The sequence below is a fragment of the Meles meles genome, chromosome 4, assembly GCF_922984935.1.
Source record: "Meles meles chromosome 4, mMelMel3.1 paternal haplotype, whole genome shotgun sequence".
Lineage (NCBI taxonomy): Eukaryota > Metazoa > Chordata > Mammalia > Carnivora > Mustelidae > Meles > Meles meles.
In genome coordinates this window covers 35,672,057-35,806,863 of record NC_060069.1, presented here as the reverse complement: position 1 = coordinate 35,806,863, position 134,807 = coordinate 35,672,057, and the positions used below count along the sequence as shown (strand labels likewise).

The window sequence follows — 134,807 nt, the reverse complement described above, 5'->3', positions numbered from 1 at the left end:
AACTTGGAAAGAGTTCTTGGACTCTAGACCTGGACTTTTTTTTTTTTTTTATGATACAAAGGGCTAAATCAAATGTTATTTCCATAATCAATTTCTGGTGGAACTACAAATTATTTTGCAAATAATTCATCTCAGTGAATACATAATTACCAAGAAATATTTCAAAGATGTGAAAGCATATATTTCTACCCATTTTGCCAAAGCAGTTACATCCAAAGGGATTGACATCAAGCCCCTGTCCCAACTTAACTTTTCATTCACAATCTGTTCAAATCAAGCTTCTAAGGCAAAACTATTTGCTAACTTAAAGAGTGCCAGTAATCATTTGACCCCAATCTGGTGAATTTTGTGTGACCCTGAAATGGATCCAAACAGTGTTGAACACTCACTTCAAGTGGAAAAATTTAAGGAAGTGCCAAAAAATTCAGTAATCAAGATGAACAATATTTTAAGGCAATATTTTTAAAAATCAGGAATTAATATATTCGTGATGAGTAGTATATCAATATTTTAAGTAAAGATGGGTTTAAAGTAAGTAAACACTGATTCTTCCTTTTTTCTCAGGTTTCAGTATGTCTCAGCACAGCGCTGTTACTGATCCCGTTATATTAAAATTTTCAATTTTTTTGTTCTTTCTGGATTTTTTGGTATTCATTTTTATTTCAAAATATTACATTAATGTATTATTTATCTTAATTGCTTTCTAAATTTTTTTTTAAAGATTTTCTTTATTTATTTGACAGAGAGAGATCACAGGTAGGCAGAGAGGCAGCCAGAGAGAGAGGAAGGGAAACAGGCTCCCCGCTGAGCAGAGAGCCAGATGTGGGGCTCGATCCCAGAACCCTGGGATCATGACCTGAGCCGAAAGCAGAGGCTTTAACCCACTGAGCCACCCAGGTGCCCCAATTGCTTTCTAAGTTTTTTGACACGCCATTAAATTTAGCACCCAAGGTCAGTGCTTCACTTGCTTTACCCTATGTGTGGCCCTGTATCCAAAGGCTATGTCACCAGAATGTTTGGAGCATAGTGGCATTATCCAATTTTGTGAAATAGTCTTTCCTACTGTCTTACAGATAGATGTACAAGTTAGGATAAATTCTGGTTTTGTATAGTTGGGTGTATAAGGTAGTTTTGCTTTTAAAGTGTTTCATTTAGAGTTATACTTGGTATATGGTATACAGTGTGTGAGATGCAATTTTAAGCACAGGATACCCAGTTAAATTTGAATTTCGGATAAATATTATTGTTGTAAATATATTCTAAATATTGCATTGTTTATCTGAAATTCAGATTCAACTGGCATCCCATGTCTCCCCTCCCATTGCCTAAATCGGGCAACTCAAGGTATCCAGGAGTTAAGAATCATTTTATTTTATCTTATTTTATTATTATTATTTTTTAAAGATTTCATTTATTTAAGAGTGAGAGAGAGCTAGAGGGAGAAAGCATGAGAGAGGGGAGAGTCAGAGGGAGAAGCAGACTCCCCACTGAGCAGGGAGCAGGATATAGGACTGGATTCTGGGACTCCAGGATCATGACCTGAGCTGAAGGCAGACCCCCAACCGACTGAGCCACCCAGGTGTGCAAGAACCATTTTGAAAAGAAATATGAGAAACAAGAAAATGTAACGATAACTACTTAAGTTTACAACTAATGGAGTGGATCCTCTCTGCCCTCAGATCTCATTTTTGCCCTTGCTCTGTTCTGCTTTGTATCACCAGGCTGACTCCTAGAGGCTATTTCCCATGCTCCCAAGTTAGCTATTTCTGGCCAGGTCCAGCCAATGAGAGGCACCACTGGGAACTCGGAAGGCAAGAGGAAGGGAGAAAGAGAAACCAGGGGTATTTCTCCTCTCTTTCTCTGCCTCAGGTTGTCTTTCTGGCAAATTCTTCTTCCCTCAACAGGGATTTGCTCAATGACCCCAGCCCTTGGACTTGATGATTTTCTGCAGCTTCTCTTCTCCGGCCTTGCTCCAGCAGCGAGCAATAGTGGTGTCCAGCTCTTTTAAGGGCTAAGTTGCCTCCTTGCCGAGCCGGGTTTCTGGGATCCTCCCTCCAATTCCCTGTATGAGGTTCCCTCTGGGACTTTCCCCCTTTTTTTCAAAGCTTAGAGTGGTTTCTGTTTTCCTAGTTAGACTCTGACCAATAGAAATCCTTTGGCAGGGACGCCTGGGGCTCAGTGGGCTAAAGCTCCCGCTCAGAACCGAGCCCCACATCAGGCTCTCTGCTTGGCGAGGAGCCTGCCTCCCCTCTCTCTCTCTGCCTGACTCTCTGCCTACTTGTGATCTCTGTTTGTCAAATAAATAAATAAGATCTTTAAAAAAAAAATCCTTGGCAAAAGACTTAGAAACAACATACTGAGTTGGGGAGTCTCTTCTCATCCTAAGCCCTCCTGAAGGAGGTTCGATATTCCTTCTGGAGGCGTCCTACAAATGGCGTTTAGATTTGTGTCTTTATCATTATTTCTGAACCACTAATATGCAAATACAAGATATTGCTGCTAGAAGTCTTAATAATATATGTGGGATTTCACAATTATATCTAGTACCTTTAAGAGAATTAGTCTGGGGGTGCCTGGGTGGTTCAGGTGCTTGAGCGTTTACCTTCTGCTCAGGTTATGATTCCAGGATCCTGGGATCAAATCCCGCATGGGGTTCCCTGCTCCCTGGGGAGCCTACCACTCCCCCTGCTTATGCTCTCTCTGGGCCTGTCAAATAAATAAATAAAATTTAAAAAAAAAAAGGGTGAGAGAGAGAGAGAGAGAGAGAATTAGTCTATCATCTAGCCTAGTGTTTTTCATGACTCTTTGGCGCCACCTCCAGTGGACATTTCTAACTTACAAGTGAAGAAAAAAATGTATGTGTGTTAAACACACTTTAATTCTCTAAAATATGACTTTGGGATTATTTCAATTATAAACACGAGAAAATTAAGTAACCAGGGTTTTTTTAATCCTCATCATCATAATTATGAGCTATTCCACAAACAATAAATGAAGAATAAGACAAGTTTATTTACCACTCAGATTTAACAAAGTTAGTATTTGCCACGTTTGCTTTTAATATTCTTTTGAAAAATATGCAAATCATTATTGGAACAGATGAGTCCAGTTTATGTTCCCTTCCTGATTGCATTTCCTTTACTACCTTCCCAGTGATATCCACTATGCTATAGATAGTATGTATCTTTCTAGTCCATGTTTAAAACATATAAATAACACATTATTAATCATTCAACTTTATATATGTATTGCAGTTATTATTCTGAAACTTTATTTTTTTAACCCAACACCATAGTTTTGATACCAAAATATATATTTATAAAATACATAGTATTCATATAAAATATATTTATATAAATATATGTTACAATATACAAAATATAATTTATATTAAACTATATGGTGTGTTTTAAGCTGTTCAGTATTCTACTAAATGATTATCACTTCAGTATACTTTTGCAGCATGATTCCTAAGTGAAAGTCTTATAAGTAATACAGGCATTAATTATCTCATTGATGGAAGTCTGCAAATAAGATGTTCCATTGCTAGATTAGCGACTCAGCAATGTCAGGATGCAATTTGGCCTTCCTGGGATCCTTTTTGTCTTTCCCTGGTGGTCCTAAAATAACTGCCACAGCCGTGCTCTTGCTCTCCAGTCCAAAGCAGGAAGGGGAGCAAGGAAGAATTCCCATTTTCTAGCCTTATTCTCTATAAAATAGCAACCACATTCTATCAATGATAAGGCACACATTTTTTAACTACTAAAAACCCCACAATTCCAACACTTAAAACTGAAAATGCTTCCTTATCCCTTAAAATTTTTGTTTTATAATCTTAAAAATAGTCCTTTAAACTTAGACACAAAATTTCTAGAATTATATATTTACTCTTCAGTACACTAAATAGGAATATAGACGTGAAATAAATTAGTTAAGGGTATTTTCAGGATGTCTTCTCACCAGAGTTCCACTCTCAATCACTTTTCAAATCAGCACCTTCCATGTCCATGTTTTCCCCCATAATGTTACCTTCTGTGCCCTAAAAAACACTGGCTGTATCTCATCTCCTCACAGAGTGTTGAAGACCCATTCTGCAAGTTGTAATTCTAGTACTTTCTGCATCTTACAAGATGTCATAAAGGGTAGGCTTTCAGATCATGTTTGTACACATGCAGGGTTGACGAACCCACTATACCAGCTATCCCACAACAGTGCTCGTGAGACGCTATCAACTGTGAGAAGCCTCCCAGCTTTAGAAAGGAAAGAAAGATTCTGTGCCTTGGCATCAATGAAGTATGGTGGAACTTCCCTGGACTCTCACTCTTTCCCTTCATTCTCATTGGCAGAGTTGTTACCTGCCTGCCACTGCATCAATTACTGATAAGAAGAAATGAGGTTCCAACTCGTGCTTTGGATCCATCACACCGCAGTCACAAAATATTTCTGTGAGGGATAAATAAAATTAGGATTTTGTTAACTAGGAGGAATGGGGTACAGCTGCTGACGCTGTGCCCTGTTTATCCCTTCTTTTATTCACATTGAACTCATCTCCAGTTTGCATTTTACAAAGCACAAGCCCTCTTGAACATGTGCATAGCCATAAGAGTTTCTCTAGGGTATATACTATCTACAGTGGGATTTAGCTGAATAATGGTGTACCCATATTTTCAGGATTTTTACTGTGAAACTTTCCAAATGTGCCCCAAACTAGAAAGTATAACAAACCTCATGTGCCCATCCCCTAACTTCATTTAACCATAGACTTGTTTCACCCATCCCTTTCCTCCGTTGTATTTTTTGCTGGAGTATTTTAAAGCAAATCCCAAATATTGTACCATTCACCTCTAAACACTTCAGTATGCAGCTCAAAAAGAAACCTTTAAATATTTTCTTGTGTGACCACAATGCCATTATCACATCTAACAAAATGCAAATAATTATTTAATATGATTCAATTACCCAGTTATACTCAAATTTCCTTGATTGTAATAAAAATTCTTTTTGTAATTTCTGTTTAGAATAAAGATCAAACAGGATCCATTTTATTTGGTTGTTACGTCTCTTGTGTTTCTCATAAGTCTTTCAAGTCTTATGTTTCTCTTAATCTAGAACAGTCCCCTCCCCTTTTATTTTTCCTTTCATTGACTTACTGATGAAATTAGAGTCTAATATAAAGTCCCTTCTTTGACATCTTGTATATTGCTTCCTTGTGGACTGCATCCTTTATGCTCAATATTTGCTGTGGACTAGGGGTCAGTTTTAAAGGTTTGATTGTGTTATTATAATTACTTTTTAAGGATTTTATTTTTAAGTAATCTTTACCCCCAGCATGGGGCTCAAACTCACAACCCCAAAATCAAGACTCGCGTGTTCCACTGACTGAACCACAGGTGCCCCGGTTTGATTTCATTATGACTTAAATTTTTTTTCCTGAGAATCCTCACTAAGCGGGGCTGTGTACTTTCTGTACCCACATCAGGAGGCATGGGATGCTGGTTTCCTCCCTTTTTGTGACTTTAAGATTGATTGTTGAGTTTGGTTGGTGACAACCTGTTTTTATACATTTCCTATCAGTTTTTCTTGTAGTTGTTTCAGCAACATTAATGACTAGTGCCTGAATCAGTTATTTCACTAATGGCTGAAACAATTTTCTAACTTGGGTATGCCTGCATTTGTTAACTAGAATCAGGGCTAAGCAAGTACCTCCTTAAATTTTCTACCCTAGGCCCTTGATTCACCTTACCATAGTCCCAGCCCTGTCTAGAATTCTTCTGTACTGAAACAGGTTCCCTTATCCACGGGGTATTAGGTTATACTGAAGTTTTATTTGTATTAGAAAAGCAAAAATGTTTAGTTCTTTTCCTATAATTAACAATTTTCAGAGGAATAAGTTGATGGCCTGGCTATCTCCAGGACTATTTCCTTTCTAAAAAAATTATTCTGGGGGCGCCTGGGTGGCTCAGTGGTTTAGGCCACTGCCTTCGGCTCAGGTCATGATCTCAGGGTCCTGGGATCGAGTCCCGCATCGGGCTCTCTGCTCGGCAGGGAGCCTGCTTCCCTCTCACTCTCTCTGCTTGCCTCTCTGCCTACTTGTGATCTCTCTCTGTCAAATAAATAAATAAAATCTTTAAAAAAAATTATTCTGAACTCATGACTTTTTATATATTCAATATGTTTTAATCAACTGCAGTCCTTACCCTTTTTGAAATTAAAATTATTCCATGTGTGCTTGTGGAAGCACACAACCCCAATGATTTGTTTTCTTTTTAATTCTACCACTGTTTTAATCCCTTATGTAGCTGTTGCTATGTTTGTGTTTTAGATATACCCTCATGTTCTCCAGTATCTTTGCTCGTCCTTGCTTCCTTTTTAAGAAATAGCTATATTGAGATATAATTCATATACCACACAATTCATCCACTTAGAGTGTACAGTTTGGTGGTTTTAGTATCTCACAAAGTTGTGCAACCATCACCACTATCTAATTCCAGAACATTTCATCACTCTCTAAAGAAATGCTGCACGCATCACTGGTTGTCTCCTGCTCTCCCATGTCCCGGCTCCTGGCAATCACTAATCTGCTTTCTGTCTCAAATTGACTATTTGAGGATTGCCTCTTCTGGACACCTCACACAAAGAGAATCATACAATGTACGCCATTTGTGAATGGCTTTTTTCACTTCACATGTTTTCAAAATTTGTCCATTATTGTAGCATATATCAGCACTCCATTCCTTTTCATGGCTGACTAATATTCCCTTGTTTGTGAATACTGCATTTTGCTTATTAATTCATCAAGTGATGGCCATTTGGGTTATTTCCACTTTGAGGATGTTAAGAATAAGGATACTTTACCCATTTTAATTTATTTTATTTAATATTTAATTTTTTTCAAATAATTTCCATGCCCAACATGGTGCCCTAATTCATGATCCTGACATCAAGAGTCACATGTTTTACCAACTAAACCAGTTAGGTGCCCTCTTTGTCCATTTTAATGTTCTTAATTTTAAGAATTTAACTTTTAGGGGCGCCTGGGTGGCTCAGTGGGTTAAAGCCTCTGCCTTCGGCTCAGGTCATGATCCCAGGGTCCTGGGATCGAGCCCTGCATCAGGCTCTCTGTTCAGTGGGGAGTCTGTTTCCCCTCCTTCTCTCTCTGTCTGCCTGCTTGTGATCTCTGTCTGTCAAATAAATAAATAAATAAAAATCTTTTTAAAAAATTTAAAAAAAAAGAATTTAATTTTTAGGGCGCCTGGGTGGCTCAGTGGGTTAAGCCTCTGCCTTCAGCTCAGGTCATGATCTCAGGGTCCTGCGATCAAGTCCCGCATCGGGCTTTCTGCTCAGCAGGGAGACTGCTTCCCCCTCTCTCTCTGCTTGTCTCTCTGCCTACTTGTGATCTCTCTCTGTGTGTCAAATAAATAAATAAAATCTTAAAAAAAATAAAATAAAATTTAATATTTTATTTTATTTATTTACTATATATTATTTTAAAGATTTATTTATTATTTTAGAAAGAGAGAAAGAGGGAGAGAGAGAGCGTGGGGGGAGGATAGAGAGAACCCTAGCCAATTTCTCTCTGAACACAAAACTCAATGACATGGGGCTAGATCCCATGACCCTGAGATCATGACCTGAGCCTAAACCAAGAGTCAGTCACTTAACCAACTAAGCCACCCAGGTACCCCATTTATATTTTAGTTTTAAATATTTTTGCTTTCCTTTCATCTGGAACAGCCATCATCCAGTAATTCGCCAAAATGACCAACACAAAGGGAAAAAGGAGAGGTGCCCACTATGTGTTCTCTAGGCCTTTTGGAAAACATGGAGTTGTTCCTTTGGCCACATACATGCGAATCTACAAGAAAGATGATATTGGGGACATGAAGAAAATGGGCATTATTCACAAAAAAGAATGCCCCACAAATGTCACCATGACAAACTGGAAGAGTCTACAATGTTACTCAGCATGCTGTTGCATTGTTGTAAACAAACAAGTTAAGGGCAAAATTCTTGCCAAGAGAATTAATGTATGCATTGAGCATATTAAACACTCAAAGAGCTGAGATAGCTTCCTGAAACGTGTGAAGGAATATGACCAGAAAAAGGAGGAAGCCAAAGAGAAAGGTACTTGAGTTCAACTGAAGTGCCAGCCTGCCCCACCCAGAGAAACACATTTTGTGAGAACCAGTGGAAAGGAGCCCAAATTGCTAGAACCCATTCCCTACGAATTCATGGCATGTTAAATGTAAAGAAAATAAAAAACCTCAAGACAGTGTAAAAAAAAAAATTAAAGATTTATTTAAGAGGTGCCTTGGTGGTTCAGTCATTAAGTGTCTGCCTTCAGTTCAGGTCATGATCTCAGGGTCCTGGGATTAAGCCCTGCATCGGGCTCTCTGCTGGGCAGGAGGCTTGCCTCTCCCTCTCCCACTCCCCCGCTTGTGTTCCCTCTCTCGCTATGTCTCTCTATGTCAAATAAATAAATAAAATCTTTAAAAAAGAAAAAGAAATAAGGAAAGCGTGAGAAAGGGAGAGGAGCAGCAGGAGAGGGAGGGACAGAATCTGAAGCCGACTCCCTGCTCAGTTCAGAGCCCAATGCAGGGCTTGATCTCACAACTCCAAGATCATGACCTGAGCCAAAACTAAGAGTCAGTTGCTTAACCAGCTGAGATACCCAGGGGCCTCTTAAAATTTTTAATGTAATCTCAACCCCCAATGTGGGACTCAAACTCATGACCTTGCAATTAAGAATCTGATGTTCGGGGCGCCTGGGTGGCTCAGTGGGTTAAGCCACTGCCTTCGGCTCAGGTCATGATCTCAGGGTCCTGGGATCGAGCCCTGCATCGGGCTCTCTGCTCCGCAGGGAGCCTGCTTCCTCCTCTCTCTCTGCCTGCCTCTCTGCCTACTTGTCATCTCTCTCTCTGTCAAATAAATAAAATAATAAAATCAAAAAAAAAAAAAAAAAAAAAAGAATCTGATGTTCTTCTCCAAAGTAGATACCCAAATGGCCCATAGACATATGAAAAAGTGTTCAACATCAGTTGGCATCAGGGAAATAAAAATCAAAACCACAATGAGATACCACCTCACAGGAGTCAGAATGGCTAAAATTAACTAGTCAGAAAATGAGAGAAGTTGGTGAGGATGTGGAGAAAGGGGTACCCTCCTACACTGTTGATGGGAATGCAAACTGGTGCAGTCACTCTGGAAAACTTTCAGAAAGTTGAAAATAGGGGCACCTGGGTGGCTCAGTTGGTAAAGCAACTGCCTTCCGCTCAGGTTGTGATCCTGGAGTCCCAGAATAGAGTCCCACATCAGGATCCCTGCTCAGCAGGGAGTCTGCTTCTCCCTCTGACCCTCCCCCTTCTCATGCTCTCTCTCTCGCTCTCTCTCAAATAAATAAATAAAATGTTTTTTTAAAAAGTTGAAAATAGAGCTACCCTATGACCCCCACAATTTCACTCCTGGGTATTTACCCCAAAAATACAAATGTAGTGATCCAAAGGGCCACATGCACCCAAATGTTTATAGGAACAGTGTCCACAACAGCCGAATTATGGAAAGAGCCTAGATGTCCATCGACAGTTGAATGGATAAAGATGTGGTTCATATATACAATGGAATATTATGCAGAGAGAGAGTGCAAATAGGCAGAGCAGCAGGCAGAGGGAAAGGGAGAAGCAGGCTCTTTGCTGAGCAGGGAGTCTGATGCAGGGCTCGATCTCAGGATCCTGGGATCATGACCTGAGCTGAAGGCAGACGTTTAACTGACTAAGCCACCCAGGCAACCGAGTTGTATTCTTTTTTTTTTTTTTTTAAAGATTTTATTTATTTATTTGACAGAGAGAAATCACAAGTAGACAGAGAGGCAGGCAGAGAGAGAGAGAGAGAGGGAAGCAGGCTCGCTGCTGAGCAGAGAGCCCGATGCGGGACTCGATTCCAGGACCCTGAGATCATGACCTGAGCCGAAGGCAGCAGCTTAACCCACTGAGCCACCCAGGCGCCCCCGAGTTGTATTCTTTTTGATGCTATTTCAAATGAAATTATTTTATTAATTTCATTTTCAGATTGTTCATTGAAATTATATAGAAAAAAATTGATCTTGTTTTCTGTAGTCTTGATGAAAATAGAACTGTTTCTTATTTCTAATAGTTTTTCAGGTAATTCCTTAGGATTTTCTCTTTTTAAGCCCACATCATCTGTGGGTAGAGATAATTTTACTTCTTTCCTTCCAGTCTGGATGCCTTCTTTTATCCTTGACCAACTTCCTTGACTACAACCTTCTATTACAACTTTGAACAGAAATAGCGAGGTGGACATCCTAGACTTATTCCTGATTTGAGGGGGGATATCTTTCTTTCTTTCCTTTTTTTAAAAAGATTTTATTTATTTATTTGTCAGAGAGAGAGCACAAGTAGGGGGAGCAGCAGGCAGAGGGAGAAGCAGGCTCCCCACCAAGCAGGATGCCTGATGTGGAATTCTATCCCAGGACTCAGGGATCATGACCTGAGCTGAAGGTAGACACTTAACCAACTGAGCCACCCAGGTGTCCCCAAATCCAGTCTTCCGCCATTAAATATGTTAGTTGTTAAATATGTTAGTTGTGAGTTTTTATAGACACTCTTTTTAAAAAAGATTTATTTATTTGAGAGAGAGAGAATGAGGGAGAGAGAGCATGAGAAGGGGGAGGGTCAGAAGGAGAAGAGCCCAATGTGGGACTCGATCCCGGGACTCCAGGATCATGACCCGAGCCAAAGACAGTCACTCAACCAACTGAGCCACCCAGATGCCCTATAGATACTCTTTTGTCAGGTTCCCTTCTGTCTCTGTTTGTTGAAGTTTGTTGAGTGTTTTGTTTTGTTTTGTTTTCCTGACAAGGTGTTGAATATTATCAAATGCTTTTTTGTGTCTATTGAGGTGATCATGTGATTCTTTTTTCATTTTAGTGATATGATGATTTAAAATAATAAATAAATAAAATAATTATATTAAACCAAATTCACATTCCTTTAATAAATCTCTCTTGGTCATGGTGCACCATTTTTATATATTGCCACTTGGTTTGCTAGTATTTGAGGGGCTATGTTTTTCTCTTCATGCACTTTAATTACTACTGTTAGGTTTTAAATTCACCAATAAAGAATGAATCTGTAAAACCCTAGGCAACCTACCCTGACTGCAGTCACGGCAAAATCCCAGGGCCATGTTCTCTGTCTGTACCCCTGATCTCACTGTATAGCCCCGGAGGAGCCATGTACCAACCCTCCAGAACTCGTCAGTAATAAACCTTATTTTTTTTCCCCAGCATTTCCTCACGGCTGTTGCTGACTTGCATCTTGCAGTTGTAAGAACCACAGGAGCTGTTCTGGCCTCCACACTGGGGAAATGGCATTGCCCCCAGGGCATTTCTAGCCAGGACCTTCTCTCTCTATAGGTTGGCATCAACATGAAACATGGCTACTGGGACAGTTTGGTCTGTTAACTCTGACATCTGGTTGCTCTCACGTGCAGTATGTGTTGCCTGTTTTTTTGTTTCAGTGTTAAGTCATGCTTTCTTGTTTCTTTGCATGTACCGTAATTTTTTTCTTTTGGTCAGAAACTGGACATTTCCGATAATATCATAGTAACCCTTCCAATAGGGCTTGCTATCGTTATTTGCTTGTTTATTTGTTTAGTGACTGGCTGGATCATTTTAGCATAGTCTCCTCTCTCTCCACCCTCCCCTTCACCTGTGGTAAACCTCTAATGTTGCCCTCATCGTCCGTAGTCACTCTGGGATGTGGACATTTTGGCGGGACTTTTAAAAATATCTCTTCCTTGGACCGCACCCCTGTTAGACTCCACTAAACTGCCCACTGGTTACTCTATTATTTTTGGCAAAGGCCTGGTGCAAAAATTGCTCTCCAGATGAAACCAGTGCAATTCAGCCTTCTTTGACAGAATAGAATTTTTTAAAATGACTTTGTTTATTGTAGGACACCTGGGTGGCTCAGTTGGTTAAGCATCTGCCTTCAGCTTGGGTCATGATCCCAGAGTTCTGGGATCAAGCCCATATGGGGCTCCCTGCTTGGATGGGAGCCCACTTCCCCCTCTGCCTCTGCCCTTCTCCCTTGTGCTTTCTCTCTCTGTCTCTGTCTCACAGAAAAATAAGTAATTCAAATCCCTTTTTCCTCCAAGATTTTATTTATTTATTTATTTTTAAAGAGAGAGAAAGAAAGAAGGAGAATGTGCTGAGGGAGGAGCAGAAGGAAAGAGGATCTCAAGCGGATTCCACACCAAGCGCAGAGCCCTGAGCCAACAGAAGGCTTGATCTCAAGACCCTAAGAGCATGACCTGAGCTGAAGTCAAGAGCCAGACACTCAACCTACTGAGCCACCCAGGTGCCCAGACAGAATGGTTTTTTGAGAGCAGTATTTGAGTTTATTCTGATCCCAGGTAGGCTCTTCCCTGCTCCCTTTCCCAGGTTTTCTAGCTGGCCTATACCTTGCCTGTATATCTAATAAATATGTTATTCTCCTCTTAGTTGCCTGTCACCACAATCTCCACTGTTTTTGAGAGAACCCTCAGGCTTGAACTTCTCCGCATGGATAGCAGATGAAGTCAGTGTCTTTGGGAAGAGAGTAAGAGCTGTCTTTTTCATCCTGCTTCTTTCCTTAGGCAAAATCTCTGAGCCATTACTCCAAAGTGGGGATAGGAGACAGGGGCACACTTCTCTCCCTGTGACATTCTTGCCCTAGAAATTGAGCACTCAGTAGAGAGGGGGTAGTTACATCACATCTTCCTGGCTTGCCTCTTCCGGCTTGGAACCACTGCCTGGTGAGCAGAGGCAAGGACAATCAGAGCTGTGGACTCCCAGAGGCACCACATCCAGGGTAGATCCTCAGTCCTGTGAGTGAGACCTGGGCAGAAGAAAGGAGCCCTCATTTCTCAGTGACACTCACAAGAAGTGAGCCTCCACAAAAGGTTGATGGGGGCCAGACAGAAATGTTGATGTCCTGCTGCGTGTAGGGAATAGCTGTCCAACTGTGAGCAGGGGGGAGGGAGTGCTATGTTCTTTCTTGGTTGCACTGGTCTTGAGTGTTCATCTTGCTGAGTGGGAGTGGGGTGAGGAGCAAGTCTCAGCTTAAATACCATAGACTCTTAGTATTTGTACTGAATTTTAGTAGTTTTTGTTTTGTTTTGTTTTAGTAAATTAATTTCTCTTTTTTTCTTTCTAGTATTTTTTTACAGACTATATGACCTTGGGACCACTTCTAGAGATTTTATTTATATGTTATTTATTTTAAGATTTTTAAAATTTATTTGAGAGAGACAGAGATAGTGACAGACAGCACAAGCAGGGAGGAGAGGGAGAAGCAGCCTCCCCCACTGAGCAGGGAGCCCAACATGGAACTCGATCTCGGGACACTGAGACCATAACCTGAGCCGAAGGCAGACACTTCACCGACTGAGCCACCCAGGTGCCCCATTTCTAGAGATTTTAAATGATTTTGTTCTTTTCTTTTTCAACAAGAACCAAGTTTTTTACTTGTTCATTTTGAGCATGTGAAGTATTCCTTGATGATATCCTTGGTCTGAGACTCTTTGCCATAACTACCATACAACTCCAACGAACCACTTTGTGGGGTTTTCCCTCTTTGTCAACTCTGCGGAGGCCTACCCATCTACCCATCCCCCTAGTTTCTTTTGTCATTGGCCTTGATGAGGTTGATTTTGTGTTTAGCACCAAAGGCCTCCACCAAACATAGCGTTATCCAGCTGGATGCAAGCACACAAATGTGGGCTTGGAGCTTGTCTAAAGCTTTGGCTGCTTAGCAAATTTCACGTGCTAGGATGTTGTGGAGGAGGATGGTCTTCTGCACCTCTTGCAAAGCAGAGTCCCAACGCCCATTCCACGGCCAGCCGCCATGCCTTCTTCAGCCATGGCAGTGGGTTACTGGTGGAGTCCAATCGGGAGCACACCTGAGCCTCCACCTCCCAGACACTTGGTGACAGTGGTGGGGAAAGACAAACACTGATTTTTTGTTTGCTTTTTAACAAAATCTTCACTGGTTTCACTGGTGAATGGGTCTACAGTGTCTTAATGTTGCTTGTGGAAATCTTCCCTTCCACTGTGGTTTCTTGCACTATACCTCTAATTTCTGTTTCCTTTCCTTATTCTAGAAGGCCAGAATATGTTTTTGTTATAATTTTGCTAAATTAATATTTGATGAAGAAATGCAAGATGTCAATGTTGCCATGGTTCAACAAAAGATTAGGAGAGAAATTGCAAGAGAGGATTATTACTCACAAGATCTGGAGGAAGTACACAGCATGGGGCAAGGGGCCACTTGAGCAATTAGGAAAGCCAAGGCAGGTGCAGGCAGAGAGGGAGAGGACCTGGGACAAATGCCTTTATCATTCTCCATGGGTAGGGAGGGCTTTGGGGATTTTGGCCTAAGGCTGGAGTGGATTCAAACCCAAAACAGTGTGCTCTGGGGAAGATCCATGGGGAACCGGCTTCTCCTTCTCCCTCTGCCTCCTGCTCTGCCTACTTGTGATCCCTCTCTCTCTGTCAAATAAATAAATAAAATCTTAAAAAAAAAAAAAAAGAAGGTGCACCTGGGTGGCTCAGTGGGTTAAAGCCTCTGCCTTTGGCTCAGGTCATGGTCCCAGGGTCCTGGGATCGAGCCCCACATCGGGCTCTCTGCTCCGCGGGGAGCCTGCTTCCTCCCCTCTCTCTCTGCCTACTTGTGATCTCTCTGTCAAATAAATAAATAAAATCTTTAAAATAAATAAATTAATAAAATCTTAAAAAAAAAAAAAAAAGAAGGTGCACCTGGGTGGCTCAGTGGGTTAAGCCTCTGCCTTTGGCTCAGGTCATGATCTCAGAGTCCTGGGATTGACCCTGCATTGGGCTCTCTGCTCAGTGGGGAGCCTGCTTCTCCCTCTCTCTGCCTGCTGCACTGCCTACTTGTGATCTCTCTCTCTCTCTGTCAAATAAATAAATAAAATCTTAAAAAAAAGAAATATAACTCCATCCTCATCTGTATTACTCCATTCCCATTCTCCTCTTCTTTCTACTCCTTTCCAACCACCCCTTAAACCAGTTTCTTAAATTTCTATGCATTCTCTCCCATTAAAAGAAATAGTGTAATATGTGAATCTGTCTGAAGTAGAGACTGTTAGCCACCTACCCCAAACTTGTCTTCATCTTCCAAAGTCATACAATCTTTGATTTTAGCTTGTCACATAACTGCCTAGATCAAATGCTCCCGTTTTTCCAGTCTCCCATGCAGCTAGGTGTAGCCACATGGCTAAATTCTTGCCGGTGAGATGCAAGGAATTAAAATCATATGGCAGTTTTTGGAAAACTGCTTTAAAAGGTTGATACATGTCTTTTTCTCTCTCTTGCTTTTCACCTAATATTCTATCCTGCTGTCTAGAATGTAAATGTGATGGCTGGAACTCCAACAGCCATCTTAGACCATGAAGATAAGCATTCTAGTGAGGCGGGGGCAGAAAGCTTGAAGAGCCTGTGTTCCTGATGATATCTTGAAGTCTCCATACTAATTCCAGACTGGATTTGTAAATATATGTATATGTGTGATGATGAAATCTTATTGCATGCAAGACTTACTCATTTTTTTAAGGTTTATTTTTAAAAATAATTTCTACACAGTGTGGGGCTCAAACTCACAACACCGAGATCCAGACTCACATGTTCTTCTGACTGAGCTAGCCAGGCACCTCAGGACTTATTCATTGTTAACTTTGATTGATTTTCTTTCTTTCTTTTTTAAAGATTTTATTTATTTGACAGAGAGAGAGAGCACAAGCAGGGAGAGTGGCAGGCAGAGGGAGAAGGAGAAGCAGACTCACTGCTAACCCGGGAGCCTGATGTGGGGATCAATCCCAGGACCCTGGGGTCATGACCTGAGCCAAGGGCAGGTGCTTTACTGACTGAGCTACCCAGGTGCCCCTAATTTGGATTTTCTCTTACATGCAGCTGATATTAATCCTAACTGATACAGTATCTAATTCAAACTCAGCACATAGATCTAGATCTGATTTGATTTTTGCATGTATTTTAAATTTATTATTTAATTATTTACAGTCCCATGTAAATCCTGTAATAGGTCAGAATGAAAGCAATAAATTTATGTTAGAACCCTTAGGATCGGGGGGGGGGGGTGCCTGGGTGGCTCAGTCGGAAGAGCATGCAACTCTTGATCTTGGTGTCATTAGTTCAAGCCCCACACTGGGTGTAGAGATTACTAAAAAAATAAATAAACTTAAAAAGAAAGAACCCTTGGTATTGTAATACAGTCAGGATTAATATATAGTTGGTGTTGACATGTGTAGTTATGCTGGTTATTTAATGGCTATCTCCAGTGGTGAATGAGAAGGGTCCGTGCCATATTAGTTGTTAAGTGAATGCAATTCTTATTTGTGGTTGAAAATCACCACAAATAAGAATTGCATTCACTGATATACATATTAAACAAATAGTTATGGAATGTATTGTGTTAGGTGTTGATGAAACAGAGAATGAAATTGAACACAGACCCTGTCTACTTACACACCAATGGAGGCTACTGACATTAAAACAGTAGCGTGTATATACGTATGAATATATGTCATGACAAATGAGAGGTAGAAGGATGAGAAAAATGCTCTGAGAGTACATATTTGTAAGAGTGGAAAGCTTAAAGATTAGGGATTCCTTGTCAAGAAGGTCAGGGACAGGGGCACCTGGGTGGCTCAGTGGGTTAAAGCCTCTGCCTTCGGCTCGGGTCATGATCCCAGGGTCCTGGGATCGAGCCCCACATCGGGCTCTCTGCTCCGCGGGGAGCCTGCTTCCTCCTCTCTCTCTGCCTGCCTCTCTGCCTAGTTGTGATTTCTCTCTGTCAAATAAATAAAATATTAAAAAAAAAAAAAAAAAAAAAAGAAGGTCAGGGACAGCCTGAGGAGACTAAGATCTGAAAGTTGGGAAGAGTTAAAAAGGTAAAGGGAAGAGCAGATGCAAAAGCCCTGCGGTGAGAGGGATACTGGTGTGAGGGATGAACACAGGTTCAGTGTGGCCTGAGCAGAGAGAACAAAGCACAAGATGAGGTCTGTGAGGCAGGGAGAAGCTAGATGCCTGGCCATGCGAGCCATATTAAAGAGTTCCATAGAGATCATAATTCCTGAGACATTTTCCAAGTTTTTGCTGTTTCAGTGTTACAATCAACATCTTGATATACATAACTTCCTTCCATGGCATGACAGCTGTGCAGACATATGTCAGGAGAAGGTACCGATGGAGGAAAAACCAAATGCAGACACTCTCTGGGTGAATTAAATAGGGTTTCTGTCTTGTGGGCATTCTCCTTTCCAGAACCTGCTGTCTCTCAGTATAGTCGTGTCTCCTCCTTCTGGAACTCCCAGTCCATTAGGCAGGTACAGACCTCTACATCTCAAGATCGTGAATGGTTTCAAGTCTTTTTGTGTTTAGGAATGCTGAACCAAAAAAGGTGAGGTTATGGGGCACCTGGGTGGCTCAGTGGTTTAAGCCGCTGCCTTCGGCTCAGGTCATGGTCTCAGGGTCCTGGGATCGAGTCCCGCGTCGGGCTCTCTGCTCGGCAGGGAGCCTGCTTCCCTCTCACTCTCTCTGCCTGCCTCTCTGCCTACTTGTGATCTCTCTCTGTCAAATAAATAAATAAAAAATCTTTTAAAAAAAAAAAAGGTGAGGTTATGAGGGATGCCTGCCTGGCTCAGCTGGTCGTGCAAGCAACCTTTTTTTTTTTTTTTTTTAAATGTATTTATTTGATACAGAGAGAGTGCGTACAAGCAGGGGGAGCGGCAGAGGCAGAGGGAGAAGCAGGCTCTCCACTGAGCAGAGAGACCAATGCAGCGCTCGACCCCCCGACTCTGGGATCATGACCTGAGGCAAAGGCAGCTGCTTAACTAACAGAGCCACCCAGCTGCCCCAGATGAACCTCATTAAACTTAGAGTTAAATAATATATACTAGTACTCTGGGGCTCCACTTAAGTACGCTCAGCACAAATAGTCTTCATTCATTACCCTCTCTGACCTCAGGTCAATACAGTTGGTCCAAATATTCCTGAATAAAAAGCTGGGTACCCAGAATAAGGCTCAGCTCCTGGAGCTTGTAGATCATTCAACAGATTCTTAGATGAGATGAATGGCCTAGTGGGAAGGATCTAGGGTCAAACCTAGAATCATCTCTCATCATCTCTATTCTCAAGAAATGTTTCCCACAAACTTTGCCCATTTCTACAGAAACTGCTAACACATGCTAGCACCCACATGGTCCTCAGTTCTCCACATACTTCCCACATATGTGGCTCACTTTACAGATAAATTGGACAGTACTAGTTCAGACCTTTGACTTGGTTGGCTTACTGACCTCTAACTTGAAAACAAATTTACCATTGACCACCAGGTGGCACCCTGTCCCAAAGCACAGTATACCACATTCAGGGTAGGCATTTGAAGGCAAGCTTTCCTTGAGAATGTCTGATCCCACCTCCCTCAGGAGTGTCAAGTTTACACATTGTGGATTCAGTCCCGATATGAACGAATCAATCAATTAATTAATTAATACGATTTTATGTATTTATTTGAGAGAGAGAGAGCATGAGCAGGGCAGAGGGGCAGAGGGAGGGGAAGAAGCAGACTCCCCGCCCAGGAGGGAACCTGACGCAGTGCTCAATCCCAGGACCCCAGGATCATGACCAGAGTGAAGGCAGATGCCTAACTGACTGAGCCACCCAGGTACCCTCCAATATGAATTTTAAAAAACCTTTAAACAAGTAACCGTATAGTGAAACTGGTTATGGTCTCTCACTCCGTTTCTCCCCTGTTCATTATGTATTTATTGTCTACCATGAATTAGCCACTTCTTTCTGTAGAAACGAGTCTTATGACTTCTTTTTTTTTCTTGTGATTTACTTCTGTTTGGACTACCAGATATCTCTGACCATGCCAACTCATGAGTCTCCTCCTTAGTTCAGCTGGTTTGGTGCCAGAACTTTGCCAATGGGGAGTAACCTTCCACCTTTGTCCTTTATTGTATCAGTATAACAGAAGGAAGAACAATAAGACCTCAAATCCTTTCCCTTAAGCAAGTACAAGGAGGCCAATGCCAAGCTATTTATAGCAAGCAATGCAAGAGGAAATAAATCAAGATACCTTCTCTCTGTAGGTAACTTGATTGTTCTGGTTCCTTGTTGCTTTTTCACTTCCTTAGATGGTTGTAGCCATATTTCATAAGCCCTGCAAGCAGCCGAATCTTGCTCAGTGGCCCTGAATGCTAGGAAATCTGACCCAAGTGTCCGTCCATCTTGTCCCATGGGACTTGCAGTGGACAAGGCTTGCTCTCTGATTTCCTGTCGTGGCTTTTTGCTTTATTTCATGCCCCTATCATTCTTGATTCAAAGCATAGTCAGCCCATGGTATATATCAAGACCCCTTTTTGAACGGTACACAGGCCACTCTGTGAAGGACTTTGCCTCTGGCAGAGTATTAGAGGACGCAGAGGATTTGAAAGCAAGGAAGGTGGAGGAAGAGATTGACAGGTTAGTTTCCGAGAGACAGCAGCCCCAGCTAACCAGCCTGGAAATCTCCTGCTGGTTTGCATTCTCTGTTAACTCTTCTGAGAGAGAAAAACAGAAACTGAGAAACCAGCAAGGTATGAAAAGATACTTTGAGCTAACCTACTTTTTTTTTTTTTTTTTTTTTTAGGTCTGTGGGATTCAAAGCAGTTCTTGTTTTCTGATCACAAACCTCAGGTTTATCGGTGGATAGTAATGCAGAAACAACATAAGGCTCTGACTTTATTCAAAGTTTGGCAAATAAAATGACAGCAGCTGAGGTTACCTATGAGAAGTCACTAGACAAAACAGACTGTCACCTTGACCTAGGGTAAGAATGAGGTTGGCAGAAGGATGATATTAGGAAATGAAAAGCAACAGGTCAATTCAATGAATGGTGGAAATAAAGGAACATAGTGACTATGGGAAGATGGAGAAGTGAAGGTCAGAAGTCCAGGTCCAGCACTGTCCTTGAGGAGCAGGTGCCCTGAACTTCAGATTTGGCTGACTTCTGCATGGCAAATTTATTATAATGGCTGCTATTTTCATCTAGGCCTCCTTTTCTTTATCTGTAAAATGAGGGGATTAAACAAGACAATGTGGGGAGAGATGTGAAAGATGTTGAAACAGAGCAACATGATTACCAGGTGTGTTTGATAGAAAAGCAGGTGGATATTGTCTAAACATGCCCTTCTGAGTGATCCTTTTGTAAGTCTATGAATTGTAGATGGCTGAGAGCAACGCAAATGGCTCTTATCCACAGACATGCAGATAAATTTTGATGTGTGGAAATGCAATTGGATTCCATTTCTCCTGGAGTTTTTCCAATTTTGCATCAATTTATAAATTCATTTCAGTGTTACTGACTGCATATATATGTGTGTGTGTGTGTGTACGTATATATATTTGAATTATTCTTTGAACCAATTGTAATATCTTAGTCCTCTAACTTGTCAATGAGTTAAATAACATCTTTGACCTGTTCTTATTTTATATTTGCATGAGAGTCGTGAAATTATCCTGTTTAAAAAAAACTATCCATTAATGACAATTGCTCAAAAGTCCAATGATCACAAATTGTTTGGTCAAGAAACCATATATATATATTTTTGACCAAAAAATAATTTTTTGTAAAATATTGTGGTGAAAGTGATAAATTGCTCAACATAGTCCATGGTTATATTTATAACCAGGAATATGGACAAAAGAGATCAAGTGCAAAAGAGTAATGAGTTTATCAGATACTGCAGGTGTCTGCTCTGAGTCACGTAGAACTCATGGTTGAAAGTGCTTTCTGAGCAGTAAGTTTGTTGGCCAGGCTTGTATCTGAGATTGCTCAGAGTGAAAAGACTCGTCCATCATAGAAACTCTTGGCCTCAGCCATACTTTGATAATATACCCTTGCCATGTGCCACCTGTGTCCTCTTTGGGCTTTTTGCAGAGAGAAGTGGCTGTGACTTACTGAGTTCCAAGAAATGATGGTGGAATGGGATTTGGGGTGGGCAGCCTTGAGGGAAAGGGTACATATGGGAGAAGGAATTCTGATAGAAATCTTCAGGAATCTGGAATAAATCTTATTCCTTTCCTTTAATGTGTATCTTTGAAAAGCTGATTCTATAATCTGAAAAAAAAATAATTTTTTTTAATTTTTTTATTTAAAGATTTTATTTATTTATTTGACAGAGAGAGATCACAAGTAGATAGAGAGGCAGGCAGAGAGAGAGAGAGAGAGAGGGAGGGAAGCAGGCTCCCTGCTGAGCAGAGAGCCCGATGTGGGACTCGAACCCAGGACCCTGAGATCATGACCTGAGCCAAAGGCAGCGGCTTAACCCACTGAGCCACCCAGGCGCCCCAAAAATAATTTTTTTGAAAAAAAAATTTTATAGACACTGATGCCCCTGAAATCAGATCTTACTGTTAAAACTTATGTGTAAGTTGTTTATTTGGGCATGTGATCCTAGGTGACTTGAGTAAAAACAGGGATGGAGGAAAAGCCAAATATCTATGCTCATGTGTGTATGTTGGGCTTGGGAACCAGGCCGACAGGACCATTCTGTGCAAGGTCCCATCCCCTCCCAGCCCTGGCAATGTAGTTGAGCTTTCTCTAGCTTTCTCTTCAGAAGGAATATGTGCATTTGTACAGATTATGGCTTGGAATTAGGCAGATGCAGGTACTCCCCAATAGCCCCCTCCATGATAGCCTCAAGATAACGGTCCTAAAAAAAAAAAAAAAAAAGATACACAGCCCTGTTTAGGGACCCTGGGGGCCTTGACCCGTGCAACTTGCACGCACACACTATGCCCTCCACCAGTCCGGCAAGGGAACCAGGACCCTAAGACCTGTATACCAGGTATCAGTTGAGTATCACTTGCCTGCCTCTAGGGCAAAGAAAGTCCATCCCACAAAAATCTTTCTAAGGCAGCATCCTTCATCTGGTGACAGTGCCCATTTGGACTGGCTGCCTGATGAAGTCCCATGTTTTCCAGTAATCAAGGCTGCTAGGTGTTTCTCATGGGAGACATCCCTGAAGCCTCTCAGTACCTGTCTTGGTGAGGCAGTCTAAATTCTCCAGCTTTATCATAAGGGGGAATAAGTATGTACACTTGTGTATGTTAGACCTTGGAAAGAAGCTAAGATGCCTTGTACCCCAACAGCTCATCTCGTGATCAGCCTATCTGATGGCAGGTCCCTGGCTACCCTGACTTGCCATCCTCCTGAATGAACATTATGACTTTTGGTACTCTAGAATGGGTGGTGAAGAACCCACAGGCTTGAAGAGATCCTTTGGTCTGGAAACACCTTCATAGTCCTGGGCAGAGGGATCCCACCCTGAGTTTCTTTATCAGGCAGCAGCTTAAAACTGGTGACCTACAGTCCCCAGGTGGACTAGCTGCCAGATGGGGGAATATGCTTCACAAGGAATAGCCTCCTAGGAAGGCTATTCAGTGGGTTGCTATTCAGCCTGAGCTCCCAAAGCCTGGTGGTGCCTAGTACCACCAACCTTGTGAGATGAGGTTGCCCCAGATGAGCTGATGGGTTCTATATTGTGCATATGTGCAAGCCAAGCCAATCAGGATTACCAGGGACCCAAACAGAGTAAGTATCTAAAGAGATCAGGTCATGAGAACAGGCTGTTGAACAGAAAAACCTATGCCTCCTTCCAAGCCCTAAGCAGCACAAATGAACGTATGTCTTCCTTCCACAAGGAAAGCTGGAGGAGTCTGGACTGCCTTGACAAGATGGCACTCCCTAGTAGTGACGGGGCTCTCTCATAAAAGGAACCACAGACACTTGACGGCTGGCGGAGTAAAAAATTCATCAGGAGGCTGGGCCCAAAGGACAGCAACTCACACCTGCTAAGAGAGGCCAAGTCAGAAAAAACTTCAGGGGTGGATTCCCTCTGCCTGGCGACCTAGGCAGGGGGTGTGGGACTGGCCACAGCCCCTCAGGTCTAAAGGGCAGGTCAGAGCTAGGAGGCTGAGGCAGTGCGTATTACCCAAGCGCGGGCTGCCAGGTCAGGGTTGGGGGTGGGGCTGGAACACAACCAGGCTCTGGAGAGGATGGTTCCAGGAGCAGGCTGTTGGGGGTTCATGCATCTGCCTCCTTCTAAGCCCCAACCTACACGAGCCCGCGTCCATTCTCCTTTGGAAGGGGAAGCTGGAGGAGTGTGGACAGCCTTGCCCCGTTGGGGACTGTGGGGCTGCTGGGGCTCCTCCTACAAGGGACACCTGGGAGCGGTGATCGCTGGGAAGCCTGGCACCCCTTCAGGTGGTCAGCGGAAATGGGGACTGAGTGGGGGCACTCTCAAGCTGCCACCTCAGAAAGATGTTTGGTTGGGGGCTCCTCCGCCCTGAAAACCAATGAGCTGCTCAGGCTCCCGGTTACTGGCAGCACCGACCGCGGACGTGCTGCGTGCTGTGCACGTGCCAGTCTTGCCCGGCGCAGTAGTGGGAGTCTGGGAAGAGGCCCACTGGAGCAGGGCAGGTGGTTTTGGCCGTCCAGTGGGGAAGGGCCGCTGGTGATGTTTTCTGGCAGCTGCCTAATTCCAAGCCCTGACCTGCACAAATGCGTGTATTTGTCGTCGCTGGACTGTCTTACCAGGCGCTTGGCAGGCTGCCGGGCCTCCTCCAACAAGAGACACCTGGGAGCCTGGATGGCTGCATCTGCGAGCTCACCAGGCAGCTAGCTAGTCCAGATGGGCTAGGGACTGATTCTGGCCACTTGAAAAACCGCACCTTCGGGGCGCCTGGGTGGCTCAGTGGTTTAAGCTGCTGCCTTCGGCTCAGGTCATGATCTCAGGGTCCTGGGATCGAGTCCCATGTCAGGCTCTCTGCTCAGCAGGGAGCCTGCTTCCCTCTCACTCTCTCTGCCTGCCTCTCTGCCTACTTGTGATCTCTCTCTGTCAAATAAATAAATAAAATCTTAAAAAAACAAAAAACAAAAAACCGCACCTTCTGCAAGAGCTTCAGGACTGAGCTTCCTCCAGCCAGGAGCCTAGCAGAGGGGCAGACTGGCCATAGCCCCTAAAGCCTGGGTGGGGCGGGGGTGGGCCCTGCGAGGCAGGACGGGGGGCCCACTGCGCATGCGAGAGCTGCGCAGCTTAGAGGAGGTGGGCAACTAACCATGCCCCTAAGTGGAGAACTGTCAGCTATGAAGTCCTTCACCAGCCTGGGGCTGAGGCCACTGGCTGGGGTACCCTCCGCTGAGAGACATCTGGGAGCTATTACGGCTGAAGGGGTCTGGGCTCTTATCAGGCAGCTAGCCCAGATGGACACTGACTTTTGTCACCTTAGCCTTTGCCTCAGAAATACCTGGCTTGGGCACACTTCGCTCACTAGCCAAAGCAAGCGGTTCCTTCCAGAGGGGCTCCGGCTTCTAGGCCTGGAGTGGCCCCGGATGCCCCCAAGGAAGGCATGCGCAGTGCATAGTATGACTGCCCAGCTGTGCAGTTCAGAATTCTTGGGGCCCTAGCCTAAGTGTCTTGAAGGCATGGATCCCCTGGACAAACAGTTGGGGCTACCAAGTGTCTGCCTACTTTAAGGCCTTAACCTACACAAATACGCATCCATATTTCTTCTGGAAGGTGAGGCTGGAGGACTATGGGCTGTGTTGCCCAGAAGTGGCCTTTTGGGCTGCGTGGGCATTGTTCAGTAACAGACACTTGGGAGCCTTGAATGGCGGTAAGCACAGGACCCCAACAGGCAGTTGGGCGAAATAGGGACTGAGTGGCTTTAGTTGAATGGCGTCACCTCACAAAGAGCTTTACCTGTTGCTTTGTTTGCCCTGCGGCTTAGGCAGGGTGTGCCCTAAGGCCCCTGCGGCAGGGTGTGCCCTAAGGCCCCTGCGGCTCGGACCCAGACAGCCCCAGCTGCTTGAGGCACGCTGAGGTGGAGTGCCGTGCCTACGTGCTAGCCAAGTGACTGTAGGGAGGCCATTGGTGAGGCTTGGCGGGGTGAGGGGGGGTGGAGGGTGTGCGTCCCTGTCTCTGCCTTCTCCCCTCCTAGCCTAAACAAGCGCACACTTTTTCCTCTGAAGGCCGGGCTTGAGGCGAATGGTCATTTTTGCCAGATTGGGGGTTGGGGAGGCTGGCTCATGGCTGGGATGTCTTCCAGTAAGGGACCCTGTTTGCCTTGATGGCTGGAGAAGCGGGAGATTCTGTCAGGCAGCTTGTCCACTGGGTATGCAGACCAGCAGGCGCTGTTTAACACATCAGCCTCAGAAAAGTTTTTTTGTGGGAGGTCTCCTACCTTCATGAAGGTTATTTGGGTGGTTTGGGGTTGTACCAATGTTCCATGGGCCTGGAGGACTCCCCTGCCCGGTTGCACCCCGCTGGCTAGGAAGCGTGCACACGGTGCACCAAGGAGCTGCACATGTCAGTGGGTCCGTGGATCTGAAGCAGGCAGCTGTAGGAGAGGCTGTGTTGGAAGGGGGGCTACCATGGATACGTGGCATCCTCATAATTCCAAGCCACAAGTCACTCTAAGGAGTATATTCTCCCTGAAGGCAGAGGTGTAGGAATTTGGACCTGCTGGGTACATGCCCTTTGGGATGGTCAGGCTCCACTCCAAAAAGGGAAACCTGGGAAGCTTGATTGAGTCCTGGACTGCTGCACAAAGTACACCTGGGGACTGGCCTCCACCCATTTCAGGGGCTGCCTCCAAGGGAATTTCAGGGGTGGGCCCCTTCCATGCCTGTAGGCACTGCAGGCAATTAGGGATGGACCCCAGCTCCATGGGCAGTTGACAGGTTGTGTCCTGCTCAGATGTGAGCCTCCCAGGTCAAGGTAGCCTGGGACAGGGGGCCATGTTGGGTAAGGGTGGGTCACAGTAGCAGACTCATTTATTTATTTATTTATTTATTTGACAGAGATCACAAGTAGGCAGAGAGGCAGGCAGAGAGAGGGGAAAGAAGCAGGCTCCCTGCTAAGCAGAGAGCCTGATGCGGGGCTGGATCCCAGGACCCTGAGATCATGACCTGAGCCGAAGGCAGCGGCTTAACCACTGAGCCACCCAGGCGCCCCACAGTAGCAGACTCTTGGGGATACCTGGCGTCTGCCTAAACCCAGCCCTAGAGTGTACACATGCACATGATCCCCCTGACATCTGCTTGGTTTGGGGGGCAAATAATGCTCAAACTGATTATGTCTTTGCCAACACTGTCTCTTTAGTGCTGGTTCCCTGTGTAGATTTCTCCAACCAACAGCATACAGGATCATGTTTTAAATTGACAGGATTACAGGGCTGCCTGGGTGGCTCAGATGGTTCAGCATCTGCCTTTGGTTCAGGTTGTGATCCTGGGGTCCTGGGATCGAGGTCCCTGCTCAGCCGGGAGTCTGCTTCTCCCTTTCCCTCTGCCTTTCCTCCTGCGTGTGGGTGCACTCTCTCTCTCTCAAATGAATGAATAAAATCTTAAAAAAAAAAATTGACCATTACAGAAGTAACATAGTTCCATGTTAGATCAATCCCATTCATCACACTATTGTCCAGGTAAGGGGAGAAGAAAGGAATAAAGTTCAAATTAATTTGAGTTGTATTTTTATAAGTAGGTAATTGGAGAGACATCTGAGCCAATTGAGTTCTCATCTCCAGCTGCCAGGGCAGGAATAAAAGTTCAGGAACGCTAGAGCACCTTTCAGGGAAGGAGGGTGCTGGTGTTGATGGGCGAGATGTACTTTGCTAAGGGGCCTTTGCATGGCTTTTACCACTGCCTGGAAAGTGTCTCCTTTGTTGCAGCAGCAGCGAATTTCTCCAAGGTGTTTGGAAAGATACTTTAGATGAGCAAAGTGGAAACTTGCCAGTCAGAGCACTCTCGGAGAGTCCTTATAGCTCCTAGGATTCATGTTCTAAATGTCCCTTTGTCTGTCTAGTGGCATCTTCCTATGTTTCCACTGGTGAACCCCCATGGGGTCCCTCTGCCGCAGAGCTACTACTGAGTTCTCATGGGTGAGAATAGAAGAGACAATGACATCTGACACGACTCACTTCTTTCTTACACCAAAACAACTTTATTATGAAAAACAACTTTTTGGGGACACCTGGGTGGCTCAGTTGGTTAAGCATCTGCCTTTGATGCGGGTCCTGGTCCCAGAGTCCTGGTCCCAGGGTCCTGGGATCGAGCCCGCATCAGGCTCCCTGCTCAGTGGGGAGCCTGCTTCTCCCTCTCTCTCTGCAGCTCCCCCAGCTTGGGCTCTCTCTCACTTTCCCGCTCTCTCTGAAGTAAATAAATAAAATCTTTAACCGACCCCCCCAAAACACAATTTTGTCTTTGCCATAAATGACCCAAGCCGGAATCAGGAGTCCAGCATTTAACTTACTGAGCCACCCAGGTACCCCATGTTGTTTCCTTTTTAGTGATGAACTACTTCTACTTCCAGACTTTGAGGGGATACAAAGAAAGACTTTCAATAATGACAACAAAATAATTTAGCAGTAGCTAGCATTGAGTATGTACTGTGTGCTAAGGAACCTGTCAAGTATTTTATATATATATATTTTTAAATATTTTTATTTATTTGACAGAGAGAAATCACAACAAGGCAGAGAGGCAGGCAGAGAGAGAGGAGGAAGCAGGCTTCCTGCGGAGCAGAGAGCCCGATGCGGGGCTCGATCCCAGGACCCTGGGATCATGACCTGAGCCGAAGGCAGAGGCTTTAACCCACTGAGCCACCCAGGCGCCCTGTATTTAATATATTTTATTTAATTTCTGCAGTAAACCTTTGGGGTAGGTAGTATTACATATCTTTAGATGTGAAGAGTGATACTGGAGATGTTGAATAAATGGCCCAAAGTCACACAGATAATAAATGTTGAAGTTACAATTCAAAATTAGTCAGGTTTTATAATACATGTTTGTGTTCCCCCACAAATTCTTATGTTGGAACCCAAATCCCCAATGTGATGGTTTTGGAGGTGGGGCCTTTGGGAAGTAATTAGATCATGATGGGATTAGTGCCCTTATAAGAAGAGCCAGGAGAGCATTGCTTCTCTCTGCTTTCTACCACGTGAGGATACAGGAAAGGACATCTGCAAACCAGAAAGAGGGCTCTCCCCTCACCAAGTACCAAATCAGCCCACACCTCCACGTTGGACTTTCTAGCCCTCAGAACTCTGAGGAATAAATGTTTGTTGTTTAAGTCACCCAGTCTGTGGTATTTTTTGTCATAGAAGTTGGAGTAGATGAAGACATTGGGATTCTAGACATTCTTATCCACTGGATGATACCGCAAGTAAAGAAAACAGACTTAAAGCAGTATGTGTGGTAAAATCCAACTTTTGTTGTTTGTATTTTTGTTGGCAGGATCTTTTTTATTCAAAACAAAACAAAAGTCAAAACAAAAACCTTTGGCAACCACACACAGGAGGGGGAGGGGGAGGTGTCTGTCCATCCAGCCCAGCCCCAGCCCACATGGTTTTAAAAGGCAGCAGCTAGGCCTGTGGGGTAACGGCCCTCCAGATAAAAAAGGTGTGTGTATGGGAAGGGTGCAAAAGCAGGGGGTGTGGCAGCCCAGGTAAGTGGGAGCCCTGCAGGTGGGAGGCCATTTCATCCCATTTCTTGTTGATCTCACCGCGGTGGACACCTTTGTCCGACAGCAGGGCTAGCGGCTTGGCAGTCATGGTAACAGTGCCATTGACAGTCGGAGCTCCGCTGGTGCTCTTGGTAGGAAGATGTAGGGTAAATTCCCCGTCCTGCAGCAGCGAGTCCCGCTTAGCAGAACAGCTGGGGCTTCCCAGTGTCAGTCCACTCACGGAAGAACCTGACGGGTCTTTGCCAACCAGGATACCAACCTCTGCTGGCGTGATGTTGACCAAGGCCCCCTTCCCGCCCCCCCCCCCCCCCCCGCCATGGCGGTCCAGATCTAGGGCGAATCTTTAGAGCATGTGGTGGCCGGTGGCCATGTCCTGACCGGTCCCTCCCGCCTGGAGGTGGGGGATGTGGGCATTCCCACGTGAGGTGGCAAGGCTGCTGCTGCGGCCTGGCCTGGGCGCTGTCCTGGGCTAGGCGGTTGGGGAGGGAAGGTTAGGGCCTGGGGTGGTGGGTGGGAGAGGCAGGCAGGAGAGGCGCAGAGCTGGTTGGGGGGAGTTGTGTGCCCTCAGGACCTGGCTCTGCTGGCTGCCCAGCGGCCCTCCCACAGCTGTGGAAATCCCATTTCTGTATGTAATAAGCTGCTCAGCGAGGTAGAATTTTGCATTTTTATTACAGAGCCAATACCACTTAAAATCGACAGTTGTTGGGGTGCCGGGTGGCTCAGTTGGTTAAGCATCTGCGTTCTGCTCAGGTCAAGATCCCAGACTCCTGGGATCAAGCCCCGCATCAGGCTCTCTGCTCAGCGGGAGCCTGCTTCTCCCTCTCCCTCTGCTGCTCTCCCTCATGCTCTCATTCTCTCTCTCAAATGAAGAAATAAAGTCTTAAAAAAAAAAAAATTGTCAGCTGTGGGGGACCCGGCTGGCTCAATGGGAAGAGCATGCAACTCCCGATCTCTGGGTCATAAGTTCAATGCCCTCTACACTAGCTACAGAGATAACTAAATTAAAAATTAAAAAAAATTGACAGCTCCGTCTTTGTTAGTTGAGGTCCCCCACTTATCCTTTGTTCTGGAAGGGGGATTCCTTTTAATTAGGTAGGAGTAAGGCAAGCAAGGGAAGGGTGTAGCAGGGCACTTTGTGAATTGTGAATGCTGCTCCTCTTGTCAGATTCTTTGGGAGCAAGTCAGCCACTTTCCCAAAGACGAAGGAGACTTCTGGGAGGTCTCCCAGGAAGAAGGAAGGAAGTTCTGAGAAGGAAGTTTTTGAGACCTGGGCCGCGTTCTTCAGGAGGGTTAGTGTTACTACAGCACTTTCAACACTCGCAAGTGGCCCTGACCTGAGACGGCAGCAAGACACAAGGGCCACCCAGGACCAATTCACCACAAAGGAGAGGGGGCTTGGACCTAACCTTGCTGGCCCGGAGGACAGGCTTCCAGCTCAGTCTTTATAAATTTCGCTCTTGTGTGTCCTAAGAGAAAGACCCCTTGGTGTTTGTAACGTTGGAACTGCAGACTCTGAGTACTTGTTTCAGTAATAGCTCCGTCTGGTGAGCGTTGGGGACATAGCCGATCTTCCGTGTTTCAGCAGTGACACCTTGTGGGGCAGAGGTAGAAGACACTGGGGTTTGTGAAAATGAGCGGTTTCCCATCTTTCTCTCATTTCGTTTTCACCTTGTTTTTTCCCCCTTCAACTTTATGGAGGTATAACTGACAAATGAGATTGCAATATATTTAAGTTGTGCAATGTGATATTTTGATAAACATTGTGAAAGAATTCCCACCTTCCATCACTTTTGTGTGTGTGTGAGAACACTTAAGTTCTCTCTTAGCAAATTTCAATGACTGTAGTCCCCATGCTGTCATTAGATCCTCATACATTGTTCATCTTTTTTTTTAAAAGATTTTATTTATTTATTTGACAGAGAGAGATCACAAGTAGACAGAGAGGCAGGCAGAGAGAGAGAGAGGGAAGCAGGCTCGCTGCTGAGCAGAGAGCCCGATGTGGGACTCGATCCCAGGACCCTGAGATCATGACCTGAGCCGAAGGCAGTGGCTTAACCCACTGAGCCACCCAGGTGCCCTACATTGTTCATCTTATAACTGAAAGTTTGTACCCTTTACCAACCTGCCCTTATCCCCCCTCCCCAGCGTCTGACTACCATTATCCTACTATGTTTCTATAAGTTTGACTTTTTTTTTTTCCCTCTGAGATACATATAAATGATAGAATGCAGTATTTGTCCTCCTCTGTCTGGCTTATTTCACTTAGCATAATGCCTTTCCATGCTCACTCATGTTGATGCAAATGACAGGATTAACTTTTTTTTAAAATTTTATTTATTTGACAGACAGAGATCACAAGTAGGCAGAGAGGCAGGCAGAGAGAGAGAGAGAGGAAGGGAAGCAGGGCTCCATCCCAGGACCCTGGGATCATGACCTGAGCTGAAGGCAGAGGCTTTAACCCACTGAGCCACCCAGGCACCCCAGGATTAACTTCTTTTTATGGCTGAACTTACATATACATAAAATCATATTTACTGTCAGCATATACTTAGGTTGAGGCTATTGCAAATAGTGTTACAGTGAATAGTGAGGTATAGATATCTCTTTGAGATAATTATTTTGTTACTTTGGATGTATACCCAAAAGTAGGATTTCTGGATCATATGGTATTTCTATTTTTAATTTCTTGACAAAACTTCATTCTGTTTTCCAGAGTGGTTTTACATTCTCACAAATGTCCAAGGGTTCCCCTTTCTCCACGTCTTTGCTCACATTTAATATTTATCTTTTTGATCATAGCTGTTCTAACAGGTGTGAGCTTATAGCTCACTGTAGTTTTGATTTACATTTCCCTGATGATTAGTGAGCATCTTTTCATGTACCTGCTGGCCATTTGTTTATCATCTATTCAGGTCCTTTGCCTGTTTGTTTTTTTTTTTTTTTTAAACTGGGTTATCTGTTTTGTTTGGTTGTTTTGCTGTTGAGTTGTTGAATTCCTTGCAGATTTTTGATATTAACCTCTTACTGGACATATGGTCTGTAAGTATTTTCTCTCACTCCATGATTTCTTTTTGTTGTGTTGATGGGTTGTTTTTTTTCCCTGTTACTTTTTTGTCGTGCTCTTTAGTTTGATTTAGTCCCATTTTTATATTTTTGCTTTTGTTGCTTTTGCTCTAGATGTCAAGTCCAAAAAATCATTGCCAAAACTAATGTCAAGGAGCTTATCCCCTGCATTTTCTTCTAAGAGTTCTTCTTAAATTCAGGTCTTTAAACCATGTAGAGTTGGTGTTTGGGTGTAGTGTAAGATAGGGGTCCAGTTTCATCCTTTGCAGATGGATATACAACACCATTGTTCCAACACCATTTACTGAAGGGACTATCCTTTCCTCATTGTATATTCTTGGCTCCTTTATCAAAAATTAATTGATTAAATATGTATGAATTTATTTCTGGGCTCTGTTCTGTTCCATTGATCTATATATCTGTTTTTATGCCAATACCACACTGGTTTGATTATTACAGCTTTGTAATGTAACTTGAAAGCAGAAAGAGTGATGCCTCCAGCTTTGTTCTTTCTCCAGGTTTGGTTTTTTTTTTTTCTTTTGGCTATTCGGGGTCTTTTGTAATTTCATATGAATTTTACAGTTGCTTTTCTATTCCGGTAAAAAATGCCATTGGAATTTTTTTTTTAAGATATAATTTATTTATTTGACAGAGATCACAAGTAGGCAGAGAGGCAGGCAGAGAGAGAGAGGGGGAAGCAGGCTTCCTGCTGAGCAGAGAGCCTGATGCAGGGCCCAATCCCAGGACCCCGAGATCACGACCCCAGCCGAAGGCAGAGGCCCAACCCACTGAGCCATCCAGGCACGCCGCCATTGGAATTTTGATAGGAATTGCATTCCATCTACAGATGGCTCTGCATGGTATGGACATTTTATTTTATTTATTTTTTAAAAGATTTTATTTGTTTGAGAGAGAGAGAGAGAGAGCATGAGAGGGGAGAAGGTCAGGGGGAGAAGTAGACTCCCCATGGAGCTGGGGACCCGATGCGGGACTCGATCCCCAGATTCCAGGATCATGACCTGAGCACAAGGCAGTCACCCAATGAACTGAGCCACCCAGGCTCCCGGTATTGACATTTTCACAATGCAACTCTTCCAATCCTTCGACACAGGCTAGCTTTCCATTCTTGTGCATCTTCTTCAGTTTCTTTCATCAATGTTTCCTAGTTTTGAGTGTATAGCTCTTTCATCTTCTTGGTTAAATTTATTCCTGAGTATTTTATTTTTTAAATGATTTTATTTATTTGACAGAGAGAGAGAGAGCACACAAGCAGGGGGAGAAGTGGAGGGAGAAGCAGTCTCCCCGCTGAGCCGGATCAGGACCTCAGCTAAATGCAGGCGCCTAACCTACTGAGCCACCCAGGTGCCTCCAACCTGGTGCTTTTAAACTCCATGTATCAATTTTAAAAGCAAAAAACAAACTGGAAAATACGGCTATTATCCTTATAAGTGAAGGTATTTGGGAGGTCGGAGGACCTTGACATTTACCAGACAGAGCAACTTATCTTAACCCCCTTAGTTGTACTCTGTACCCTGCTCTCACATGTGTATTCCTCTCTGGCACTCTCATTTCTGTGTGAACACTTGTCATGTTGCTGCTGGTCACCACCTGGAACTTCTGGACATAGTCACCAGGATAGGAGGTAGCTGCTTCATCCTGGGGTCAGCAGAGGGTTCCTTCATTCTTATTTAGTGAGAATTGGGACAAAAACTACAAGTGACAATGCCTTTCTCTTTAGTTTAATGGAAAAGTCCTTATGAAATTCAACCCTCACTGTTATACCCACTTCCTAATTTTTCTCGCCTATTTTTTTTAAGATATTTATTTATTTATTTATTTGACAGAGAGAGAGATCACAAGTAGGCAGAGGGGTAGAGAGGAAGAGAGGGAAGCAGGCTCCCCGCCGAGCAGAGAGCCCAATGAGGGACTTGATCCCAGGACCCTGAGATCATGACCTGAGCCAAAAGCAGCGGCCCAACCCACTGAGCCACCCAGGTGCCCTTTCTTGTTCATTCTTTGGAACAACCCACCCCTTCCAATGGATTGGACTATACCCCCAGCAGCATATTCCTCAACATTTGGAGCCTGTTCTGAAGAGGGCATTTCTCCAGAGTCAGTCTCACCCTTGGTACTATTGACATATTGGGCTAGATGAGTTTTTGTTGTGGGGCATTGTGTTGTGCATTGTAGGTAGCATTACTAGCTTCTACCAACCAGATGCTAGGAACATCCCTCCCCCATCGTCCTCCACCCCCTCAAACCGTGAAAACCAAAAATGTCTCCAGACATTGCTAAATGTCCTCTGGGGGACAGAATTACTTCTCACTGAGAACCACTAGACCAGTACCCTGGGGGAGAGTGTGGTGGGTAAGAGCAGTAAAGTCCCCTCATAGTCCAAGTTTGGGTGGGGAACTTTGACTATCCAGACCACTAAAAGTAGGTAGATGAGTCACTTTGTTCTCTTAAAGGTACTGGTTACTACTGAATCATCAACTCCTAAAGACAAATAGTAATTTTCATAGAGTGCAGCCTAATAACAAAGTAGAATATACCTCCTCATCTGCCCTATAATTTGCAAGGCCACATCTCTCATAATGAGGTTAGTATTATACATTATTACTTTTAATTTCCTTGCTTCCAAATGTATCTTCTTTGGATCATCCCTGAGCAATATTCCTTTTAATTCCTTTATCTACTCATAGACTTGGCCCAAAGATTTGAAATTATTATTATTATTTAAAAAATATTTTATTTGTTTATTTGACAGACAGAGATCACAAGTAGGCAGAGAGGCAGGCAGAGAGAGAAGAGGAAGCAGGCTCCCTGCTGAGCAGGGAGCCCAATGTGGGGCTTGATCCCAGGACTCTGAGATCATGACCTGAGCTGAAGGCAGAGGCTTTAACCCATTGAGCCACCCAGGTGCCCCAAGATTTGAAATTATTACTTGGAAATTTAATCTTGTAGCTTTTTTGTGATGGCAGTTGTGTTATTTGGTACATAGTACAAACATATTTGGTACATGGATTTTAGGTTGTCTGATACACAGTTATTAAAAAGTTTTACTTGTAATCTTTATTACATTTTGTCCCCTGGAAATTTTATCTTTTAGGATTATGAAGTGTTCTTAACTGTATTTAAGTCTTTTTGCCTTGAATTGTCTGATGTCGACGTAACAACCTTTGCATTTTTTTTCCTAAAGATTTTATTTATTTGACAGAGTGAGAGAATGAGCACAAATGGGGGTACTGCAGAGGGAGATGGAGAAGCAGACTCCTGGCTGAGCAGGGAGCCTGCCTCAGGGCTCCATCCCAGGACCTCAGGATCATAACCTGAGCTGAAGCAGATGCTTAACCGACTGAGCCACTCAGGCACCCCAACCTTTGCATTCTTGTTTTTGCCATTTGTCCAGTGTATGGTTGTCTATTCCTTCCTATTTATCCTTTCTGAACCACTTACTTTAGGTGTATCGCCTGTATATATCACAGTGGTGGTATGTCAGTTAATGTTTGCTGCATAATAAGCCATATCAAAACTTAGTGGTTTAGAACATGAGTCATTTATTTAGCTCATGATTCTGTTGGTTGGGTGGTATGTGTTGTCGGGGCTGGTTCGGCCAATCTCCGATGGGCTTGCTCATGTGTCTGGTGTCAGCTGGGGTCTGGCTGGAGGCTGGATTATCTAAGATAGCGTCACTCACATGTCTGATGATTAGCAGATTGTCGGCAGGGGCTGGGGGAATGACTGGGCCATGTGTCTTTCATAATTTGACAGGCTAGACTGCACACACAGCGGTCATAGGGTCGCAAGAGCTGCTAGAGGGGACCAGCCCTAATGAGTGAAGCGTTCACTTGCATGACAATCTCTAATGCCCCATGGGCCAAAGCAATTGAAATCAACAACCCAGACTTAAGGGGTGGAGAAAAAGATTCCTCCCCTTGATGGAAAGATCTATAATATCACACTGCAAAGCCAGAGATGAAGGGAGGGAAGAATTTGTGGCCAATTTTATAATCTATCACATTTGGGTTTTCCTTTCTGAGTCAATATAAAATTTTGTCTTCTCCTTTCATTGGTTCATATAAACCCAATTGCACTTACTATATGATTGCTATATTTGATCTCAATTTTGTCGTACCTTTCTGTGCTTTATTTGTTGAGTGTATCATTGTTTTTAGTTTTTTCCTCCACATGGCCTACTTGCTCTTTTTAGTTTTCTTTTGGTGTTTATGGAAAGTTTATATATATATTTTAATATTTACCTTTATACTAATGCCCTTTTCTTATTTGGTCTCCCTTTTCCTCACTTTCTTCTGCTATTTGATTTGTTGGTTTTAAATGACATTTGATGATATCATTTAAATACCTCTTGATTCTCACCACCTATTCACCAAATTACTTATTCTACTTTTCCTTTCTTTCCTTTCCTTTCTTAGTTCTCTCATGTTCTTATGTACCATGAAATATATCCAAAAAGTAAGATAAATTAATGGATAGATGGATAGAGCGATGACTAGGTAGATGTGTGATAAATATAAATACATATGATAATAAAATATTAATGTTAGAATCTAGGTGGTGGTATATAGATGTTTGCTTCAAAATTCTATACTGTGTTTGAAATTTTTTTTAACTTTTTTGAAAAAGATTTATTTATTTGAGAGAGAAAGTGCACATAGGCGGGGGCTGGGGCAGAGGGAGAGGGAGAGAAGCAAACTCCCCACTGAGCCCCATGGAGGGCTCAATCCCATGGCCCTGAAATCATGACCTGAGCTAAACTGAGAGTCTGATGCTCAACAGACTGAGCCACCTAGGTGCCCCTGAAATTTTAAATTCAAATGTTGGGGTAAAAGAACATAGGAGGGACACCTGGGTGGCTCAGTCAGTTAAGCACCCGCCTTGGGCTCACTCAGGTCATGATCTCCACATTCTGGGATCAAGCCTAGCATTGTTGGGCTCCCTGATCCATGGGGAGTCGTTTGTCCTTTGCCCTCTATTATCCTATGTTCTTGTGCTCTCTCTCTCTCTCAAATAAATAAATAAAATCTTAAAAAAAAGAAAGAGAACATAGGAACAAGCCTGAAGGTGCTTCCATCGGTCCAATCTTAGATAAAACAGAGTTTCAAACTATATCATGATAGGAATAAATTATGATCTACTTGATAAAATAAAAATTCATGAATCTATGATGATATAAATATATAACTGAATGAATCAGTAAATAAATGGGAGAAAAAAGAAAAATCTTCCTTACAAAATACTGCCAACAAATAAATACTGTTTGGAATGATGGGTAAGAACATTTCCATTTTGCAGGCGCCTGGGTGCTTCAGTAGGTTAAGCTTCTGCCTTCAGCTCAGATCATGATCCCAGGGGCCTGGGATCGAGCCTCGCATCGGGCTCTCTGCTCAGCAGGGAGCCTGCTTTCCCCTCTCTCTCTGCCTACTTGTGATCTCTGTCTGTCAAATAAATAAATAAAATCTTTAAAAAAAAAGAACATTTCCATTTTGCAATCATCATCATAATAATAGGTTCAGGCAAGAATCATCAAAGCATGAAAAAAACAGTGGAAAAATGTTTAATGAGAAACAACATATTTATACAGTCTCACAGTATATTGCCACAAATTACCTGTTAATTACAAAGAAAAAATAGTAATTTTTCCAGGGAAAAAACTGGTGGACATCACCGTAAAAAATTACTGTTTAGGGGTACCTGGCTGGCTCAGTTGGTAAAGCATGTGGCTCTTGATTTCAGGATTATAAGTTCGAGCCCCAAGTTGGGTGTAGGGATTACTTAAAAATAAAATCTTAGGGCGCCTGGGTGGCTCAGTGGGTTAAGCCTCTGCCTTCAGATCAGGTCATGATCTCAGGGTCCTGAGATCAAGCCCCACATCGGGCTCTCTGCTCAGCAGGGAGCCTGCTTCCCCCTCTCTATCTGCCTGCCTCTCTGCCTACTTGTGACCTCTCTCAGTCTGTCAAACAAATAAATAAAATCTTTAAAAAAATAAATAAAATCTTAAAAAATTAATGTTTATTATGAGTGTAAATTTTGTTAATAGCATACTAGGCTATGTATTATGATTTATTTCCTTACTTGCTCAGTCTTTTTTCTTAAAATATTACTGTCATTCTTTCCTTCTTCCTGATAATATATATATTTTTGAAGCCTCCATCATATAAGATAGTATATATAATCCCATCAATCTTTTCTTCTCTCTGTCCTGGAGCCCTTCATCCTTCTGCTTTAATCTGGGCTGGCTAATCTTTAGGTCTGTTTTAGGACTTCCCTTAACTGTTCTCCTAGACCTCTTCCTATGAACTATCTCCCAAACTATCCTCTTTGAGGGGGGAATCAAGACCTCTATAAATATATACAATAGATTGATAGGTTGGTTACAGAATTCTCTTGATTTAAATTTTGCTTGGCATATAGTGGGAACTCAGAGACATTTGCTGAATAACTCAGTATGGTCATCCAAATGTTACTGATGCTTTGTACCAATAAAGCTTACAGGGTTTTTTTTTAGCTTGAGGTCATAAATATTAAATAAGCAAAGATAAATGAAATTACACATACTCTGCGTATACGCATAATTTTTCTAAAAAGAAACTCAGGTGTGTTTAATACGAAGAGACACTTAAAACACTTACTGACTGCTCCTTGGATGTGAAACAGAGCTAATATGTGCCTCAGGGAACAGACTAAAGACACATTGTCATATAGCTGTAAGAGCAAATTAATAATAAAAGTCAGGAGGAGAGGGTGAGGGTGCTCCTCTTTCAACCTGAAATACTTAAACAAATACTGGATTTTAGTGAAAATAGGAGTCTTAAAACATGCCCTCAATATTGAGATGCTCACAAGACAATTTTCAGCTCTCTAGAAATATTTATTTCTATCCTATAAAGCATTTAAAAAATAATTCTGATACTTTATTCTTAGAAGTTATCTTACTCAAGTGAAATGACTCATTCAGGAGACACTTTGGTGGCAAGGGCAGTAGTTATTACAATAGCTGTAAATGGTGTTAGAGAACTGGCAACTGATGGAAATAGGAGCAGTAGTATATAGGATGAGAGTGGGCTTACCTAGGCAGTAATTCTAGATAAAAGGCTTAATAGTTTCCCTATTTCTCTTTAAAAATTTTGGTACTTTAACAATGAGACAGAAGACAGGAGTTGATCCCATTTACAATTACACCAAAACCCATAAGATACGTAGGAATAAACCTAACCAAAGGCAAAGGATCTGTACTCAGAAAACTACAGAACACTCATGAAAGAAACTGAGAAAGACACAAAGAAATGGAAAATCACTCCATGCTCATGGACTGGAAGAACAAATACTGTGAAAATGTCATGCTACCTAGAGCAATCTACATATTCAATGCAATCCCCATCAAAATATCATCAACTTTTCAAAAAGCTGAAACAAATAATCCTAAAATTTGTATGGAACCAGAAAAGACCCCAAATAGCCAAGGGAATGTTGAAAAAGAAAACAAAAACTGGTGGCATCACATTTCTGGACTTCAAGCTCTATTATAAAGCTGTAATCATCAAGACAGTATGGTACTGGCACAAAAACAGACACATAGATCAATGGGACAGATTAGAGAGCCCAGAAATGGACCCTCAACTATATGGTCAACTAATCTTCAACAAAGCAGGAAAGAATGTCCAATGGAAAAAAGACAGTCTCTTCAACAAATGGTGTTGGTAAAATTGGATATCCACATGCAGAAGAATGAAACTGGACCATTTTCTTACACTACACACAAAAATAGACTCAAAATGGGTGAAATACCTAAATGTGAGACAGGAATCCATCAAAATCCTTGAGGGAGAACACAGGCAGCAACCTCTTTGACCTCGGCCACAGTAACTTCTTGCTAAACATGTCTCCAAAAGCAAGGGAAACAAAGGCAAAAATGAACTCTTGGGACTTCATCAAGATAAAAATCTCTTGTACAGGAAAGGAAACAGTCGACAAAACCAAAAGACAACTGACAGAATGGGAGAAGATATTTTGCAAATGTCTGACCAGATAAGGGGCTACTATCCAAAATCTATAAAGAACTTATCAAATTCAAAACAAAAAAATAATCTAATCAAGAAATGGGCAGAAGACATAAACAGACATTTCTGCAAAGAAGGCATACAAATGGCCAACAGACACATGAAAAAATACTCAACATCACTCATCATCAGGGAAATACAAATGAAAACCATGAGATACCACCTCAAACCTGTCAGAATGGCTAAAATTAACCACTCAGGAAATGACAGATGTTGGTGAGGATGTGGAGAAAGGGGAACCCTCTTACACTGTTGGTAGAAATGTGAACTGGTATAGCCTCTCAGCAAAACATATGGAGGTTCCTCAAAAAGTTGAAAACAGAGCTACTCTATGACCCAAAAATGGCACTACTAGGTATTTACCCCAAAGATACAAATGTAGTGATCTGAAGGGACATCTGCACCCCAATATTTATAGCAGTAATGTCCACAATAGCCGAACTATGGAAAGAGCCCAGATATCCATCGACAGATGAATGGATAAAGAAGATGTGGTATATATATATATACACACACAATGGAATACTACTTAACCATCAGAAAAATGAGTGTTGGCATTTGCAATGACATGGTTGGAACTAGAGGATATTATGCTAAGTGAAATAAGTCAATCAGAGAAAAACAATTAACATATGGTCTCACTCATATGTGGAATTTAAGAAACAAAACAGAGGGGCATAGGGGATGGGAGGGGAAAAATACAACAAGACAAAATCAGAGAGGGAGATAAGCCATAAGTGACTCTTAATCATAGGAAACAAACTGAGGGTTGCTGGAGGGGACGGGAGGAAGATGGAGTAACTGGGTGCTGGACATTAAGGAGGGCAAGTGGTGTACACCGAGTATGATTTAAGACTGACGATTCACTGAACTCTGTCTCTATAACTAATAATACACTATATGTTAATTGAATTAAAATAAAAATTTTGGTGCCATGTGGGCAAAATTTATACACCCATATGTGAAAAATGACGAATTTTCTCTTTTTTTGCATATTTTTTATTTTTTTGGAAGTTAAATATGCAAGCAGATTAAAAAGACAAATAGTGCTCTATTACATATTGCAAAAAACCTGTGCCCTGCCCCATACCATTCCCCACTTTCCATTCCTTACACAGGATGTGTCTCCCAGGTGACACGGGGTACCATTCTTGCTGTTATTGATTTCATTGTCTCTTTGTTTCTACTCATCTCCTTCCCTTGAGGCCTTCCCCTGTGCTCTATCTACCCAACACTATAGACTGTAGAGTAAGGAAGTGAGGACACCTCATTTACCTTCTGCACTTCACTCTTTCTCAGACCCTTCCTCTCAGCACCCAAAGGCCTTTCTCCTTATTACATTGCAGGAACTTTCCATCAAACCCTTGCCCTATTTACCCTCTCATTCATTTAAAAAACTCTTTATTGTGGCCTTCTGGGCTTGGCTTTTATAAGCCTCTTTCCTCAACAAAGCTTGACTCCAGGGGGCACCTGGGTGGCTCAGTTGGTTGAGTGTCCCACTCTTGATTTCAGCTCAGGTCACGATCCTGGGATGGACCCATCAAGGAGTCTGCTTCTCTCCCTCTCCCTCTGTCCCTCCCCCTGCTCACTCTCTTTGTCTCTCTCAAAAAGATAAATCTTCAAAAAAGGTAACAAACAACACCACCAGCAACAACAACAACAAATCTTGACTCCTCCAAAAATCACAAGTGGTTACTTTCAGGCTATTGTCTCAATATGGACTTCAAGAACTCTGTTTTGAAACTCACCTATTTTCAGTGGGGTTCTACCTGTTCAAAGAAGCAATTACTTCCATTGATTCAATCAGTGGGGGTAATGATGGGCCTACCAGAACTATGGATTATCAGGGAGGAAAATCTATTGATTGAGTATCTCCTCAAACATTACACTGAGACTATACTCTAAGAATGTATTTTATGGAGTTTCATTCCACAGATGGAAAATCATCGTTACTATTAAGTAAGTTTGGAAGCAGTGAAACTCATCCTTAGAATGCATCACTGGTGGTCCTTGATATTCAGCCCACCCCTTCTTCCTGGGCACAAAGATTACCCTTCCCAGTCCAACTGCAGTTTGATGGGGCCAAGTGAGAGGTTCCAGCCAGGGAAATGGGAGTGGAAGTGAGGGCTCAGGCAGTGAAAAGCTGTTGCATAATGCTCTAGATTTCCTATTCCCCTTTGAAAGTGGCATCTCATGTTGAGATAACTAGCTGCCTGTCTTATATAAGACTTTATGTAGATAAGGGACAAATGTTTACTAAATTAAGATACTGAGATTCTGAAATTGTTTATTATCAGAACACAAAGCTAGCCTTTCCTAATATGCAATCCTTCTTTGGCCACTGATCTACTGCCTAATTAATGATTATTGCCTAATTAACTACACTGGCTTATTGCCAAATTAATGAGGGTATCTGTTATTGAGAAATGTGTGTTACTTTGATAATAGAAATCTAATTTTTCCTTTTGCAAGCAGTGAAACTCACTTACTCATTTAAAAATATTTACTGAGTGCCTACCATGTGCCAAGTGCTGGATCTAACGGTATTTAAAAAAAAAAAACAACCACAATTTTGCCCTTATAGAGGTTATATTCTAGTGGGGAAGTCAGACAAAAATTCAATCAACAACAACAAAAATACTTGCTAGTTAGGATAAGTGTTTTGAAAGAAATAAACAATGGCTGAATTAGACATTAACAAGGGGGAATCTACTTTAAATGCTATGATGGGAAGGAGACACTTCAACTTATATATGAAGAAAGTGAGGGGGGAAGTATTCTAAGTCATATGTGGAAAGATCTCAGTGAATTCGAAAAACTGAAATAAGACCAATGTGACTGGGCAGTAATAAATGAGGAACAAATGGTAAAATATGAAATTGAAGAGATAAGCAGAAATAGATCAAGCTACAGTAAGGAGTTTGGATTTTTTTAAATTAACATATAGTGTATTATTTATCCCAGGGGTATAGGTCTGTGAATCATCAGGCTTACACACTTCACAGCACTCACCATAGCACATACCCTCCCCAGTGTCCATCACCCAACCACCCTCTCCACAAACCCCCTTCCCCCAGCAACCCTCAGGGGGGAGTTTGGATTTTAATTTCCATCAGACAGGATCACTTTAATCTTCCTTTGACCAATGCAATATGGTTGGCCACATCTATGTTCATTCTCCATCTGCCTCAACAAATGATTTATCTTACATCTTTCTGATAGTTAATCCCTCGCTTTTACCCTCCCAGTTCTGGTTACCCTTTCCTCTCCACTTTTCACACGCTTTGCTCCTCAGGCTCTTCTGAATGTTCATTAGTTCTCCGGTATGTCAGTTCTGTCAACCAACCTTATAAGATACTCTATCATCTTCTGCCTTAAAAATATTTCTAATCTGGGCATCTGGGTGGCTCAATGGGTTAGAGCCTCTGCCTTTGGCTCAGGTCATGATCCCAGGGTCGTAGGATTGAGCCCCGCATCAGGCTCTCTGCTCGGTAGGGAGCCTGTTTCCCTTCCTCTCTCTCTCTGCCTGCCTCTCTGCCTACTTGTGATCTCTGTCAAATAAATAAAATCTTAAAAAAATTCCTAATCTGATTCTATCTTTCCTAATCTATAGCTTCTTCTTCTTCTTCTTCTTTTTAAAGATTTTATTATTTAACTGAGAGAGAGAGACAGAGATAGCCACAGAGAGTATGAGCGGGGAAGAAAGGGAGAAGCAACTCCTTGCTGAGCAGGGAGCCCTACGCAGGCCTCGATCCCAATCAAGACCTGAGCCAAAGGCAGATGCCTAACCGAGTGAGCCACCTAGGCATCCCTAATTGATAGCTTCTGATCTGTTTGTTTCTTTGTCTTCCGCCATAGTACCAGGGGTTTAAAAATAATTTGTATGCCGATGGCCGATTCCCAAACAAGACCTCTCTCTGAAGCTCTAATCCAATAAACCCAACTATCAATTTATTGACTCCACTTGATGAATGGCTGGATACAAACTCTCCCCACCACCTGCCCCCATCAGTGGATGATACATCAGTTTTTCTATCAGTAAATGATTCTACTGACCACTCAGAAGATCAGGCACCCAAACCAGGAGCCTCCTTGATCTCTCCCTCCCTTCTCTTCACCTTCCTATCCTTATTATCAGTAAATTCTTCAATTTTTAACTCAAAAACACATCAACTTAGCTCACTCCCACTAATGCTGGCTTTCATGATCTCTTGCCTGGATTTCTGACATGATCTCATAGCTTTCACCTTGCTTTTCTTTTTGAATATATATGTGTGTGTATGTATGTACGTGTATATATATATGTGTATATATATGTATATATGTATTTTTAAATTTCACACACGCAGAGAGGCAAGCAGGTGGGGGGAAGCATGCTCCCAGCTGAGCAGAGAGCCGGATGTGGGGCTCGATCCCTGGACCCTGGGATCATGACCTGAATGAAAGGCAGAGGGTTTAACCCACTGAGCCACCCAGGTGCCCATCGCCTTGCCTTTCTTTAATGCATTCTCTACATAGCAGCTAAGTGGCTATTTTATTTTAACCTAGAATCTTTTATTAAAAAATGAAAATTTGGTAAGATAAACTATTATAACAATAGTATATATGGTGTAAGAAAATTACACAGATAAGATAGGCAAAACCCATAAATACAGAGAACTGATGGCTGTCAAGGGAGGGGGGTGGAGGATGGGCAAAATGGGTTAAGGGGAGTGGGAGACAGGCTTCCGGTTACTGAATGAATAAGTCACAGGGATGAAAGGTACAACATAGGGAATACAGTCAATGGTATTGTAACAGCATTGTATGGTCACAGGTGGTAGCTACACTTGTGGTGGGCATAGCATAATTTGCAGACTTGTCAAATCACTATATTGTACACCTGAAAATAAAAATATGTACTCCACTTCCAAAGATTACAACTGTTAACACCCTTATGGTATAATCCTAGATTTTTTTTTGTAGTACACAAATACATGTATTTTATATTTGTAACCAAAGTGAGATATTATAACATACGTACTGTGCTGTGACTTGCTCTTTTCAATTAATAATCTCCATTTTTCCATAGCAATACATTTTCATCCTAGTCAGTCTATTTATACTGAAATGTCTTCAGCTGTCCTGAAAATGCATTTTATAAGGTGGTCTGTTCATACCAGGATTCAATCTACTCTCATGTACCTTAGATTTCTTTTCATGCAACAGTGGCTTTTTTCATAACAATACATTGTTGAAGAGATGGGGCCAGTTATTCTGCAGAAGATTCTCCCTCCTTGATGTTTGGTTGCCTCCTATGTATTTTGCTCCTCTATCCCCAGTATTTCTTTTTTCTTTCTTTCTTTTTTTAATATTTTATTTATTTATTTGACAGACAGAGATCACAAGTAGGCAGACAGGCAGGCAGAGAGAGAGGAAGGGAAGCAGGCTCCCCGCTGAGCAGAAAGCCCGATGTGGGGCTTGATCCCAGGACCCTGAGATCATGGCCTGAGCGGAAGGCAGAGGCTTAAGCCACTGAGCCACCCAGGAGGCGCCCCAATCACCAGTATTTCTAATAATTGTGTTGGATGCAAAGGTTTGATAGACTCAAGTTAAACATTTTTGCTTGGAATAGATCATAGATGATATCGTATACTTCATACTAAACCCATCAAGAGATCAGATTGATGCATATGATGACCTTTTTATTTATTTTTATTTTTTTAAAAGATTTTATTTATTTGACAGACAGAGATCACAATTTTATTTGAGAGACAGAGATCACAAGTAGGCAGAGAGGCAGGCAGAGAGAGGAGGAAGCAGGCTCCCCGCTGAGCAGAGAGCCTGATGCGGGCCTCGCTCCCAGGACCCTAGGATCATGACCTGAGCCCAAGGCAGTGGCTTAAACCACTGAGCCACTCAGGCGCCCACGATGACTTTTTAAAAATGCAAATTCTATCATGTCAATATTGCTTAAATCCCATTTATTGCTTCCTTTGCATTTATTCTATAATACAAATTCTCTAACTTGGCCTATAAGTTTGTGAATGATTGATGCCTGCTTACTCCTCCAACTTTATTTCATTCCATTCCCTGTGCGGTTTTTAAGTTTTTGCCACAGTTTGCTTCAACTCTCAGAAGGGAAGTGCTTGCCACCTAGGGCCTTTGCACTTGCACTCCCTTGGTCTGGGAGGCTCTCCCTTGCCTCTTCCGTTCTTCTAACGTCAAGCACTTCTCAAAGTGTGGGTCATTTTAAGTTAATCTTCTCAGAGAAGCCTTCTCTAATTATCTTGTTTAAATCAGGTTCTTCCAAGGCACCCTAATACCCTACAGTCCAAGCACACTGTTGTTCGTCCACCTTAGTATCTGTGTCCTTACCTGACTGTAAGCTGCACAATGGCAGGGACACCTTGCCTACAAGGCTCAGTCCTTGTGTACTGCAGTCCGCTGAATGAACTACCAGAGGTCACAACAACCCTGAAGCAGCGTCTCGGACAGGTAGCGGAAAACCCTCCTAGATGGCAGTTCAACAGTACTTCACCAGTTGCTCGCACGGAGGAATAGTTACTTATACGTGAAAGCGCTCGGTCCACCCGCTACGACAGTGAGCTGGAAAGGGAGAATTCCATTTCCGAAAAGAGCCAGCTCCTTATCGCTCACCCCAAGCGAAGCTGGGCCCCGGCGAATTGCCCCCGGGACCCCCCGACCGCCTCACGTGACTGCAGGCGGCGCGTCGAGTGCGCCTGCGCAGGAGCTCCCGGAAGTGGCCGGATCCAAAGCCGGCGGAGAGTCCGTCCGTCGGCTCCTCGGTCCGCCGCTCCGCCAGCCGGGTAGTCCGCGCGACTCGACTCTCGTCGCCGTCCTGCGGTCTGTTTGGCCCGAACGGCGGCCGAGGTGCTCGCCATGGCGACGTTCATCTCGGTACAGTTGAAAAAGACCTCGGAGGTGGACCTGGCCAAGCCGCTGGTGAAGTTCATCCAGCAGACGTACCCGAGCGGAGGGGAGGAGCAGGCCCAGTACTGCCGCGCGGCGGAGGAGCTCAGCAAGCTGCGCCGCGCCGCCCTCGGTCGCCCGCTGGACAAGCACGAGGGCGCTCTCGAGACGCTCCTGAGGTGGGCCCGGGGGTGAGCGAAGGGGAGGTGGTCTGCGGCCTGCCGCCCCCCCGCCCCCTTCCTCGGCCTGTCCTGCGTCCCGCCCTCGCACCCATGGTCGGAGTCGGGCCGTCCCGCCCTGGCTCGGCCGGGAGCGTAGGTGTGGTCTGCATTCCTTCCTGGTGAGCAGGAGCGGCGGGGTAGGCCACCACTCACCCTGCGCACTCGTCCCGCCGGCCCGCCTCCGCCCAGGTCTGCTGGGACTCCGTCCGTCCCATACCTGGGAGGGAGCGGTCGGCCACGTCCTGCGGTCTCGCCACGTTTTCCAGAACTAATTTTCCTCACTTTTTTTTTGGTGGGGCGGTGTCTCTGAGACTCTATCCTTCCCCATTTTTGCATCACCGCAAAACTTTCTTGGCCAGGTTTAGATTTCATAATAGTACTTGCTTGAGGGAAGTGAGAGAATTGGGGCATTGGGACAGACGTCTAGTACTCATTACATTGTTTTTACTTTAAATGGGCTATCTTAAATTCATCATGATCAAATGATGGAGAATTCCAAAGGTTCGGAGCTGCGACTGTTTGAAATTAAGCTTCAGTGACAGAACGTTCAAGACAGGTTGCTTAAAATCAGTTTGTTCCCAAGAAGGTGTGCACATAAGGAAGTGATTTGTTAACATGCTTATTGAGCTTATGCTATATTTAATGAGGGTTCTATTTGTGGTACTTTTCGGATGGGATGACAACATTTTTATAGTACTTCATAGTCAAAATTTTCTTTTGCCTAGTTGGTACCTATGCGAAACACACACAGGAGAAACCGTTGTATTAGGATGCAAAGAGAAGCCTAGATTAGTTTGTTCCCGTGTCTGAGAAGTTTGGGAGTATCACTTCTTTAGCTTGAAACATCACTGGAGATCGTCTTGGGTTTGTGATGATTCCCTAGGTTTAGGTGAGCTTTGTTCCTGTGCTAGAGGACGTGGTCCCACGTAGCTCTGCTGTAATTACAGTGGCCCCGAATACTCAGGATCTTAAATGAGGAGTGATTTTCTGTTTATATCTGGCGAAAGTCCCCGGGAGGTCTCTGACTGGGTTGGCTTGTGCCCGTTTATGATGATGGAAGATAGGGGAAATAGGCTAATTTAATTGCCTTTGTCTGAGTCAGTCTGCTGGTTTAACTTTTCCATCCCACATAGTTCAAAGCGGTATTAATATGGGATGGGGAAGGGCTGGTTCCCCAAAAGTAGTATACCGAATAGATTGCTCAGAGAGATTATGACCCTTTAGTGTCATTTTTAAAGATATGACTATTGGGTTGTAAAGATCATTAGTTTAATACTTAGTATGAGCATTTTGTTGGGGTAACCTAGGAATTCTTGGTCATTACTTAGAACTAACATACTTTAAAAAAAAACTCAAAAGTGATTTTTATGTAAACAGGAATAGTATTCAGTGAGGATTTTCCATAAGTATTATTAAGAAAGCATGAATGTGGTGTAATGAACCACATTAATTATTAAAGTGAGATACTCCAGGGATGCCTGGCTGGCTCAGCTGGTAAAGCATGCAACGCTGATCTCTGGGTCATGAGTTCGAGCCCCATGTTGAGTGTGGAGCCTATTTAAAAAAAATAATAAAATTAAAAAAAAAAAAAGATACTCTGCTTGCTTGATTGAAAAAACATCTCACAACTGTCTGATTTTTGCATACTCAAGGAAGTTTTATATACATCTCCTTATATACCTTAACATCTCCTTATGGACTTAGCAGTTTTGTTAAGTAGGTTAAATTTGGCCCCCAAACCTTGAGCTTGGAGTGTTCAGAGACAATTGGTGCATGGTATATTATTTTATTTTATTTTTTTTAAAGATTACTTATTTATTTATTTGACAGAGAAGAGAGACTGTGAGAGAGGCAACACAAGCAGGGGGGAGAGAGAGGAAGAAGCAGGCTTCCTGCTGAGCAGGGAGCAGGATGTGGGGCTCAATCCAGGACCCTGGGATCATGATCTGAGCCAAAGGCAGACACTTAACGACTGAGCCACCCAGGCACCCCAATTGGTGCATAGTTTTAAGACTCACAGAAAAGAGGGAATGGTGGATAGTGGTTGTGATAGGGTTTGGCTGTGAACTTTTAAAATGTCACTCATTTGTTTTGTCCTTTATTCTCTTCTCAGGCATAAATGTGAGAACTATTCCTAGGTACTGGGGCTGTTCCAGAGATAGTCTCTTTGAAAGTTACCATGCTTCATTAGTAGCTGTCTATATTATCCTCTTCTAGCCTATTCATTGAACAGCTATGTATATATTTTTTTCACTTCTTGCCTTTCTAGTGTGTTAAGGATAAGCTAACAGATACACTGTAATCTATTAAATTTTAGCATGGAGATGTATGTAAAATTTCCTTGAGTATGTGAAAATCAGACAGTTGTGAGATGTTTTTTCAATCAAGCAAGCAGAATATCTTATTTTTTAAAATTTTATTCTGTTTTTAAAAATAGGCTCCACAAGGGGTGCCTGGGTGGCTCAGTGGGTTAAGCCTCTGCCTTTGGCTCAGGTCATGATCTCAGGGTCCTGGGATCGAACCCTGCATTGGGCTCTCTGCTCCACAGGGAGCCTGCTTCCCCCTCTCACTCTCTGCCTGCCTCTCTGCCTACTTGTGATCTCTGACTGTCAAATAAATAAATAAAATCTTAAGAAAAAAAAAAAAAAGGCTCCACACCCAACGTGGGACTCGAACTCATGACCCGGAGATCAGCGTTGCATGCTTTACCAGCTGAGCCACCCAGGCATTCCTGGGATATCTTACTTTAATAATTATGTTTGGGTAATTGTGTAAACTGAACATTAATTTACGTATTTTTAACTTGGTGAACTTCTATTTTTTATTATTTTTTTAAGATTTTATTTATTCATTTGACAGAGATCACAAGAAGGCAGATAGGCAGGCAGAAAGAGAGGAGGAAGCAGGCTCCCTGCTGAGCAGAGAGCCGGATGCAGGGCTGGATCCCAGGACCCTGAGATCATGACCTGAGCCGAAGGCAGAGGCTTTAACCCACTGAGCCACCCAGGCACCCCAACTTTTATTTTTTTAAAAAAAGGACTTATTTATTAGAATACATGCAAGTGCAAGCTGGGGAAGGGGAGTGGGAGTGGGAGAGAATCTCTAGCAGACTCCCCACTGCGTCAGCTGAGCAGGGGGTATGATGTGTGGCTCATCCCATGACCTTGAGATCACCATCTGAGCCGAAATCAGGAGTTGGAACTTAACTGGCTGAGTCACCCAGGCACTCTTAACTTAATGAACATTTTTTTTTTTTAAAGATTTTACCATTTATTTGAAAGGGAGAGAGAGCACGAGCAGGGGGAGCGGCAGGGAGAGGGAGAAGCAGGTTCTCTGCTGAGCAGAGAGTGGGGCACGGGGCTTGATTTCAGGATTCCAGGATCATGACCTGAGCTGAAGGCAGATGCCTAACTAACTGAGCCACCCAGAAGGCCCACATAATGAACTTCTAAATAAAATTTTTGAATCAGAAGGTTGGAGCTAATTTCTAAAGAACAGAAGCTAGCTTGATGGGTACTGGTAAATAGCACCATGTAGAGGTCCAGTGATGAACTTGCTTTCTTATCATTACTAACTTGTAGAGCTCTATTAAAATTTCCTAAAATATACATTTATGACTGTCATGTTGAGAATGGACATCATCCTTTACAAAGTGGCTTTAACTTAAAACTGATTAGAAGAGCCTTGGTAAACTTCAGAAAACCATGGTAAACCATGGTTTTGGGGAAGGAAACATCAGATAGCAGTGTCTGTGTCTTTTGTGGCAGTTAGAGAGAGAAAGCTTCCGGTCTCCTTCCATGAAAAAGCCTGGTTGTCAGCTTTTTGAAATTTGATCAAGGGGAATGGAGGTTGGGGATTTCAGCAGTCATATGTACATTACATAGTCTAGTGTGACACCTGTATTAGGGTTGGATTTAGCTGCATGTATGAGATCTTACATTATCAGTGAGTTAAATTATGATTGTATTCCTGTGTAAAAAGTTCTGGTTGTCTGGGGCTGGTATAGTGGTTCTGTGAAGTTCATCAGGCTCAGGTGTCTTCTAGCTGTCTGCTCTGTAAAACCTACAGTTGTTCTTAAGGTACAGATAGTAGTCATACCCAAGATTCAGATAGTTGGAAAGAAGAAGGGAGAAAGGAGGTGGAGGGCTCAGTTCCCAGAATATTCCCTGGAAACTGCCCCATAACACCTTGCTCGTATGTTAACATGTCATGTTAGCGTATGTCCATATTTCCTAGAAGGGTAGAATAGAAAAGGGAGTTTTTATTAAGGGTAGCCATATACCCACATGAAATCTGGGGTTCTGTTAGTAAGAAGAGGAGAGAATGATGCAGGCAGTTAGCTCTCCCAGCCATAGCCTGTCAGTCTGCATCCTCCTCCCCACTTAGTTGTGCTTGATTCCCACCTTAGCTGTGCTTGGTATACCTAACATTTTTCTCAGAGTAGAGGAGCTGGGAGCCTGAAGATTTTTTTCAGATTTTCAACCATTCTCTTCCCAGACTTACACTAAATTCCTTTCTTTTCTTTCTTTTCTTTTTTTTTTAAAGATTTTATTTATTTGACAGAGATCTCAAGTAGGCAGAGAGGCAGGCAGAGAGAGAGGGTGAAGCAGGCTCCCCACTGAGCAGAGAGCCCAATGCGGAGCTCCATCCCAGGACCCTGAGATCATGACCTGAGCTGAAGGCAGAGGCTTTAACCCACTGAGACACCCAGGTGCCCCCTAAATTCCTTTTTTGAGTGGTACCTTTCGTTTCTTAATTCATATCCTTTCTGACTTTTCTGAGATGGTTTGACTTTTATTTTGTTAGCTCCTCCCCTTTAGGGAGTCAGATTTTCAGCTTTCTCTCTCTGCTTCAGTCATCCGCTTCTCATCTTTTAGAAAATTTCCTGAAACCTCGTACGCTGTTGTGCCGTTTCCTGTTGTCTTTGTCCTTGTGCATTTACATCTTTTAAATTTTTTATTCCTTTTTTTAGTGGAATTTTGGGAGGAAGCAGAAGGATGTTCATTCAGATCTCTGGTTAACTGGAAGAGAGTTACTTGTATTTTTCACAGTGGTTTTATCAATTTACATTCCCATCAACAGGTATATGTGAGTTTTTATTCCTCCACATCCTTGCTGGTACTTGCTAGTTAATTTAAATTACTGCTTTTTGTGAAATGTTGGATGAGAGATGGTATCTTGTTTTTGGCTGCATTGCCTGGATTTTTCTGACTTAGAGTATCTTATGTTTACTGGTCACTTAGTTTCTTTTTCTGTGAATCGCCTGTTCTTTTTCTTTGCCCATTTTCTGGGTTGCTTGTTTTTTTTTTTCCTTAATGATTTTTAGGAGCTTTTTACATTTTCTGGTTATTTACTCTTTTCCCATTACGTATATTTGTAAATATCCACACTTGTGGATTGTTTCTTTTTTTTTTTTTAAGATTCTGTTTATTTATTTATTTATGTTATTTGCTTGACAGAGAGAGAAATGACAAGTAGGCAGAGAGGCAGGCAGAGAGAGAGGGAAGCAGACTTCCCAGGCACCTTGTGTCTTGTGTCTTTCTTTTTTTTTTTTTTTAAAGATTTTATTTATTTATTTGACAGAGAGAAGATCACAAGTAGGCAGAGAGGCAGGCAGAGAGAGAGGAGGAAGCAGGCTCCCTGCGGAGCAGAGAGCCCGATGCGGGGCTCGATCCCAGGATCCCGAGATCATGACCTGAGCCGAAGGCAGCGGCTTAGTCCACTGAGCCACCCAGGCGCCCCTTGTGTCTTGTTTCTTAATTGCATTTATGATACCGTTTGTCATACAGAAGTCCTCACAAAATTTTTTATTTTCATAATTGGTAGTTGAAAGTTTTTCTTATTCCTAATGTGCACGTGTTAATGTGGTTCTTCCCCTTGATCAGATTTGGTAAGGGTTTGGAACTACCTTTTTTTAAATCAAGTCAAGGTGGCTCAGTTAAGTGTCTGACTTCGGCTCAGGTTATGATCTTAGGGTGCTGGGATGGAGCCCAGAGTGAGGCTCCCTGCTCCAGAGGGAGTCTGCTTATCCCTCTGCCTTCGGCATCCCCAATGCTTGCAAGAGCACGCACTCTGTCTCTCTCTCTCTCTCTCAAATAAAGTTTTTTTTTTTTTTTTTTTTTTTTAAAGAAATACGGCTTGGGCGCCTGGATGGTTCAGTGGGTTAAGCCGCTGCCTTCGGCTCAGGTCATGATCTCAGGGTCCTGGGATCAAGTCCCGCATCGGGCTCTCTGCTCAGTAGGGAGCCTGCTTCCCTCTCTCTCTCTCTCTCTCTCTGCCTGCCTCTGTCTACTTATGATCTCTCTCCGTCAAATAAATAAAATCTTAAAAAAAAAAAGAAATACGGCTTTATTTTATCAAATAAATGTGTGTGTGTGTTTTAAAGATTTTATTTATTTATTTGATAGAGATCGCAGGTAGGCAGAGAGAGGGGGAAGCACACTCCCTGCTGAGCAGAGAGCCTGATGCGGGGCTCGATCCCAGATCCCTGAGATCATGATCTGAGCCGAAGGCAGCGGCTTAACCCACTGAGCCACCCAGGCGCCCCTGTCAACTAAATGTTTTAACGAAGTGTATGTTTTTTGGTTTTTTTTCTGCCTTTGTCATTTACATTTCTTTTTCTTTTTTGTATTGAGTGATTTAACTTTTTCCCTCTTGTTTTTCTAATACATTTATTTTAGAACTGTGTGCTTTTTCTCAGTCTGCTTTTGGCTGCATTCACTGGTTTTGATACTAGTATTTTCATTGACTTTTAAAAAATAGTTTGTAATTTAACTTTGTGTTAAGTCATTTATATAGGTCTTGTAAAAATTCTAAATTTGTCATTCTCTTGTGGGTTAATGTTTGTTGTGTTATGGTAGTATAGTTTTCACTTGTAAAAAGTACAGTTGATGGAACTAGTCTCGTAATTTCTGAATTCTTTTTTTCAAACACTAGTGTTTCATGGATCAGGAAAGAAAATATTGGTGTTCCATTTTACTTCACAACTGTTGCTTACATTCTGATTGTTAGTTTGGAGGTGAAGATATTAAGATAATTTTAGTACTAATGACATTACTACAGATTTGTTATTCAAACTGTGTGGAGGAAATAAAGACACATAATAGTTGGCCCTTGGTCTCAGAAAGTGCTTTTACTTGACAGACCTTGATTTGGCTCAGTAATTTTATTCTGCATAGATGAATAAACATAATTTTTTTTTTTTAAGATTTTATTTTTTTGGGTGCCTGGGTCGCTTAGTTCTGGGATCAAATCCGGCATTGAGCTCCCTGCTCAGCAGGGAGCCTGCTTCTCCCACTTCTCTCCCTGGTTGTGTTCTCTCTCTCTCTCTGTTAAATAAATAAATAAAATCTTTAAAAATATTTTTTTATGTTTTTGAGAGAGAGCATGCACGAAGGAAGGGAGAGAATCTCAGACTTTGCATTGAGCACAGAGCCCCACTTGGGGTTCAGTCTCATGACCCTGAGGTCATAACGCTGAAACCAAGAGTCTGAAGCTTAACCAGCTGAGCCAGCCAGGCTCCCCTGAATAGACCGAATTAAAAAAAAATTTTTTAAAATTAACATATAATGTATTATTTGCCCCAGGGGTACAGGTCTGTGAATCGCCAGGCTTACACACTTCACAGCATAGCACATACCCTCCCCAATTCCATAAACCAGCCACCCTATCCCTACCCCCTCACCCCCCAGCAACCCTAAGTTTGTTTCTTGGGATTAAGAGTCTCTTATGGTTTTTCTTCCTCCTGATCCCATCTTGTTTCATTTTTCCCTCTCTACCCTCCATGACCCCCCACCCTGCCTTTCAGATTCCTCATATCAGAGAGATCGTACGGTAATTCTTTCTCTGATTGACTTATTTCGCTTAGCATGGTACCCTCTAGTTCCATCCATGTCATTGCAAGTGGCAAGATTTCGTTTCTTTTGATTGCTGCATAGTATTCCATTGTGTGTGTGTGTGTGTGTGTGTGTGTGTGTGTGTGTATACACATACACACCACTTCTTCTTTAGCCATTCATCTATTGATGGACATCTAGGTTCTTTGCATAGTTTTGCTATTGTGGACATTGCTGCTATAAACATTCGGGTGCACGTGCCCCTTTGGAGCCCTACATTTGTATTGTTAGGGTAGATACCCAGTATGTGATTGCTGGGGCGTAGGATAGCTTGAATAGGCAATTTTAAGGAAGATTTAAAATCCGATTTGTTTTTCTGTGTTTTGACTTCTTTTTTTTTTAAGAGTTTATTTGTTTATTTGACAGAGATCACAAGTAGGCAGAGAGGCAGGCAGAGAGAGAGAGGGGGAAGTAGGTTCCCTGCTGAGCAGAGCCTGACATCGGGCTCTATCACAGGACCCTGAGATCATGAGCTGAAGGCAGAGGCTTAACCCACTGAGCCACTCAGGCACTCGTGTGTTTTGACTTCTAATGTTTAGTAAATAAAAAAGCTTGTTAGGACTGTCTTCATTCTGTGTAACCTTAAGGGAGAATCCTTTGCCCACAGGACGTTTAAGGCCACACAGTGGACTTTGTTGTAGGATTAGACTAAGATCCTGACCTCTTGACTCCCTGACTATTTACTTTCTACTATATCCTGTTGCAAAATTCTTCATTAATGATTCTTCACGTGATAAATTGGGTGAAGAAGTGTGAAAATAAGGTTGCAGAAGGATCTGTTAACTCTGACCAATAAGTGGTCCAGCTCTTTGGATTCTCTTGTTTCTCTCTGGTGGGTGGTCAGGAGTTGCACAGCCCTAAGTAGTGACTAGAGCTGTATAGGTCGTGTGAATTTGCATTACAGTGTTGCTTTTTCTAGTGTGGATTGGTTGTTCTCAATCTCCACATCTTCCAAACTTTAAAACTAGAATTTCTCTCTTTCTCTTTTTTAAAGACTCATTTATTTATTTTAGGGGGGTGTGGAGAGAGAGAGAGAAAACAGGCAACAGGTGCATGCACATGAGTCAGGAAAGGGGGAGAGGGAGACACTACAAGCAGAATCTCTGCAGGGAGCCTAACATGGGGCTTGATCCCATCACCCATGAGATCATAGCCTGAGCCCAAACCAAGAATTGTATGCTCACTGACTGAGCCGCCTAGTTGCCTTAAAACTAGAACCTCTTGGGGCACCTGGGTGGCTCAGTGGGTTAAGCTTCTGCCTTTGGCTCAGGTCATGATCTCAGGGTCCTGGGATCGAGCCCCGCATCTGGTTCTCTGCTCAGCAGGGAGCCTGCTTTCCCCACCCCCTCTGCCTGTCTCTCTGCCTACTTGTGGTCTCTGTCAAATATATAAATAAAATCTTAAAAAAAAACCCCCAAACTAGAACTTCCTTCTTTTTAATTTTTTTTAAACTTTAGAAGAGGGGTGCCTGGGTGGCTCAGTGGGTTAAGCCTCTGCCTTCAGCTCAGGTCATGATCTTGGGGTCCTGGGATCGAGTCCCACATCGGGCTCTCTGCTTGGCGGGGGGCCTGCTTCCTCCTCTCTCTGTGCCTGCCTCTCTTGACTACTTGTGATCTCTCTCTGCCAAATAAATAAATAAAACCCTTAGAAGAAAGATTTATCTTTTTTTTTTTTAATATTACATTTATTTATTGGTCAGAGTGCGGGGGCACCTAAGCAGGGGGAGTGGCAGTTAGAGGGAGAAGCAGGCTACCTGCTGAGCAGGGAGCCTCATGTGGGGTTCAATCTCAGGACCACAGGATCATGACCTGAGCCGAAGGCAGACGCTTGACTGACTGAGCTATGCAGGTGTACCCAAAACTAGAATTTCTGATGGGAGTTTGGCCTATAACTGTATTTTCGTCTTTTGTATATTCAAAGAAATGAATTCATTTCCTATGGTTCTTTTTTTTTCTCCCCCCGTGAGCTTTTAAAAATCGAGCTATTGAATATTTGCTCTAAGGTGGCTGAGGTTTATAAAATTATTGGAGAATATAAAAGGCCTTTCTGGATAGTTGCAAAATAATCTGTAGCTACCATTTATGTCAAATGTACTATATATCAATACTATTTTAAGTATTTAGTATGTATTGTATCATCTTTTTCCTCATGCTTAAATTAATGAGCTATCACCTCACATTAGGAAGGGTTTGGAGAAGTTATTCATAACTTTCATACAGTCACACAGCTTTGAGTTGGTGCCGTTGAGATTCACACTCAGGGTTGTCTGACTTGCAAGCCTGAGCTGTTGCCCCCTGTGACATTATACCTCTTAAGCATGATTAGTGTTTTATAATTGATTAAAAAATTACTTATTTCTAAAATATTAAAGTACATGCAGATTCTCTATAGTAGTGTTTATCATAATCATAATGCACTTTTTTTTTTTTTTTTTTTTTTTGGGCCAACTCTGGTATAGGACACTGGCTTTCCTTCTTCCTACTTGTGGAAAACTTGCAGTCTTGGTCTACTTTGTTAGAGAGGTGTAGCCTAAGCTAGAATCTGCTGATCTAGTAAATCATATTTATTTATTTATTTAAAAAAGATTTTATTTATTTATTTGACAGAGACGCAGTGAGAGAGGGAACACAAGCAGGGGGAGTGGGAGAGGGAAAAGCAGGCTTCTCGCCAAGCAGGGAGCCCGATGTGGGGCTCAATCTCAGGACCCTGAGATCATGACCCGAGACTAGGGCAGACACTTAAGGACTGAATCACTCTGGTGCCCTTAGTAAATCATATTTAAATGATAGAGAGTGGGTAGATTCTCTTGTTTCTGCTCTTGTTCCCTCTTTGGGAATTTTGAGACCTGAGATTTAAGCTGAATTACAAGGGTTGTATGATGGAAATGTATCAAAGGAGTAATTGGTGCTGTAGGAACAGCATTTTAACTGTAGTTAGCAATGGCTCCTTTCCTTGAAAAGCATTATGTGGTCTCTCTTGGAGTTTACTTCATGTGATTCAGATATTGTTGATTTCCAATGACTGCCGTCCCATAGTACTTACTTTATTTTTTTTTTTTAAGACTTTTATTTATTTATTTGACAGACAGAGATCACAAGTAGGCAGAGAGGCAGGCAGAGAGAGAGGAGGAAGCAGGCTCCCCACAGAGCAGAGAGCCCGATGCGGAGCTCCATCCCCTGGGATCATGACCTGAGCCGAAGGCAGAGGCTTAACCCACTGAGCCACCCAGGTGCCCCCCCATAGTACTTACTTTAAATTACATAACCTCTCCTGAGACAGTTGTTTTTGAGGGATTCCATCATAAAGCTTCTAGTCCTTTAAATATAGGCTACAAATGCACTGTTTCCCCACACAACTTGTTTTGAGAGTTGACCCCAAAAACTTTGAATAGAGTAGGTGTAAAAAATTTAAGACAGGCTGTTTAGCCTTTTTTCTTTCTTTCTTTTTTTTTTTTTTTTGGTCCTGGTCCATTTGCAGAGGAAGTAGCTTTATCTCCTACTACTTCCTTTCCTGCTTTCTTTGGAGCAGAAGTCAACAAACTAAGGCCTGCCCAGCTGCCTATTTTTATATTTTCCATAGCCACCACTCTAGTTGCTTAGGGCTCTGAGCCTTGGAGACCTCGCTGGACTGTTCCCTTTGTCCCATTGTCCCCTTTATTCCCAGCACCTGCCTCCCTGTCCATTGGCTGCACCTTGCTGCTGCCCAGGGTTTGCTCTGGTGCCACCTACACTTGGCATCGAATGTAGAATCTCAGACTGGGGATTGGTGACTCAGCAAATTGCCTTGTCTCCAGCAGCTGAGCCAGCTGCCCAAGTTGAGATGGCTGGGCTCTCTGGGAGAAGAGAAGGGCGTGCTGGAATTTGGGTGTCACTGGGGCAGAGAATGAAGCTGATTGTGTTCAGTACTATCCTACCCATCCCCCCCCCCCTCCAGTGGTGCCCTCTCCACGGAACTGGATACTCCTCCTTTGGAAATGGCTCTAGCTAATGACAGTTGTACCTAGTGTGCCCACCATCTGAGATGGCCTGACTTAGGTAAAAAGGATATAGGTTAGGCAGGATTTTTCTTTCTTGTCATATAAGGACCAACATGTTATCCTTGATTTTTTGCCTTTTGCTTGGCAAAGCCTACAATAGCCATTCTCAGAAAGAGTTTGTAAATCCCCACCCTATAGCCATATGAGCCTTCTTGCTGTGCCACGAACACCCTTAGGCACGCAGTTGCCTTCTGTTGCCTCAGGTCCTTGGTACTTGGTATTCTGTCCTTGTGGCCATGTTCTTCAGTAGGGTCTGTTCATTATCAAAACAAGAGAATCTTGGGTTTATTTTTCAGAGATTTAAAAAAAGTTACTTTTAAAAAACTTTGCATTTTACTGATTTATTTGTTTAGGGTAGTAGTAAAATAGTTAACAAACAGACCCAGTCTCTGCTTTCAGGGAGCTTAGTCTTTTAAGAGAAAAGACGTTAAACATAATTCCACAACTAAATGTATTACAAACTGCGGTAAGTTCTGTGAAGGAAGAGTTCAGAGAACTAGGAGATTATAAAGGAAGAGGGGAACTAATTTTATTTTTTACTTTTCAAAAGATTTATTTATTTATTTGACAGAGAGAGAGAGAGAGAGAGAGAGATCACAAGTAGGCAGAGAGAGAATGAAGCAGGCTCCCTGCTGAGCGGAGAGCCTGATGTGGGGCTGGATCCCAAGACCCTGGGATCATGACCTGAGCCAAAGGCAGACATATAATGACTGAGCCACCCAGGCACCCCAATTTTTTAAGATTTTATTTATTTGAGATTGAGAGTGAGTGAGCAGTGAGGGAAGAGGCAGTGGGAGAGAATCTTTTTAAGCAAGCTCCCCGCTGAGCTGGGAGCCCAGTGCAGGTCTTAATCCCATGACCCATGAGATCATGACCTTAGCTGAAACTAAGAGTTGGAGCCTTAACCGACTGAGCCACCCAGGCACCCCTGCCCTTAACACTTTTGCCACCAAAGTGGAACACCCTGGTCCATGCTACCATTATCTTCTGACTGGATTACAGTAATAGCTTCCTGATTGGTTTCTTTATTGCTCTTGCACAACTGCAAGTCAGTTTTCCACACAGCAGCCATGGATGGTGACTCTGTGAAGATAGGTTAGCTCATGTGATTCTTTTGTTCAAACCCTCTGATGGGTCCCCATCCTATTCTATATAGTAGAGGCCAGAAGTCTTACAGTTGTCTTCAAGGCATCATTACTTCTTTGATTTCATCTCCTACTGTTTTCTCCTGTGCTTGTTCTGTGACCTTATTGGCCTCCTTGCCATGGCAGCGTATTTTCAGGCATACTCTTGTCCCAGCTTTTTGGCACTTGATCTTCCCTTGACTGGTAATGCTTTTCTCTCACTTATCTGCTTGCCTCACCACATCACCTCCTTCTTGCCTTCTCCGTTATTCATGATGTTTTAAATTATTAAAATTTTTACTTCTATATATAGTCAAGTGACCACATGTAGTGGTTTAAGACTACCGTCTTCTCACACCACCCCATATAACATTTTGTCCTTCTTATTTAGTTATTTTAAAGATTATTTATTTATTTATTTATTTTTATTTTGTTTATTTGACAGAGAAATCACAACTAGGCAGAGAGGCAGGCAGAGAGAGGAGGAAGCAGGCTCCCCGCAGAGCAGAGAGCCCGATGTGGGGCTCGATCCCAGGACCCTGGGACCATGACCTGAGCTGAAAGCAGAGGCTTTAAACCGCTGAGCCACCCAGGCGCCCCTAAAGATTTTTTTTTTTTTTAAAGATTTTATTTATTGATTTGACAGAGATCGCAAGCAGGCAGAGAGGCAGGCAGAGAGAGAGGGGGAAGCAGGCTCCCTGCTGAGCAGAGAGCCCGACGCGGGGCTCGATCCCAGGACCCTGAGACCATGACTTGAGCCAAAGGCAGAGGCTTAACCCACTGAGCCACCCAGGCGCCCCAAGATTTTTTTTTTAAGATTTTTTATTTATTTATTGGACAGAGAGAGAGATCACAAGTAGGCAGAGCAGCAGACAGAGAGAGAGGGGAAAGCAGATTCCCCGCTGAGCAGAGAGCCATATGCAGCACTGGATCCCAGGACCCTGAGATCATGACCTGAGCTGAAGGCAGAGGCTTAACCCACTGAGCCACTCAGTCACCTCTATTTTAAAGATTTTATTTACTTATTTGACAGAGAGACAGTGAGAGAGGAAATAACAAGCAGGGGGAGTGGAAGAGGGAAAAGCAGGCTTTCCACTGAGCAGGGAGCCCTATGTGGGGCTTGATCCCAGGACCCTGGCATCATGACCTGAGCTGAAGGCAGACGCTTAACAATTGAGCCACCCAGGTGCCCCACACTTTGTTCTTCTTTTTTTCCATAGCACTGTTATTATCTACTATATTGTTACTTTTTTTTTAATTTATTTATTAGAGAGAGTGAGAGCGCGAGCATGCACAAGTAGGGGGAGGGGCAGAAGGAGAAGGAGAAGCAGACTCCCCCCTGAGCAGGGACTTGGATTGATATAGGTGTTGGTCTCAGGTCCCTGGGATCACGACCTGAGCCACCCAGGCACCCCTTTGCTATATTTTTACTTAGCTATCTTGTCTTTCCCTCTAAAAGTAAGCTTTACAAGGGCTCAAAATTTTAAATGTTTATTTACTACTGAATTTCTGTGTCTTAGAACTGTTTTTGGCATATAGGAAATTCTTAGTATGTATTTGTTGAATGGATGAGTGAATGAGGGAAGACTTTTTGTTCTTTTTCAAAGATTCATCATTTGCCAGAGAAGGTGCGTGAGCTGGGTGGGGGAGGGGCAGAGGGAAAGAATCTCAAATCTCAAGCAGCCTCCCTGCTAGGCAAGGAGCCCCAAGCATAGCTTGATCTCATGACACTGAGATCATGACCTGAGCTGAAATCAAGAGTTGGACTCTTAATTGACTCAGCCACCCAGATGCTCGGAGGGAAGACTTTTTGATGACATATCAGCTTGGACAAGAAAAGTGGGGAATTATAATGGGAAAGTTCCCAGAGAAGAAAAATTTCCAGAGGAAAATATAGGTGAAGTCCCTAAGCCAGGGGAAAGCATAGACTAATGACTAAAGTGTGTAGTGAATATTCTCAGATGAGGCTGGAGAGTTGAATGATGGCTAGATAATGCCAGACCTTAACAAAAATTTTGTATGTAATTTTGAGTATAATAGGAATCCATTAAAGGGTTTAAGTGTTTAATACTTCAAAGTTCAGGGGTGCCTGTAGCTCAGTCAGTTAGTTACACGTCAGCCTTTGGTTCAGGTCAGGATCTCAGGGTTCTGGGATCAAGCCCCACATTGGGCTGTTTACTCAGTAAGGAGTCTGCTTCTCCCTGTCCCTTTGCTCTTTCCTCCACTTGTCTCGTGGCTTTCTCTCTGTGTGTCAAATAAATAAAATTAAAAAAAAAAACTTAATAGTTCATTTTTTTTGTATAAGAATACTCTCCTATATAACCACAGTACAATTTTCAAAATCAGGAAATTAGCATTGATTTAATATTACCATTTAATCCATTAAACACGTTCAAATTTTGCCAGTTCCCCTGATAATGCTGTTGGACAGAGTCATGTACAGATTAGGGATCTAATCCAGGATTCTGTGTTGCATTTGGTTGGCTCTTTTTTGTCCTTCATTTGGAATAGTTTTTCTGTTTCTCCTTGTTTTTCACAACCTTGACATTTTTAAAGGGTATAGGCTAGTTTCTTCATAGACTGTCCCTCAGTTAGGGTTTGTCTTACATTTACTTGTGATTTATGTATTTTTGAGCAGTAGTACCGCCAAAGTACAGCTGTGTTTTTTTGGTTTTTTTTTTTTTTTTTTTTTTGGTGTGTGTGCATGTCAGGAAGAACTTGAAATTGATTTGTTCTGGGCTGTTAATGTTTAACTTTTATCACTTCATCAGGATGAAGTCTGCTAGTTTTATTGACCTGACAGTTAATGAGTATGTTGAACTAATTAATTAGTAAGTACTTTGTAGGGAGATACTTTGAATCTTTGTAATACCCTGTTTCCATCAAACTTTTTTGCGTTAGCACCCATTGATGTATCTTACCCGAAATAGATACTATACTCAGAAAGGTGCCAAATGCTGGTTTTTCTAACTCTTCTTATAGTCTCATGTTATTAGTTGGCATTGTACAGTAGGGTGGTACTTTCTCTGTTCACCTGTTTATTTGTTTTATTTGCTTCATATTGGCGTTCTTACTTTCCTCAATGGGTTATGATTTGTTATTTTGTTTGAAACTTTTTGGATTTGGCTAGCAGAAGCCCCTTAAAGCTAGTTCTTGTGTCTTTGACATGTTCTCATATTTTGAGTACTTTTTTTTTTTTAGATTTTATTTATTTATTTGACAGGTCACAAGTAGGCAGAGAGAGGGGGAAGCAGGCTCCCTGCTGAGCAAAGAGCCTGACCTGCTGAGCAGAGAGCCTGATGCGGGGCTTGATCTCAGAACCCTGAGATCAAGACCTGAGCGGAAGGCAGAGGCTTAACCCACTGAGCCACCCAGGCACCCCATGAGTACTTCTTTGAGTATCTGACATAGCAAGATGTTTTAGGCTTGAATCTTGAATTTTCTTGGTCTCAGCCATGGAGTCTGCCATTTCTGGGAGTGTTGGCTCCTAAAGCAGAGCATTACTCATCGGGGCTCTGGGTATGCTTATTGCTACTGAGGTGTTATTGCTTCTAGGCTCTCTCGGTATATACCCTTAGGAAATCACTCACACACATTTATACCTGTTTTTGTATTTCTCCACTATATTTAAAAATAAGTTAATACTGATACCTCCATTTCCAAGCAGAAGCCACAGAATTTATTCTAGCCATCTTTCTTCCCATATTTGTAACTCCTTTGTCTGATTGTTTAGAAACTTAGCCTACATTATCTTCAGTATATTTACTTAATTGCTTAATACTTCCTATTTGTAATCAAACTCAGGGCTGTGTCAGAGAAAATATTTGGTCTCAGATGTATTGCCTCTCTCCGGGAAAATTTGCCTCAGAAACAGTTACTGGACGCTGATGAAGGAGGGTGGAGGGAGGAGATAATAAGGGAAGGAGGAAAGATACGGGCCAGTTAGAAGGATTGGCCTTGGATACTCCCAACCCTCCTTGCTAGCTCAAAGGTCAGCCTGATGAGGAAGAAGCATGCTTTGTGTTTGACGATTGTTCTGGTTGCTGTGTGGAGAATAGGTTGGAAAGAATGAGGAAGGGGCATCTGGGTGACTCGGTCGTTTAAGTGTCTGCCTTATTAGGCTTAGATCATGATCCTGGGGTCTTGGGATCAAGCTCTGGTTGGGCTCCCTGGTTAGTGGGGAGTCTGCTTCTCTCTTTCCCTCTGCCCCTTGGCTGCCCCCCACCCCAGAGAGAGAGAGGGAGGGAACATGTGTACACGCACATGCACACGCACGTGCTGTCTCTCTCTCTCTCTCAAATAAATAAAATCTTAAAAAAAGAAAGGACTCAAGGAGACAGGGAGGTTGGCTAGGTGACTTTTTCATTAGTCTAAAGGGAGGGTAGAATTTTTTTTTTTTTAAATTTTATTTTATTTACTTATTTATTTGACAGAGGGAGAGAGAGAGAGAGAGAGACATGAGAGAGGGAACACAGATAAGGAGAGTGGGAGAGGGAGAAGCAGGCTTCCCACCGAGCAGGGAACCTGATGTGGAGCTTGATCCCAAGACCTTGGGATCATGACCTGAGCTGAAGGCAGATGCTTAACAGCTTAGCCACCCAGGAGCCCTAGATGTTGTTTTTGTTTTGTTTTGCTTTTTGTTTAAAGATTTTATTTATTTGAGAGAGACTAACAGAGTGAGTGTGAGCAGGGGAAGGGGCAAAAGGAGAGGGAGAAGCAGACTCCCTACTGAGCATAGAGCCCTGTGGGGCTCCATCCCAGGACCCTGAAGTCATGACCTGAGCTGAACGCAGACACCTAACTGACTGAACCATCCAGACATCCCATTAAATTTTAATTCCAGTATAGTTAACATATAGTGTTCTGTTAGTTTCAGGGGTACAGTATAGTGATTCAGCATTTCTGTACATTACTCAGTGCTCATCAAGGTAAGTGTAGTCTTAATGGAGAAAAACCGAGAGTTTTTTTCCCTCTAAGGTCAGGAATATGACAAGGATGGCCACTCTCACCATGTTTATTCAGTGTAGTACAGGGAGTCCAGCCACAGCTGTCTACAACAAAAGGATATAAAAGGCATCCAAATCTGTAAGGAAGAAGTTAAACTTTAACTCTTTGCAGCTGACATGATACCATGTATAGAAAACCTGGAAGACTCCATCAAAAAACTGTTCAGAGGGGCGCCTTGGTGGCTTAGTGGATTAAGCCTCTGCCTTCCGCTCAGGTCATGGTCCCAGGGTCCTGGGATCGAGCCCCACATCGGTATCTCTGCTCAGCAGGGAGTCTGCTTCTCCTTTTCTATCTGCCAGCAGGGAGCCTGCCTCTCTGCCTACTTGTGATCTCTCTCTGTCAAATAAATAAATAAAATCTTAAAAAAAAAAACTGTTTAGAACTGATAAATTCAGTAAAGTCACAGGATACAAAATTAATATTCAGAAATCTGTTGCATTTTTATACATCAGTATTGAAGCAGCAGCAGGAAGAGAAATTAAGAAAACAATCCCAGGGCGCCTGGGTGGCTCAGTCCGTTAAGCGGCTACGTTCGGCTCGGGTCATCGTCCTGGCATCCTGAGATCGAGTCCCACATCAGGCTTCTTGTTCTGCAGGGAGCCTGCTTCTCCCTCTGCCTCTGCCTGCCTGTACTCTCTCTATCTCTCTGACAAATAAATAAAATCTTACAAAAAAAAAGAAAATCCCATTTACGTTTGCACCAAAAATAATAATATACCTAGGAATAAACCTAACCAAAGAGGTGCAAGCCCTGTAGTGAGAAAACTAATAAAAGAAATTGAAGATGACACAAAGAAGTGGGAACAAAATTCCATGTTCACGGATTGGAAGACAAATATTGTTAAAATGTCTATACTACCCAAAGAAATCCACTCATTTATTGTAATACCTACCAAAATGCCAACAGCAGTTTTCACAGAACTAGAACAATCTCTCTCTTTTTTTCCCAAAGATTGTTATTTGAGAGAGCGCGAGAGAGAGCGCGTGCGCACATGTGCACCCACGAGCATGATAGGGGAGAGGTCAGAGGGAGAAGCAGACTCCCCATGGAGCAGGGAACCCAAAGTGGAACTCGATGCCAGGACTCTAGGATCCGAAGCCGAAGGCAGTCGCCCAACTAACTGAGCCACCCAGGCGCCTCCAGAACAAACAATAATTTGTGTGGCACTGCTAAAGTCTGCAAATAGCCAAAGCAATCTGGAAAAAGCAAAGCTGCAAGCATCACAATTCTGGACTTAAATTGTATTATAAGGGTGTAATCAAAACACTATGGTACTGGCACAAAATAGATACATAGATCAATAGAACAGAATAGAAAATCCAGAAATGAACCCACAGCTTTATGGTCAATTCCTCTTCGACAAAGCAGGAAAGAATATCCAGTGGGAAAAAGTCTCTTGAACAAATGGTGTTGGGAAAACTGGACCACATTCTTACACCATACACAAAAATAAAATGGATTAATTGGGGGTGCCTGGGTGTCGCAGTTGGTTGAGCATCTGACTCTTGGTTTCAGTTTGGTGGTGATCTTGGGGTTACGTGGTAGAGCCTTGTGTTGGGCTCTGTGCTCAGCTTGGAGTCTACTTGGGATTCTCTCTTCCCCTGCCCCTCCTCTGCACATGTGGGCACGCTTTCTCTCTAAAATGGGTAAATAAATCTTAAAATAAAAAATAGATTAAGGGGGCGCCTGGGTGACTCAGTGGTTTAGGCCTCTGCCTTCGGCTCGGGTCATGATCTCAGGGTCCTGGGATCGAGCCCCGCATTGGGCTCTCTGCTCAGTGGGGAGCCTGTTTCTCCCTCTCTCTGCCTGCCTCTCTCCCTGCTTGTGACCTCTCTCTCTGTCAAATAAATAAAATATAAAAAAACCCAAAAAAAACAAAAAAAAATAGATTAAGGACCTAAGCGTGGGTGTGAAACCAAAAAATCCTGAAAGAGAGCACAGGCAGTAACTTTTCTGACATTAGCCATAGAAATTTTTTGTAGATGTGTCTCCTGAGGCAAGGGAAGCTAATGCAAAAATAAACGATTGGGACTACATCAGAATAAAACCATTCTGCACAGTGAAGGAAACAGTCAATAAAACTAAACAATAATCGATGGAATGGGAGAAGATACTTGCAGATGGCATATCCAGTGAAGGGTTAGTATGCAAAATGTATAAAGAATTTTAAAAATCTTAACACCCCAAAAACAATCCAGTTAAAAAATGGCAGAAGATGTGGTGGCCAACAGGCACATGAAGAGAATACTCAGCATCACACATCATCAAGGAAATACAAATCAAAACTATGAGTGCTGGGGCACCTGTGTGGCTCAGTGGGTTAAAGCCTCTGCCTTCGGCTCAGGTCATGATCCCGGGTCCTGGGATCGAGCCCCACATCGGGCTTTCTGCTCAGCAGGGAGCCTGCTTCCTCCTCTTTCTCTCTGCCTGCCTCTCTGCCTACTTGTGATCTCTGTCAAATAAATAAATAAAATTAAAAAAAACAAAAACAAAAACAAAAAAACAAACCATGAGTGCTGCCTGGGTGTCTCTGTCGGTTAAACATCTCACTCTTGATTTTGGCTCAGGTCATGATCTTGGGATCCTGGGATCGAGCCCTGTGACTGGCTCCCTGCTCAGTGGGAAGTTTGCTTTTCTCCTTCTCCCTCTGCCTCTCCCCCCTGCTTGTGCTTATGCATGTGCTCTCTCTTTCTCTCAAATAATTAATCTTGTTTTTCTTAAAGATTTTTTTATTTATTTGACAGAGAGAGAGAGATAATGAGAAAGGGGGTAGTGGGAGATGGAGAAGCAGGCCCCTTGCTGAGCAGGGAGTCTGATGCAGGGCTTGATCACAGGACCCTGGCATCACGATCTGAGCCAAAGGTGGACACTTAATGACTGAGCCACCCAGGTACCCCTCAAACAATAAATCTTTAAAAAGAAAAACCATCATGAGATACCACCTCACACCTGTTAGAATGGCTAAAATAAGAAACACAGGAAACAGGTGTTGGTGAGGATGTGGAGGAAAGGGAATCCTTGTATACTATTGGTGCAAACTGGTACAGCCACTGTGGAAGACAGGGTGGAGGTTCCTCAAAAAATTAAAAATAGGGGTGCCTGGGTGACTCAGTCAGTTAAGCTTTCCACTCTTGGTTTCGGCTTCAGTCATGATCTCAGGGTCATGAGATCAAGACTCTTGTTGGGCTCTGTACTGGGCATGGAGCCTACTTAAGATTCTCTCACTCCCCCTCTGCTTTTTCCCCCTCACTAAAAAAAAAAAAAAATAGAAGAAAAAAAAATAAGAATAGATCTGTCATATGATGCGGTAATTCCACTATTGAGTATTTACCCAAAGAATATGAAAACATTAATTTGAGTAGATACATGCACTCCTGTGTTTATTTAAACATTATGTAAAATAGCCAGATTATGGAAGCAGCCCAACTGTTCGTTGATAGATGATGGATAAAGAAGATAATGGTGTGTATACACACACACAGGAATATTGCTCAGCCATAAAAAAGAATGAGATCTTGCCTTTTGCAACAATATGGATATAGAGAGTATAATAGTAAGCAAAATAAGTCAGACAAACACAAATACCGTGTGATTTCACTTGTATGTGGAATTTGAGAAACATTAAATGAACAAAGAAAAAAAACAAAAAAGCGGACTCTTAACTATAGACAGCAGTTCCATACATCAGCCTGTGTTCATCACAAGTGTACTCCTTAATCCCCATCACCTTTGTGACCTGTCCCCCACTATTCTCCACTAAGAAAGTGATCCAGTTTCATGCTTTTTGCATAGTTTGCACAACTGTTCATTTTCCCGACATCATTTGTTGAAGAAATTGTCTCTTTTCTTTTCTTCTTTTTTTTTTTATAAGGTTTTATTTATTTGAGATAGAAAGCAATAAAGAGTGAGTACGAGTAGGGGGAGGGGCAGACGGAGAGGGAGGAACAGGGAGCCTAATGCAGGGCTTGATCCCAGCACCCCAGGATCATGACCTGAGCCAAAGGCAGACACTTGACTGACTGAGCCACCCAGGTATTCCAGAAATTCTTTTTTCCATTGGATATTCTTACCTCCATTTTTGAAGATTAACTGACCAATATAATCATGGGATTATTTCTGGGGAGGGTAGAAGCTTTGATGAACTGTTGTGACAGTGTGGAGAGGGACAGAAGTGGATATAACCAAAGCATATCTGCAAGTTAGTAAACCTGTTTTTAAGTAGCAGTTTACTAACAGTTAGCCACGTGGGTGGCTCAGTTGAGCATCTAACTTAATTTGGCTTGGATCATAATGTCAGGGTCACAGAATCAGGCCCATCTTTGGGTTCTGGGCTCAGTGAGGAGTCTGCTTCCCCCGCCCCACCCCCCTGCTCACATGCACTCTCTGGAATAAATAAATAAATGTTAAAAAAATTATATCATTTTGCCAGATATATTAATTTACCCAATGTATATAAATAGTTACCTTAATAAGAAATAGTATTTTAAGAAATACAGTGGTCTTGGGGAGATGCTAGTTTGCTTTTAGTCATTAATATTTAAGTATTTTTCTTTGGTGGTGAGTATGTGTCTTTTGTACAGTTTTTTTTATTGCATGCATTTTAGATTCTGTTTTATGCATTGAAAGGTTGTTTATTAATTTTAAAATGACTGATTGAATTTGATTTGTGGGCCACTCAAAACATGAATAAGTTTTGTGTACTCTTAAACCTGTTGTATATACATAAATGTATATAATATTTAGCTCTGGTAATTATAAGTTTTCTTGTTTTTTAGGTATTATGATCAGATATGTTCCATTGAACCCAAATTCCCATTCTCTGAAAATCAAGTAAGTCATTAATTTTAATTTGTTTTAAAGTTGTATAATGTAAACTTTCCTCCCACACATGGTATCACTTTACTATTTTTTATGTTTTTATGAGACCTTTCGGTACAAATTAGAAGCTTATAAGCCCATCTCATAAAAATTGGATGTCTTTTTGAAGAATGTCTTGGAATTCTGTTGCTGTCCGTGCTTAATTACTTCTGGGTTTATGTGGAACATTGGGCTGCATTTTTTTTCCCCTACATTTTCTATCAGTATGATCTGTTGACTGATTAACATAATCTGTGAGGTCCTTCTCTTTGGCTTTTACAGAATTAAGAAGGAAACTATAATTGAGGAAGCATTAGTCTCAGTTTATGTGTTTTAAAATTTGACACAAATTAAAAAATTGAGGAAGCATTAGTCTCAGTTTATGTGTTTTAAAAGTTGCATATGAAGTTGCAAGTGCTGGTATGATTAGGCGTTACACTATAAGAATGTCTGCTTTCTCTTAAAGGCTAGATATTGGAAATGCTGAGAGTCTTGTTAAATGAGACTTTAGTTTGTGTGACATTTCTAAGTTTTAAAATAATGTAGTTTATGAAAAATACTTTAAACAGTCTTGTATTGACATCTTACAGGTGACATAATATGTTGAAATTTGCTTTAAAATGCTCAAGGAAAGAAGTGTATGTTTAGGGGTTGGAGGTGGGGCAGGGAAAGTGGGGGTAGGTGAACCAAGAAGGACAAATGGCTGAAACTGGTGATGGCTATGTGGGGTTCATTATGTTATTCTCTCTGGTTTTGTATATATAGAAAATTTCTCTTAATTCTGAGTTGCAGAATTTTTGTATGGGATTCCAATACATGATTTAAAAGATGGTAAGTTCTTTTTAAACTTTATGTATGGAATATTTTAGAAGCAGGGTGAGATGTAGTTTTCTTATTAAGTGAACTTTTTATTTATGTATCGCATACATACATGTCATGTGTATAGCTTGAATTTTTTTTTTTAAGATTTTATTTATTTGACTGAGAGACACACAGTGAAAGAGGGAACACAAGCAGGGGGAGTGGGAGAGGGAGAAGCAGGCTTCCCTTCCACTGAGCAGTGAGCCTGATGTGGGGCTCCATCCCAGGACCCTGGGATCATGACCTGAGCCAAAGGCAGCCACGTAACGACTGAGCCACCCAGGCGTCCCTATAACTTGAATCTTTACAAACGAATACACATGTATGAACACAACCCAAATCAAAAAATAACACATTATCTCATCTCATTACCCCAATAGTAACCCCTCTCCTCCTTTGTCATCATGGAATCGTTTTTAATTTTATTTTCTGGGAAACCTATATAGTACTTAACTTTGTTGCCTTTGCTTCTCTTGGCTTATTTGACAGTTATTTAAGTGCCTGTTCTATTCAAGCCGTTGTATGTTTTAAAGATGAGTAAGATAGTGTTTTCTGGAGAGGATAATATATGTATAATTACTGAGTCAGAATGACCATTGGAAATATCTTAGTGCGAGTATTTTACTTTAAAAAAAGAAAATTGTATGGTCCAGGAAAAGGGAAAGGAGTTAGTTGACTAGAGAGGATAATGTTTTGACAAGCTGTGGTCCTTTTCCTCATTGTGGATTTTCCTTCAAAAGAGACCTAATATTTTATAAGAGCCAAGAAAGTAGGATCATTTTCTGTTTTCTCTCTTTCTATCAAGATCTGCTTGACATTTACCTGGAAGGATGCTTTTGATAAAGGTTCGCTTTTTGGAGGATCTGTAAAATTGGGTATGTAATTATTTTAATAAAAATGGTAAGAAACTAGGTCTAAACACTTTGTATTATTTTAGGTTTTTAAAATTGCTCTCCTAACAACTCTTTGTAAATAATAAGAACTTTTACATTTTATTTTCCAAATATTTCCAAATGTAATTTGGAAATGTAATTTCCAAATATTTATAGGTGCCAGGCACTGTCCTAGTTATAAAAATGTATTCAGTATGACTAGGATGACAGCTGATCATTCTAAAATACGGTGGGTAGTATATGAGTATATGAACTAAGTTGTGGGAGCATAGATGAAGAAGACATGAATTCTTGTTGAAAGAAAGCAGTGTTCAAATTAGGCTCTGAAGGGTGAATTTGGTTTTCTCACCTAAAAAATAACGTTACAGGTTGAACATTAGAACAAAAGGTCATTTTTTTGATAAGTGGGGAATAAATAGTACTGTGAAATACTATTTATCTCATTGCGTTCTTGCATGGATTAAATGAGTGAATATATGTGAAGTCGTTAGAAGAGTATGCAATAAATATTAGCTGCAGTGAACAATAGTAATATGTTTTGTTATAAATGATTAATGTAATATATTATTTATAGTATGTATGCATTATAGAGTATATGTTATATATAATAACATAGAGTAGAAATTATATATAATACATATTAATATAATTATTGTTAAGGTTTGAAACCATAGGTTGAATTGAGGATTATGGAGGGTGAAGACATTGGAATGTAGATTATGAACAGTTGAAAATATACTCTGAATTTGTATTCTTCTCTCTTACATATTAATAACTAACATTTATTGAGTATTTGTTATACCTAGGCCCTGTGGAGGGGCTTCACGAAACATATTATCTTACTGAATTCCCCAAAAGCCCAATGAAGATAGGCACTGTTTTTTTTTTTTTTCTTTCCAAAAAAACTTTTTTTATTAACATAATGTATTTGTTTCAGAGGTACAGGTATGTGATTCATTAGTTTTACAGAGTTCACAGCTCTCACCGTAGCACATACCCTCCCCAGTGTCCATCACCCAGCCACCCTGTCCCTCCCATCCTCTCCACCCCAGCAGCCTTCAGTTTGTTTCCTGAGAGTCTCTTATGGTTTGTCTTCCTCTCTGGTTTCATCTTGTTTCATTTAAGAAATGCACTATTATTACTAGTTGGACACACTGGTTTAGAAAGATTAAGTGACTTTCTGAGGTCATTAGGCAAGGATTTAATGAAGTGGGATGTGATTCCTGAAAGTCTAACTCTAGAGACTAAAGGAGATATGATAGATCAGTGAAGAGACTGGGGAGGGTTGGTGAGATTAGACAGGGTGGTATATGTGGGTCAGAAGAGGAGGAGTGGGTGTGAGTGACATTTCAGAGTTGAAACTAACTGGATATGTGGACTATTTCTCAGAAAAGAGTAGTAGTTGAGGTTGACTCTCAGATTTATAACTTGGTTTGACTTGTTGGATATTTATTCCTTAAGATAGACAAGTTGAGTCTGACTTTTCTATGTTATGTCTGGGTAGACATTTTTCTTTGGCATTTGGGAACTGGATTTCAAACTCAGAAGTGGTAGAGACAGTTGATTTGAAAACAGTTATCATTAGATGATAAATCTGTCTCCTCTGGTAGTCTAGATTGGGAAAAGTGTGAAAGAGGTAGGGATTATAACACTTAAGGGGAACAGGGGAAGAGGTTCCTGGGAATGAGGATGAAACAAAGCCTTCAAATCTCAGAGGAACTGGGGAAAATAGAGACATGGAATTGAGTGCCAGGAGAATTTCAGAGGTCATGTCCAGAGGTTTCTGAGCCTGGCTGTACAATAGAATTACCTGGGGAAAATGTGAAAGGTACAGATGTAAAGATACAGAATGCCAGATGTGATAGGGTAGGAGGAATTTTCAGGGTGGGCCACTGGAATTAGTGTCTTTGAAGATACTTCCAGGTAACTCTAATATTCATTCAGGTTGGAATGTCACCAACAGAGTCGTTGTGGCAGAGGTCAAGTCATGTAAAGTTGGAGAAGTTGCTGGATTTGGCAGTGAAAGAAGTTTCACTAAGGGGATGCTGAAGAAGCCAAATTGCATCCGGTTGAAGTGTGGACCAGAAGTGAGGAAATGAAAATAGCAAATATGAATTGCTTATTTCAGAAAATTTGCAGTAATGATTTAAGGACAAGGGAGCATTATGCTGAGAGGGAGACCAGGTCAAGAAAAAGGATTTTTGATGCCAAATTGATAGGCTGAAAAGGAGCTGATGGTGAGATAGATTAAGTGACGAACGAAGTTCCTGGAAGAAGTGGGAAGCAAAAAACTTAGCGTAGGGGCGCCTGGGTGGCTCAGTGGTTTAGGCCACTGCCTTCGACTCAGGTCATGATCTCAGGGTCCTGGGATCGAGTCCCGCATCGGGCTCTCTGCTCGGCAGGGAGCCTGCTTCCCTCTCACTCTCTCTGCTTGCCTCTCTGCCTACTTGTGATCTCTCTCTGTCAAATAAATAAATAAAATCTTTAAAAAAAACCAAAAAAAAAAAAACCCCAAAAAAAAACTTAGCGTAAATAAAGCAGGGGGTAGTTTATCAAGGCACGTCCAGTAGCAAATACTGGGAATTAGGTGGCTATCAATAATGTCTTGCTTAAATAAAGCAACACTCATTAGAATATTGTGTAATTTTAGGATGCTAAGAATAAGAGTGCAAATATATTTTTGTTCACATGTAAAGCTTTGTTCTATTTCTCAGTGCATATCAAAGTTACGTTTATACTATGGTATAGTCTGTTAAGTATGCAATAGGATTATATCTGAAAAACAGTGTATATAATTTAATTTAAAACTTCGTTGCTAAAAAATATTAATCATCACCTGAGCTTTCAGTGACTTTTAATCACTGATCACAGATCACCCTAATAAATATAATTATAATCATGGTGAAGAAAATTTGAAATATTGTGAGAATTATCAAAATGTGACACAGAGCTACAAAAAGAGCAAATGCTGTTGGAAAAATGGCACGATAGACTTGCTTGATGCCACTAACTCACTCTCAGTTTGTAGAAAGAAATGCAGTTATCTGCAAAGCCCAATAAAGTGAAGCACGATAAAATGAGGTATGCTTGTAAGTTTGTCTTTTTTGTGATCTGCATATTTCACTTAACTTAATGTTCTCAAGGTTCATCCACTATGTAGCATGTGATGGCATTTCCTTCATTTTTAAGGCTGAATGATATTCCATTGTATGTACATACCACATTTATTTTATCTGTTCGTCTATCAGTGGACACGTCAGGTTTCTTCTACCTTTTGATTATGATCATGGGTGTATAAATAACTTTTTGTGACTGCTCTCAGTTCTTTGGGTTTATACCCAAAAGTGGAATTTTTGGATCATATGGGAATTTTATTTCTAATGTTTTGAGGAACTGCCATATTGTTTTCCGTAGCAGCTGCAGTGTTTTACATTCCTACCAATAGTGCACAGCAGTTCCAATTTTTCCATATGTCTGCCAACGATTGTTATTTTTTATTATATGTGCTGCCGAAGCGAGCACGATTGTTATTTTTTATTGTGGCTGTTCTTGATAGTAGCTATCCCAGTGGATGTGAAGTGTGTAGTTTCTTGAGCAGAGTTGTATTTTAACCACATTATCTGCTAGCCTTCTGAGAGATGTATTGGCATAAGGGAGTGAGACTTGGAGGTGCTTGAATTGGATTAGGTTTGTGGTAGTGAAGAACTGGCTAAAATGTGGTGAGAAGATACAATTTTGAGAGCGGTGATGAGAAAATGGGAATAATTTATTTGGATTTAAGTGACAAATGACTTAATTTGGAACCTCACAACATTTTGGACATAAAGAGAAGGAAAGAATCATTCATTGATCTTTTGAATTTTAGATGATAGGAATATTGCTGTGGAAATAAATGCCTGGCAGGACAGCATTAGAAATATGGGCACTATTTTGGGTGAGAAAAAAGGTTTGGAGACTTGTTTTTGTGAGAGTCAATCTCTGAAACATTAATTTTTTTTAGAAAAATAAATGAAAAATTTTTCCTTCTTAATTTTTTACAGCTCTTGCAAGCTTAGGATATGAAAAGAGCTGTGTGTTGTTCAACTGTGCAGCCCTAGCTAGCCAGATTGCAGCAGAACAGAACCTGGATAATGATGAAGGATTGAAAATTGCTGCTAAGCATTACCAGGTATGCAGAAAAGTAACCATATAATGGTTAACACTCCGTTGTATTAAATTGAAAATCATCTGTATTGAGGTTTATAGATGTTTCTTTATACTTTTCTTGAAAAGTAATGTACTTTTTAATGAGTTACTGAATACTTTTAAATTTTGATAAACGTCATACCTATAGGCCAGCTCTGTTTTTCTTCACCATTGTATACCTAGCACTGAGCACAGTGCCTGGCACATAAGAAAGGCTCAATAAATGTTGGGAGAACAAATGATTGAATGTTTTAGGTGAAGTTCTTGGTAAATCCCTTTCAAATAACTGACCTCATTTAAAAATTTTGTACAGTTGAACCTTGAAAGCATGGGAATTGGGGTATTGACCCCCTGCACAGTCAAAAAATACACTGTAATAACTTTTGACTCCCCTAGACCTTAGCTACTCATAGCCTACTGTTGACCAGAAGCCTTACCCATAAAATTTTGTATGTTACATGTATTTTATATTGTACTCTTAAGGTAAGCTAGAGAAAAGAAAGTGTTATTAAGAACTACACAAGAGAAAATATATTTATAGTACCATAGTACCATATAGTACCATACTGTATTTATTGAAAAAAAAAAAATCCTTGCATACGTGCACCTGTGTATTTCAAACCTTTGTTGTTCAAGGGTCAGATGTACATCATTTTAATATATTTTTTTCTTAGAGTGAGACACATACAAAATTTCATCATTGTCAAAAAAGTTAAGACCTAAGAGAATTTTAACTCTGAGACACAAAGAGGTCATATTTAAATGTGGTCAGATATGTAATGTTCTTAAGTTGGCTAAATTTAGATTTTAGATATTATCATTTACAAACATGGCATCTTTGTGGCAGTGTGTTAACTTTTATTTTTGTTTTTATTTAAAGAACAAATTGCTGCTGAGTGATATCATGTATAATTATATTCTCATATTTTATATTATGTTGTTATTTACAAAGTGTACTCATGTACATTATTTTACTCTCATATAAACCTTGTATTGCATGTTATATAATGTCATTCTCATTTTATATGCAAGGAGACTAAAAGGTCAGAGTGTTAATAACTGGTCCATTGGGGTTTCAGGTGTTCTGATTCCAAATTTTATGGAATTCCAAGTGGTGCTTCTAGTGTCGTCTTTGGCTCTGGAATTTGCTTGTCCTAGAGGTTGAGTCTGATTTTTTCCTGATATTTAAGTTTATGAGTGAGGTGAGGAATGCTTTTTGAAAACTGAGAGGGGTGTGCCTAGGTGGTTCAGTTGTTGGGTGTCTGCCTTTGGCTTGAGTCATGATCCCAGGATCCTGGGATCGAGCCCCACGTCAGGCTTCCTGCTCTGTAGGAGGCCTGCTTCACCCTCTCCCACTCCCCCTGCTTGTATTCCCTCTCTCGCTGTGTCTCTCTCTGCTAAATAAATAAATAAAACCTTAAAAAAATAAAAAGGAGAGTACATTTTTTTTTTAAATTTTTATTTTTATTTGTTTATTTACAGCATAACAGTGTTCATTGTTTTGGCATCACACCCAGTGCTCCATGCAGTACATGCCCTCCCTATTACCCACCACCTGGTGAGGAGAGTACATTTTAAGCAAACAAGGTGCTCCAAATTGTGGCTTGCCCTGCACTTTTGAATGGGTATGGATGACAAACATGATGTGCATCCCTTTTCTTTTTGAGGCTATAGAGGGCCAATATTTTAAAATGTGAAAATGGGGGCTCCTGGGTGGCTCAGTGGGTTAAAGCCTCTGCCTTTGGCTTGGGTCATGATCTCAGGGGCTTGGGATAGAGCCCTGCATTGGGCTCTCTGCTTGGCAAGGGGCCTGCTTCCTCCTCTCTCTGCCTGCCTCTCTGCCTACTTGTTATCTCTCTCTGTCAAATGAATAAATAAAATCTTTAAAAAAAAATAAAAAGGGAAAATGAAGTAAACTTAATTATTTACTTTTCTATTAACTGTAACTCAGTTAATTGGCATGTGATATCTTAGAGGGCATTCTTAATTACTGAGAACATTCCATCCTGTGAGTCACTTCTGTGATTCACAGTAGGTCACCTAGTGTGATGGAAAGGGAGGGGTAATATTGGTAAGAAGACCTAGATCCTCCGCCGATCTAGGCTGTTTGCACCAAGAAGCAGTGTGCACTTGGTTGTGTTCTTTAATAACCTCTGTGGGCCTCCATTTCCAGGACTGGTGAGAGAGACTGGATCCTTTGTTGTTCTAGTCTGTGATTCTCTTAGTTTGTTGAGCAAGGTCAGGTCATCACCTCTTGCATGTGCTCCAGTTTTATACTTCTGACTGCAGAAAACATGACTTTCGCTTTCAGTACAGTTAACTTTGAATTATCTCTGCAGAGCATCTCTCTGTAACCCACAACACCTTTAATTACTTACTTAATTTATTTTTAAAGGTTTTATTTATTTGAGAGAGAGAATGATAGAGCATGAGCAGGGTGGAGGGGCAGAGGGAGAGGGAGAACCAGACTCCCTGCTGAGCAGGGAGCCTGACACTCCTGATGTGGTAGGCTCAATCCCAGGACCCTGAGATCATGACCTGAGCCAAAGGCAGGTGCTTAGCCAACTGAGCCACCCAGGCGCCCCCTACAACACCTTTTAAACCCAGACTGACGTTTTTCTTTTTCCCAGGATCATTTGTTTCATAAAAGCAGTTATTTTTGTGTTAACTTCAGCAAAATATAATCAGGAATAAAAAAATCTGATGGGGAACATTTCACCAGGGACCTTTGAAAGCCAAATAGAAATCATTAACAGTGGATAATAATGCTGTTCTTCAGAGGACTAGGCACCTGTACTATTTGAGGTTTTCCCTAAATATGGCATGTTTAATTACTTGACAGATGGATTTGTTTGGGATCAAAGTAAAATCATTTTAGTACTAAATGCATTTTAATAATGTTTTATTCCTGCCTCTATTCTCATGTTGGTCTTGAGGAAGTATATCTAAAAATAAGTTTAACCAATTTGTCCTCTAAAGTTACTGTATTTTTTGCTGCAGTGTACTTTTAATCTTTGTTAAATCTTTTGTTAACCGTACAGCATTGTTGTCTGTAGGTCAGATGTTTTTAGATTTGTAACAATATAAAAATTTAAAAATAGTAACTGTTCAACTAAATTAACATTTGAAATGATTTGTGTGTAACAGTAGAAAATTAAGTCTTGGCTGGGTTTCTGTAGATTTCAAAGACGTTCTTTTTTTCCTCCCTGTAGTTTGCTAGTGGTGCCTTTTTACATATTAAAGAGACAGTTTTATCTGCCTTAAATCGAGAGCCTACTGTGGACATATCTCCAGATACTGTTGGGACCCTCAGTCTTATTATGTTGGCACAGGCCCAAGAAGTATTTTTTTTAAAAGCCACAAGAGGTAATTTTAATTTTTCCTCCATTTTGTTGCATGTGAAAAGAAGTGATAAGCTTTTTAAATAGGAAGGTGGTTAGAATATAATATGCTCAATGTAGAGCTTTCCTCTTTGAACTTAACACATGGGTTATTGAAAATTTTCAACTTTCTTTTTCTGAAATTAAGGTGGTACAAATGAACATTTATGAATATAGGCTGCGTTTGAAGCATTTTTATGAAATAGATAGCTATTGTCTTAAAATACTAAACTCTAGAATAGTATTTGTGTAGGTTTGTAGTGGGTCAAAAATTCATTCATTCAGTATATATTTATTGGGTACCTACTGCGTGCCAGTCACTGCTCTAGGCTCTAAATAGAGGTTGCAAATAAGCAAGATTCTTATTTTCAGGAAGCTTACATTTTTAGTGTGGGAAAGATGATAAGCAAGAAATTAAGTAGCCAAGATGATTTTAAAGGGAGATAATTGGTATAAAGAAAGTAAAATAGATTATGTGATAATGCCTGGTGGCCTGGCTCTGGGTAAGGATACTGGGGGAGTCATGGTAATTTTAGATTGATTAGTCAAGAAGAGTTGAGATCTACTCTAAACTAGATGTAATTAATAAGAAGGAACATCTAGACAGAGTCCCTGGTCCTGTGAATGAGGAAATAAAAACAGTTCTTACTTAGGAGGCATGTAAGGTAGTATGAGAGATTGGGATATGGTTTGATTATGAAGTGCATAGAAATTGAAAATAAGAGAGCAGTCATCTCATGGAAGCAATATGAACTGGAATAGTTTTTATCTTATAAAATAACAGCTAATAGTAAGATAGTAAGATAGAATTCATATATAATAAAATTTACCCCTTTGAAATTTACAGTTGATTGTTTTTTAGTATATTCAGAGTTTTGAAACCACCAGCACTATCCCTTATTTTTAAACATTATCGTCACCCCAGAAACAAACTCCAAACCTCCTCCCCATTCTCCTTTTTCCCAGCCCGTGGCAACCACTAACCTATTTTCTGACTCTGGATTTGTCTATAAAGTGGTTAAATTTTATGTGGAAGAATTGATTTCATCAGTAAGGACTTTTTTTTAGACAAATATATAAACTTGTGATCTCGGTGTTTATACTGTTACCATGATTATTTTGTATTTATTTTAATTATAATGGTCAATTTAATATTTTATTTCAGATAAAATGAAAGATGCCATCATAGCTAAGTTGGCTAATCAGGCTGCAGATTACTTTGGTGATGCTTTTAAACAGTGTCAGTACAAAGATACTCTCCCCAAGGTCAGTTATTGTTTTTGTAAACACTTGGTTATTTTGCATGTGGAAATAACTTGGATGTTTTTGTGTATAAGAAGGTGCATTGAAAATTATGTTTTATAAAGAAACTTGAAATTTTAGGAGAGGCATTTGGAGAATATATTTGTAGAAATTATTTAGGATGCATGGAAAATTCTTTTATATTTAGGGTATGCCTTTGTCTCTACTCTTAACTAAATTTGTTTTTCCAAGCTAAAACTCTCTCTGGAAATTTTTGAACCTCTCCAGTAATTTTACCACATGAAAATTTGTGTAGTTCTGGTCCATTGGTGATTTGGTATAAGCATGAATACTTGAGCATGTTGATTAGTTACTCTTTTAATTTTTGTCCTGTTTTCTTAAAGATGAGTCTTAAGGCAAAAAACAGACATAAAGACAAAAGCAAAAGAAACAAATTCATCTAATATTTTGATTAGAAGTAAGTTTTGCCAACAGGGATAGAAAATTGAGCTGCTGTTGGACAGCTAAGGAAAACAACCATCTTAAACCACACATCACAGGGAGTATTAATTGTTTTAATGTAAACTTTTCTGAAGTGGCATTTGAAAAGACTAGTCAGTGATGATCATTTGTAAATGACAAAGCAGATGATTAGACTAACAAGTGAACTCAGAATGGTTAAAAAAAGGAATTTAACAGATTGTGTGAAATGTATGTTTCAACTGTTCTTGCAGAAATGTTCAGGTATTTGGTTTTATCTGTATCTGCATATGGTTTTTGTTACATGAGTTTTTGTAGGAGAATTTATTGATTTATGTCATTCAGAAATTTTTAAATTATGAAATTGCAGACAATTTTGTAGTGAAGTAAAAAAGCACATAAATATCTAAACAGCACAAAATAGAGAATTAGGAATTCATGTGAAGGAATTCCTGGAGATTTAAAATACACCAAGAGATCAGTAGAAATTTGCCCAGGACTCTTGGATGTTAATACTGTTACTCCTGAAAAGAGCCTTGGGATCTTCTCTCACCTTTTTTTCATCTGAAAGACCTCATGTTCAGCTGCACAGTGTACCGTTACATCCTGTTGGGCCATTAGTTCAGTCGTGTTACGGAGAGAAGAATGTCACCTTCAAAGACTTGGAAACTACCTCTGCAGCATTCCTGGTATTCCTTGAAAATCTCCTGTTTAAATAGCAAGTTGCTCCAGCCTTACCTTGAGACCTGGCATGAGTATAGCTTGAGATTCAGATGTCCTTTTTGCCTTTTTACTAATAAAGCTCATAAGGTATTTTCATATTCTAGTTATAAAACTGGAATATCTGCAACTAGTGATCCAGGAAGCTAGCAAATTATTCACTGGGAGACAGGAAAGCATACCAGGTAGTACTTGAGTTTTTGACTGTCTTTATTTTTTTGTCTAGACCATGACTGCCTAGTGTATTTCTTGGATTTCGTATGTCATGTACTTCCTAAAGATAGCAAGATTGCAGGCTAGGATTTGACATTTTGGAAGAACATCTACTGAAATAAGTGCTTCTCTGGTTCATGTGTTTGGGTCTTTTAAAACTAATTTTGACTGGAATTTTTTTCAAAACAAATTAGGGCAAAAATAACACTTCATCATGTTAGGTATTAATTTAGTACATTTGTCTGTTTGCTCTGTGTTTTTGAGTATATGATCTGAAATGTTAGCATTTATACTAAATTTTTATATGGCGAGAAATCATCTTTATTAAAGAATTCTCTTAGGATATAAATGTAAGTGGGAACTTAATTTACTGTCTTTTGTCTTTTAAACATGATGAAACAGTCAGCTATAGAGCATTTTCATTAGTGTATGTGAGTAATGGTGGTTTAGTTAACTCTAAGGGCTGGGTAAGGACTCCTAAGAAAGCTTCTAAAGCCCTGTGCTTGGTTTTCCTCTGTGAATGTCTGTTTCCCTTCTCTTTCTAATGCATGCTTTCCTGTCTTCTTTGTAAACAAAATGTTGACTTCATGGCTTGATTGAAGACTTAAAAAACTTAAATTGGCTTCACTTAACCGTTCAAAAGAAAAACCCCTTAATTTTAATTGGAAGAAAAAAGTTGAATTCATTGAATTCAGTTCCTGCAGAATCATGTGGTCTTCTCTGTTTACACCTAATGACTAACCTATCTCTAAACCATTAATGGGGTGATTCTAATTTCTGTCTCCTTTTCCTTTTTCTTCCTGCATCCCATGTTGTCTGTGGTGGTTTGTGTGGTTGGACTCTCCCCTGGTCAGTATTTTTATTTCCAGGAGGTGTTCCCTGTCTTGGCTGCAAAGCACTGTATCATGCAGGCCAACGCTGAGTACCACCAGTCTATCCTGGCAAAGCAACAGAAGAAATTTGGAGAAGAGATCGCAAGGTTACAGGTGAGTCTCTTGGAAATAAATGCTGATAAAAATCTTTCCCACTCATTGCCCCTATCTGCAGGGAAGAGTGATTATTTTTATCTTTAGGCTTTACCTGGGTGCTTTTTAAAGTCTTTTTTTTTTTTTTTAAATATTTATTCATTTGAGAGAGCATGAGCAGGGGTGAGGGGATGAAGGGGTAGGGTTGGGCAGAAGGAGAGGGAGAAGCAGACTCCCTACTGAGCAGGGAGCCTGCCGAGGGCTTGATCCCAGGATCCAGAGATCATAACCTAAGCTAAAGGCAGACACTTAATGGACTGAGCGACCCAGGTGTCCCACCATGTTTTTTTTTTTTGTTGTTGTTGTTTGTTTCTTTTTTAGATTTTATTTATTTATTTTAGACAGGGAGAGAGTGTGAGGGAGAGGGAGGGAGAGAATCTCAAGCAGACTCCTCGCTGATGGTGGAGTGCAGCACGGGACTTGATCCTATGACTCCGAGATTGTGACCTGGGCTGAGACCAAGATTTGGACACTCAACTGACTGAGCCACCCATGGGGCCCCATCCATGTTTTTTTTAATAGAAAATAATCTAAATTGCCATGTTTCAGAAAAGTTGTGGAGTGCTTAACTTTGGCCTAGACTTTGAATTGAGACACACAGTTCCATAGCTTGAGAAAGTGGTGATATAGTTGACCCTTGAAAAACATAGGTTTAAACTGTGTGGGGCCACTTAAACACAGATATGTTACAGTACTGTAAATGTATTGTCTCTTCTCTGTAATTTTTTTTTTTAAGGTTTATTTATTTCCGGGGGTGGGGGTTGGCACAGTTGAGGGACAGAGGTGTAATCTCCAGCAGACTTCCTGTTTAGTGCAGAGCCCAGATGTGGGACTCCATCTCCAACTCTGGGATCATGACCTTAGCCAAAGTCAAGAGTTAGAGGCTTAACTGACAGAGGCACTCAGGGGCCCCTCTGTGATTTTCTTCGTAACATTTTCTTTTCTCTAGCTTACTTTATTGTTAGAGTATAATATAAAATGCATGTAACCTACAAAATATGTGTTATTTATTTATTTTATGGATAAAGCTTCTGGTCAGCCGTAGGCTATTAGTAACTAAGCTGCTGGGGAGTCAAAAGAGTGGATTTTTTACTGTGTTGCTGGGTTTTGGTGCCTCTTTTTCCTGCATTGTACAAGGTCAACTGTATATATAAATAGATTTTGTAAACAGCAGAGTATCTTCTGTGCAGTTGTCCATGCAGTTGTCAGCATTGGGTTTGTCAGAAACTTGTGACATCTGGGTCAATTTCACAGTAGCGGCAAGGGCTGTTTATATGAGTTGTTTGTATTTGAATATAGGTGAGCAGAGGGTAGGAAGAGGACTGTTAGGGAACTTTAAATATGGACTAGATATTAGAAGATATTCATTTGGGAAGTTTAGATTAATTAGTCTTTTCATGGGGGAAGAAACCCAAGTCTTTTTTTTTTTTTTTTTAAGATTTTATTTATTTATTTGAGAGAGAGAGAGAGCAAGTAGGAGTGTGGGCCAGAGGGAGGGGGAGAAGCAGGCTCCCTATGGAGCAGAGCTTGATCCCAGGACCCTGAGATCATGACCTGAGCTGAAGGCAGACGCTTAACTGACTGAGCCACCCAGGCACCCTGAAAGCCAAGTCTTATAAAAAAACAATGTATGCTTATTCTTCACATGGACAAAATCAGAGAAAAGTATACCTCCTAATAAAATACAGATATTCAAACATATCTCAGTTGTCCAGAGTTCACTTTGATTATAGTAGCTTAGATTCTTACATAAAAATGCTTCTTGAAAAAGTGGTTTCTGTGGGAAGGATTTTTTTCAGGCTAGCATATTTAAAGTATTAGAAGTTTAGTTTCTTTACTTTCTGGGAATTTTAGGACTGTTAGTTTCAAGTAAGCTTTTCGTGTCTATAAACCAGTCACACAAGAGTTCTTTATTTAAAACCCTCTCTGGAAAAAGGAAACGGTTTCAAACTTTTTTTTTTTTTTTAAATCTTTTTTTTTGTTTTTTTCTTTTATTTATTTATTTGACACACAGAGAGAGAGATCACAAGTGGAGCAGCAGGCAGAGAGAGAGGGGGAAGCAGGCTCCCCATGGAGCAGAGAGCCGGATGCGGGGCTCGATCCCAGGACCCTGAGACCATGACCTAAGCCGAAGGCAGCGGCTTAACCCACTGAGCCACCCAGGCGCCCCTGTTTCAAACTTTTAACAGTGAGACGGAAAGACTTTTTGCAGCTACAGACACATGAGAGTTTCTGACTTCAGTTTTAGCTTTAGTCAAAGGTCAAAGTTAACATAGAATACGAACACTAATTCATATTTCAAAGGGCTGCTCCTCTTTCCATGGCTGAGATTTTCTTTATTACTTGATTTGAGCTCAGAAGTAGGCAAACAGAGCAGATAGAAAAAGATGACCAATAAATCATATTCTCTGTAGTCTATGGCTCAGAGTACCCCATACACCTGATAGAGATCATTAGGTGATCACACCATTAAACCAGCTTTAATCATTGCTGTCCGCAGTGGGGAAAAGAAACATTGGTATGAACCAACAAGAAACAAAACCAAAATCCTAGAGTCAAGAAAAGGAAAATAGTAGATAAAATTGTAGTGAAGGTAAGACTGTTGCTTGGGATTTACTTTTGGGGCAAGAAAAATTGTACCTGGGCTTTATAAGACTCATGAGCTGTCCTTCCTGGACAGTGCCCTTTATTTGGCTCCAGAAGGCTGTACCTTTGATTATCTTGGTGGAATCTCTAAGGCAGACAAAGTACAGTTTTCAGAAAGACGTAAAAAGAGATAGGGGCACCTGAGTGGCTGAGTGGGTTAAAGCCTTTGGAGCCCTGCCTTCGGCTCGGGTCATGATCCCAGGGTCCTGGGATTGAGCCCCACGTCCGGCTCTCTGCTCGGCGCAGAGCTTGCTTCCCTCACTCTCTCTGCCTTCCTCTGTGCCTACTTGTGATCTCTGTCAAATATTTGTCGAATAAATAAAATCTTAAAAAAAATATAAAAATGTGACTTTCTAGAATGAGTATCTGTCAGATATACTTAATTTATTAATCAGGAATCTAGGAAAACTTTTTATGAAAGTATTGCTTGTTATTAGTTGTGGTAGTAGTTTGTCGGTATTAAGGAGATTGTTCTTACCAGATGTATGCTTACATATTTATGGACAAACTTCAGTTTCAAATGATCCTGCAAAAAAAACCAAACAAAAACATGTGGGGTGCCTGGGTGGCTCAGTGGGTTAAAGCCTCTGCCTTCAGCTCAGGTCATGATCCCAGGGTCCTGGGATCGAGCCCCACATCGGGCTCTCTGCTCAGTGGGGAGCCTGCTTCCCTTCCTCTCTCTCTCTCTCTGCCTGCCTCTTTGCCTACTTATGATCTCTCTCTGTCAAATAAATAAATAAAATCTTTAAAAAAAATACATGTAAGTATATATATGGGAAAGAGTGATAAAGCAAGTATGGCAAATTGCTAACACTTGTTGAACCTAAGTGTGGGTCTGTTGTTATTCCTTGTTCTGTTTTTTCAGTTTTTCTGTGGGCTTGAAATTTTTTGAAATTTAAAATTGGGAAAATTAGGTATATGTAAAGGTATACACTTTACCTTTCTCTGTTTGCCTTCTGTTTCCTCCATCTTTTTCCCCCACTGCCCCAAAGGTGATTTCCATTAGATTCTCATTTAATCCTTTCAGTATTTTTTTTCTTTGAAATATAAGCAAATACATGCACTTGCATACATAATACACACAATGCATGTTCTTAACTCTCCCCATTCTTACATATGAGGTACTATGCTTCATATAGCGTTGTGTGTCTTGCTTTAAGCATGCAACAGCATATCCTAAAGATCTCTCCATTTTAATATAGCAATAGGGTGCTTGCTTTGGCAGCACTTATTATAATAATAATAATAATATAGCAATAGAGACACCTTCCTAATTTTTCTTTAGAGCTGAAGTGTGCTTCATTGTATAAATAGCAGTTTATTGCTGTCCCCTTTTGCTGGATACTTGCATGTTTGCAAGGTTTTGTGCAAGTAATACTGCAGTGAATAATTATGTATGCATGGCATTTTGTATTTCAGCAGGTGTCTTGGCTCTGGCTTCCGTTATCATAGATTGAGAGTTTGAACAACAGGAATTTGTTTTCTCATAGTTGTGGAGGCTGAGACCTGAGCATGGTTAGGTTCTCGTGAGAGTTCTTTTCCTGGTTTGTAGACTGTTGGCCATTTTCTCTCTGTGTCCTTACATGGGTGAGGGGAGGAGAGAGAGCACATTCTCTGGTTCATCCTCTTGAAGGCACTAATCCCATAACGAGGGCTCTGCCCGCATGGCCTCATCCGAACATAATCTTCTAAAAGTCCCATCTCCAAGTACCACCATCACTTGGAGTGTTGGAGCGTCAACATAGGAATTTTGGGGGCGGAGTGAACAGTTTAGTCCACAGCAGCAGGCATACCTTAAATTTCTAGAAATTTGGTTGCTGATAGTAAAAGTATAATGCATCTATAATTTACTGTATATTATACTTGGATCTTTGATCCACTTCAAATTTATCTTGATATGTGAAGAATGGATCCAGTTTTCCTTTTTCCAGATGACTTACCCACTTGTCCCCAAACCATTTATTTATTTATTTTTACTTTTCTTTTATTTATTTATTTATTTATTTGACAGGCAGAGATCACAAATAGGTGGAGAGGCAGGCAGAGAGAGAGGGGGAAGCAGGCAGCCCAATGGGGGGCTCGATCCCAGGACCCTGAGATCATGACCTGAGCCAAAGGCAGAGGCTCCAACCCACTGAGCCACCCAGGCGCCCCTCCTCAAACCATTTATTACAGTGACTTTCTTACTCCACTGACTTGAGATTCTGGCTTTGTCACACACTAAATTTGTCATATATATTTGGGTCTATTTCTAAACTTTTTATTCTGTTTCATTGTTCTAGTTCTATACAGTGTTAGTCATTGACTCTTTAGAGTGTTTTAATACCTGATAGGTATACATCTCTCATTTCTGAATTTTTCTGATTGTTGTTTTTTGTTTATGCTTCTATATGAATTTTTTATTTAAATATTTACTATGGAATATTTGAAAAAAAATCTATGTAATGTATGAATCATCAAATATCTGGTGCCCATGATTATCAGTATTTTGCTATTTGTGTTTCACTATTTCCCCTTCCCCTTATTTTTTTGGAGTATTTCACAGATTTCATCCTTAAGTATTTTACTACATATCTCTAACAGATAAGACTTAAAACCCTAAAACTACAATGTCATCCCACCCAGCAAAATTAATAACTGGTTAATAATTAATATTAGTAATGTAATATTATCCAGACCTAGTTTAGTTTTCCCGGATTTTTTTCTTGCTGTTTTTTACAGTTGGTCTGTACAAATCAGGATCCAAACAGGGTCCTCCCATTGTGTTTGGTTGATGTGTTTTACAAATCTTTAATTTGTAATGGCCTCCTTCTCCTTGACTGCCATATTGAATTTTCCTCACTTTCTTGGATTGTATGTTTCTTAAATGGTGTCTGTGATGTCTGTTATCTCTTTTTTGTTACTTGTATAAATATTTCAATCTTTAAAAGTGATTTTGAGTTTTTCTTCATTTTCTTGCTTGAGTTCTGTCAGTTCCTGTTGCACATTCTCTTGCTATCTGCTGTTCACCCACTGTTGTCTGGGCCGTCTGGTCCTCTGTTCATATTTTGTGTTCGTTTGATACTATGATTATACCCTTAAGTTTTTTAGTTTATTTTAGTTTCTTTAGCATGCTGTTTTCATCTGCTTTGTGAGAACATTTCTTTGGTGAATTTTCATTACCTGTTGGAAACTTACTTATATCCTCATTTTCATCCTTTTCCTCTTGGTTTCTTTGTGTTGAGGCAGATGGGATGCGTACAAGATGGTTACTTGTATTTGAATGAGGATTGATTCTGGTAGATAGCAAGAGGCTCCTAAGTGGGGAAATGGCAGCTGGGAGTGTTCCATGCCTCTTTGTGTAAGGGCGCCCTCCTCAGTTTCCGCTTCTTTGTCTCTATAAACCTAGACTGGTTGAGGAAGGACTCATAACCTCCAAATCTGTGTTTCCCGGAATTCCTCACTAGCCTTTGCTTTTCAGGGTGGTGTGTCTGCTTTGAGAGTTTGTTATTTTGTTGGCCTTTTCTGAGTGCTCACCCCCTTTCTTCTTTCTCCCTGCTCTTCACTCCTTTTGTCTACTTCCTCCGGCCTCTCTGCCTTTGATTAATCAGCCTCTTGCTCTCAGCAGTCCCCACTTGGGATGAAGCTCCTTAGCACTTTGGTTTTTCCTGTGACCCCTGGTGGCTGACATGGGCCATTTGGCTTTGCCTTTATCATCTGTTGGCACTTGTTACTTCATTCCATTTCATCATTTCCAGATTTGCTTAAAGTCATTTCCGCTCATGAGGGGAGGGGAGCTTAGCAGTCCCTTTTTTCTCCAGTGTGTTCAGTATATCTGAATACTGTAGTACTAACTTTGCTATTTGACCACATATTTACAAATCAAATGTGATAAGTGATTTAAATTTGTATATTTTCCATCTCCTAGTTTCCATTGAAGATGAAGCTTTTGTTTTGCTCTGTTGATTTTGCATCTAAGCCACCTCTCTTATTATTTAGAATAGTGTAGTTGATTTTTAGGTTTTCCTGGTATACAATTACATCACCTGTAAATGATCATTTTTTTCCTTTTTTAAATTTTATATGTCTGATTTCATTTTTTTTTTTTTGTCTTGCTGTTTTGACATATTCTTGGTTGTTGATGATACCATTTTATTTTGACTCTAGGAATGTTTCTTAAATTTTTCTGCTAAGTATATTAGCTTTGGGGGTTAAAATTTTATCATGTTAAGGGATTGGATATCTATTTTGATTTTACCAAGATTTTCAAAAATATCAGTGATGAATATTGAATATTATCAAATGCTTTTTCAACACCTATGTAGATAATAATGATTTTTAAAAATTTATTATTTGGAGAATTATATAAGTAGGTTTTCTTTTTTTTTTTTTCTTAGATTTTTTTATTTATTTGACAGACAGAGATCACAAGTATGCAGAGAGGCAGGCAGAGAGAGAGAGAGAGAGGAGGAAGCAGGCTCCCCACTGAGCAGAGAGCCTGATGTGGGGCTCGATCCCAGGACCCTGGGATCATGACCCGAGCCGAAGGCAGAGGCTTTAACCCACTGAGCCAACCAGCCGCCCCTATAAGTAGGTTTTCTTAAACTATTCTTGTATTTCTTTTTTTTTTTTTTAAAGATTTTATTTATTTATTTGACAGACAGAGATCACAAGTAGGCAGGGAGGCAGGCAGAGAGAGAGGAGGAAGCAGGCTCTCTGTGGAGCAGAGAACCTGATGTGGGGCTCGATCCCAGAACCCTGGGATCATGACCTGAGCCGAAGGCAGAGGCTTTAACCCACTGAGCAACCCAGGCGCGCCAACCATTCTTGTAATTCTATATCATTAAGCCGTTCATGTATTTCTATAATTCGGTGTTTCATACTTGCTTTATCTTCAGTGGTTACTCTGTATACATGTTCTCTGTATGTCTGAGGATATTATATATTCTCTAATTGTGGATTCCAAGGTTCTCAATGTCTCGTAAATCAAATTCATTAATTGTGCTGTTCAGATCTTCTGTAATCTTAATTTTTTTGTTTACTTGGTCTGTCATGTTGAGACAGGAATGTTAATATTTTCCCCTCTGATGAGGGGTAGATTTATCCATTTCGCATTGTAATTGTTTATATACATAGAGATTTATTAAATGCAAAGTATAAGAAGTTTTATGTCTTTCTGGCAAATTGACAGATGTTAAGCATTAAGTACTTAATTTATCCCTAACGATGCTTTTGGCTTTATTGCCTATTTTATCTGATGTTACTGTGTCTGAAACCACCTGAGTAATGCAGTTCGAGCCCTACATTTACGTGAGGCATTTGCTCATGTTATGAATTATGAGGATAGACCTTTAAAAAAAAAATACTCCTGTTGATGCTGAGATAACATGCTTCTTCGTTGCCTTCCTGTGTTAGCTGGGTCATTTTTTCATGATTCATCCTTTCACTGTCGGAATAGCTCTTCAAGGTTCCTGCCTCTATGTGAGGTGAGGGCATGTTTCTCAGTAGATGGATATGTCTCTGTATTTCAGGTCCATGAGAGCTTTTAATGTGTGTGTGTGTGTTGCATAGATTTGTTTATCGGAGAGAGAGAGAAATAGTGCACGCACAAGCTGGGAGAGAGGCAGAAGGAGAGGGAGAGAAAGAGGGAGAAAAGCAATATCCCTGCTGTGCATGGAGCCTGATGTGCGGCTCAGTTCCATGACCCTGAAATCACCACCTGAGCTGAAAACAGGATTTGGATGCTTAACTCGCTGAGCCATCCAGGTGTCCCACTTCTAATGCGTTTTAATTGCTAATCTTTTGGGATACAGAAATATTTGACAGCCAGCCTCCCTCACTGTCAGTTTATACTTATTGGCCCATGGATTTCTTTTACTTTCCTGGCAATTTACCCATGTGTTTAGAGGGATTCTGGCTATGTTTATTCTTTATTTTTGATATTTTGGTATTTTGCAGTGGGATAATTTCGACGTTACTCTGTTGACCACATTACTGGAAATACAAGTCCTCAAAGATTGTTTTGAAAAACCAATGCTTGGATCCTTGGTTGAGAAAAAGAAAACTTTTTTCTTCTTTTTTTTTTTTTAACATTTTCTGTTTAGCATGCGGCAGAATTAATCAAGACAGTGGCATCTCGCTATGATGAATATGTTAATGTGAAAGATTTTTCTGACAAAATCAGCCGTGCCCTTTCTGCAGCAAAGAAGGATAATGACTTCATTTATCATGATCGAGTTCCAGACCTTAAAGATCTAGACCCTATTGGCAAAGCCACACTTGTGAAATCTACCCCAGTCAGTGTACCCATCAGCCAGAAATTCACTGGTATGTCAAGTATTCAGATACACTTTAATCTTACTCATCTTTTCCCCAAACATTTTAATCTGTTTTTTTAAAGCTAAAATCATGTAACTGCTATTGTATGCTTTGAATATGATTTGCATTCATGTTTAAAATGAATATGAGAATCGAAATGGTGTATCTATAGTGAAATTTCAAGATGGAGAGTAAATGGTAATAAAGTATCTGTATACAACAGAATCAGAGAATTTGAAACTGAGTAATGATAGACTTTAAGCATTTGTCATTTTGTTAACATTTGTTATTGATTTAAGAGTCTGCCATTAAAAATGAACATTTATAAATATGACTTTAAACGTATAAACTTATGAAGTCATAGTTGTATGAAGTAAATATTTTCCTTGGATGTTGTAGATACATTCAGTATATAGTAATCTAGCTGAAATTCCAAGAATAATATTCTAAGTTATTGGGAAAGTTATTTTCTACTTAGCAAACAAGATGTGTTTACCGTGTGCCAGGGATTCTCTTAAGTACAGATGCTAGCTCAGAATTCATATTCTTGCAATAGTCCCATGAGATATGTACTCTTATTATCCCCAGTTGACTGATGAGGTTATTGATTCACAGAGTGCTTAAGTAATTTTTCCCAGTGTTTCAGAGCTAGGAAGTGGTGGAAGGAGCTGGAAATCAAACCATGGCACTGTAGGCTACTTAATCAGCAAATGAACAGTGTGTTTTCTTACATATAAGTCGTCTTTACCAAAGATCTCATAATGTCAATGACAAACACATCTTAAAAAGTTAAGAACATTAAGATCAAAAGAAAAGCTTCATTGTCATTGTCCCTGAATATAGTGATCTAAAAATCCTCTTCATTATTGTACTTTCAGTAGTGATTTGGCTTTGATTTTTAAGTATTTGTAGATTTTTATGTGAATATTGGAAAGGGAATATGAGCATTCACTTTATAGGTGTTTTGTTTTGAAATTTTGTTGAAATTTTCATCCCTAATTTTAGATTTGTTTGAGACTATGGTACCTGTGTCAGTACAGCAGTCATTGGCCGCCTATAATCAGAGGAAAGCTGACTTGGTTAACAGATCAATTGCTCAAATGAGAGAAGCCACAACTTTGGCAAATGGGTAGGTAGAGCTTAACTTCCATGAATGTATCTCTAAAGTTCTAATGTATCTGTTTGAGTGTTTTATAACTAAATAGTTTATGAACATTTTAGTTTTCTGAGCTTGCAGATGAATGTCAAGAATATGTGAAATAGCAAATATACACCTATGTGCACTTCTTGTGGATACTATATATTTATTAAGCCCTAGTAAATGTATTTGGAATAAATTTGATTACCGAAACAAAGAGAGTAGTTTTGGCTACTAATTTGCATTGTAGGGAATATTTATACTTGTAAGTTACGGTACATGGTATATTCAGTATTCTGAACCAGTTTTTGTTGCTGGTGGATTAAGGCTAAAAAAAATAATTCATTGGTTTTTAAAATATCTTAAGTATAATTTTCAGTAAAATGCAACAATACACCTATTTTAAGTGTATAGTTCAGTTCTTTCTGATAAATGTTCATACCCATGTAACCACCACCACCATGATCAAGATAGAGAATGTTTCCATCACCCTAAAAAGTTCTTTCATGCCTCTTTCACTTTAGTCCTTCTTCCCCTGGCCCTTAGCTACTGCTCTCTGCTCCTTGTCACTCTAGGTTAGTTTTACTTTTTATACAGTTTACTATAAGTGTAATTATTATAGCATGTGTATTATATTATGTGTACATTACAGTATATAGAATATTGTAGTGTTGCTATAGTATTTATAGTACCTATTGCATATACATTATATACTCAGAATGTGTTGGACTTCTTTCACTTGGCATAGTGATTTGAGATTCATCTATGTTATATCAGTTTGGTCCTTTTTATTACTGAGCAGTATTTCATTTATAGTTAAATAACAGTTTGTTAATTCTACATTCACTGTTGGTGGACATTACAGTTGCTGTGAGCACTGATGCATAAATCTTTGTGTGGACATGTTTTATTTCCCTTGGGTGAATACCTAGGATTAGAATTGTTGCGTTGTGTGGTTGGTGTATCCTTAACTTTATGCAGAATAATAGCCAGATTGTTTTCCAGAGTGGTTATTCCAGTTCATATTCCCACCCGCTCAGCAGCACTTAGTATTGTCAGTCTTCTCGTTTGTTTTCATTTTAGTGTGTGTGTAGCAGTATCACACTGTGGTTTAATTTGTATTCCTGTGATTACTAATGGTGTTGAGTAACTCTTCATGTACTTATTAGCATTTACATATCTTTGTGAAGTGTCTGTTGAATTTTTAGCTCATTTTTAAAAATTGAGTTTTTCGTGTTCTTTATGTATTTTAGAGCAAGTCCTTTGTCAGATATCTTTGAGTCTTCCTTCCTTCCTTCCTTTCAAGATTTTATTTATTTGTTCTTATCAGGGAGAGAGAGAAAGAGAGCAAGCAAGAGCTGGGAGAGGGGCAAAAGGAGAAGGGCAGAGGGAGAGAGAGAAGCAGGCTCCCTGCTGAGCAAGGAACCCAATGGGGGACTCAGTCCCAGGACCCTGGGATCATTAAGGCAGATGCTTAACTGCCTGAGCCACCTAGCTGCCTCAGATTTTGTCTTGTAATTACTTAGACCAAAAGAAGTTAAGTTTGAGCTCTGAGCCCAAGGTAGCTAGTATTTTTTTTTTTAAGATTTTATTTATTTATTTATTTGACAGACAGAGATCACAAGTAGGCAGAGAGGCAGGCAGAGAGAGAGAGAGAGAGAGAGAGGAAGAAGCGGGCTCCCTGCTGAGCAAAGAGCTGGATGTGGAGCTCGATCCCAGAACCCTGGGACCATGACCTGAGTCGAAGGCAGAGTCTTTAACCACTGAGCCACCCAGGCGCCCCGGTAGCTAGTATTTTTTAATGTGCATTTCTTACTTTTTGGTTTTTAATTCTGAACTGTGAACTTAATTCTTTAACAGTTTTGTTTTAATTTTATCAACACTGATTTTTTTTTTTTTTTTTTTTTTTTTTGCTTCCCCCCCCCCCCTTTATCTTTATTTTTCCATTGATGAGAGTACTCAGCTTTTTCGGGGTGTTAAAACTTCATTGCTATTGATTAGGATATATAAGAGATTAATGTTTTAAAGATGATTTAGACCTCTAGATGACTTAGTATCTCATTTTTTTTCCAGGGTGTTAGCTTCCCTTAATCTTCCTGCAGCAATTGAAGACGTATCTGGAGATACTGTACCTCAGTCTATATTGACTAAGTCCACGTCTGTGATTGAACAGGGAGGCATCCAGACTGTTGATCAGCTGATCAAAGAGCTACCTGAACTGCTACAAAGAAATAGAGAAATCCTAGATGAGGTATGTTTTAAGAGATTTGTTTTTTCAAGTAAAAACTGTTTGCTACTTGGTGTCCAGCAGGGATTAGGACTGGATGCTTTCTTCTCTTGGGTTTTGTAGGGTAATACTCACCATCCTGATGAACTTAATGTGACCCAGAACTGCCTTTCAGCTTCCAAGAGGAATTCTGATTGAGAATGGGTTCATACATGTCTTAAGGGTTTATAAATACAAATTAATGAAACTCATGGACCATGATGTAATATGGACCATGATGTAATACTGTGAGAAATTACAATCATACAAACTGTTCAGAGCCTTCAAAACTAATGATTTCTTTGAAAGATTAGATTTCTTGGTAAATGTGGAATCAGACTAAGGAAGTTAGGCCTTCAAGTGTTTTATAAGCCCACCATATCCATCTTTCAGTGGAGAGAGCATATTTTATCAATAGGAAGTTTTTTGGCTGAAGTCAACTGTTTGACAGTGTTATTTTTTTACTGTGCCTTCACGTCTTTCCCCACATTTATTCACTTCTTTCTTTAGTGATAAGTATAGTCAAAATGGTTACGTTGGCTTTTGCCAGTTTAGGAGTCACGTTTTTTAGTTAAATTCTGTTGTCGGTGCTTTAATCCATGTTTTAATTTTTCAGTTAATTTTCAAAGGATGTTTATATCATTTACAAGTACTTTGGGACAGGGGTATAGTACTTAAGTATAGTTTATCTTGAACAACATGGGGTGGCAACCCCCATGCAGTCAGAAATATGAGTATAACTTTTGATTCCCCCAAACATAACTACTCATAGCCTGCTGTTGACTTTGGAAGCCTCACTGGTAACAAACAGTTGACTGTCACGTATTTTGTGTGTTATATATATTATATACGGCATTCTTAGATTAAAGGAAGGTAGAAAAAGGAAATGTTATTAAAATCGAAGAAAATCTTAAAAAGTGGACCTATAAAGCTCAAACCTGTGTTATTCAGGGGTCATCTGTACTTGAGACAGTGTGAACCTTGGGGATGAGGATATTTGCCTCACTTGTTTTTTTTTGTTTGTTTTTTTTTAAAGGATTGCCTTTTAAAAGGGTTATTATTATACTGAATGATATGATAGTGGTAGTGGCATATTAGCTATTGGAAACTTAAATGAAAACTTACCTGCAGTATTGGCCTTCAGAATCTGATTCATGAGGGGTTCTACATTAATTATACCATCAGTGTTATCAACCTCATCTATGTAGATGTAGTCAATAAAAAGAAAATTGAAAGCAATTGATGCTACATAGTTCAGTACCAAAGCCTTGCTGTGCTGAGCTTGCTAGACATGCAGAATCTTAGACCCTATCTCAGGCCTTCTGGATCAGGAGCTGCATTTAATAAGATCCCAGGGTGTTTCGTGTGCACATTAATATTTTTTTTTAAAGATTTTATTTATTTATTTGACAGTCAGAGATCACAGGTAGGCAGAGAGGCAGAGAGGAGAAAGCAGGCTCCCTGCCAAGCAGAGAGCCTGATGTGGGGCTCGATCCCAGGACCCTGAGACCATGACCTGAGCTGAAGGCAGAGGCTTTAACCCACCGAGCCACCCCAGCGCTCCTGCACCTATTTGACAGATACCGCTCTTAAGGTCATAGATTTATTCATGAGAATGCCTTGTAGTCCTTTAAAATTTGTTGATTATTAGGTTAAGCAAGCTTGTTATCTGGTGTTGCACTTGAAAGGACATTAGAATAGTAGATAGACAAAGGGAGAAAAAAATGGAGAGTAGTGTTTAAGATCACACGTTTGTGAAAGCAGCAAGAAGTAATTGTCTGATGGGAAAAGACAAACACTGGAAAATGCAGGTATAGCAAGTCAGTAGCAGTCTGGGGCATTTAGTAGGTAAAAGTTATAATAAACTATTATTGAATATTGGAGTTATATTTGAACTTGATCCCCAGTTTTTATTGTTAGCTGTCACCCTGGGCAGATTACTTAACATCTTCATGTCTCAGTTTACTTATGGAAAAAAATGGGATAATAATATTTATCACATAACATAGCTTTGAAGTGGGATCAGGCATGTGCCTGCTACTTAGTAGTTATTTAAATATTGCTATATTTCCTTGATTTTAAGATGTCATTGGTTAGAAGATGTATATTTGATTTTGAAACAAGTTATGGAAAAGAACATTGTCTCTTGAAATGCTATGTCAGTTGTGAGCAGCATCTTCATTAGAAATACTGATGTGTAAAAAGTTTATCTTATAATTAAAAACTGGCTTTATTAACATGTATGGTATATGTCTGTTGTCTGCATATCTTAATACAAGGTACTTTTGTTTATCTTACTTGATGTTTCTAACAGCCTTGTGATGTAGTCACTGTTATTCTGTCAGCTGTACTTGGAGAGTCTCGTTTTAATTAAGTTGTGAGTTGAGAGAAGTAAGGTTGTGAAGCTGGTCTCTTTTTGAGTGTTCATTTCCCTCTGGTAGCTTTTAGAAATTAGGGCTGATTTTCAGAAATATTCAAGTATTCACTAATTTTTTAATTTAAATAATAAATTTATCTTCACTAGGGAACTGTTGGGCCCTATTAACCTTGGATTCCTGTCCCTGGATTCTTTTTCTTTAGTTACTTCTTTTTCTCTGCCCTCTCTTAATGGATTTCTGTCAGATGGGTGGGGGTTCTTTTGGTGATGATCAGTTTTCCTTTCTTTCAACATTTCTTCCTCTTTTTCTCTTTGTGCTCTCATTCTTCCTGTGAGACTGGCTCAGGCCGGCCTTCCAGTTCAGTAATTGGTTATTTAGTGTGCTTTTTGTGCTTTTCAGCCACCTTGAGAGTTGTTTTTCATTTATTGATACCTCTTGTTTTCAACATACCTGATTCTTTTAAAAAATCTCCTGTACTTCACAACTGCATGTCTGTTGTTTTTGAGGTAAAATTTGCATAACAAAATTCATTTTAGCCTCTTTACAGTGTACAGGACTGTGGTTCTTAGTATGTTTGCGGTATTGAGCAAGCACCAACACTGTCTAATGTCAGAGTTTCCATCACCCCAAGGAAACTCTATTCTCTCTAGCACTCACTCCAGACTCACTAGCAGTCACTACTCATTCCCCCTTGCCCCTGCTCTTGGCAGCCACTCCTCTGATTCTGTCTCTGTGGATTTGCTTATTTTGGACATTTCATATAAATGGAATCAGAAGCAGTATGTGCACTTTCACCTTCTGTCACTTAGAATAATGTTTCCAGGTTCATCCATGTTGTAGTACCAGTACTTCATTTCTTCTTATGGTTAACACTTCATTGTGTGGATGTATTGCATTTTATTTATTTGTCAGTAATAAATATTGGTATTTTGCTTTTTTAGTTATTAATAATGCTATTTGTGAACAAGTTTTTTTTTAAGCACCTGTTTTAAATTCTCTTGGGTATATACAGAAGAGGGGAGTTGTTGGGTCATACAGGAATTCAGTGTTCAACTTTTTGAGGAACTACCAAACTGTTTTCCAGAGTCGTGGCACCATTTTACATTCTTACCAGCAGTGTGTAAAGGTTCCAGTTTCTTTACATTACCTTTCCAATCCTTAAATTATTCAGGTTTTTTTTTTTAAATTTTATTTATTTGTCAGAGAAAGAGAGAGCACAAGCAGGGGGAGCAGCAGGCAGAGGGAGAAGCAGACTCCTCAAAGAGCAGGGAGCCTGATACGGGGCTCGATCTCAGGATTCTGGGATCATGGTCTGAGCTGTAGGCAGACCTTAACTGACTGAGCCACCCAAGGGCCCCTGATTGTTCTGTTTTTTAATTATAACCATCCTTGTGGGTATAAAGTGGTATCTCATTGTGGTTTTGATTTCACGTTTATATATAGGAAATCCTAAAGTTAATAGTTTGATAGGGATTGCACTGAATGTTTAGACCAAACTGGAGAGAGTATTGCCAATCTTTACAATATTAAATCTTCCAATCCATGAATATGAACAGAATGTCTTTCCATTTAGTTAGGTTTTCTTTAATTTCTTTCAGCAGTGTTTTGTAGCTTTTAATGTACAAGTCTTGCACCTCCTTGGTTAAATTTATTCCTAAGTATTTAATTCTTTTGGTGCTATTGTAGATGTAATTGTCTTGATTTCCTTCTTGGATTGTTTATTGCCAGAATATAGAGTATAGATTTTGTATGTTGATTTTGTATTCTGTAACTTTACTAAGTTTGTTTATTATCTCTAATGGTTATATTGTGAATTCCTTAGAATTTTCTTCATTAAGGTCATGTAATCTGCAAGTAGAGATTGTTTTACTACTTCTTTTTTGGATGTCTTTTTATTTCTTTTTCTGACTTAATTGCCCTGGCCAGTACAGTGTTGAATGGAAGTGAGAACAGATGTTCTTGTCTTGTCCCTGATCTTAGGGGAAAGCTTCCCGACTTTCACTCTGTGATGTTAGCTGTGGGTTTTTCTTTCTTTTTTTTTTTTTTTTTTAAGATTTTATTTATTTATTTGACAGAGAGACATCACAAGTAGACAGAGAGGCAGGCAGAGAGAGAGAGAGAGGGAAGCAGGCTCCCCGCTGAGTGGAGAGCCCGATGTGGGGCTCGATCCCAGGACCCTGAGATCATGACCTGAGCCGAAGGCAGTGGCTTAACCCACTGAGCCACCCAGGCGCCCCTAGCTGTGGGTTTTTCATAGATGTCCTTTATGAGGTTGAGGAAGTTCTTTCCTATTCCTAGTTTGTTGAGTTGTTGTTGTTTTTTTTTTTAATCATAAAAGGACATTGGATTTTGTCAAATATTTTTTCTACATCTTGACATGTTCTTACATTTTTTCCTTCATTCTTTTAGTACAGAGTATTACATTAATTGGTTTTTCGATTTTAACTGTCCTTGCATTCTTAGAATATTCTACTTCGTCATGGTATATAATCCTTTGTCTTTTGTTTCTGTTTTTGTTTTTAGAGAGAGTGCTTGCATATGCACGTGGGGTGGGGAGGGGCAGGAGGTAAGGGGGAGAGAGAAACTCTTAGGCAGGCTCCATGCTCAGTGCAGAGCCTGATGCCAGGACTCAATCTCATGACTCTGAGATCATGACTTGAGCCAAAATCAAAGAGTCGGATGCGTAACTGACTGAGCCACCAGGTGTCCCAGAATATGATCCTTTTAATTTGCCGCTGGATTTGCTTTGGTAGTATTTTTTTTGAGCATTGTGCATCTGTACTTACATATTTGATCTGTAGTTTTCTTGTAATGTTTTTGACTTCCAACTTGTTTACCCTTGTGGCTGTGTCTTTTCTAAGCAGCATGTAGCAGAAGTTGTCTTAATTTTGTTTGACTGTGTTTCTGTGGAGGGTTTCTGTGGAGGGTTATATGTTTCTGTGGAGGGTTAAGTCCATTTATATTAACTGATTATTCATATTATCCATTTTCTGCTATATTTTGTAATTTCTATGTCTCTTTTTCTTTCTGTATGTTTCCTTCTCTTTTTTTCTTTCCCACCCCCATCTCACTTTTTCCTGGTTTTATTGCGTAGTTCCTCTCTCTCTCTTTCTTTCTAAACTTGCATAGAAATTGTATACTCTTACTTTTCTTCTTTAAAGTTTATTATGTTGTGTCTGGGTATGGATTTTCTTCCATTTAAATTGCTTGGTATTGATACTTTATTGGATCCAGTGAATTTGAGGAATTGAATCTTTCATCCATCTTGGAAAATTCTTAGTTTTCATTTCCTGGAACATTTCTTTTTCCCTATTGTCATTAGTAATTCTTTCTGGGTTGCTAATTATATTTAAGTTGACTCTTACCTTTCTTTCTTTCTTTCTTTTTTTTTTTTTTTGAAGATTTTATTTATTTGAGAGAGAGAGAGAGTTAGTGGGGTGGTGTAGAGGGAGAAACAGACTCCCCTCTGAGCACAGAGCCCGAAATGGGGCTGGATCCCGGGACCCCGATATTATGACCTGAGCCAAAATCAAGAGTTGGATGCTTAACCTACTGAGCCACCCAGGAGCCCATAACTTTATTTTCCATGTCTCTTAAGCTTCTTATTTTCTGTTGCTCTCTGCTTTATTGTGTGTAATTTCTTCCTATTTGTTTTCCCATTCGCTGATCCTTTTCAGTTATATCTTAGCAGCTTTTAAGTAGTGATTAGCTTCCTAATTTTATTATGTTTTTCATCTCTAGAAATTCTAATTTAGTCTTTTTTTCAGTTCTTTCTGTTCTCCTTCTCCTGTGTCACACTTTCAATTTATCTTTTACTCTAAACACATATTAAATATATCTTATATTCTTTATCTTGTAATTCCAGTATCTCTTGTCTTTGTGGTTTGGTTCTGTGATTTGTTCCTTTTGCTGACTCTTGCTCATCATGGTTTGTTTCCTCTTGAGTTTGGTGGGTTTTTTGTATGTTTCTTGTTTTTAAATTTTAAAACTTTAATTTTGAATAATTTTAGACTTAACAAAAAAGTTTTAAATTTGGTACAGAGTTCTTTACCAAACTTCGCTTAGAGTTAAAATCTTAGGTAGCCATGGTTCATTTGTTAAAACTAAGAAGGTAACATTGGTACAATATTATTACTCAGATTTTACCAGTCAGTCCATCAGTGCCCTTCTATTTCAAGATCTAGTCCAAAATACTCCATTGCATTTAATGTTCAATGATTTTTTCTTTTTATTATGAATTCACATTTCCTGGAACTTTATATGTGGGAATTCTTTGACGTCTAGGTTTTAAAGTGAATTCTTCTAGAGAATTTTTATTTTATACTGTTATTATTATTAATTTTGTAGTTAACCTTTTTGTCAGAGGTATGTCTTAATGGCTTTGTTCACACAGGTAGTGTGATTTCCAGTCCTAAGTATAGGCTTTTGATTCGGAATCTTAGGTGATCCTTCTTTTCTTTTCTATTTAGAGCCAACACAAGTAAAGTTCCTTTGTCAGGCAGTCTTCCTTTTTAAAAATTCATCCAGTGAGTGTCACCCATGTGGAAGCATCCCAGGCTATGGGAGGGTAATGCCTTTGATGGGACATCCACTCATAGCAGCCCCACCTGTGTTTCTTGTGTCCTGCTCCTGTTCTGTTACCTTCCCATTCTAAGCCAATAGTGAACTGTATAGTTGGTGAACTATGTACAGTGGACCAGTTCTGGCTTGTGACCTATTTCTATATGATTCAGTAGTTAAAGATGATTTTAATCTGTTTTTAGAGGGCTGTAAAAAAAAAAATGTGACAGAGATGGTCCACAAAGGCCCACAAAACCTAAAATACTCTAGTGTTTGACAGAAAAGTTTGCAGACCTCTGCTCTAAGATGCCAGGGATTAGCAGGTACCAGTGCTTTAGCACTTACTTCTCTTGGTAGATTATTAACACTTTCTTGTGTTCTGGCTCCCGACTATTCTGTCTTCTCAGACACACATTCAGAAGCCATTTTGTATATGTTACTTTTTAGTTTGTTGTACTGGGATAAAAGTCCAAATTTTTGATTTTCATGTGGATAAGTTAACGTCTTTCTCTTTGTTTTGTTTATGGCATCTAAGGTCTTAAGGCTTTCTATTTATTTTAATCTTAAAAAGAGTCTTTGTTCAAAGTAGCCTTTGTGTATGGATACACATGATCTCTTAGTTTACCTTCTTTTTAATTTATTGAGTAAGGTAATGGCTAACCTGGCCTTAAATTTTATAAGAGTTTGTTAAATATGTTACAACTTGGATTAGTGCAACAAAAATTGTACCATTTTATAGTTCAGCCAGTAAAGTAGGGGTATTCCCATCCATTAATTCTCACCAATATTGAGTCTGATCATTTAAAAAATGTTTTAATTTTTTTTATACCAGAAATGATACTTCATTGTTATTTTACTTCCTTTTTAAAAGTCATTAAGATTGTTGGATGAAGAAGAAGCAACTGACAATGATTTAAGAGCAAAATTCAAGGAACGCTGGCAAAGGACACCATCTAATGAACTCTATAAGCCTTTAAGAGCAGGTAAAATGTATATAAGTGGCTTTTACTTGAATAAATTCCCAATTTTTCTTTTTTAAGATTTTATTTTTAAGTAATCTCTATACCCAACGTGGGGCTTGAACTCACAGACCTGAGATCAGGAGTTGCATGCTCCACTGACTGAGTCATCCAGGTGCCCATATAAATTCCCAGTTTGGATCCACATTTTTGCTTGATTAAATTAGGGTCAGTTGTAAACCTGTTTTTACTGAAACTGTTATTTTGAAAACACAGGTTTTTTCCCCCTCAGTTCAGGGTGAGATAAAAAATAAATAACAGAGGTGATTCATGTTCATTATAAGAAATTCAGATTCTTAAAAATTCTGAAAAATTCTTTTTTAAAAAAGATTGAATACATGGTAGGGGTATGTGTACAGAAGGAGAGGGAGAGGGAGAATCTCAGGCAGACTCCTTATGAGCACAGATCCCGACCTGGAGCTTGATCCCATGACCTGATCCGAAATCAAGAATTGGACCCCCATCTGGCTGAGCCACCCAGGTGCCCCCCAAATTTCTCTCTCTCTCTGCCTGCCTCTCTGTCTACTTGTGATCTCTCTCTGTCAAATAAATAAATAAAATATTAAAAAAAAAATACAGAGTAAAAATGAAAATGATTCTGTATCTGTCTTTTCATATTCCAAGCCCTGTGCCTTTTTTTTTTCCCTTAGAGCATCTATATAACCACTAGATATCACTGGTTCCAGGAACTGGTGTTAAGCTCTATGCACATTTTTAAAATAAATGAGATCAGTTCTGTTTTTTTTTTTAAGATTTTATTTATTTGAGAGAGAGTGAGAGAAAGGGAATGTGCTAGCTGGGGGAAGGGGAGAGAGAATCTCAAAAGATTCCCCACTGAATGTGGTGTGTGACACAGGGCTTGATCTCAGTGACCTTGAGATTGTAATCTGAGCTAAAACCAAGAGTTGGATGCTCAACTGACTGAGCCACTCAGGCACTCCTAAATGAGATCATATTATATGCATATGGTTTTGTAATGTCATTTCACTTAGTAGTGGGTGGTAAAAGGTGAGTTAATTTGAAATCAAATTATTATTTTTTTGAAGAATTTAATTATTAAGATTTGTGTTTGTTAAGGTAAGTGTCTTTATGGTAGCTAAAGACTTATTTTATTTATTTATTTACTATTATATAATTAGTACTATTGACATTTTTTCCTAAAAATGTTAACTGCTGTTCTTTTAAGTCAAGTTGAAGCAGTGATCCTTTGAGAGGGGAATACTTTTTAAGTAAGTTGCAACAATTTTTGGAGTGAATGAATTCTCTCTATATTAATGAGTTGTAGGAAAGGATTAGACTAATGCCGGTTAGTTTTTATTTGGTGGATAGTAACCACAAATACATGCTAAGGTATACCCATGCATTTTGCCAGAAACAAAAATGCCAAGGGCGACAGGAGCTCAGTTTCCATTATATAATGAATCGGGGCCCATAGAAAAGGGGAGAAAAGTAAAGTTGGAGAGCAGAACCAAAAGTATAATCAGCCTATAAATGTTACTATTAAAGTCATTGCTGTACTCTGGTAACATTTTTTTTTCCCCCCACAGAGGGAACCAACTTCAGAGCCGTTTTGGATAAAGCTGTGCAAGCAGATGGGCAAGTGAAAGAACGTTACCAGTCTCACCGTGACACCATTGCACTTCTGTGCAAGCCGGAGCCTGAGCTGAATGCTGCCATCCCTTCTGCTAACCCAGCGAAGACTATGCAGGGCAGTGAGGTAAGCAGATGAATTTTGATGTGGGTGGTCATCTGCTTAGGAAAACTATGTTCAAGCCATTATGAATACAATTAATTGCCAATTCCTTACTGTCCTCTTTTCAGAAATGCAGATGTAAATTGAGGTTGTTATATTTGAAGTAGCATGATACATATACTGTGTAATAGGTAATTACATTAGTAATATTACCATCTTTTTTTTTTTTTTAAAGATTTTATTTATTTATTTGACAGACAGAGATCACAAGCAGACAGAGAGAGGAAGGGAAGCAGGCTCCCTGCCGAGCAGAGAGCCCCATGCGGTGCTCCATCCCAGAACCCTGGGATCATGACCTGAGCCGAAGGCAGAGGCTTTAATCCACTGAGCCACCCAGGCACCCCGTAATATTACCATCTTATAATAATAATTAATTTCTATTTGTTGAATGTTTCCTGTAAGCTTGGTACTTATTCTAGATATTTTGTAAAAATTTCAGTATTCAGTTCATTCAGGTTTTATAAAAGGGAGACATTCTCTATTGCCATCCACTGTATTCCACTGGGACTATCTCTAAAGGGAAAATCAATCAGCTGTGCATATAAATAAGTGGGTAACATCATTATAGCATTTCTCTTTGTGACAGGAAGGGGAAAATCAATAGTGGGGCATGTCAGTCAGAAAGTCCAAAGGTGTAAATATGCTTTAGTGGCTTGATCACTGTAGTAGGTGTTAATTGAATAAGATAGATCCTGAATGAAGTGCATAGGAAAATAAGCCAAAGGGCAAGAAGTGTTTGCTGAAAACTTCTTGAAAAAGGTGAATTTCCTGGGATAGTAGGTCTCAAAAGTTATCAGTGCTGTGCCTTGCCTTTCCACAGAAACATTTCATGTATTTATCCAACCAAGGTTTTGGTTACCTGCTCTGTAAGGCATTATGCTAGGTACTTTGAAAAATCAGCAAATGAATCATACATCGCCTTTACCCTCAATTCATGGTCCAGTGTGGGAAGATAAGACCTATACAAGGAGAACTGTAGTACAGGGTAGATATGTGTCGTGACTATAGAAAGTATGCTGTGAGGATTTAGATGACGAAGCACTTAAATTCCAGTATTTTGGAGCTTATGTCTTCAGAGGCCTCTTAAGAGATTGGCACAGGACAAGAACAGAGTAGACAGGCAGACAAAGTGTACACATACAAAATCCAAGGAGGATCGAGAGAGTGGTGTGTCGGAGACGCTACCAGAGGTTCAGTGGAAAAGAGCCCCCACAGTGAAGACTGCATAGTTGAATGTGCACAGAACCCAAAGCTCTAAAGGTAGGGGGAACCTGATGGAACAAAGAATATGAATTAGATGCTTTAAGGAAAAGGAGGGAAGGAAGAAGGAAGGTGGTTAGATTAATTTGTGAGGAGCAGAGACTGCAGACCCCCTGAACAGCAACGAAGTCTGGCCCTTCTTTATTTTAGGAAAAAGAAAATCCTGCTTCCCATCCTCTTCTCTCTCTCATTTTAAATTAATTATTTATTTATTTAAAGATTTTATTTATTTATTTGACACAGAGAGAGAAATCACAAGTAGGCAGAGAGGCAGGCGGGGGGGCGGGGGGGGAAGCGGGCTCTCCGCTGAGCAGAGAGCCCGATGTGGGACTCATCCCAGGATCCTGAGATCATGACCTGAGCCAAAGACAGAGGCTTAACCCACTGAGCCACCCAGGTGCCCTTTCTCATTTTTTTTTTTTTTTCCTGTCTCATTTTTTAGAAGTAGTCTCTATACCCAACCTGGGGCTTGAACTTAGAACCTCTGGATCAAGAGTCTCATGCCCTACTGACTAATAAGCTAGCCAGCCACCCCCGCCTCCTTTTTCTTTTTGGTGTCTTGTACGTGACTCAGAACTTAATGTGGCTTTTGTCCTTTGATTCTCCTGCTTTCAGTAGAAAAGCAAAAATGATTTCTGTTGAGCAAAATCAGAATTAGCATGCACTACTTTGTTATTTTATACAGTTGTAGTCACGGCTGTTTTTGTTAATTAGTAATGGTATTATATAGGGGAAGAAAACTTTTTTTTTCTTTTTTACATTTTATTCACTTATTTGACAGAGAGAGAGATCACAGGTAGGCAGAGAGGCAGGCAGAGAGAGAGGAGGAAGCAGGCTCCCCACTGAACAGAGAGCCTATGCGGGGCTCGATCCCAGGACCCTGAGATCATGACCTGAGCCGAAGACAGAGACTTAGCCCACTGAGCCACCCTGGTGCCCCAGGGGAAGAAAACTTTTATAATCAATATGAAGTTATTTTACTGAAGGTAGATTTTCTAGGTAGAAGCAACCAAAAATATTCAGTGCTCTATATATTCATTAATCATGTGCCTTTATCAAAAAGACTAGTTAATACCATGTTTATTAAAGCTCTTTCAGGTAATTGTCATAGTTGTTGATGACACATTTTAGCCAGAGTTTTTATGATAAAAGCATAGTCATTTGAATTCTGTATTATTAAAGTGAATACGAAGTACATACATGTTTTATTAAGAAGTCCAATCTTAATGGTAGGGCTTTTTTTTTTTTTTTTTTTTTAATTGTGAAGTGGCCTAGTACTCTACTATTTATCTTTGGCATCTGTTTTTACATATTGAGATACTCTGGAAAATGTTGCAAGCTATGGGTAATTTGTATTTAAAGTCCTTTTTTAAAATACTTAAGACCATTGCTTGTGACCGTGCACGTCTGATCAGCAGGGGTATGGAATCTAGTCTACACTTGGCCAACCAAGCCTTGGCCCTGGGTGTAGGGCTGAGTCTACCCAGAGGAAGGGGCATCTTTTTTTTTTTTTTTTTTTTGGTACGAAAGTGATATCCATTTATACTTGTAGTATTGCATCTGTCTTGGGTGATGGAGGGGTCCCTTTGGGGAAAAAAAAAATGTCCATCTCCTCAGAGATAGTGCATAAACTAGCACTGTCCAAAGCTTTGTAGGCCTTGTTTTTTTCTGGTTCACACAAAGTCATCTAGTAGGTGAACTGCAAATGCTACGTTTACTCTCTGTTTTTCATAACAGGAAGTGTCTAGATAGGTGTTGAGGTTTGTTCACCAAAAATTTGTTGAAGGCCTACTGTATGCCAGGAATTATGGCACCATGGTCACTAACAGAGAGGGGTGCAAAACTCTAGGTTTGCTTTAGTGTAGGGCAAGTGTGATCAGGTTCCCACTGTTTTGTTGTTGAGATATTCTCATGTCTGCCTTTTCTGAAAATAAAATGGCAGGGACTGAAATGTAAAGCTGAAAATCTCATTGAGAGTATTTGTTCTGCACCTAAATGTGTTTGGTGCTGTTAGATGCTACAGAGAGCTTTATCATCTAAATGGGGCTGGCACATGATGGTCTGTGGGCTAAATCCAGCCTGCCTCCTGTTTTCATATGGCCTATGAGCCAAGAATGCCTTTTGCATTTTTAAATGGTTGAAAAAAGTCAAAAGAATAATGTTTTATGACATGTGAACGTTACATGAAATTCAGATTTTAGTATCCATGAATAAACTTCTGTTGGAGCAAAGTTACACTCCTTCACATTTCATCTGTGGCTGCTTTCACACTAGAAAGGGAGAGATAGTTGCAACAGAGACTATGGCTCACAAAGCCAAAAATATTTTCTGTCATTTTTTTCTTTCCCCTTCTGTTTGGTTCTTTATAAGAAAAGTTTGTAGCTCTTGGTCTTAAAGGTGAAGTATAGATAGCTGAGGTGATCTCATTCCTGCCTTTCTGTTTGACCTCATCTCTCTCCCTTTTATCTTTTTTTTTTAACTGTGTTAAAGCCATACTAGGCCTTTTTTTTTTTTTTTTTTTTTTTTTTTTTTTGGTCTTTTCCCTTTGAACCTGGGAAGCTTGTTCCTGCCTTAGGACTTTAACATTTGCTTTCCTTCTATTGGGGTCTTTCTTTCCTTTGCATGGCTACCACTAGTTTTTTCATTAAAGCCCCAGATGTCACCCTTTGCCTTCCTTTGTCATTGTCTACTTTATTGCTCTGTTTTTTTTGTGTGTGTTTCCCTCCTCCCTTCCCCTGTCCCCCACATGAACCAATTCTGCTTTTGTTAATAATTGTGTTTTTGAACCTAGAGCAGTACCCAACATGTAAGGATTCAAAAAGTGTTGATGCAGTGATAACTACTGGCAGCCTAACTTGCTAATAAAGGGATTCAATTAATTGCAGTTGAAAGCTAATTGAGACTGTTTTTAAAACATAGAAATAAATTTAAAAATTTTTTTAATTGAAGTATAATTGACATACATTATGTTAGTTTCAGGTATACAACATAATGATTCAGTATTTTTATATATTGTAAAATGATCACAGTAAATCTAGTTAATATCAATTATCACACATAGTTACAGAATTTGTTTTCTTGTAGTGAGAACTTTTAAGAACGCAGCGTATTATTATTATTTTTAAGATGATTTATTTATTTGACAGAGAGAGAGAGACAGTGAGAGAGGGAACACAGCAGGAGGTAGTGGGAGAGGGAAATGCAAGCTTCCCGCTGAGCAGGGAGCCTGATGCGAGGCTTGACCCTAGGGCCCTGGGATCAGGACCTGAGCTGAAGGCAGATGCTTAATTACTGAGCCACCTAGGCTCACCTATTATTATTATTATTATTATTTTCTTTTAGAGGATTTCATTTATTTGAGAGAGTGGAATACAAGGCGGGACTGGGGAGGAGAAAGAGGGAGAGGCAAAAGCAGACTCCCTGCTGGCCAGGGAGCCTGACATGGAGCTCAATCCCAGGACCCTAGGATCCTGACCTGAGCCGGAGGCAGATGCTTAACCGACTGAACCACCCAGGTATCCCACAATATAGTATTATTAAATATAATTGCCATGCTGTACGTTATAGCCTGATAACGTAATGTATTTATTGATTTGTTTATTTTTAAAGATTTTATTTATTTGACAGAAATCACAAGTAGGCAGAGAGGGAGGGGGAAGCAGGCTCCCTGCTGAGCAGAGGCCCCGGTGCGGGGCTTGATCCCAGGACCCTGGGATCATGACCTGAGCCGGAGGCAGATGCTTAACCGATTGAGCCACTCAGGTGCTCCACAGTATAGTATTATTAAGTATAATTGCCATGCTGTACATTATAGCCTCATGACTTAATGTATTTAATTAATGGAAGTTTGTACCTTTGGATTACCTTAATCTCTTTTGCCTACCCCCATGCCCCACCGCAGGCAGTAGTCTGTCTGTATCTGTGAGCTTGGTTTTCTGTAGATTCCACATGTAAATAAGTTCATATGGTATTTGTCTTTCTCTTTCTGACTTATTTCGTTTAGCATAATGCCCTCAAGGTGCATTCATGTCACAAATGGCAAGACTTCGTTCTTTTTTTAAGCTGAATATAGACTCTGTGTGTGTGTATATGCATTTGTGTGCATATCACTACATTATGTTTATTCATTTATCCATTGATGGACATTTAGGTTTCCATATCTTGGCTGTTATAAGTAATGCTGTAGTGAACATGGGGGTGCAGAGGGATTCTAACTATTGATATACTTTAACTTGATGACACATTAAGCTTCAAACTTGAGTGGATAAGAAAATGTAGGTCGTGGTTTACTTTTCTTACTATTCTGGTCATTCATTTGTGGAAGCAGTTTAATTCATTTTCTGCTGTAGTTACTCTCAAAATAAGGCTGGTATTATACAATCTAAAATATGGCTAAACTAGTATATATGACAGTTTAAAAAAAAATAAAACAAGAGGATGCTTATCATATAAGGACTCTTTGGTGGTCTAAAAGTTCATTTATAAATTGGTTGCTTCAGATGCCATTTTTTTTTTTAAGATGTTATTTATTTTATTTATTTATTTTTAAAAATATTTTATTTATTTGACAGAAATCACAACTAGGCAGAGAGGCAGGCAGAGAGAGAGAGGAGGAAGCAGACTCCCTGCTGAGCAGAGAGCCCGATGTGGGGCTCGATCCCAGGACCCTGGGATCATGACCTGAGTCGAAGGCAGAGGCTTTAACCCACCGCGCCACCCAGGTGCCCCTTCAGATGCCATTTTATTCCCCAGAGACTTAGAATCATAGCATTTTGGAATAGAATAGGACTTACTAAATACATACTTCGTCCTTTTTCATCACTGATTTTAAAACTCCTGACTACCATAAAAGTTAGGAAGTTAGCTTTTCTACATAGTGGAAGTGGTATTAGAACTTGTGATTCTACAAATTCTGCCGGAGTTCTCTTCCTACGTTACTCTGCTGCCCTGTGTGTGGTTCCTCAGTGAAGAGGAGGTTTTATTCATGTGAACTATGTCTGTCTTCTCATATTATTTATTAGCTAATTTGGGGTACTGATGAGAGGCTCTTAGTTGCTATACTGTGGAAGAAGCATCCAGTCTCTTTCTCTATAGATAATAGTGTTATACAGTGTCCCTGACTTTCAGCTTTGTTTAGTAGACTAGTCTTTTATTTTTTTTAAACCAGTTCTGCATATTCCTGTTTGTCCCCCAGTTGTCTTTTATTTGACTTTTTAATTTTTTTCTTTTTAGTTTTTTTGGACATAACTGGGAGAAAGTTAAAAGGTGGCATTTTTCTTATAGCTAAACAAATTTCAGGAAGGCAGACGCTTATCAACTGAGTCATCAGGTGTCCCCCCCCCCCTTTTTTAAGATTTAATTTACTTATTAGAGCATAAGCAGGGGGAAGGGCAGAGGGAGAGGGAGAAGCAGACTCCTGCTGAGAGGGCTTGATTCCAGGACACTGGCACCATGGTCTGAGCTGAAGGCCGACGCTTAACTGCTTGAGCCACGTAGGTGCCTCCCTGCTGCCCCCCTTCTCCCATGGAAAGCTTTTAATGATATGAACAGATGTACAAGAACCCTCTCCTCTCTCCCTCTCTCTCTTTCTCTCTCTCTCAGGATATAAAATAAACACATGGTTTATAGCTTTTTATCTGCATCTCCGGCTCTCTTTATCTGAGATGCTCTGTCCATATATATCTGTGTCTCTGTATCTACATGTCAGTCTATATGTCTCTTGGTCTCTCTTTGTCAGCAAATACGGTATCTCCTTACTTGGCAGAAACACACCTTCCTCTACCTTGCAGCCATGACAGGGACTTGGTATATAGTATAGAGTGGTTAAGAGATTGATTTTGGAGTTAGGCAGACTTAGGTCTCAAATTTTACCTCTACTCCTTAGTAGTGGTGTAACCTTAGGCAGCTTACTTAATTTTTCTGAGACTCAGTTTCTGCAGTTGTGGAATAGAAGTAATAAATATGTACCCAATGAGATTTTGGAAGGATTACGTTAAATTATATTTGTGAAGTGTTTAGGACAATTCCTGGCACATAGTAAATGTTCAATAAATCATGCTTGCTGCTGTTACAGTTATTGCTGCCTCCTATTACAAGCTGAGTCCACTAAAGGTACAATGTCTGTCTCTAAGTAAACTTGATGTACAGTTGATGCTTGGCTCTTTGAGAAATCATCCAGCTCTGAGTGAACCTTTGTATATAATTCCCTTCTGGAAATTGGCTTCTGGGTTTTTTGGGCAATTAAACAAAGGGGTTTTATTTTGTTTTGTTTTAATTGTTTAGGTTGTAAATGTCTTAAAGTCCTTATTGACAAATCTTGATGAAGTAAAGAAGGAAAGAGAAGGGCTGGAGAATGACCTGAAATCGGTGAACTTCGACATGACAAGCAAATTTTTGACTGCTTTGGCTCAAGATGGTGTCATAAATGAAGAAGCTCTTTCTGTCACTGAACTGGATCGAATCTATGGAGGTCTTACGGCTAAAGTCCAAGAATCTCTAAAGAAACAGGAAGAACTTCTTAAAAATATTCAGGTAAAGTTTGTATGCTTTAGTAAGATTTATGTAAAGAAAATCACAGAAAGGATAAACCTGGACTAAATCTGTATCTGTTTAGGATTTTTTTTTTTTTTTTGTGAGTGATGCATTTTAATAGAAATCTGCAGTCATTGTTGGTTATGTTTGATACCCACTGAATTTATGGTATTTTTACTTTAAGGAAAGATTTAAAGTACTGTGTTAACACAAAAGAAATAACATATTAGGTAAATTTCTAGTAATTCTGGCATGCAGTCATATACGATTTTCATATGTAGTTGGCAAAGTAACAATAAAAATGTTATGAGCTATATTAATTTGGTAAATAAATCTTTCCTTTAACAAGGTCTCACACCAGGAGTTTTCAAAAATGAAGCAATCTAATAATGAAGCTAACTTACGAGAAGAAGTTTTGAAGAATTTAGCTACTGCATATGACAACTTTGTTGAACTTGTAGCCAATTTGAAGGAGGGCACGAAGGTATGATGTACAAAAATAATAGTTCACCAGCACAGATGTGAAAGTATAGTTTGAGAAGTTAATTGTGTTTCTGGTTGTACCACATTATTCTTGAAACCCTAGCTCTAATGACTTTCGTCTCTGAGAGGATTGTTGTGAGCAAGAGAAAGCTTAAAGGTGGCGATATTTCATGGGAATGTTGAAGAATGAATTGTATATTTCATCAGGCAAAAAGAGGGTATAGGAATTTCAGTCAAAGGAATTGGCACAGAGATGTCAAAAGCTAATGATACGTTCTAGGGAGAAAGAAAAGAAAGAAAATTGACTAAAAAATTTTTTTTGGAAAGATTTTATTTATTTGAGAGAGAGGGAAAAGAGAACTTCAAAGTGAGCAGCGGGGAGAGATAGAAGGGGGGTGGGAGAGGGACAAGCAGACTTGGTGCTAACCATGGAGCCCAACATGGGGGTCATTCTCACAATCTTGAGATCATGACCTGAGCTGAAGTCAGGAGTAGGAGGCTTAACTGACTGAACCACCCAGGTGCCCCGAGAGTTGATTATTTTAAGTGAATTATGAGGGAACAGGAGTGGTTGAAGTGAAGTTGATCTGTGGTAGGGAAGGGAGGAGGGGGTATGTATGGCTTTTATATTCCGTGCTCATGGTGCTGATGGATGATGATAGACTTGTGATCTGCTTGAGTCTTAGGGTGCTTACTAAGTATGTTGAGTATTTTTTTGCTTTGCCTTTAAATATCTTAGGGAAGTGATTTTATTTATTTTTACCATTGACTTTGCTTTTGAGGGAGCAAGTGATTTTTAATTTTTTTAGGTACATGATACCTTGTGGTTTTTTAACTCCATAATGATCACTGAGTAAAGTTATCTTGATACAAATACACTGGATATAATGTAAAACCCTGTGAAGAGGGGGTAGAAATACTACAAAGCCTTGAAAATAGAAGAATAAGACACCAGTTTATTTGGTTTAAAATGCTTTGTTGAAATAGATAAGCTGAGAAAATTCTTCAGAGAGCCTTTGGAAATACTTAAGGGTTTCTGAAGTGATAACTATATTTCTGAAGTGAATATGCAAATCTAATCCTTCCATTTAAATAGGTCTCATATTTTTATCAGAGATTTATTAAGTAATTGACTTTTCTCTAGGAATTGGGAATATAGTCACCATCGTGAAAGTTAAAACTTGTTCCATTTAATTTTTGATGACAAATGTTCTCTAAAAGTGATTTTTAAATTTTTATTTTCTTTAGTTAGGTCATATTCAATATTAAGTTGTTGAACCTCAGGGGTATGACTATCTCATGAAGAGGATTTTAGTTCTTTAACTTAATTGTGATTAATGAACTTTCGATTGTGTTCCTCTATGATTAAAAAAAAAATCATTCTGGTTTATTACTTGTATTTCTTGTTTGCTTCCAGTTTTACAATGAGCTGACTGAAATCTTGGTCAGATTCCAGAACAAATGCAGTGATATAGTGTTTGCGCGGAAGACAGAAAGAGATGAACTCTTAAAGTAAGTTTATTTTGTGTATTAAATTGTATTTTTCTTTTGAAAAGTTGTGTGTGGAGATTTTGCGGTGAACCTGGCAGTATGAGATAGCAATTTCCTCCCTTTCGTCCTGGACATTTACAAAATAACAAGCAAGCTGCATGATCTGAGATTAAAGATGAAAAGGAGCAGAAACTCCGGGTGCTGGAAGCACAGTGATGTCATAGAAATGCTAAAACAATAGTTCAGGGTGGCAGATACCAGAAATGCTAATACTAAACATAAGTAGCATACCTTGAAATGGCAAATAGGTTCCTCATATAAAACTAGAGGTACAGAATATGGGGAAGACAGGGTGAATAGCTTAGAAAACATCAGCTATGGCCCTTCAGAGGGAGGCTGCTGAGAAAGCTGGGCCATAGCATAGGACTCATTCCATGGTGAGTGACCTGTAGAGTTGCCACAGCATTGGTACAATGCTTATTAAAAATGGTGAAAAATGAACAAAATTTAATAAAATCTAATAGATGGAGAATATTCCCCAGAATCATATTGTTATAGAACAGATGAAAATTCTGAATGAACATTTCATCATGAGTTAAGAAAAAAAGAGAAGAGGGTTAAGAGGCAATCACCCTGAGGAATGCCACACACAGAAATGCCAGCACTCAAGGAAGATGGTGAAAAGACAGGACATGGTAAAATGTGAGGTGTCAGGATTCAGGAAACAAGTAGAAGAGAGAAGAACAAAACTGTCACAGAAACCAGATGAAATGGGAAGGAGTGAAAAGGAGAATAGACCATGAAGTAGACTACAGGAGCACAGAGTAGAAAAGAGGAAATCAAAGAAAATGAAACCAAAGTAAAAAAAAGAATTAAAAAGGATTAAAGAGAAGATGGTCAAAGAAGATCCAAATGTGCAAAATTGAATTTTGCTGAAAGAAGAGAAACCAAAACCCCGAATAGAACAAATACTTAACAATATTACTCAAGAATATTTCCTAAAATAAGTGAAAGCTTATCAAAAAGGTTTATCTTAACGGTCAGGAAAAATGAACAAGAACTGTCAAACCAAATATAAATTTTTAGCCTTACAAAATAATGACGGAGTCCTTTAGGCAATTGGGCAAAAAAGTCAAGGCCATTTATAAAAAGATGAAAAAGTTGAGGCTCATAGCACTGTGTGCTAGGAGAGAGTAGAGTGATTGCTACTGGAACTCTAGGAAAGCAAATATGAGCCAAGGATTTTATATTCAGTCAAACTGTCCTTCAGGACAGTAATGAATGTAAAGAACTCAGAGACTTATATTCATGAGTCTTTCTTGAACCCTTCAACCAGCCCCACCCTTATTCACCCCTCTGTTCACATTTAAACTGTTTTTCATAGAAGTTGTTGGAGATACCATCAGAGAGCTACCTCTCCACCTCTTTCTTGGCAATGTTGTTTTTAGAGTTTTTCTGCTAAACCTTTATTTAAAAAAAATTTTTTTTTCCTTTTAATTATCCATGAGAGACACAGAGAGACAGGGGGAAGCAGGCCTGCCACAGAGCAGGAAACCGGATGTGGGACTCCATCCCAGGAGCCTGGGATCATGACCTGAGTTAAAGGCAAATGCTTAACCAACTGAGCCACTTAGGCACCCCTTCTACTAAACATTTGAAAAGCAAATAATTAATGAACTTTTAACATGGCTTTAGAGACTAAAAAACACCCCTCCAAATTATTGATAAGAAAATCTGACAAAGATTAAGACAAACCAGACTTCAGATGAGTTTCATTTATGAATATGGTTGCAAAAGTCCTGAATAAAATACTTAACCATTGATACCAGTATGTTAGAAATCATGAACAAGCAGGGATAGGGTGGTTATTCCAGTAATGTGATGGTTGGTTCAGTATTTTTTACATGTAAGGGAAAGAAGATTGTTTTCATAGGTGAGGAAAAAACAATTGAGAAAGTAAGTCTCATGTGGTTCATATATACAGTGGAATATTACACAGCCGTCCAAAAGGATAAATACCTAACATTTACATTGACATGGATGAAACTGGAGGGCATTATGCTAAGTGAAATAAGTCAGTCAGATAAAGACAATTATCATATGGTTTCACTCATATCTGGAATGTAAGAAATAGTGCAGAGAGTTGGTCATAGTGGAAGGGAGGGAAAACTGAATGGGAAGAAATTAGGGAAACAAACCATGAGAGAATCTTGATTCTGGGAAGCAAACTGAGGATTGCAGATAGGGAGGTGGGTGGGGAGATGGGGTAGCTGGGTGATGGGGATTTAGGAGGGCACAGGATGTGATGAGCACTGGGTGTTGTGTGCAACTAATGAATTTTTGAACATTATATCAAAAACTAATATGTTGGCTAAATAAAAAAAAGTCTTCTGGTATTCAGTAGAATAGGAGTAGGTAGATACTTCCTTAACACTGTGTGTGTGTGTGCCAATCTTTTTATATATGCACAAAACTTAGCATCATGGTTCATGGAGAAACAATGTAAACATTCCTTCTAAAAGTAAGGACAAAATGCCCACTATCAACTCTATTATTTAATACATACTGGCAGTATAAGCCAGCATAATTAGACAAAAGAGTAAAATTCGAAATAGAAAAATTGAAAAAGAGAAGTTAAAGGCTTCACTATACAACTTTATGATAATGCAGCTTAAAAATCCATGAGAACCCCAAAACTCAGCAAATAATAGAATTATTACCAAAGACAATGGATTATAAATATAATTTATAGAAAATAGTAGCTTTCATATAAATAAATATAGGAGATACAATGGAAGAAAAGACCTCCACTTGTAATAGCAACAAAAACCATAAAATACATAGGAATTTGTTGTCTATGAGACCTGTATGTAGAAAACTTTGAAACAGTGTTCAAGGGCACAGAGGAGGACTCGAATTTGAAAGATGTGTCATGTTTTTGGGTAGGATGACTCAACTTCATAAGGATTTCAGTTTTTACACATTTAGCGTAATTTATTGATTTAAAATAAATAGATTTTCATTTAAAACTAGATAAGTTGATCCTAAAACTTAGCTGGAAAAACTGTCAAATTATTAGCCAGGAAAATAGTGTAAAAAGAACAGTAAGGGAAACTCATTCTGCGAGATACTAAAATATATAATATTGTGTCTAATTAAAACACAGTGGTACTGGTACATGATTAGACAGATCAAAGACCAAATAGAAAATACAAATAGATTCTGATACATTGTGAATTTAGTGTAAAAAAGATCCTAAGCTAATCAGAAGATGTTAGAGACAATTGCCTTGCCATTTAGAAAATAAAAGTTATTTTTATACCAGAATAAATTCCAAGTGGACCAGACTTGAAATGTGTAGGATAAAATATAATGTTTATGAGAGAATTCTTTTATAAAGCTGAAATTGGATGAGTCTTTCTTACTCTGACTTAAAATCTAGAAGCCATTTTTTAAGAAGGAAAAATTCATCATAACATAAGCTGAGTCTTTATGTAATAAAATAGGGGAAAGTATTTGAAACCTGCTCACAAAGGTGAAAGGCAAACTTACTGGTTTATGAAGAACTGATTTATGACGAACTCAGATGTTACCGAGGACAAGAAAAACCCAATGGAAAAGTTTGCAAAGGCTGTAAACAGAAATTTGGCAGATGAGGAAATATAAGTGGTTCCTAAGCATTTATGAAAAAATGCCTGTCTGGGGCACCTGGCTCGCTCAGTTGGTAGAGCATGCAACTTTTGATTTTGGGTTGTGAGTTCAAGCCCCCACTTGGCCTAGAACTTACCTAAAAAATAAATAAACTAGAAACCTGCCCTCATTCAATAAATGTAAATACAAATTAAAACTATTCTGAAGTAACATTTCTCAGGTTGGCAAAAATCTGGAAGTTTGAAAACATGCTTTGTTGGCACATGTGGGAGAACAGGTCTGATCTGTGGGTGTGAATGCATGTTGGTGCATCCTTGTGTGGGGCAGTTTTGCTCTAAAGGTCTGGATTACAAATTCGTACATCTTTTAATCCAGCTAGTCTGGTTTTGACAGTTTATTCTGGTATGTGTTAGCATATGCTAGAAATGACATTAACTAATTCATTTCTGAATTGCTTGTAGCAGTAAAAGAAACAAATATTGGGGCACCTGGGTGGCTCAGTGGGTTGAAGCCTCTGCCTTTGGCTCAGGTTATGGTCCCAGGGTCCTGGGATCTAGGCCCGCATTGGGCTCTCTGCTCAGTAGGAAGCCTGCTTCCTCCTCTCTCTGCCTGCCTCTCTGCCTACTTGTGATCTCTGTCTGTCAAATAAATAAATAAAATCTTAAAAAAACAACAACAAATATCTAGGGCTGGTGAAATAAATAAAGGTACATCTGTACAGTTTTTTTCTCTTTTTTTTGGTATGTTTTCTATTTATTGATATGGAGAGATTTTGAAGATAATCATGGTAAAGAAGAAAGATACAGAACAGTGTAAAGTATGCTTTTTGTATAAGAAGGGAGAAAATAAAATACACATTTGAATTGGTTTATGTGTCAGGTAATGCTGGACAGGTTCATAAGAATAGTGTGTATCTGGGGGTGTGAGTGGTGGAGCGGGAACTTGCAGATAGGGATCTTTCACTCACTTTTTAGTTTTTGAAGCAAGTGAACACATTACGTTTTCAGAAAGTTATGTGAAATTAAATAATTAATGGGGCTTCATATGTTTTTATAGCCCCATCCAAGTAGTCTGATTTTTATTTTTCAGACTGTACAGCTGAATTTTCGGGAGTCATTCCCTACTGCCCACCCTTTTTTTTTTTTTTTTTAAAGCTGCAGAACCCTTTGCTCAAACTTAGTGTTACAGAGAAGCCTGGTTTGTAAAACGATGAAGATTAATCTGGCTCAGATGCAAGCGGGGTGAAGGGCTAGGAGCAGGACCTTTTGCCCCTCTTTCCTTTCCTTCACCTAAGCAAGCAGCTGCCATTGAGATGACTGTACAGGACCCTTAAATTCTATATCTCAGGACCAAGTGAGAGCCAAAAAAGGTTTCTTTTTTCTTTCTTTCTTTTTAAAAACTCCTAATTTATGTTGTAAGCAGTTATTACAAACTTTCAAACGTTAAGAATTATTTTTGCCTCCCCCCCTTTTTAAAAAAGATTTTATTTATTTGAGCGAGCGAGTGAGAGAGATCACAGAGGGAGAGGAAGGGGTAGGGGGAGAAACAGATTTGCCACTGAGCGGAGAGCCTGATGCTGGGCTGGATGGATCCCAGGACCTTGGAATCATGACCTGAGCCCCGAAGGCAGATGCTTAACCGACTGGGCCACCCAGCTGCTCTGTATTTTTGGTTTCTTGATGAGTGTGTATTAGCTTTCTTTATATAGAGAGTGACTAATTTATCTTCTAACTGGGACCCTTTTTTGGTAGTGAAAGTGTGGTCCGGGGGGGACTTTGGGAGTTGCAGTTAATTGTTACGTCAGGACATCAGGTGCTGTTGCAAACACGTTGGGGCTTGCCATATTTATTTTTTTTGTGTATATGACTCAGTTCAGATAGAAGTTGGTCAATACCACGTGTTTCATAGAGTGCATTTTACCTTAGGGTTTTGGTTAGTGAGATTTTGGGATGGATTTCAGTTTACTCTTGGAGGGGACTTTAAATTATTTTCCTAAAATTTAATACTCTATTTTAATAGTCATTTTAATGGTCTGTCATGCATTTACCTTAGTTACAGATGTCAGGGGTATCTTTTAACATAAAATATCTCAGTGCTGCGTTTCTTTGAAAATCTTCAGAAAATTTTCTCGAAGAAATTTGCATAATGATTTGAATAGGTTAGATTTCTCACCTGTTGTTTTGTTTCCTAAAACACTGGTATGAAACATCTGGCTGACTGTGTGCAATTGTGGTGTTTGATAACTTTTAGATAGGCCAGTATATTAGGAGTTTCCATCTAGGGGTGACTTCTTAATAGTGAGTGGGCCGTCTTTTAGGACTGCCTGCCCAGTTTGACATGTTCCTTATTCTAGCTATAACTGTGATCTCTGATCTTTTCCTAGTCTTCAGAAATAGAAAAAGAACTAACTTTATTTTTTTAAATAGTAGGACAAAAGATTTGAGTTCATTCTAGTCAAGAACAGAAATGTAGTATATTTTAAAATACCATCATTGTTTTGAGTCTATTTTCTGTTTACTGTATGAAGAGAAAAAAAATTTTAAAAAGATCTGGTATTCATCTCACACCAGTCATGTCTAAAATTAACAATCAGGAAATAACATGTTGGTGAGGATGCATGTGGGAATGCAGACTGGTACAGCCACTCAGGAAAACAATAAGGAGGTTCCTCAAAAAGTTGAAAATAGAGTACCTTATGACCCTTACCCCAAAGGTACAAATGTAGTGATCTGAAGGGGCACCTGCACCCCATAGCAGCAATGTCCACCATAGCCAAACTATGGAAAGAGCCCAGGTGTCCATCAACAGATGAATGGATAAAGATGTGGTATCTGTCTACAATGGAATACTACTCAGCCATCGAAAATTGAAATGTTGGTGTTTGCAATGGCGTGGATGGAACTAAGAGGGTATTACACAAAGTGAAATAAATCAATCAGAAAGACAATTGTCATGTATCATATGACCTCACTCATACGTGGACTTTAAGAAACAAAACAGAGGAGCATAGGGGAAGGGAGGGAAAAATAAAACAAGATGAAATCAGAGAGGAAAAGAAACCACAAGGGACTCTTTTTTGTTGTTATTTATTTATTTTTTTAATTAACATGTAATCTGTTATTTGCCCCAGGGGTACAGGTCTGTGAATCATCAGGCTTATACATGCTTATACATTTCACAGCACTCACCATAGCACATACCCTCCCCAAAGAGGAGACTCTTTTTTTTTTTTTTTTTTTTAATATTTTATTTATTTGACAGAGAGAAATCACAAGTAGGCAGAGAGGCAGGCAGGGAGAGAGGAGGAAGCAGGCTCCCTGCGGAGCAGAGAGCCTGATGCGGGGCTCGATCCCAGGACCCTGGGATCATGACCTGAGCCGAAGGCAGAGGCTTAATCCACTGAGCCACCCAGGCGCCCCCAAAGAGGAGACTCTTAATCATAGGAAACAAACTGAGGGTTGCTGGTGGGGAGAGGGGGTTGGGAGGATGGGGTAATGGGTGATGGGCATTAAGGAGGGCTCATGATGTAATGAGCACTGGGTGTTATATAAGGTTGATGAATCACTGAACTCTTCCCCTGATGATAGTAATACACTATATGTTAATTAATTGAGTTTAAATTTAAAAAAACTATGAAAAAAAAAAGATGTGGTATTTTATATATGTTGTTTTTTTAAAATTGTGTTAATTCCTAACACTTCTCTCTTTAATAAGGGACTTGCAACAAAGCATTGCCAGGGAACCTAGTGCTCCGTCAATCCCTACACCTGCATATCAGTCTTCCCCAGCTGGGGGACATGCGCCAGCTCCTCCAACGCCAGCACCAAGAACCATGCCGGTCAGTAAGCAACCACAGTTTGTAAATGGAAGTTTTACATTAGTGCTTGCTTGCCATGAAGGATGAAACAGGCTTTACATTGTAAAGATCTGGTGGTTACCAGTTTTCATCAGATTGACCAGCCTTTAGATGTTTTGCAGTATAAGGGATTCAGCATCACTCATGAATTCTTGCCAGAAAAGGTTCAACTTGAATCTAATCAGGTCTTTAGAACCACCTCTCAGTTTATAGCAAATACAGTGTTACAAAATAAATTAAATTGTGCCATTAGGAAATAAGTGGACAAATCCAGAACTGGGGCATTCTGAGACACTTTGTCTTTTCTAAAAGTGAATGTCATGGAAAGAAAAAAAAAAAAGGTGTGGGGCATTCTGGTTTAAAAGAGGAAAGATTCATAATAATCATGTAGTACATGAACCTCGATTGGATCTTGGTTTATAAAAATTCCTTTAAGAGCTTTTTTTGGTGATAAATAGGAAAACTTGAATGTGGAGTGGATACTCAGTGACATTAGGAAGTAACTGTTCATTTTCTTAGAGTGAAATGGTATTGTATTATGTAGGAGAGTATTAGGACTTTATGCTACGTCTTTAGGGTTGGTGTCATGAAGTTTGCAACTTTCACATGGTTCTGCAAACATTAGATAGATAAATATGTGGATATAGCTGTAGATAAACCAAGCATGATCAAATGGTAATAATTACTGAATTTAATTGGTAAATATGCATTTGTTTATTATACTATTCTTTTAAGTTTTGGAGTGTTTGAAAACGTTTGCATAAAAAATATGGCTAGGAGATGGGCTCTCTGCTCAGCAGGGAGCCTGCTTCCTCCTCTCTCTCTGCCTGCCTCTCTGCCTACCTGTGATCTTTCTCTCTCTGTCAAATAAATAAGATCTTTAAAAAAAAATGTGACTAGGAGGAGATTATAGTAATAAACTGTACCTTACTTGCTCCTTCCTCCCGTATCAAATGTCTAACCATTGATGGGAGCAGTAATGAGCTACAGAAATGATTAGGCATTAGGAACAGAGCAGTAGCTGTGCAGTTTCCAGAAATTGGAGAATTATTCCTCAAATTGTTACATTTCTAGAGCAATAAGTCAACATTTAAAAATGGTAATTAGAAATATATTTGGTTGGATTCTAGAGTTTCTCATATACCCTCACTTATTTTAACTGACAGTAATTGACAGCAACATAAAACATTTTGTAGTCACTGTTGACTTTTTCTTATAGCCTGCTAAGCCCCAACCCCCAGCCCGGCCTCCACCTCCTGTGCTTCCGGCAAATCGAGCTCCTCCTGCTACTGCTCCAGCTCCAGTGGGGACAGGCACTGCCCCGCCAGCTCCGTCACACACTCCTGGTTCAGCAGCTCCCCCTCCACAGGCCCAGGGACCCCCATATCCTACTTATCCAGGATATCCCGGGTAAGGCTGCAACTGAATATCTGAATGAATTGGCTAATGTTTCTAGCTCTGGTTAGCCTTTTAAAAACAGGGTTACCACTTCTCTAATGGAGGTGTCATGAATGAATAATCTGCGTTGTCAGTTTACACAGAAATGAAAATGATTTTACAGGCACTTATTTGAGCAACTGAATGGCTGTTTCCCAGGCTTATTTATGTTTTTAGTTTTTACATGCTGGGTTCATCTTAAATCTTTTCTGTATGGAATGTAGAATGTGTTTCCTTGGTCGTCTTTATTTTGGTGATAAACGGATAGGTGCCTTTTCTGAACTTAGCAAGACTGATAAGGCCTTGCTTATGTACCTGTACTTTGAAATATTTGCATTCGGACAGACGGTTGAACACAACTCTAATTACGGCATGTGCTTTCTTAAAGAACAGCTTTCTTTCTGATAATTTTTTAATCTTAAAAATCCAGACATTTGACTACCTCTTAAGATGTGCTCCAGACTTTGCTTTGTAAGTACATTCTGTCTTCCAAATATTAAAACTTTGTTAACGGTGAATTTATGTGCATTACAGTGAGTATTGAATCTTGTGAACCAGGAATGTACTTAGGTTGGTACATTAAAATTAAGGGTCTCCATTTTTATTCCTTGTTAATAGTTTAATATTTAGTCTTATTTCCATTACAGTATTATTTTCTGGATACTATTAAATACTTGATATTCTTTTATCTCAAGTATTAACCGATAGGAACACTTTTTTTCTAATAAGTACCTTGAAATAGCTGTTTTTTTTCTCCCTAGTGTTCTCTGCTAGACTGAGAAATAGAGAAAAATGACTTTCTTGAAAAAACTTGGTTTTAGAATAATTGTTACATTTCATTTTCCAGTATTTGATTTACCAATCCCTTTTTTTGTTTGTTTGTTTTCTTTTTATCAGGTATTGCCAAATGCCCATGCCCATGGGCTACAATCCTTACGCATACGGCCAGTATAATATGCCATATCCGCCAGTGTACCACCAGAGCCCTGGACAGGCTCCATACCCAGGACCCCAGCAGCCTTCATACCCCTTCCCTCAGCCCCCACAGCAGTCTTACTATCCACAGCAGTAATATGTCAGCTCAGAAGCTCAGCTGGTTCAGTTCAAAGGGAAAGAAGTACCATCCCTGCAATAAGTGTACTAAACTCTATGTTCTGGTTAATATAATGTACTCTGTTAAACTGAACACAGTGTATAATTTCTGTCTGTGGCTGAAAGCTAAAAACTGTGCCCCAGTTCCACATTTGATTGCACACTGAGAGATGCTGCTGTTGCAGTATAAACACTATAATAGGTATAATAGGATTTGAAATAAATTACATTTCAGCTCATAAAAGTTGAAAATGAGAAATTAAACCCACAAGTGAAACGTTTGAAATTATTATACTTATGTCTACATAAGATGTGGTTGGAACATCAGATACTTACAATGATGGTTTAAGTACTGATATTCAAGAAAACTAAGTTTTCTTTTTCTTTTGGTTTATCAGTTTGGTTTAATTTCCATTATACTATTTTGCATAATCAAAGCATTGTAAATCTTATAATTTAAAAATAAATTACTTAAGAACAGTTGTCATTGTTATGTTTTGTCATTGATTCTCATTACTGTCTAATTTCTTTCTGGTATTAGTCTCTCATTTTATATGTACATAAGTTAAACAGATAACTGTGTTTAAGTGCATGATTAGTGCAAGTTAATAGTCGGGTTTATAGGAAAACCAAAAGAATAGTACCATAATTTATCTTTCATATGCTGATTAGTAAATTAAATTTGACGTTTATTTTGAAAAGTCCTATAATGTGGAAGAAACACAATTGCTACCAAAGATTATTCAAATAAATATACAAATAATAAATATGTATATTTAAAGTTTTATTAGCCTCTCCAAGAAATTGATACAAATTCTGATAATAATTTTTCCCTCTTTTTCATAACCTATTTAAAATAAATACATATCATTGACAGTACTGTCTAATATAATGGAATTGTTTAAAGAAAATTTGCTGTACCCTTCTATTCCTTTTTTCCACCTTACTGTCTTAACTTGGTAACATTTAATACACAATGTATCTGAGTCGATCTAAGCCCTTTCATTTTATGCTCCTAAAATATTAAACTATTTTATAATTCAGGGAGCGTACAAAACAATTGTTGGGAGCATATGCCAATTCTGGAATAGGCTGTATATTTAATATTAAGCTCTGCTGTTAGGATAATTAATCACTGTATAAACCTCAGTAAAAATAGTGAGACATGCATCATGGAGTGAGTAAAAGAGAAAGGTATGAGTTGTCTAATGATGGGATTTGTTTTGTGTGAGGTTCATTTCTGAACACATCAGGCATATGAGCAGATTTCCAATGAATCTGTTTGTTTATTTTCTAAGTTTTGATGCTCACCTTTTCTTGCATTATTGTTACATTTAAATGATACTGTCATTTGGTCCACTGTTCTTTTCATTGACATTTTGGGTTTATATTTTAAATGTTGGACTGGAGGTGTGATTGTAAAAGGGAGTGCATTGGTTAAAAAATATATGTACATTTAAAAAATCTTACTTCGTTATTGTACGTAGAAAACATGAAGGCATGTTACAAATGACCTTTCCATGGAATATTGAAATTGGTTAAAGTCCAATAGTTAAAACCTTGGCAAAAGTAGTTTTTTACATATCATAGCTAAATTTTATTAATGTGGAATCATCAAACTATGACATAGGCTTTTTTGACACTTATGTAAAAGGCATTAAAGTTCTACATTCTTATTATTCTTATTCATGGTATCCTATACTAACATGAAATACTCAGAGTTAGGGGTATTCCAAATTGCTAGTTTATTCTTACTAATACAGAAAAAAAACTAAAAACAAATTGGCCTGAATATTCTCTTGGGGAAAGAAGGCACTAAGAAGAGTAAGAGCATCAGAGGGGCAAAAGAGGTTGTTATAAGGCCACTTAGCCCATTCTGTGTGCTAAGCTAGGCCTGCTCCTAGAGAGCCACAGGAAAATTGTTTCGAAACTGTTAGAAAGGAGGCTCCACAGCCCCAAGTGGCAGCCTCTTCCATCATGCCTGACTAGCTCAAAGACTTGTACACAGTAATGCAGACCCACTCTCTGGTCAGTTCACTCATCTTTTAGGTAACTGCGGATGTATTTTTTGGTTGCCTGTGTCTGGGTACAGATGACCAGATTTCTGCAGCCCTTCCTTGCTGGGGCTGTCCTCATAGTGTTTCTAGTTTCATTAGGGTAGCTCATGGTAAGAAGTTTCTCTTAGTCTGTTTTGCATTCTGACAAACAAGGAAGCCCCCACTGGGATTATGTTTGTTACCAGATTTTCTTGTCCTTTGCTAAACTTCTTATATTCCACAGAACACCCTAAAAAGGTGTTATGGACAATGGTATTTATCTAGAGGTAGGAAAGTGTCAACTCTGGTTTAGGTACTTTGGTTACCTTTGTTTATAATTAGACTTTTTGATAATTTTCCTAAACTAAAGAAGCCATTCCCAGACCATTTAAGTTTGGGTTTGGAATACTGTTTTTAAAAGGACTGCAAGTAATGAAGCTCTGCATGGCGGAGCTAGTCAGAAGTGGGGGAAAAGCCTCACTTCTCCTATTTCTTGTTCCTAGTTGCAGACAAATAGCTTGACTTCTCAGTCTGGTGTAAAGTATTGGTCTACTCCCATGTCCTTTGATTTTTATTCTCAGTTAAGAAAAACAGTTATATGTCACTGCAAACCGGTCAGTCTTTGTGAGACATTCCTATACCCATAACCCCGGTTTCTTCGCAGTTTATCATCTCTCCTTCCCCAAATGTAAGTAGTTAACAGAAAAAAAGAACAAGATTTCACAGAACCTTCTCTCCCTGACACTCTATCCCAGTCAGCAGCCTTTCTAGTAAAACAGATTTTAAAAATGTTCCCATTAGAGCTTTACAAAGTTTGCAAAAGTGCTTTATACACATTTTCTAATTTCATAAACATGATAAAATGCAGTTTGTTAAGTAGGTTTCAGTTTGCTGATGGAGTTTTTTTTTTTTTCTTTTAATGATTGGTGTATCTTGAAGAATCTTGCTACAACCTAGTGGCCTCTCTCTCTTTGTAAACACTTCTGCAATTATTAGTTGACTCACAGTACAGAACAGGATACAAAGTAGGGAAAAACTGCTATAGTGTTAAAATTACTAGTATAAAAATAGACTGTAGAACCAAATGGTTGATTATAAGATTTACATGGAAGAGCTAAGAAGGAAAAATTATATTTTTAAAGAAAAAGAGAATATTCAGGCTTTATTTCTGGTATGAAGTTTATATTTTTTAAAAAGATCCTATATTATCACACCAGAGATTTTAGATTCTTTTCTGGTTACAAACACTGCTGGTAGTTGGATTATATTTTTATTGTATTCATTTCTCTTAGGGGGAAAATTGTAAAGCAACAAAAAGGTTCCAGATGAATGTATCCTAGAAATAAAAGTTGAAAGATTCTTACTTCCTTGGAGTATGAATTCTTATTTGAAGTGTTTATCCTTCAGCTTTATAGTTTCTGCAGTTTGACAATGGTGGTTTGGGAAATAATAAAATACCCACTCTGACTAAATGCATGAGACCATGTTTAAATGTTTTCTTACAGCGGTCAGTCCCATACTTGATCCGTGGATGGACTATGTTTTTCATTAGTTGTGATTTGCTCCAGGTTTTTTTTTTTTTTTTAAACAAGCGAAACCCTTCGTAATTTTGTGTGTGTGTGTGTGTGTTTAAATTAACATATAACGTATTTGTTTCAGGGGTGCAAGTCTGTGAGGAATCTTTTCAGGTGTCATTTCTTGGGGGGGTTAATTTTTGGAAATGTATGGCATGTTATACAGTTGGTGAGGAAAGGGGAGGTGGTTAAATGTGTTTTATTCTTAAAATTTTTGAAATATTTTCGTCTTTTAAAACATTTTCTTTCTACTTCTTCCATGTTTTAAGGTCAGATGCAACTGTTTTATTATGTAGCTCACAATGCACAGTTTATCCAAAAATGTGTTGATGCTGTATGTCTTCCAAATTTGTTGAACAAGCTGGCTCCAGGATGAATCAATAGTCTGTCTGGATCCCTGTTATATAAATTTTAAATACATCAACTGGGCATAGTTAAATCTTACTTCTGTTTTCACTTACCTGGCATCTGGGTCGGAGAGTACAGAGTTCACACTAGGGGCTTGGACACGTAGATGTCTGCAGTGAGAGGCCAGTGCCTGGTGCTTGGGTTGCTGCAGTCTAAAGGGAAAGGAGCAGCTTCGTGTGCTGGGGTGGCTTTAGCATTTACTTCAGCACGGCGCACGGGGCTGGCTTAGGAACTGCAGGGAGCAAGGCTTCAGCTTGCCCAGAGCCTGTGCACCAGAGAGCCTCAGGCCACTGCCAACCAGTGTCCCCACTGGCTGACAGGCTCCCCTGTGTAGATAATCAGTCCAGGCACATCCAGAGTGTCTGCCTTAGCATCCCGCCTGCAAGGGACCCTGGCTTCTGGCAGTTCTGTGGCTCCTGATACTCTTCCTTCGCGTTTAAAAGTTGCTTAGTCCCTTTCAACTAATGAACACCCAAGTGAACAGGCTCATGTCTGTTACCGTTTAATTTACTCTTCGGTTTTACTGTATTTTTAACTCTCTTTGTGTATTTTGAAGTCATGTGATTCATATTCATGTTAATTATGTCTGTTGTGAACATGAAATGACTGTTCCTTTTCCACCTTGTAATATCTTTTGTTATTGAAATTGCCACCATTGTGTTCTTTTTGGATGCATTAGCAAAATTTCTAAATTGTGTGTGCTTGCCTTAGTTATAGGTGTTTAGATGTAGTTACTGGACCCAGTCAGATTTTTTTTTTTTGTGGATAATCGAATAGGAAAGTTTCACTTGCAACTTTAACAAAGTTGATCATTTTGTTTGGTATATTTTGTCCTCTTTCCTTTTCTTGTCTTTAATTGGTTGGATTACGTTTTCTCTCTTCTAGTTATTTGGAACATTAATACTTCTCCTACCACACCACCCCCAGCCAAATCTTGTCTTTAAAAATTTTTTTTTTATAAACAGGATTTAGATTGCTATTGTTAATGCACTGTTATTTTTACAGTAGGCATCCTCTCTGGATTATAATAATTGGGCTTTGCTTGCATTTTGTTTGTGTTTCTCTTCAGCTTTATATTACTCAGTTTACAAAATACATTAACATGGCAGAGCTGGGTCTCCTCCCTTTTTCATCTTGGGGTGGCCTTTGAGCATTTAGGATGTTTGATCTTGTCTGTTTTACGTTAAATCCCCTAGTGCTTCCAGTCTTGTGGCTTTTCTGTTAGCAGTAAGCACCTGATCTCAGACAAGGGACCTCTGTGAAGGGCCAATGCCTTCTTTTTCTACCAGAACCTAGAAGAAGGATACAGAAGAACCTTCACCCCTTCAATCTTCACCACCCACCACAATAGATTGGGCTGCATCATATGTTCTTTTAAAATTAGTGTACTTTTTGAGTAAGTATATACACGTGGTATAAATTACAAGAGGTCAGAAAAGGCATGCGATGAAACAATGTTTCATCCAGTTTCCTTCCTTGGAGATAGTGTCTGTTACCACACGCACAGAGTTCAAATTGTCCTTAGGTTTATCAACTCCCAGCAGCAGATGTGATGTGACCTTCTGTGGAAGGGAGGCAGTGAACTGTGACAGATCTAAAACCAAAATCTGCCTTGGCTTCCTTTCTTTCATAAAGACCAAAGACTGCCTTTTCAGCTGGAAACTTCACAGACTTTGTTTGAGGTGCAGGTACACGTGGCATTATTTGCCCTAATGACATGTCTTGAACAATCACTAATCTCTAATCCCATTATGCTTTATGAGTTTTCATAATTACCCAGAGTAGATCTCAAAATTTTTTTTTTTTTTTTAAAGATTTTATTTATTCATTTGACAGAGAGAGAGATCACAAGTAGGCAGAGAGGCAGGCAGAGAGAGAGGAGGAAGCAGGCTCCCTGCGGAGCAGAGAGCCCGATGCGGGGCTCGATCCCAGGACCCTGAGATCATGACCTGAGCTGAAGGCAGCGGCTTAATCCACTGAGCCACCCAGGCGCCCCAGATCTCAAAATTTTTGACAGTATTTGTATTTCAGACTGATACTTAATTTTTCAGCAAGAAAACTTTCTAACATTGGAGCATAGAAAATAAACTGCACCTAAACGAACAGAACATAAGCACATTTAATTTTACTTTGTGGTAGACAGCATAATGACCTCCCAAACACGTCTCTGGCTTATTCCTCGGGACCCATGAGTATATTAGGCTGCAAAGTGGGAGAATTAGGGTTGTAGGTAGAATTAAGGTTGCTACCCTGCTGACCTTAAAATAGGTAATTTATCCTAAATTACCAGTGGGCCCCGTGTAATCACAGGTTGCCTTCAAAGTGAAATGAGGGAGACAGGCAAGGGAGAAATGGATGGCAGCCTGAGAATGACTCGACTCCATCAACCCTGCTGGCTTTGAAGATGGAGCCACAGGAACATGAGCCAAGGAAAGCGGCAGCCTCTAGAAAATAGGAGAAGGGGAGGAAACAGTTTCTCCCCTAGAGCTGACAGAGGGAACACTGTTCCACCAACACCTTGACTGTAGCTCAGTGAATCATATTTTGGACTTCTGATCTCAAGAACTGTGAGATTATTAGTTTGTGTTGTCTTTTTAAAAAATACCTTATTTATTTGACAGCGAGAGAGGGAACACAAGCAGGGGGAGTGGCAGACGGAGAAGCAGGCTTCCAGTTGAGCAGGGCGGGGCTCAATCCCAGGACCCTGGGATCATGACCTGACTGGAAGGCAGATGCTTAACAACTGAGCCACCAAGGCGCCCCTAATTTGTGTTGTCTGAAGTCACTGAGTTTGTGGTCATTTATTACAGCAGCAATAGTAAGTGAGTTACACTCAGTCTGGTCTATGAACAGGTAGTTTCCTCATTGGGCTCCCTGGGTCATGCGGAATATACGACATGCCCTAGCTTCCCTTGTGAGCAGAGACGTGGAGATCTACAACACAGTGGTGACTCCCCAGAGGACATACACGCCCAAGTGCCAAAAACCCAAACCAAAACGAACAACCTGGGTTTTTTTCTTGCCTTTTAACACACCTTGTACTTGTTGAAAGGCAGACATGCTGTATTGGGTAAGAGAAGCTGAGGTAAATAGACCTGTAGTGAGAGGGTTTGTATTTTTCTGGTGAGGAGTTAGAGTCTGTTTACTGTTTTCTGGAGGTTTGTAAGCGCAAGTTCCTTCTAGTGTCCTTGTTTTTTGTTTCTTCTATTGTTTCCCTAGGAAATCCTTAAGTGGAATCCCAGCCTCCTTGCAGCTGTAATCCTCTACCTACCTGGGAGCCAGTGCTGATGGGGTCAGGCTGCAGGCGGGAGGAGTGTGGCTCTAACTTCCACCAGTGCTTCCCAGCGCTCCCCCACGCCTTATCAGACTGGACGGCTGCGGACCCCGGAACTGGGCAGGCGTAGCTCTGGTTCGGCTCTGATGACGCGGCTCCCCCTGCGGGCGGGCAGAGAACGGTTTTTCCCTGCTGGAAGTCAGAGATTTTCTCAGTCCTCCCCACTGGAAACTTGGTGGGGCTCCTGGAGCCAACACTCATGAAATAGGGGGGCCCTTCCATCTAAGCCTGGGCCCCCAGGAGCTTTTAACTCGGGCTAGTCCTCGCTCTGTTTCAGTGTTTTGTCCATTCTGGTTTATTTCCCTTCCAGATCCCGGGGAGCGGTGATTTCCTGCCTTTGCCTGTTGCTCCAGTTTGGGGCCTGTCGGTGTCCCCTGTGACCTCAGTGCTCCAAATGCTCTAAGAAGAACGGTTGGTTTTCAGTTTGTTCGGCCTTTTCCTTGTGTGTGTGGAGTGGTCACATGTCGGAGCAGAAACTGGAGATCAAATGAACTTTTTTTTTTTTTTTAAAGATTTTATTTATTTATTTGACAGATAGAGATCACAAGTAGGGAGAGACGCAGGCATAGAGAGAGAGAGAGAGAGGAGGAAGCAGGCTCCCTGCCAAGCAGAGAGCCTGATGCGGGGCTCGATCCCAGGACTCTGGGATCATGACCTGAGTGAAAGGCAGAGGCTTAACCCACTGAGCCACCCAGGCGCCCCCAAATGAACTTTTTGATATAAACACTGGAGCCTGGGGCGCCTGGGTGGCTCAGTCGGTGAAGCATCTGACTCTTATTTCCTCTCCCGCCATGATCTCAGGGTTGTGAGGTCGAGCCTTGCACAGGAGTCTGTGATCAGCAGATTGAGAGCCTCTCCTTCCGCCCCTCCTCCCACTCGTGTGTGCATGTGCGAGTGTGCATGTTTAAAAAAAACTCAAGCCTTGGGCACCTGGGTGGCTCAGTCGTTAAGTGCTGCCTTCGGCTCGGGCCATGATCTCAGGGTCCTGGGATCGAGCCCCACATTGGGCTCCCTGCTCAGCGGGAGGCCTGCTTCTCCCTCTCCCACTCCTACTGCTTGTGTTCCCTCTCTCACTGTGTCTCTCTCTGTCAAATACATAAATCTTAAAAAAAACAACAACAAAACTCAAGCCTTTCTTAAACTTAGAATGATCTCTCTTCCATGTGCTTTTTGATTGTCCTCTGGAATTTCTATTGTTATGATGCTTGATCCACCCCCCCCATATGTTTTCTTTGTGCCTAGCATATAAATATTCAATAATATTTGTCATTTTTTTTTTTACCCATTATTTTAATCTTCAAACTTTTTCTCTCTCAATTCTGGGAAACTTTCTTGAATTGGTTTCCCCTTCCTCCCTGCTATTTTTAAAGTAGGCTTCATACCCAGCACGGAGCTCAACATGGGACTTGAACCCAGAACTGTGAGATTAAGACCTGAGCCAAAATCAAGAGTCAGACTGAGTCTCCTAGGTGCCCCGAAATTTTTTTTTTTTTTTTTAGAATTTTTAGAAGATTTTATTTATTTGAGTGCAAGAGCAAGCGCGCGCTCTCATGCGCGCACGCACATGAGAGAGTGCGAGAGCAGGAGTTGGAGGAGGGAAAGAGGGAGAGGCAGAAATGGACTCCCCACTGAGCAGGGAACCCCATGTGGGGTTGATTCCAGGACCCTGGAATCACGACCCAAGCCAAAGGCAGATGCTTAACCAACTGAGCCACGCGGGGGCCCCAGAAATGGTTTTTGTATTAGTTATAAGAAATTGGCTCCCATATTTATGGAGGCTGAGCAGTTCCAATATCAGTCTCTGGTCCTGAGAACCAGGAAAGCTAACGATAGGAATTCCAGATCGGGAGAAGACATGCCTGCCTCTGAGAACATCAGGCAGGGAGCAGATTCTCTCTGGCTCAGCTTTTTGTTCTATTCAGGCTTTCAGTGGGTTACATGAAGCCTGCCCCTATTTGGGAGGTGGTCTCCTTGCTCAGTCTGCTGGTTCAAGTGTTAATCTTATCCAGAAACACCCTCACAGACACACCCAGAATACCGTTCAACTCCATGTGGACACCCCCTGGCCCAGTCAGGTCGACAGGTAACAGTCATCAGAGACTTCTAACTCAGAATTCATTTTCTGCAGCATTTACTCTTCCACACCCCATCTCCAAAGCCTCTTTAATTTGGCTGCCGCAGATACATTTTGTTACTGTCTTTATGAGTTTCACATTTCCCTCCATGGCCAAGCGTTCCTAGTAGTTACTCTGTTTCATCTAATAGTGACTCGCTCAACATCGACTATCCAGTTCAACTTCTAGGCACACTACTGTGTCTTTCAATAATAATTCATCATGCTTCATAAGAGCCCTATGAAAGTGATATTATTTGATTCACACTCCAAACAGAGGAGTCGCTGGCTGTGGATAAGTTGAGCCACTCGTCCGCGGTCACATGGCTGCTTCGTAGATGAACTGGGGCCGGCCTCTCGCTCACCTGTTGGCCTCTGATCTCAACGTCTCTAAAGACAAGCAGCGCATCCTCTTCTGTGCTGCTGTTGCTGCGGCCGCCAAAAATAGCTAACGTTTACTGAGTGTCCGTCATGTTCCAGGTCCTCTTCTAGGCATTCAGAATCCACTGACTTATCCGAACAACCACTTACGAGGTGGCCACTAGGTTCCCCCCAGTTTACAGGAGAGACAGAAACAAGGCTCAGAGAGACTGAGTCTCCGGGGCTGGCACGTCATGGAGCTGAGCCCTCATCGAGATGAAAGTTAAAGAGGTTCTGAAGTCTCCCCTGTTGCTTGTGTTTTATAAGAG

The 134,807-nt window shown here is 40.3% G+C and overlaps 1 protein-coding gene and 1 pseudogene across 2 annotated transcripts; one reads left to right on the top strand and one right to left on the bottom strand.

Moving 5' to 3' along the window:
• Positions 1–13,529: 13,529 nt before the first annotated feature.
• Positions 13,530–13,921, bottom strand: LOC123940876 (annotated as a pseudogene).
• A 32,558-nt stretch (positions 13,922–46,479) lies between these two features.
• Positions 46,480–128,052, top strand: LOC123939903 (programmed cell death 6 interacting protein). Of its 2 annotated transcripts, none has more exons than XM_046001967.1 (18): positions 46,480–46,834; positions 69,715–69,769; positions 71,463–71,532; positions 75,591–75,718; positions 78,948–79,101; positions 80,281–80,381; positions 82,640–82,756; positions 91,525–91,747; positions 92,744–92,867; positions 94,950–95,127; positions 102,952–103,063; positions 104,647–104,816; positions 112,395–112,643; positions 112,993–113,127; positions 114,544–114,638; positions 121,983–122,106; positions 123,344–123,534; positions 124,459–128,052. In XM_046001967.1, exons 1-18 carry the CDS (start codon positions 46,626–46,628, stop codon positions 124,631–124,633), a joined length of 2,610 nt encoding a protein of 869 aa, XP_045857923.1. In that variant the 5' UTR covers positions 46,480–46,625; the 3' UTR covers positions 124,634–128,052. The 2 variants fall into 2 exon arrangements, with proteins under 2 accessions (XP_045857923.1, XP_045857922.1); XM_046001966.1 differs by having other exon boundaries at positions 82,625–82,756.
• The last annotated feature ends 6,755 nt before the right edge of the window (positions 128,053–134,807 follow it).

What these genes read in the sequence shown, in the direction of transcription:
- LOC123939903 (XM_046001966.1), top strand. Translation starts at nt 46,626, where the DNA reads ATGGCGACGTTCATCTCGGTACAGTTGAAAAAGACCTCGGAGGTGGAC. An exon ending in TGGAGGATCTGTAAAATTGG is followed by an intron (nt 71,533 to 75,590) that starts GTATGTAATTAT and finishes AATTTTTTACAG; the next exon opens with CTCTTGCAAGCTTAGGATAT. An exon ending in CAGCACCAAGAACCATGCCG is followed by an intron (nt 122,107 to 123,343) that starts GTCAGTAAGCAA and finishes TTTTTCTTATAG; the next exon opens with CCTGCTAAGCCCCAACCCCC.